Genomic DNA, 144,179 nt, shown 5'->3' on the forward strand with positions numbered 1-144,179 from the left:
CAAGATTATTCATAGCCAAAGTTGCATTTGGAATGTGCATGAGAATGAATGCTATACGCATTATGTATTGGGCACATTACATCAGTGTAAAAATGGGAACAGACACTGCCCTTGTCCAGATTAAGGCAAGAGGTAAGACCTCCCACATAAATTTGGGTTTGCATTGCATAATGATACAAGATAAACATAAAAAGCCCAAAGGAACTGTCAGCAAAAAATTGAAACATGTTGCTCACATGGAGCAAAATGACCTGACGGACGAGCTCATGGCCCCAGCCATGAAAGAAGAAGAATATCTCTTCCCAAGAAGAGGATCCACACCAAGAAGATCTAAAGGAAGACATGGACACGAGAAGAGAAGCTGCCACAAGAAGAGAAGCTACCCCGAGAAGACTGAAAGAAGAGACGGACGCGTGGAGAGATGCTGCCACGAGAAGAAGACTAAAGAAAAGAGAAGATGTGAGGCTCCAAAGAGTGAGGAGCCATGTGAAAATCTCTGCTGAGAGAGAGAGAGAGAGACCCCACAACCCAATGTAACCTGTCCCAATAAAGCAAAACCACCTCTGAGCCACCGATGATGTAGGCCATATGGTAGATGTATGTGTGAGCACTTTAGTCAAGTGCGCGGGCACTTATAATAGCCTTGGACACATAGAGAGAGAGAGTGTCAAGGACTATGGAGTTTAGGGACTTGAGGCACTGGTCGTGGACTGTCAAGTAGGAGAGAAACTTGATATAGGGTCCAGTTGTGCTGAGATAACTTGAGGGGAGGAATAGACACTAGTCGCGGACTATCAAGTAAAGGGAGGCAAGCTTGGTATAGGGTCTAGGTGTGCTAGGATTATTCACTTGAGGGGAGGTGTTGAAATATACAAGTGAATAGGGTGTGTGTGGGAACAAGCTCTTGGATAGAGGCTGTAAAAGAGAAGATGTAATTGTGAAAGAACCTGTGAAAAGGTGAGAAGAATCTACTGGGAGAGAATAAAGGGTAGCATGAGAGAATTTAGGAGTGTGGAGATATTCTGGGAGATATTCAGGGAAAAGAGAAGAGGTGGAGAGAATCAGGCAAGAGGTGGAGATATTCTGGGAGTGAATCATGGAGAAATCAATGGGATTAGATGCTTGATGTAAACTCTATAAATTGAGGCATAGCCCTAATGAGAATTTGTTGGTTTTTGAGTATCCATGCCTACATTAATCTATTTGCTAATTATTCACTAATTACGTCTTAATAACTTGCTAATCACTTTGTTAATCACGTTGATTCTAGTGTATGATCCACCATAGCTCATCATTATGCTCAAATTTCAGCAACCCCGAGCATGTTTGCAGGTTGAAGAAAGCCTTGTATGGCTTAAAACAGGCACCAAGAGCATGGTCTGACAAGATTTCTGAATATCTTGTCACTATTGGCTTTCATGTAGCCAATGCAGATTTCTCGATGTATGTGAGACATGGTGATAGAGGGGTTATGCTTGTTGTCATCTATGTAGATGACTTGATCATTACGGGGGACCATGATGCAGAGATCTTTGATGTAAAGATCTTGCTTAGACAGAAGTTCGAGATGAAGGATCTGGGAGAGCTCAGATATTTCTTGGGCATTGAGGTGATTAGGTCACCACATGGTATTGGATTACTGCAGAGACAGTATGGCTTGGACATGTTGTCCAAGTATGGTATGACAGGCTGTAAGCCTATTTTTGTGCCATTGGATCAGAATGGCAAGTTGAGTGCAGATTCAGGAGAGATCTTGGTGGAGGATCCTACTATGTATAGGCGCATAGTAGGAAGCTTGATCTACATGACGATCACCAGACGAGATTTGAGCTATGTTGTTGGGTTGGTGAGTCAGTTTATGCAGGTTCCACGGAAACCGCATTTGGATGCATTGAGACGCATACTGAGGTATGTGAGGTCTAGTTTGCATTGTGGACTATTCTATGAGACTGGGACAGAGATATGTGTACATGGGTACACAGATGCTGATTGGGCTGGTAGTATCTCAGATAGAAGATCTACTAATGGCTTCATGTTTTCTTTGGGGAGTGCTGCTGTGACTTGGAGCAGCAAGAAGCAGCCTACGGTTGCTCTATCCAGTATACAGAGGCCGAGTACAGAGGAGCTGCTATGGTAGCATGTGAAGTAGCTTGGTTGAGAAAGCTACTTGCAGATTTGGGTCTATCAGTGGTGGATAGACAAGTTGTCATTTTCTATGACAACATTAGCAGTATACAGTTGGCCAGGAACCCAGTCTTTCATGCTCGCATGAAGCATATAGAGGTTCACTACCACTTTGTCAGAGAGAAGGTCTTGGCAGGAGAACTTGACCTTGTTTATGTCAGCAGAGAGGATCAGGTAGCTGACATCTTCACCAAAGCATTGGATACAGAGAAGCTCCGTAGATTCAGGGCTTCGCTTGGTGTACATGAGATGGAGTTGAGCTCGAGGGGGAGTGTTGAGATATCGAGCTCGTCTAGTGAGGCGGTGGACACTGATGACCCGCCTGGGGGATAGACCCCACACTTACACCACTGGCATGGTTGGTGAGATCTTGGGTGATATGCGGCCAGTGGGATGACAGGCTCTGTGACAGCAGCCATTCTAGAGACTGGCATAGTTATAGTGCCAGCTCATTTAGTTGGGTTCACACTATAGAGAACCCATGTATGTATTGGTTGAGTGCCTTTCATATTATGTGTACTCTTATCTTTGTATATGGTGTGTTGAGTGTTGAGTGTTGAGTAAAGAAGAAGAAGATTTTCAGCCTCTCACCTTGTGTGTTCTTTATTAGGGTTTTGTGAGTGTGTGTGTGTGCGCTTGCAAGAGCTCAAGCTCTCTTCCCCCCTGGATCTTTTCAGGGGGAGCTGCGCTGCAACCCGCCGGGCGAAAATCGCCGCCCCCCCCCCAAAATCACAAGCTTATTACAATTGGTTCTTGTTTTATTTTATTTTTTTAAATAAGTTGTTTATACAAAAAAGAGCTTTTGGATTTTTTTTCAAAAAAAGCTTGAAAAAAATCCTAAAAATTATGAGAAAATATCGGATTTGAGAAAAATAAATCTTTGAAAATTTCAATTTTTTTCTCTTTTAAAACCTTTTGGCTTTTCATCTTCTAGGAAACCTTTTGGCTTTTCGCTTTCCCGAAACCTTTTGGCTTTCCGAATTTCGAAAAAACTTTTGACCTTTCGGATTCCGAAAACTTTTGACCTTTCACATTTCGATTTTTTTTGTCTTTTCATTTTCCCAAAACTATTGGCTTTCCATATTCCGGGAAAACCGTTGGGATTTTGAAATTTTTTGACTGTTCGTATTCTATATGCGTTCGGGGTAAATTAAAATTTTTAAAAATTCTTGAAAACTAGTGGAAAATTAGACAAAGGTTATTTTAAATTTTTGAAAATGTGGGGTTGGTGTTTGGCATGTGGTGTGTCCATTTGAGTGCCCGTGACCTTTCAAATTCCTTTAAAAATATATTTTTTGACCCAAAAAAATAAAAAATCCATTTAAATTGTAAATTTTCTTTGGATTTGAGAATTGTCGAGCGGAATTGAAAATTTCGTGAATCATGGGATTCTTACGAAAAATTAGGAATTTTCTAGAAACTATTTTTAGAAATCTTGAAAACTGATATTTTTAAAATATCAATGGTATTTTGGCAAATCTAATTATTAAGAATTTTTTGGAAAAATATAAGTTTGGAATGCCATAAGATAGGTTTGGTGGAATTCAAAATTATTGAATTTTGAAGTCCTCTAAAATTAGAAAAATTTAGAAAAAAATCAAGATAATTCTTTTTCTTGAGAATATATTAATTTCAAGGGTTATTTAATGTGTGGAAGTATGTTTTCTCATGCTGACATTAGATAGATGCGGGTTATTCGCATATCATTAATATGATTATACCTCGTATTAATGATTATTTTTGTTTGGATTAATTCGAAACAATATTTTCATAATTTTTTACCATTGTTTAGCCATTCTTTTTGGACATGTTCCATACTTTTGATGGCTATAATTTGCGTTCAAAGTGTGTTTCACCTTTGACACTTTTCCATGATAATTTATATTGCACTTGTTTAAGTGTGGTCTATGCTTAATTTATTAAGCCTAAGACAAATTCTATCATGGGTTAGTTGATCTATTTATTTTGGTGGATTTTATTGGATATTTTCCAAGTTTTATTTGGACTCATGAGGTTTTGCCTAGATCACTTGTGTGTAGGGGTTTTTTACTGAGTGTTACATACATGTGTTTCACTTGCTTACTTTGGAGTTTTGTTTGAACAACACCTTGTTCATATACTCCGGATTGATGAGTTGGCCACCAATTTTAATGCTTCTTTTGGCATGATTAATGACCATTAGATGGAATGCATTGATTTTTATGATCAACTATGGTTTTTATGGATTCGAGGAGCTTCTATGCTTTTATCCATGGTTTTATAAGGATCTTTTGATCTTTTGGATTATTTCATGTGCTCATGTGCTTTGAGGGTAGCATTTGCCTTCGTTTTTTGAACATAATTTTGGAGTATATTGCTTGTACTCTTGTACATAATCCAACTCAGATACCTAGTTGTTTATGTATCTAGGTGAGTTATTTTTCTACCCTAGCTTTATTGTGTTTATTGGGTACTTACATTAGAAAGGTGCCAATAATTCAAAATTTTTTTCTAATGATGTACTCGGAAAGAGTTATTCCTTGATGTAGTCTTAGGAATATAGAGACGGGTTTTAGTATGTGAAAGTCTGGGATAAGGTCATTTTATTCCTTTTATACAGGATTTTATTCATATTTTCCTAGATGGAATACTAGGGAGTTTCCAAATTGTTAAGGTATGTATGGGTGGTATCATGGTGGTATGGGACGCTAGTGATCCCTCACATATATTATCTTATGGGATAATTTGGGCTCACGACTGTTGCTTTGCTTACATCACTTAGCATGTTGATCTTAACACTCAAACACAATCTCATTTTCTAAATTCATTTAAAGTTGTTGTGTGGGCATTCTCTAGATAAACTTCTTTTATCTATAGCCTACATGTATTGATGAGTGTAATCTTGTCGGCATTTTCACTTGTTGAAATTTCTTTCTTTAGAGTTCAAGAGATTATCTTGTTGAGTTCGGATCAAGGAAATTTGGATTTTTCCTTTGTTGGCACTTCTTTCTCTAGTTCCGTACTTTAGGGGATTTATACAGTCAACCTGATAGTTTACAGATGGACATATGTGACTCATCGAGACGATGATGACTCTCTATGTTGATATGGGTAACTCCGGACGTCAATTATTCCATGAGCAGATGTTGGTACATTGGGGCACCGATGAATCCCTGGTTCCTGCTGTTATAATGCCATGTTTTCCTACTTTATTCTTTCGAATGGTTTAAAACGAGGAAACTACTTTGAGTATGAATTCCTCTGATCATTTGCAGTCTGATGGGCAAACAAAGCATATGAATCAAATTGTAGAGGATATGCTTCGTGCATATGTCTCTGGACAAGCATCAAATAGGGAAAAATATCTTCTAGTGATGGAATTTGCCTATAACAGTTTTAAATATACGGCCATTGGTTTTAGTCCGTTCATGCTTATGTATGGGTATCAACCTAGGGTACCTATTGATGTCAGTCTTAAGGACATCGAGCTTGATGCATCAAGGGATTTCTTGCATGATATGCAGAAAAAGCTGACCAAAGCTTGGGATTCTATCAGGAGTGCTCACATAGGGCACGGTTCTATGCTGATAGAGAATGCTCAATTTGGTCTTTTGAACCAAGAGCGTTGGTTTATTTAAAAGTTCCTAAAGATTTTTAGACTTTGTCAAAAGGAAAATGCTCGAATTTATCTCCTAAATATTGTGGTCCATTTCGATTTATACATCGGATTGGCACGGTTGTGTATGAACTAAAAACTACCTCCACATGTTAGAGTTCATCCAGTATTTTATATTAATAGGTTGAAAGAGAAACTGGGAGGTGAGGATAACACAATTACTCCTCAAGAACTCGTTGAAGTCGAAGAATTATCCTACGTTTCACATGAACCTGATAAGGTACTTGAATTCAGGGAAAGGAAACTTTGTAGTTGACTAATCCTTGAGGTTAAAATTAGGTGGAAAGATATAAGGGAAATAGAGGATTTGACTTGGGAGTCGGTTGAGATTGTTCAACGTAGTTCTCCTTCTTTTCATTGCAAGAGTGCAATGTTTTGAGAGAGGGGAAGTATGTTATCTGCACATTATGTGTGCATATAGTCAGAGGCTAACCCAAATTAGGCTTGTGAGCATGGGAGCATGGGAACAAGCTCTAGTGGAAGAAATTTTCTTTGCTGTGGGAGACTTTGTGCAAGGCTTTGGGGGAGGATCAAGTACCTCCGGACATGATGAAGAAGGATCGTTTTATTACACGATTGAAGGGAGGCATTCCCTAGAAGGCTGAGTTAAAGAAGCCCAGGTCTTATGAGGATGCAGTGGAGATAGCCAAATCAAAGGATTGGAAATTACAACGGATGAACCAGCTGGGGATGGTTCCAGTGGCAGTGAGGCCTGAAATGAGAAGGGTAGAAGCGGTACCGATGAGAACCGTACTGGAAAGAGTGCAACCGATAGAAGCTCAAGTGAATAATGTCACACCACAGGGGACAAAGGTAGCACCCACAGCTGTTACAGCTTCTGATGAAGGGCTTCAACAGGACATGAGGCCTTAAGGGTTAAGGTTAGGGTCATGCATCCAAGGGTCACACATGGAAAATGGAGAGTCAAGATTGAGGGCCCTCCTATATAATAGGGGAATGGGACACACTCAAGGGAGGCTTGGGGGCTTGGAGGCTTAGGCTATGGTCTCTTGTATAGAGGTCCATATCTACTCACCTCTACCATTTCACACTATAGCTACATGCTATTGGATTGGAGTTATACCTCATGATGGTATGGGACAGCAAGGTAGAGGCATGATGTATTTCATTAATAATTCATGTGTACATCCCTTGGGCTCGGGGGTGGTCGCGTGGATGAGTTTATGCATAATTGATGCATAACAATTATCTAGAGAGATCTTAGGGTTTTAACAGAAAGGATGAGAGAAGAGCTTTCAAAAGAGCAAATAGACGACGCTTGCAATACCCGCCTAGCTTGGAACCTCTACCAAATGTGATCAATATAGAATGGCTTTGTATGGAAATATCGATGGCATCACAAAATGGAGAGATGATCACAAGAGAAGAGCATGAGTATGCAAGAGGATATGACCCTCAAGTAAGTACATTCTTCATCTCTATCTCACGTATATACCTTGTTTAATGCACTATACTAAAAGTCATTCTTTTGTTTAATGTTAGTACAAACTATATAATGCTCTATGGTCATAGGGAAGGCACTTTTGCATGGAGCATGTGGATTCTGAAAGAAACACATTTTATTGTGGTGTGATGGAAACTTTTGAGCAAGAAAGTCGAGCCAATAGACATGACAACAATGTCATAGATAAAAATCTTGAGTATTGTGGAACTATTCAAGATATTCTTGAGGTTGGATTTAGAGAATTTAGTCTATTCATTTTCAATGTCAAATGGTTCAAGGTGATATATAGAGGTGCTCAAGCAACCAGAAGAAATATCCAAATGGGTTCTTTCAAATTGATTCCACCAAGTTTTGGAATGATGAGAAAGATATGTTCGTACTACCTAATCATTGTCAACAGGTTAGTAACCCAACCAATCCTAAATTAAATCTTGATGTAGTATAATAAAAGTGTAACCCCTTTTTTTGTGATATTAGGTTGCACCGATCAAATTGATCCAAAGTGGTGGTATGTTATACAAGTTTCCCCTTGTTCAAAACATATCTTTCAAGATCAAGATGTGGAGGCCGAATCTCTAGATGAGGTTCAAGTACTACCTCAAATTGGATCATTGGAAGAAGACGATGAAGAAAACATTTTGGATGGGGCCGATGAAGAGCATGAGTAACATCAATCAGAAGAAGATGATGAGTCACTTATTAATCATGCCAATGCTTCATTCGATGATAATAGTGATATTGATATTGATATGGAACCCCATGTTTGCATTGAGCTTCCATTAGATATAGACATTGATGAAGCAATACATATGGATTTATTACAAGATGGAATAGATTCATGATCTAGACATTGTTTCGCTTCTCAAAAGATTTTAGCTATCATTTTTTTTTTGCTTGAAACATGGCTCCAAGGATTTCAATGGATGTCTTTTTTTTAAATTATATATCATTTTCTATGTATATATGAGCTTCCGGTATGGTGGATGAGGGACCAAGGAAGCGGCCTATGAGTGAAGCGCTAGGTGACCTGCGAAGGATCCTAGAGGGTACTGACCATACGGTGCTCGGGCTTTGGGTCACCAAAGATACCCACACGTGTGTCATGGAAGATATTGGAACAAGGAGTAAGAGTTGTTTTTTTAAACCGGGCATGGATCTGGTTGATTGACCATGGTGGTCCTCAACGGATAAGTCCATGGCTCTTTTATATGGATTTGTTGGTTGATCTTGCTGATCTTCAACGGAGATTCCATCTTGAATTTTTAATAAGAGAATATATTGCCTAGTACTATGAGCTAGGAACTATCGAAAAGGACCCTGAGGAGTGGACAGGTGGTGAGAGTTCTAGTTGCCAGTGATGCCATAGATACTCCGATGAAGGAATGATTGTTGGAAATTAAGATTCAATCGGATATTTTGGAGGATTGTGATCAGTGATACTATGTCTTCATTAAATAAGTGTTTTAAAGATAGTTGAATTTGTGAAGAAAGCAATTTCATAGTGGGTGTGTAAGTGGTGTGACTAGGTTTAAGTTTGCATGAACATCTGGCTAGGGGGCCTAGGAACACTTTCCCCTGGTACCTAGGACAAAACCTAACCAGATTCTTAATTGGATCCCATCACTACAATGGTTGGGCGGTTGGCTAACCCATGGGACTGGATAGGTTGGACTGATGGATCCATAAAATGAGACTCAATTTCTATTGTAGCACGCTAGATGAAGTAAATCCCGGATAGTAATTGTTCTTTGGAAAAAGGAATCAATGGCTATGCCTCTTGATGGTGGGGAAAAAAGCGTTGATCTCTATGATCCAAGTGCATGTTTCTTCCTTGATCTGACCAAGTTACTTTAGGTTCGATCAGATCAGTTTAGTCAGTGTGATGACCTTGACTACGTTAGAGTAAAAGTATCCTGGAGGAATCGCTCACGCTTTCCGGGCAAGGGAAGTTTTTCTGGGTTCGGTTTTGGAAGAACCGAGGGATTAGTCTCCTGTTCGGATATCCGTGTGGTGGGCGAGGCCCCGAGTGCATATCCATCACATTCACATCCATTCTTTCACATACATCCACATCCATTCTTTCACATACACATCCACATCCATTCTTTCACATACACATTCACATCCATTCTTTCACATACATATCCGCATCCATTCTTCACATACACATCCACATCCATTCTTCAGATACACATTCACATCCATTCTACATATACACATTCACATCCATTCTCATCACATACACATCCACATCCATTCTTCACATACACTTTCACATCCATTTTCATCACATACACATCCACATCCCATCCATCCATTCATTCACATCTATTTGATTAACATGACATCTCATCACATCTATTCACATCACATCCCATCCATCCATTCATTCACATTTATGTGATTCAAGGTTCGAGTCGGATAAGATTTTTCCTGAACTGTCTTTCTCGAAAAGGTTTGATAATTTAGTTACTATTTTATTGAATTTCTTTCTTTGAATATTCACTTAAGTGATTTCTAAATTAGTTAGGAATTCCAATGAGGAATAAATTAATCATTTATCTAAATATTTCAATCTCGATAGATTTCTTGAATTTTCTTTTTACAATCCGTGTGAATATAAAACGATAGAAATTTCTCTCTTAGAGTATTTAATTATTCATTTATCAAATACTCATAGAATTTAAACATAGAATTTAAGAGAATTCTAATTTTGATATAAAAATTCGTTATACATCTATTTATGCATAAAAATCAACTTCAATGGGAATAACACTTTTATAAAAAAATCCTTTTATGTATGTATTTATGCATAAACTCAAATTTAATAGGAATAACACTTTAAAATAAAAAGAATTTCTTTATGCATCTATTTATGCATAAAAATTATTTTTATAAGAATAACGCTTTTATAATAAAAAAATTCCTTATTGCATCTTTCTATACATAAAAATAAAAATTAATAAGAATAACACTTTTATAATAAAACATTTTCCTTTATGCATCTTTCTATGCATAGAATCAAATTTAATAAGAATAACACTTTTATAGTAAAAAAAATATTCCTTTATGCATATTTCTATGCATAAAAATCAAATTTAATAAGAATAACACTTTTGTAATAAAAAAAATTCCTTTATGCATCTTTCTTTGCATAGGAATCAAGTCTAATAAGAATAAAACTTTTATAATAAAAAAAATTCCACTACTATGCATAGAAATCAAATTTAATAAGAATAACACTTTTATAATAAAAAAAATTCCATTATGCATGTTTCTATGCATAGAAATCAAATTTAATAAGAAAAACACTTTTATAATTAAAAAAATTCCATTATGCGTCTTTCTATGCATAGAAATCAAATTTAATAAGAATAACACTTTTGTAATAAAAAAAAATTCCTTTATGCATCTGTCTATGCATAAAAAATCAAATTTAGTAACAATAACACTTTTGTTTAAAAAATCTATTATTCCTCTTTCTATGCATAAAAATCAAATTTAATAAGAATAACACTTTTGTAATTTAAAAAAAATCCTTTATGCATAAAAAATCAAATTTAATAAGAATAACACTTTTGTAATAAAAAATTTCATTATGCATCTTTCTATGCATAGAAATCAAATTTAATAAGAAAAACACTTTTATAATTAAAAGAATGCCTTTATGCATCTTTCTATGCATAAAAATAAAATTTAATAATTAATATCAGTGATAGCCATGCATATTCATAGGTGAATATGTACATGGAGTAATTAGAATATTTCTTTTAGATGCAAAAATGGTGTCTTGATAGGTCTCTTCCTCCATACAGCACATTAGAACTAGAAGCTTCAAGGAGATTCACCAACATGATTTGTTTCCTTTATGTATTGCAAAAGTAGTCCATAGGCAAAAATTGGTCACAAGTCTCAAAGAAACTCACAAGGGAGCAGGTCAATACAGGACACGGCAAACTTTGAGCTCTTAAGGAGATATCAAGGGAACTTAGCAGATGGAGGCCTGTAATGTATTTGAAATGGAGCTCTACCAAAATTTCCCACATGGATTTTCCATGGTCTGCTCACACAATTCAATTTAATGCATTTTATGTCAACAAATTTGAGAAAAGTGAAGAATATGTCGCTTTTCCACAAAATGAGATGAATCTATGCAAGTGTTTAGTTTCAACATTGGAAAATTGTACCTCTTGCAATAGAAGAATGTACTTGTATATAAGGGAGTATGAAGCCAAGAGGTAATGCAAGTATTGTTGAAAGAACGGTAGAGGGGGAGGAGACACACACACAGGAGCAAACCCTAATGTATATTGCAAACCCTAACCATAGAGGGAAGCCATCTCCCTTCTCACACAATGCATAAGGCCATAATCCATAATACACACAACACACTATGACCAGCTGGACACGTGGTCATTTATGTCTCACACATGTTCCTACCTAACATGCCAGCACATAGCATAGCTGGCTCACACTGACATCGAGCTTGAATCTCAACAGCCCCTCTCAAGCTCATGACCAGCTGGACACGTGGTCATTTATGTCTCACACATGTTCCTACCTAACATGCCAGCACATAGCATAGCTGGCTCACACTGACATTTATGTCTCACACATGTTCCTACCTAACATGTCAGCACATAGCATAGCTGGCTCACACTGACATCGAGCTTGAATCTCAATAGCCCCTCTCAAGCTCATGATGTACTACCATAGATGAAGATGTAGATGAGCTTGGGATATCAAGGCTCTCAACACTCCCCCTCAAGCTCATCCCATGTACTCCCAGCATAGTACGGAAGTACTCAAACTTCTCCCTGCTAAGTGGCTTTGTAAAGATGTCTGCCACCTGCTCATCAGTCTTCACATACTGAAGATCAACTGTACCATCCAGCACCTTCTCTCTGACAAAGTGATAATGGACCTCTATGTGTTTGATAAAAAACAGAAGCAGGAGGGAGCACACACAAGAGAAGCAAACCCTAATCCATATCCATCAATCATAAAGAAGGAGAGAAGCCATAGTCACCATCTCTCTCACACACACAAAGGAGAACACAACATAGTGTTATGTCCACACTACAAAGTAAACCTAATGTAATGTCCACACCACACATGACCAGCTGGACGCGGTCATAAACACACCACACGATATCTATCTACCATAATGTCACTCTGTCAGCACCCATGTGCTATCCTCCAGCTGTATACGAGCTTGACATTTCAACACTCCCCCTCAAGCTCGACATGTCCATCTCTAGGACTCCCAATCTAGTACGGAAATACTCAAACTTATCCTTACCAAGTGCTTTGGTAAAGATATCTACAACCTGTTCATCTATCTGTACATATGTCAAATCAACATGCCCATCTAGCACCTTCTCTCTGATGAAATAATAGTGGACCTCAATATGTTTGGTCCTGACATGATAAACTGGGTTGCTAGCAAGCTGAATACTACTCATGTTGTCACAATGAATGACAACTCTCATATCACTCTGTAACCTGACATCATCTAGCAACTTCTTCAACCACATAGCCTCACATGCAGCTATGGTGGCTGCTCCACGATACTCTGCCTCTGTGGTAGATAAAGCAACTGTAGGTTGCTTTTTACTGCTCCAACTCACAGCTCCACTACCAAGGCTGAAAACATAGCCACTGGTAGACCTCTTGTCATATGCACTACCGGCCCAATCTGCATCTGTATATCCATAGACATGCATGTCTTTTCCTGCCTCATAGAAAAGACCATAATGCACGGTAGTTTTGACATATCTCAGAATACGTCTCACAGCATCCAAGTGAGGTTTACGAGGACTCTGCATAAACTGACTCACCAAACCAACTGCATAACTAAGATCTGGCCTCGTAATGGTCATGTAGATAAGGCTACCAACCATTTTTTTGTACATGGTGATATCATCAAGCTCATCACCCAAATCAGCCCTAAGCTTCATGTTTTGCTCTAATGGTGTCAACATTGGTTTGCATGCTGTCATACCATACTTTGCCAGCATGTCAACAAGTGCATATTGCCTTTGCACTAGCCATATACCCTTGCTTGTTCTAATCACCTCAATGCCAAGAAAGAACCTTAAATCACCAAGGTCTTTCATATCAAACTCTTTGCATAAAGAGGCCTTAACCTCATCAATGCCTTTCCCACAATCACCTATGATAATCAAATCATCAACATAAATGACTATCATCACGATACCATCATGTGTCTTCTTCACATAAAGTGAAGAGTCTGCATTTCCAACCACAAATCCAATACTGACAAGATATCTGCTGATCTTGTCACTCCAAGCACCAGGTGCTTGCTTCAAACCATAGATTGCTTTCTTTAACCTGCAAACAAAAGTAGGATATTTTGGATGTACATATCCTTCTGGCTGTTCCATGTACACCTCTTCTTGTAGTTCACCATTCAAGAAAGCATTTTTTACATCCATTTGATGTAAAGCCCAACCTTTTTGTGCTGCTAGTGCAATGATAGACCTCACTGTAGCCATCTTAGCCACTGGGCTGAAAGTTTCATCATAATCAAGACCATAAGTTTGTGCATATCCTTTAGCGACCAGCCTTGCCTTATGTCTCTGTAGACTGCCATCTGACTTGCACTTTACCTTATACACCCATTTGCAACCAATTGCATTCTTTCCTTGAGGTAACTAAGCCAATTCCCATGTATCATTTTTGTCCAAAGCATCCATCTCTTCATCCATGGCTTTCTCCCATACATGCTCTCCAATAGCCTCTGTATAGCATGTAGGTTCCACATGCTTCACCATAGATGTCATGTATGCATAGTGCATAGCAAAATCTCGATATGTCAATCTTTCAATTGGATATTTGACTCTCTGGGATCTCCGCAATGCATGCGGGTCACTCTGTACACCTGTAACTCTAGCATGTGGTGGCACATATCTGTCCTGCCTAGCACCAGGTGTGCGTAAAACAGGTATGCCAAGCTCCTCATCCAAACTCTCAGAACTAGATGACTCATAACCTGTGATTCCAATTCCTTCGACTTTCTTCTTGCCTTTATCCATAGCACTACTCCCAGTGCTCACACTCTCATGCCTCAAACGTCCTGACCATGGACGTACACTGCTACTCTCAGCTTCTGCTGGCCCAGACATATTAGTAGAACTAGAACTTGCTTGTGGCAAGTTCACAGGCACATCTGCCTCAAGTGAGTCAATGACTCCCTCATCTTTTGCTTTGTACCAACTAGCAAGCTCATCAAACACCACATCTCGTGAGATGACTACTTGTCTAGTTTGAGGGTTATAACATTTGTAGGCCTTTCGATCCTGTGCATATCCAACAAATACACATTTCTCTGCCTTAGGATCCAACTTCCGTCTTCTTTCATCAGCAGGCACATGGACATAAGCTATGCATCCAAAGACTTTGAGATGTCCAATGTCTGGCCTGTAACCTGTAAGCCGCATCTCTGGCGTGCTTCCATGAATGGCTGCTGTAGGTGTTTTGTTCAGGATATACACTGCAGTAGCACATGCTTCTGCCCAATAGTAATCTGGCATGCTCTTTTCATTGAGCATTGCCCTTGCCACTTCACATATGACTCGATTCTTTCTCTCAGCCACACCATTTTGTTGAGGTGTATACCTGCATGTCAACTGTCTTCTTATCCCATGCTTCTTCAAGAAATGCTCAAAAGCTTTTGAGGTATATTCACCACCTCCATTTGTTCTCAAACATTTAATCCAAAGCCATTTTGCTTTTCTACAAGAGCTTTGAAATCCATGAACTTTTTCAGCACTTCACTCTTCTCTCTCAGAAAGTATATCCATGTCATCCTGCTGAAATCATCTATAAATGTCACATAGTATAGACTGCCTTTGATAGATGGATTTTGTGCAGGGCCCCATACATCACTGTGTACTATCTCAAGTGGCCTGTTACTCATATTTCCTTCTCTAGGAAACCTCAACCTTGCCTGCTTTCCAAACTGACAGGCTTCACAAACATGCATATGTCCATCATATTTGAATCTAGGCAATCCACTGACAATGCCTCTTGTTTGCATGTTCTTTAATCTCTGTATATTGACATGTCCAATCCTCTTGTGCCACATGTCAATGTCTTGCACAATCCCATTGCTCTTTGAAAACATGGCTGAGCTCAATTCTGGTATGCCTGCATCCAATTTGAACAACCTTCCTTCCTTCTTGCCCTTGGCAATCAATCTACAGCCATGCTTAAAGTCTTCCACAAAATAGCCATTCTCATTGAATCTTACTTGTAGTCCCTGCTCAACCATTTGGCCTACTGATGCCAAATTCTTTGTGATGGATGGTACATATAACACTTCTGACATATTCTTCACATTTCCATCATGCATCCTCAAAGGCACACTGCCAACATGTGTTATAAGATGCTGAGTATCATCTCCTGTGACCACATAACCATTTGTACCTAATGGTTGCATCTTCTCAAACCACTCACCATGACATGTCATGTGGTTTGAGGCACCTGAATCCATATACCATGACTCATCTCCAGCATTCTGAGAATCCATTGTCCCCATAATGTGCTTCATCGCAAAAAGATGATTTGAACTCCCATCATTGTTACTAGTAGATGCATAATTTCCATGTTGTGGTCTTCCATTCCTCACATCATTCTGCTTTTTGTAACAATCTTTTGCCATATGTCCAAGTTTGCCACAATAGTGACATTCAATCCCATTCAAATTTTGTTAAGGACCTTGCCATCATCCTCTACCACGAGCACCTGTTCCAAATCTCCCCCTATGGAATTGAAATCCACGACCTCCACGTGATCCAAATGATGACTGTGAATTCTGAAAATTCTGATTTGATTGTGGTTAAGTAGACTTGTCATTCCAACCACGTCCTCCCACGGCCTCGAGGGGTAAATCTCCCCCTGCCTCGAAAGCCTCTAGATGAGTAAAAAGCCTGATTCCTTGCATGATCATCATTGCTTGACGAGGATGCACCACCTGTAAGACTCATACCACCAAGTCCAAGCTTCAATTCTTCCACAATGAGCAATGACACAAGCTCATTAAAGTCTGGCATTCCTCCCAACCTTACTAAGATGGAAGTGTCAAAAGATTTGTATTCTTTGCCTAAACCACGCAATGTGAGAGCAACCAAATCATCATCATCCATTGGGGCATGGATTGATGACAAGGAATCTGCATAACCCTTGATTTCCTGAACATACTCATGTATACTCCTATTCCTTCGTGTTACACTGTGAATCTGTTGCTTTAGTTGTATCTTCCTTGCACCAGTGTCTGTCTCATACATTCGGCACAATATACCCCATGCTTCTTTCGGTGTATCTGCATCTTGGATGTGAATAAGCAAGGCATCTGTTACACATATTTAAAAATAATGCAACACTTGCGAAGACCGCTCTACCCATTGCTTGTGAGCCCCAACTGAGTATTATTTGGTTGAGAAGGTAGGAATGGCTCCGGGTCTTCATCCGACACGAGAATCCATAAACCTTTGCCTTTCAAAAAACTCTTCATTCGAAACTTCCACACTTGAAAGTTAGTTCTGTCAAGCTTCTCTCCAACAATCTGTATCGGACCACCATTGTTGCAAAAATATAGTAGATGTACCCCTTTGACAAGTTGTATGCAGGACCTGTAAAGCTTCAAATCTCTCCAAATCACATCAAATGCTTGAAAACTCTTCATTCAAAACTTCCACACTTGAAAGTTAGTTCTGTCAAGATTCTCTCCAACAATCTGTATCGGACCACCATTGTTGCAAAAATATAGTAGATGTACCCCTTTGACAAGTTGTATGCAGGACCTGTAAAGCTTCAAATCTCTCCAAATCACATCAAATCACATCAAATGCTTGAAAATTATGTGCATTTACATCCCACAATGATTCATCAACAATGTACACTTGATCAAAGTTGAAACCAAATGATACTTCTTCACAAAAAATTTTCTGTTTTTTTTTCTCGCCAGAGAACCAGTCAAAGATCTTGTTCTAATTCCTTCAAATCTTGTTCAAATTTGATGTTTATGCATTCATTGGCTTCATAACACATTGCGCCAACATATCCTAGAAGGGTTTGATCAAATTCTTCAAGGTTAATGAGAACCACCAATTTTTGTAGCTCCCTGGTTTGCCTTTTTTGCATATGTCAGGTACCACCTCTCACTAAAAGTGCTCTATCTCCTTCAAATCTTATCCAAATTCAAAACTTTTTGAATAAAAAGTTTAGAAACTCATAGAACTCTACTTGTACCAAAGGAATTAGGCCAATTTGATATAGACAAGGATTAATGCCTTGATTAGTGATGCTCTGTTTCTGGACAGACTTTCTGCAAACCTGCACACCTCTGATAAATGACTTCAATGAGCTCTAAATGCATCAAATGAGCTGCAACCAAGCTTCATAATGCCTTAGCAATGTCTTTGCTAAACTCCCCAAGCTTTGAATGGCATCAAATGGAGTAGTAATGAGTGAATTAGACCAAAAAGTATTCAACCTGTCCAAGAACCTGCACAGAGATGCGCCGCCTGCTCCAGAGGGTTGTAGAAGAGGGGTAATTCACATTTGAGTTGATAGGTCTCTTAGCAATGACCTAATCTATCATGGGTATAAAGGTCAAGCTCCAATTTTGAGTAGAATTGCCACATTTGATCCTCCACGGGGCATGTATTCTCTGGTTTGCAGGAGTCAAAAAAACCAGAATTTTTCTTTCACAAATCTCCTGAAATACATCAATGTTTCATGCAATGGTTTGCTCCAGTGTTGCTAATACATGTGCCCTTTCACAATACATGAGAACCTCTGTGTTTCCTTTGCCCCAATACATTTGACAAAATACATTCCTTCACAAGCTTTCCATGAAAGCTTCAAAACCAGAAATTTTTTGCTTGCTTTATGCACTTCAATCTTCACTGAACTTGCTCTTTGGCACCTGCAATCCGCTCAAGGGAGTTTTGCTACTCTTACCAGTTAGGCCAAGCTTCAGATCTGTAACCGAGGTGAGCTCCACAGCTTTCTTTTGCTCCACAGCTTCAATGGAAATCTTCACAGCTTCTTCTTCTTCTTCCCTCTTCTCTCACTCACTCTCACAACACAACTAATGAGCTCTAGGCTCTGATACCATGATAAAAAACAGAAGCAGGAGGGAGCACACACAAGAGAAGCAAACCCTAATCCATATCCATCAATCATAAAGAAGGAAAGAAGCCATAGTCACCATCTCTCTCACACACACAAAGGAGAACACAACATAGTGTTATGTCCACACTACAAAGTAAACCTAATGTAATGTACACACCACACATGACCAGCTGGACGCGGTCATAAACACACCACACGATATCTATCTACCATACTGTCACTCTGTCAGCACCCATGTGCTATCCTCCAGCTGTATACGAGCTTGACATTTCAACAGTGTTTGCAGAAAACCAGATTTGTCTCATCTGAAAGTCTTTGGATGCATTGCATATGTGCATGTGCCAGATGAGCTGAGAACTAAGCTGGATCCAAAAGCTGAAAAATGTGTGTTTATTGGATATTCCCTTGAGCAAAAGGGATATAGGTGTTATAACCCTGCTACACGTGAGTTGAGGGTAAGCAGGGATGTTGTCTTTGATGAGATGAGCAGCTGGTATGCTGCTTAAAAAGAAGCTATTGGGGCTGATGTGAGTGGAAGTGTGGTTGCACAGAATGCAGGAAAGGTTAGCAATCACAGTCTTTGAGTGGACCAGGAGAGTCCTCATCTAGTGGGTCTATTGATAGACCATGGAGTGGCAGGCTACGTCATAATACCAGTCCTGCAAATGTGATTAGTACATCACGTAAAGGGAAAGAGAAAGTGGTTGAGCCCCTTGGTATGCCTGACATTTCTGCAGGGCATTCTCATGTTGATGGAGAGTCTAGTGGCTCAGATATGAGCCTTGATGAGGAGCTTGGGATCCTAGCTATGAGAACACCTGGTGTAAAGAAGGCTATTGAAGCCTTGATGAGGAGCTTGGGATCCTAGCTATGAGAACACCTGGTGTAAAGAAGGCTATTGAAGCCATGAATGAAAAGCTGCGAAGATCTGGGAGAGTGAAAAATCCTGTGCAGAGGTTTACCTATGATGGTTATGTGGCACATCACTATGCATATATGGCAAAGGTTGTGCAGGTTGTTGAGCCCACATGCATTGATGAGGCTGTTGGAAATGTGTGTTGGGAGAAAGCTATGGATGAGGAGATGAATGCACTATATGGAAATGAAACTTGGGACTTAGTGCAATTGCCTGAAGGCAAGAAAGCCATTGGATGCAAGTGGGTATACAAAGTAAAACATAACAGTGATGGAAGCATAAACAGGTACAAGGCTAGATTGGTAAGCCAAAGGGTATGCGGCGCAGACATATGGCATTGATTATGAGGAAACTTTCAGCCAAGTTGCCAAGATGGCAACAGTGAGAGTTGTGATAGCAGTGGCTGCGTCAAAGCAATGGTCTTTACATTAGATGGATGTAAAGAATGCATTCTTGCATGGGGATTTGCAAGAAGAGGTGTATATGTTGCAGCCACCTGGTTATGAGGATGTGGGTCACCCCTGTTGAAATATACAAGTGAATAGGGTGTGTGTGGGAACAAGCTCTTGGATAGAGGCTGTAAAAGAGAAGATGTAATTGTGAAAGAACCTGTGAAAAGGTGAGAAGAATCTACTGGGAGAGAATAAAGGGTAGCATGAGAGAATTTAGGAGTGTGGAGATATTCTGGGAGATATTCAGGAAAAAGAGAAGAGGTGGAGAGAATCAGGCAAGAGGTGGAGATATTCTGGGAGTGAATCATGGAGAAATCAATGGGATTAGATGCTTGATGTAAACTCTATAAATTGAGGTATAGCCCTAATGAGAATTTGCTGGTTTTTGAGTATCCATGCCTACATTAATATATATGCTAATCACTTTGTTAATCATGTTGATTCTAGTGTATGATCCACCATAGCTCATCATTATGCTCAAATTTCAACATGGTATCAGAGCCATGCCTAGAATCAATTAGGTTTATGAGCCTATTAGTTAATTAATTAGGATTAGTAGGTAATTAGCAAAAAAATCAAATTTTTAGTGAGCTTTTCACTTCCCCCTTCACCCCCAGCCAGTGGAGGACTCCATTCTCCTTGCACACATAACATTAGGCTAAGCCCTTTTAGGTACTTATAGTAGACTCATAGGGCTACACACAACTCAAATCTTGTGGCCCAATTCAGCGCAAAACGCTGGCAGGAGCTTAATTACTGGCCGCCGTTTTTCTGAAGGGAATTGAAGATTTCTTCAAGCTCAGTTCAAATGTTTCTAATTCCTCCTAGCCCAAGGTGTATTCGAGAATGCTCTACAAGCTAGTGAAGACAGAATTGAGTTTCATCAAGTCTACATTGAGATCCAAGCTCTTCATCAAATCTGCAGGCGACTTTGGTAAAACAGAGATTAAGCTTTCAATATTTGGTCAAATCTTGTGTTTCTTGGCTTAATCCTCTACTAGACTCATTGCTATTGATGCCTTTGAAAGCATTTGAGCTCATTTGAAGTGGAAGGCACCAAATCTGGGCTCCCCGCATACTCTGTTTTCTGCACACAAAACAGAGCATTAATTTGCTAATCAGTGATTAATCAGTGCTAATCACTATATTTTGGTGCAATTGAGGGTTCACATTAACCATTAGATATCTGATACAGATCCCTTTAACTTAAGATTGCAAATCGGAGTTGGTTTGATACTCCAACCATCCCGTACAAATTGGTTACCCTTGATTTAATGTAATTTCTGGGAAAATTGTGCTGAAAAAATTGTGAAAATCATCATTTTGCATTTAACCCTTGGTTAATGCCTGTAAATCTCACTCAAATTCAAGATTATTCATAGCCAGAGTTGCATTTGGAATGTGCATGAGAATGAATGCTATACGCATTATGTATTGGGCACATTACATCAGTGTAAAAATGGGATCAGACACTGCCCTTGTCCAGATTAAGGCAAGAGGTAAGACCTCCCACATAAATTTGGGTTTGCATTGCATAATGATACAAGATAAACATAAAAAGCCCAAAGGAACTGTCAGCAAAAAATTGAAACATGTTGCTCACATGGAGCAAAATGACCTGACGGACGAGCTCATGGCCCCAGCCATGAAAGAAGAAGAATATCTCTTCCCAAGAAGAGGATCCACACCAAGAAGATCTAAAGGAAGACATGGACACGAGAAGAGAAGCTGCCACAAGAAGAGAAGCTACCCCGAGAAGACTGAAAGAAGAGACCGACGCGTGGAGAGATGCTGCCACGAGAAGAAGACTAAAGAAAAGAGAAGATGTGAGGCTCCAAAGAGTGAGGAGCCATGTGAAAATCTCTGCTGAGAGAGAGAGAGAGAGACCCCACAACCCAATGTAACCTGTCCCAATAAAGCAAAACCACCTCTGAGCCACCGATGATGTAGGCCATGTGGTAGATGTATGTGTGAGCACTTTAGTCAAGGTCGCGGGCACTTATAGTAGCCTTGGACACATAGAGAGAGAGAGTGTCAAGGACTATGGAGTTTAGGGACTTGAGGCACTGGTCGTGGACTGTCAAGTAAGAGAGAAAATTGATATAGGGTCCAGTTGTGCTGAGATAACTTGAGGGGAGGAATAGACACTAGTCGCGGACTATCAAGTAAAGGGAGGCAAGCTTGGTATAGGGTCTAGGTGTGCTAGGATTATTCACTTGAGGGGAGGTGTTGAAATATACAAGTGAATAGGGTGTGTGTGGGAACAAGCTCTTGGATAGAGGCTGTAAAAGAGAAGATGTAATTGTGAAAGAACCTGTGAAAAGGTGAGAAGAATCTACTGGGAGAGAATAAAGGGTAGCATGAGAGAATTTAGGAGTGTGGAGATATTCTGGGAGATATTCAGGGAAAAGAGAAGAGGCATTAGGACCTCAATGGAAGGCTTCTTGGGCCCTTTTATTTGGCAGTTTAAGGGAGTCAAACCTTTTCTCTTAAGAAGAAACGTTTTCTAATTAGAAGCTTCAAAACGGCTACTTTATTCGAATTTGAATTTTGGTGAGAAAATGGAATTTAAAATCTAGCAGATAAAACCATATCATGTAACATATCTATGGAAAGCTCTTCATGCGTAGATCACGGATTTGTAATCTCCGCTCAAATCCTAGCTTGTATGTAGAAGTTATGGAGGTCCAAAAATTGTAAAATTGCCCCCCTCCCTTTTTGGGAAAAAAGTGCACCCTTTGACCACTCTTACACCTCTCTTAAAAACCCAACATTTCAGTCCACCTGGCAACCCCCCATTTGGCTATTCCTTAATCACCTTGATTAGGCTTGGGAAAATTAAAGGGCCCAAGAAGACCCCATTCACTTCCTAATGTGGAGAGAATCAGGCAAGAGGTGGAGATATTCTGGGAGTGAATCATGGAGAAATCAATGGGATTAGATGCTTGATGTAAACTCTATAAATTGAGGCATAGCCCTAATGAGAATTTGTTGGTTTTTGAGTATCCATGCCTACATTAATCTATTTGCTTATTATTCACTAATTACGTCTTAATAATTTGCTAATCACTTTGTTAATCATGTTGATTCTAGTGTATGATCCACCATAGCTCATCATTATGCTCAAATTTCAGCAACCCGGAGCATGTTTGCAGGTTGAAGAAAGCCTTGTATGGCTTAAAACAGGCACCAAGAGCATGGTCTGACAAGATTTCTGAATATCTTGTCACTATTGGCTTTCATGTAGCCAATGCAGATTTCTCGATGTATGTGAGACATGGTGATAGAGGGGTCAAGCTAGTAGGCATGATACCAATGTCATAGAGGACGATCTTGAGTATTGTGGAACTATTCAAGATATTCTTCAGGTTGGATTTAGATCATTTAGTCTATTCATCTTTGATGTCAAATGGTTCAAGGTGATATATAGATGTCAAATGGTTCAAGGTGATATATAGAGGTGCTTAAGCAACTATGAAGAAACATCCAAATGGGTTCTTTCAAATTGATTCCACCAAGTTTTGGAATGATGAGAGAGTTACCTCAACACTCTCAACAACTTAGTAACCAAACCAATCCCAAATTAAATATTGATGTAGAATAATAAAATTCTAACTCCTCTGCTTTAGGTTGTGTTTCATGCAGATTGGATTGATCCAAAGTGGTGGTATGTTATACAAGTTTCCCCTCGTTCAAAATATATCTTTCAAGATCAAGATGTGGAGGTCAAATCTCTGGATGAGGTGCAAGTACTACCTCAAATTGGCTCATTGTAAGAAGATGATGAAGAAAACACTTTGGAGGGGGCCGATCAAGAGCATGAGGAACATCAATTTGAAGAAGATGATGAGTCACCTATCAATCATGATAATGCTTCATTGGATCATGATAGTGATATTGATATGGAACCCCATATTTTTATCGAGATTCCATTAGATATAAACATTGATGAAGAAACACATATGGATTTATTATAAGATGGCATAGATTCATAGTCTTGACATTGTTTCGCTTCTCAAAAGTTTCCAGCTATCTTTTTTTTCTCTCTCAAAACATGGCTCCGAAGATTCTAATGGATGTTCTTTAAGAACTATAAATCATTTTCTATGTGTATGTGACATGACCTAAATTCAGCATCCAAAAACTCTTTAAAATTTTATGCAGCGAAAATAGCAGCGTAATCTTGTTGTGCACAGTAGAGCAAAAGCACAGTATAGCAGCACAATGTTTCTGCTATAAGCGCTACTGTGTAGCAAAAAAGAGCTCCTATATAAGCGTTGTGGAACAACATAAATTTGTTGTTATAGGCGCTACCGGGTAGTGCTATTTTGTTACGGTGTAGCAAGCGGAATCCTCGATATCCCGACAAAATAAATGCTGCTATGCCCTTGATGTGTTGTAGTGCAAGAAAAAGAAGGATGAAATTAACAAGATAATATGTCACTCAAATTTCATATCTACACATGTATGATTCTAAAGATAGAGTACAACTTTTGAATGAGATAATTAATAAAACAGACATCATTAAAGTTCTTAAGCTACAAGAAAATTTAATATTAAGAAAAAATATTCTTGAAGACTTGCTTACGGATATCAATCCACTTGTAGATGCTTCACAGATTTTAGAGACCTGTGAGGACAGAGTGGGTGTAAGAAGGAGGGGATATCGAGAATTATTTGGATTATGGTTTAAAACTTTAAGACATCAAAAATTAAAGGCTTTTGGATTGCCAAGGCCACATAATGTTGTTAAAGCATGATATAAATTGAATCTCGAAATTATACCTAACTAGTTTGGAGAATATTTTCATATACAAGGCTCCATGCCATTGGAAAAATACAAAATAAATTCTGTTTTTGAATATACTACTTTTAATAACATATGGATGGACCTAATAAGAGTTGAAATTTCTATGGTGCAGTTGTATGTAATTAGTGTTAATTAATGTAATGGGAATTTAAAATTTTTCTTGAAGTTGGATGAAGCTCAAATTCAAAAGAGCCATAAAATGGAGAGGGTAAGAATCTATCTTAAAAATAGAGCACTAGATTATAGCCAAGGTATAAGAGATACCCCTGGTCATAGTGTGCAATAAAAAATGGAGTTGTGGTGGATTGGTTGTGCCCAAGTACTTGTAAAAAACCATCAAACACTAAAATAGTTTTTTTCTCATACTCAAATTCCTAGCATTATTGAATCTCAAAATGCAGGTGAATGTCTCAATGTTGATGGTGTTGGAAGTTTTACAGTTGAATGGCATATGAGTGCAGACTTAAAGGCATTAAAGTCAATGTTTGGTATAAGTAGTGGTGCTAACACTAAAAATCCTTGTCTTTATTGTATGGCAACACTACAAGGGATCGGGCTCATACCCGCGCTCCTAGCCGCGGAAAATGACTTGTGGAAAAAAAGTAGCAGGCCCGTGTATCAGCGCGTGTATCATCGCGGCCAGAGACATGCATGTAAAAGCGTGTGTATAGACGTAGTCAGACGCACTGATACGAGGGCTTTTACATGCGTTTTGTCAGTTTAACTACGCTTTATATACGCGCATTTCCCAGAGTATCCGTGTATATACATGTGACTTTTACAGAGTTGATGTGTCTATACACGCGAACAGAGAGCAAAAAAAAAAATCCAGAGAGTGCTATTTGGTACCTGAGTTGTTCCAGCATTCCAGCACCACCCTCTCTGGATTTTTTTTGGGTGCATTGCACCATCCACGAGGAAGATTTAGTGCATTGTCATTACACGATTCAAGAACGACATGAATGCATACATTGTCAATACACGATTCAAGACAGACATGAATGCAATACTATCAATTCATGATTCAATATTACTATCAAAATTTTATGTGTACACATATATACAAGGGAGTCCATATGTCGAAGTAGCCCATGGCTAAACAAATATATACAAAATCAAATTGGTTTGTCTAAAAAAGCCCATGGCTTCAGTTACAAAAATATATATACAACCACATCCTCAATATGGAATGTGATACTATAAGTCTGAGTACTACTCAGACCCAGATGATGACCCGCTGCTCCCTCCATGATCAGATGAGCTCACATCGGTATACATATCTGATGTGGTCACGTCCAGCAGGAGAAGTGGTGACGGGTGGATCATAAGTGGTGGCAGGAGCATGAGCACATGCAGTTAGCAGCTTGTGCCTGTTCAAGTAATATATCATATATAAGTATATATATATGTAATTCAATAAACCAAAATCATTCGTTTAGAGTTTTCAAGTACTTGTCGACCGTATGGTCTCATGGCCATCTCAAACTGCGCGTCCGTAATACGTCCCTTGGCTCTAAAGAGGGCCCACGTGTCACGTCTGTTATGCCGACGAGCATACCCAATATCGTGGGCTGTGGGCTTCCTCCCCATAACCCGTCCTCGCTGTATCATAATCAACACAATTTGTAAGATTAAAACAATCATAGAATCAATGAATTAAGTAAACAATCAAAAAAAGTGGCAAGATACGAACTCTGCCTCCCATGACTCGACATCGCCAGATCCGAAATGCCAAGATTTAATGGTCTCCATCTGGATTTGTCGTGCCTCCACATGCTGCCTGCTCTTCACGCCACCCTCTGCTCATTTCTTTGCCTCCTTCACTCGCGTTTGTGCACAGTGGTGGTAGGTTTCTCGGCAGGATAGCCACCCGCAGCTACATTTAGCCCATCATCGTACGCGAGTTTCTTAAGGTGAGATCTTTTATTACTTAAGATCTCCCTTATTCGCGTCCTTCCCCATACATCCGAGAATGTCACATGTGGGGGATTGGGGTACTGACTATGTACAGCATCTATCACCTCCCTAACTAATTGGCTATTTTGATCTTTAAATCTAATAAAACAATTTTTGTACAAGTTTGAAACTACCCCATGCATGTACTCCATTACCTCTTTCCCCCTCGCATCCATCACTACCCCGCCCCTATCCGTCACATCATAGTAGATCACTCCCTCCATCTCTCTCACCTTCTCATCATCACTGTCTCCTCTAACTCTTCTCCCTCTATCTTCTCTCTCACCGCGTGCCCTACTACCTCCCCCACCAAAGAACCCGCCAAATCCTCCACTCCCACTCTTCCTACTGCGGCATTTGCTCTCCTCTGTATTGTGGGTGGAGTCACAACTGGGGGATTGTGTACGTGACTGTGGCTGTGAGGGAGTACGTGATGGTGGCTGTGAGCCCTAACGTGACGATGCCTGGGAGGGTGTGCGTGAGTGTGTCTGGGACGGGGTATGTCTCCTCGGTGGGCGTGGAAGAGAAGAAGCTGCATGACGTCTCGTCGGACTCGCAGGCATAGACGGAAGTGGAGTGACATGGATACTCGGGGGCGGGGTATAGATACCAGGTAATCCAGGAGGGGGATGGGCATACATGTACTCTGTAAGCTCAACTGGACCAGGATTGCGCCCAAAATGATTTAGCATCTCCATCATCCAAGTTCCGTATGCAAATGGACCGGATGAAGAACTTAGATCCATGAAGAACTTAGATCCATGAAGAATCTGTAAAAATAAAAGTATATACATGAAGGGAAACACTCTATGTATCAAAGCACAGTCACCATGAAGAGAATCACTCTATGTATCAAAGCACAAAGATGAAGATTGAAAGCACAAACTTTATGCAGCATCTTGATCAAATTTGTTCCTATACATGCTTGATGATTCCCCATGATGACAACATGCAAGCTAGCACATATGATTTTGTGAAGGCAAGCCATATGCAGATGGGATCATCTCTCTCTTGAGCTGGATCGACAAGCAAGACACGCAAGCATGGGTGAACTTTAAGGACAAACACAGTCGCGTGTAAAAACTCGTCCAAAAATGCATGTATTTGTGCGTGAACAATCTGTGCAAACAGTGTATACGCAAACATACACGTGCTTGTACACGCAGCCTGTGTAAAAACTTTTTCGAAAACGACCGACCACCGACAAATATTTCTTATAAAGAAAGCCCAAACTGTCACTATCGTTCACAAAAATACTGAAGCAGGCACGACCAGAGAAGGACGGAGACACTTGCATAAGGAAAAGAGACAATCGCATAAACAAATGGAAGGAAAGAGACAGGACAAAGGACAAACTGACTCACCTCTGGAAAAGTGAGTCTTCTTTTTGGCTGGTTTCCTTCACCCGTGTCTGCTCCTTGCACCCATGTCTGCTCCTTGCACTTGGCTTTAGTTCTTTGTTGGAAGAGGGAAGATTTGGCGAGGCGACGAAGGAGAGGAAACATGAAGTTTGAAAATGGTTTTTTGGAGAAGGCGACGGGTTATTTTAGGTATAGATAGGTGGTCGCCGTGTAGGAGCATGTGTATACTCGCATGTATTATAAAATAACCACGTTCATACACGCAATTTCAGACATCTAGATGCGCTGTTACACGCGATTTAAAACAATGAGACGTGATTTAAAACAATGAGACGCGCTATTACACGCGATCAACACAGGATATAGAGACTTTGTATACTTTCATTAAAAACTGATTATGATTATGTGTTTGCTCTTTTGTACATAGGACGTCATCAACCTCCTGAAGCAGTTTTGGTGAGGATGAGACAATGCATCATCGTAATCGTGATGTGTGGTTGGGATAAAGGATCAAGTGTATGTGTAATCGATGTCAAGGATGCATTGTATGAGCACGTCGAATTACCTTAAATCACATCTCCATGTATGGAGAATGGAATCAAACAGGTTTAGAGGTGAGTAGATGTAAATTGATAGTATTCAAATGACTCATGGTGTCCAAATTAATGGAGTTGTAATATATATACTCTAATTGAAGCAGGATGCAGTACCACACCCTAACATGGTGCCCTACATGTGACGAGAGCATGTAAAGCGTCAACGAGATGATGCTGGAGCTTCAAGATCTATTGTCAGAGATGAGTGGGAAAGGGATGACAATAGCCCTGCACCCCACGAAGTTGTGGAAGAGGAAGTGTTTGATGATATGGTGCGGTATCTTTTTAGGGATGATCCCAAAGGTATGGACGACGATGATATGAAACAAGAGCATCTTTACAAGGCTTCATCGACACTGGTTTTTGAAAGGTGCACATTCTCTATTTTACGTGCTTCACTTGAACTACTCAATATACAAACAGTTTATGGATGGAGCAATGCAAGTCTTGATGCATTATTGAAGTAAGAATTCTAACTTGAAAATTTGAATTAGTGGTTAAGGGTTTAGGGCTTAGGGCTAATTGATGATATTGGATGCAGGCTATTATCAAACATGCTTCCAAAGGGGAATAGACTACCCACCTCAAGAGACATAGCGAGGTGCTATGTGACATCTCTAGGAGGATTGGATTATGATCGCATACATGCATGCGTCAATGATTGCATTGTCTTCCATGGGACGCATAAGGAGGCTCGACATTGTCCCACTTTGTGGTGAGGCAAATGTTCTTCCTCCAGATGGCATGAACAGGTACAGTAATGTTTTTCAATCTTATTTTGTGTAGTCTCTAATTGGATTAAAGATCACATAGAGAAATCCCTTGTGTAGGTACTCCATTTTTTTCCGGCTACTATATTGGACCCATCTTAAGATCAACCATCTTCTTGATCCCATGAACATCTTCAAGAATGTGGGATCTGGTATTTGGGAACATGTTATTGGTAAACGAGACAATGTTAGCGTACGGGAGGACTTGCGTGTCGCAAGACGTATGCGTCAAGCTTGGCCACCACAAGAGGAGGGTGGGCACGTTCGTCTTCCGCCTGCACCATGGATTATATCAAAGAAAGAGGAGAAGCAGGTAAAGTAGGCCATCACCACTTTGCGTACTCCCACTGGATGCATGAGATCATTGAAGGGAGCCTTTACAACCACTAAGAAAAGAGGCGTTGAGCAACTATATGGGTTGAAGTCCCACGATTGGCATAAGATGCTCCAAGTAAGTGTTTTCCAAGTCTTGTACGTTGAAATTAAATTTTGTAATGCCATAAACCATACATACATGTGCTCTTATGTGCGCAGTTCATACTACCAGTTCATACTACCTACTAGCATCGACCATTGTGTAAACAAGAGTTTGAAAAAATGTATTTATAAGATGGGCAAGCTTGTGAGGTATGTAAAACCCATGTTAGATCACCAGGGATTTCACTGACGTAAACGAAAACATGTGAACATGTTAATAACATATGCTAATAACACAAAAAATCTTGTGATCACATGTTATATTCACAAAGCTTTCACAAGGGCCTAAAAAAATTATCTTTGTCGGGCATAAAAAATCTTCTTAGGTAGCCACTAACCTGCTATTATGTGAAGATGGTAACATGAGAACATGTGAATAGCTTATTCCCATGTGTAGCCAAGCTTTTAAGGGGTTCCCAAATGGCAAGTGACCTGTTATTTTGTGAACGGTAACATGAGAACATGTGAATAACTTGTTCACATGTGTTATCATCACAAAAAATCTTGTGATCACGTGAATATTAAATCCCTGCAGATCACCCTTCATTATACCTTGCAAAATGAACGTGCATGAGGTATAACGTACTATTCATTTATTTTTCAGATATGTTAGTTCCAAAGCAATTGATCCAGCCACGTTGGATTTCCAGCCTCTTCTCAAAATCTTTATCTTTAAGAGTTGGAGGTTCCTCTAATGCCCTTCTAATACACAAAGACAAGGCATTTAATCCATCAATAAATATTTAATTGGAGATCTCTTTATCCAAAGCAATGAACTCCTCCTTATGTTTCTTTCTCAATGCCTATGAAGCCTGAGGCAGCATCACAACCCTCTGCTATAATTGATAGGCAATAGTCCTCCCTAAGGTTGTAAAGTTTTTGGATATGTGAAAGAAAAATAAAATCTTTTCCATTGATATGGAAGGAGGGGAGGCTTGGCAAGGTAAATGATGACTTTGAAACATCCTCTTCTAGGATAGGATACTCTTTAATTATTGTTTCAGCTTTGAACACTGCCACATCCAAATCTACACTCAGCTCCTTTTCAATTTCATCCGCTACTAGTTCAACCAATTATTCAATTTCTCCTTTCACCAATTCACTAAAAATCAAAGCATTCTCTTGAGATGAGTTATTCTCAACCTCAACCAAATTCTTCCTCATGTGAACCAAAATGTACATTAAAAAAAGTTGTGCAAGAGACTTGTGAGTTAATATGTGAGTTGTATTATGCTCAGGGCATACTTGTTGTGCTGGCATCTGATAATGAGCAAAGTTTTGTGATTTAAATGTACTTGTGACCTTCCCCCTGTCTATTGGGCTTTCACCAATCAAAGAAAAATGAACAAACTCAACTTCATTCACTTTGATATGGCCAAAAACGAAAAAAAAGGCCCTTTAAGGTTTTGATTAAAACACTAATTAGCTGAGGTTTTAGTAGAATGAGACCTCCAAATTAGCTGAGGTTTTAGTAGAATGAGACCTCCAAATTTGGCGACTTAGAGGTACTATTGAAGGATTTAAGAGACGGGCCACAATAAATGCTAACATTCCTTAAATCATGTCAGAGGTACTTTTCAGTCGTTATTCTCACTATTATTTGAACTTTTGAAATGTCTATTATACAAATATTCCCAAAACACGTCCATTTTTCCTCTCATCACATCATTTGAGTGCTCTCTTTTTCTTGCTCTCTCTCTCTCTCTCTCTCTCTCTCTCTCTCTCTCTCTCTCTCTCTCTCTTTTTTTGCTCTCTTTTTCTTGAGTGCTCTCTTTTTCTTGCTCTCTCTCTCTCTCTCTCTCTCTCTCTCTCTCTCTCTATATATATATATATATATATATATATATATATATATATATCTTTTCTTCTCTTCTATTCTTTTCTATTATACCCTTGCATAGTGGATTATACTCTAATGTATATTGCTAACTCTTTACTCAATGCAAGAGAATGCAGATACAAACTTGCTATTAACATAGATCAAGTCTACTCATCTTGGAGAAGTATTCATCATCACCCAGCATTGTTGGACAAAGATGAGGCAAACAGACTACAACTAGAGGGAAGAAAACACATTGATTTGTGGGTGGATGGAAGTATTTATCCCAATGATCCTTCAACTAGTTGATCTCTTCCATTTGTAAATGTTCATGACTTGATTAGATTTGTTGGAGATGGTTTTCTTGGTTACTATATGAAGTTATATTCTGCATCTTCTATGTGCTCAGTCCAAATGCATCAATTGAAAGAAACTTTATTAACATCTCAAAAAACTATTTTAGAGCTTTATGATAAGATTAGAGAGCTAGAAGTCGTAAACCACTCCTTGACACAGAAACTAGTAAACTTGAAAGAAACCCCAAGAGGATTCAAAGAGAGGATGAGAACTTGAAAGAATATAAGTGAGTTGTTTGAAAGTAGTGGGGGCTAAAAAGAGGAGACTCCACCTTGCAAAAAAATGTGTCTCTTACATTTCAGGTATTAATATCCATCGAAATGAGGAGAGAATCAAGCTTCTCATGGAAACCATGAACAAGGGAGACCTGGTCAGAATTCTTCAATCTCCAAAGAATACAAATTTGAGAGATCTTACTCTCAAAGAGTTGGTAAGAGACTTAAGGACCATTGTGAAACCAGATGAAATAGTAGAGACTTGTGACATTGTGGGTATTAGTTGCAAAGGTTACCAAGCTCTTTCTGGATTATGGTTCCAAAATCTTAGATGCAAGAGAATAAGAGCTTTTGGTTTGCCAAGATCCCTTTTAGTTTCTATTGCTAGGACTGCTATGAATCAAAAAATTTTGAGTATTTTTGGAGAGTACATACATATGGAAGGGATAATGCCTTATGAGAAGCAGAAGAAAAAGAGTACATTTGTCTATAATGCATTCAACAATATATGGGTGGATCTTAGAAAAGTACAAATTGCAATGGTGCATATGTATAAAATTATTGTAGAAGAATGTGGTGGTGTGCTAAAGTTCGTGTTGAAACTGGATGAGGCCCAGATGCAAAAAGGATAAAAGATGGAAAGAGTGAGTATATCTATCATAAACAGGGCAATTGAGTATCGCAATGGTAGAGGAGAGGAACCAGAACATAAAATCCAGTCAAAGATGGAGCTTTGATGGGTTGGTGCAGCTCTTTGATACCAATTGAAAATCATCAAACCCTCAAATGGTTGTTTTCCCACACAAGTATCCTTAATATCATTCAATCCCAAAGTACTAGAGATATGTTGATAGTTGATGGAGTTGGCACTTTCGAAGTGGAATGGCATTTGGGTGTGCTGACTTAAAGACTATCAAATATATGGTTGGAATATGCAACGAGGCTAATGCAAAGTATCCTTGCATTTATTGTTTGGAAGGTATGGGATCAAAAGAGTGGAGCAGTTTGCGTCCCGCAAGGAGAGTCCCCAATGAGAGACTCTATAGATCTGAGTAAGTTCAAGAATAAAGAAGCATTTGGGATCCCATTCTTCCTATCTCTCTTAAGAATGTTCACATATGCACTTTGCATGCAGAGATAAGAATAATTGACAAGCTTCTAAGATTGCATCTTGATTATGTATATTCTATTAAACCAACATCATTGGCAGATCAATGTATTGATAAATGTGAAGTATTGTTATAGAAAATGGGCTTTCATGGGGGTTAGGTTCATTTAGGGAAAGATCCAATAGCTTCAGGAAAAACATGAGATTTCTTGGTAGATGTCTCCATGGGAGGTGCAAAAGCCAGAAGATTTTTAGGAAACCATAGTAAAAAACAAGTGAATATTTCGTGGGATTGATGGAAAGAATTGTGTGAGATCACGACAAATGTTGCCAGTACACCACAGCCAGCAAATCTTAGAATGGAGGTTTGGAAGCATCTTGACATCTTTTTAAATGCTCTTAGACATCAGCTACATATGCACAAGAGTACAAAATTTCTATTACAAATCTCATTCAAATAATCAAAGAAGCATGGGGAGAAAAAGATATCACATACTATTTGGTAACACTCCTTTGTATTCATGATACACTTAGTGGAATTGACATACGCTAATTTATTTATTTTTTGTTATGCAACATATCCTCCATGTACATGGGCCATATTTTGTTGAGGAGCATGGACCCCTAGCAACATACAGTAACCAAGGGATGGAAAAGTCACATTACCAGGCATGCACATCGTTATTTGACAGCACAAGACATGGTGGAGGGGCTATAAGAAGCAATGCTTTTGCAGAGTTATTCAATTGGTTTTTCAGAAGACAACTACAAAGAATGCAGAAAAATGACATTTCGGACACATAACACTGTCAAAAAAGAGAGCTGTTGTATTCATAACTTTGTACAAAAAGTTATCTATTGTAATTCAGAGTATGTAGAAAAAGTCTATTCCAAAGTTTTCACATCATCATCCTTTGTCAGTGCTCCCCTGGAGCATAGACGTTTCCTTCTATTGTAGCCACCTAGTGTGTTTACATCGGTTTAATTTTTGCAGTTAGAGCATACGCAGAGTATGTCAAAAGATATTATACTCTAGAGGTGGAAAACCCAGGGCCATAACCAAAATTTTTAGTAGCGGCTGTCTTCTCAAGAAACATGATTTTATGAGCATTGGTTTATATAGTTGAAAAGCCATATAGTCTGCCCAGCAGAGAGCTTTAATACAAAGTATAAGCCAGTCTTGCATCCTTGGAGAACTGGCTATGCAACACATGGAAAATATTATCATCTATTTTGGACAAATAGTGTCCAAGTGTAGTATCTTTCTTACTAGAGCTTGTTTGCCTTGAGCCTTTACCTCTCCCTAAGAAGTTATCTTCATCTGCTAGCTCTATCTGTAAACAAGAGGAACACTGTGAAATTATTGTAAGTTAAAATAATATAATGTATGGATTCAAATTCATATTCACTTACCTTTTGATTTTCATCTTGTTCAAGTATATCTGATGTCGAGAGTGAGATTGAGGTTTCTTTCATGTCTTTAAGTTGGACATAATCACTCTGTTTCCTTCCAACATTGGCAATACGAAATGAAGCTTGAAGCTGATTAAATTCATCATTGGAGATCAATGGTTTTGACTCCTGTGCTTTCTTAATACATAGTGATAAAGCATGAGTTGAGTTAATGAACTTGTCATCTGAAGTATACACATCTAAAAAGCAGCAAATTCATCATTATGCTCATCCTCAATATTAATGAGCCCTTCAGTAGCTTCACAACCCTCTGCAATGACGGAAAGAAAATAGTCCTCCCTCAAGTTAAATAGCTTTTGAATATTAGAAAGGAGTAAATACTCCTTATCCTTGATAATAAGAAAACTTGGCAATGAAGGAACAATATATTTATGCAATGGATCTCCACTTTCCTTGGGTGACTGAACAATTGTATGTGCCTTTAATTCTATGATTTCAATATCCTTGGCAAGCCTCTCCTCCTCCTTAGGTCCAAGCTCCTTCTCTATATCATTTGCCTCTAAATCTCTAAGAAAGCAACATTTTGAAGAGCCATATCCTCAAGTTTCTCCTCTTCACCTCTAAGAGGATATTTGACAATATGGAGAAAACTATAAAGGCAACAGCTTTGACCATTCTCCTGCAACCTTTTGGATGAGAGGAGCATTTTGCATTTTCTAATAAAAACCTTTGAAGTTTGTGCATACTACACCTCTTTGTAAATGTTTGTCTCTAGATAGAGGAGGTCCCAACAGGGACATGGACATACTCCTTGCCTCCTTCAATCAAGATAGAAGGCACTGTAGTTTCCTCAAATTCATCAAAGTTCTCCTTGATAAATGGCATGGCATGATTAATAATCATTGAGGCATCAACTTCTAGATTAAAAATATTCTTGGAAACTAAGAAGAAAGAGGCTTCAATTCCACTTTCAATAAGAAAATCCAACATTCTCTTTGTAGGAGACACCACTACTATCTAAGAAAGACCAGGAGCCTTGCGTGATGACTTAAACTTCTTTGATGCCATAGGACCTGCCTTTGGTGACTTTGTAAGCATTCCACGTGCTTAAGATACACTTAAGTTTGATTCGGTATCTAGTGCACTAAGAGAAGGACTAGAGGGGCCAGTAGGCTTTCTTGGAGAGGGTTTTCTTGTTTTCTTCACTTTCTTGGACGACTTTGTAACTTCTGTAGGAGATACATAAAGCCCTCTCGTTTTCAAAACATTGGATATGGATGGAGATACCCTTAAAGACTGCAAAGCGATAGGAGTTTTTGGTAAAGATTTTGAAAAACAAACCAGGGATGGTGACCTTGATGAGGCATGTGCTACTGAATGGGGAAGAAGCCATCCGAAACGGGGCAATAGCGGTGACATTAAACAGCTAAAAATCGAGAGGTCGCGCCCTTTGCGGATACATAGGAAAAATAAAATGAGTGGAAACGTTTATATACATCTGAACCTTGTACGACATCGAATCATGAAACACCACTGGGAGGTACCGTTGATGAATGATCTAGTGAGAACGTGCCACATGTCACTAGCTGTTGGAGATAATGAATAGAATTTTGACATGTTTCCAATGGTCCGTCGGGTATATATAGAGATATATGACCACATTATCCATTTTCAACTTCCATAGACCTCCGTCCTCGAGTGCGACCCACGCCATTCCCTGGGGTAGTTTGTACTTACCTTCGGGTGATCTTGTGCATCCTTCTTGATTCTGTAAGGGTGTGAAGAGATCGCTATCAGTGTGCTATTTTGCCTTTATCATGCCGTTGCAGTCAACAAGGTAGGTCTGTGTGGTGTGGGACCTTCCTTGGGTTTGTGTAGAAATTACAATACTATGTGTTTCCTTGGGTTTGTGCTATTTTGTATGTGGCTACTGTTTGTGATATTCCCTGTTAACATTCTGCAGCGGCGTGACCATATCCAAAGCATGATGCCATTTTACTCCCTTCGGCACCATTGCGGTCTTCCTTCAATGGGTGACACATCCGGTTCTTGAAGCATACTCTTGTGCCAGTACTCAATAGTGGGTTTGGAAAGAAGGACTCATCAAGTATGCGTAGTGTCATTGATAGCACTATCGGATAGTTAATGGGCACTATCGTCTCCGATCTTCGCTTTTAACATTCTGCAATGGCACTATCGTCTCCGATCTTCGCTTTTAACATTCTGCAATGGCACGACCGTATCCAAAGAACAATGCCATTTTACTCCTTTGTGTGCCATTTTGGTGATACTCTTCTATGGGTGACACATCCGGTTCTTGAAGCATACTCTTGTTAGCCAGTACTCAATAGCTTGTTTGGAAAGGACTCTATGGTGCTTGCAAGAAGCATATGAAGACTTTCTTATAGATTTCATGAATGATGCCTATATTGCTGCTGCACATGCACAGAGTCACTTTAATGAACAAGGATTTCTGAGTGGTGAGTAGGCTTAGGTATGGATTTGATAAAGTTCTCAAGCCACTTCCCATCACACATACTAGGGCCTTTGATATTGTGACATGAAAAATTATTTTGGCTCTTTTCTTAATCACGAGATTAGTAAAGGGCCCTTTTTAGGCATTTTTGGCCCTCAAACAAAAGTTGAAATTTGGCCCATTCTTTAGAAAAAAGGAAGTCCTTAGAGTGATCAAGAATGGCTTCTAAATCAAACTCTGTATTAAAAATTTCTCTTACAACACTGAAGAAACTTGATTCACATCCCCCCTTGAGCATGAAGTCAAGGAGCTTCTCACCAGGTGTTTCATCCAAGATGTCACATAGACCTATTATTGAAGTACCTTTTTGCTACTCCATGGTATTGAGAAGGACCTTGCCAAATAGTGTGCAATGAAGGGGTTGGAGATATCTTAATGCTCAAATAGGTGGAGTTTGGTTGAAGAAGAATGGTTGACCAAATGGCACGAAATTACGTTGTCTGGCTATAGTGGAATGGCTGTAAGCATGCCATTGGGTAGAAGCGAGTGTTGAAAATCTTCTAGAAAATGTGAAAAACAAGAGCACATGTTCTTTTATATGGCACTGCCATGTGTCATGACCATTGAAATGTTGAGTTTCCATGTGTCACGACTGTTAGAGCCCATCCACATGACAAATGGGAGCTTGCCACGTGTCACAATTGTTGGAGCTCATATGTCATGACGGTTGGAGTCCACATGTCACTCCTCTTCCATAAAAGCAGAATTCTAAACTTTTTCTCATTTTTGTTAACAATTTATATTCAAGTGTTACTTTCTGCTCATTCTCCATTGTGGCCCTTCTGTTGTGTTTTTTCTCCATCAACCAAACGACACAAGTAGAAGCCTTTATCTATTCTCTGAACCCACATTTTTTGAGCCGTTTGGTGTGTATGTTGGGAATTCTTTTCTCAACTATTGCTCATGGGGCAAGAACTACGCAAACAATGAGAAGAGTTGGTACTAGCCCCAAGGTAGCAAGTAAGCCAACTGGGAAGAAAGCAGCAAGGAATTTAGAAGAAGAAAGTCAAGTCTAGGCTTCACTTGCAACTCAAATCTCTTAGGGAGATAAGAAAATCTCAGAAAGCCACCAATCATGTCATCTCCCAAGGGCACCTTTCATGAGGCTAATAAGCCAAGTTGCTGAGAAGAGTTGGTACTAGCCCCAATGTTGCTTCCAAGGCAGCAAGTAAGCCAACTAGGAAGAAATCAGCAAGGAATTTAGAAGAAGAAAGTCAAGTCTAGGCTTCACTTGCAACTCAAATCTCTTAGGGAGATAAGAAAATCTCAGAAAGACACCAATCATGTCATCTCCCAAGGGCACCTTTCATGAGGCTACTAAGCCAAGTTTCAGAGGCTAATAAGCCACCAATCATGTCATCTCCCAAACAAGGGCACCTTTCATGAGGCTAATAAGCCAAGCTCTATAGGCAAACGAGGTTAGAGGTGTTTGAGTTTGTTAGATGGCAATTTTGTGCTATTGCTTGTCTACAAGAGGCTTCTAAGGATTTTCTCATAGACTTTTTGAATGATAGCTAGATTGCAACTGCCCATGCCCACAATATGGCGACTTTTATGAATAAATATTTTAGTGTGGTCAGTAGGATTAGGTATAGATTTGAAAATTTTTTGCAACCTATCCCAACTTTTGATAAGAAGGTCTTTGATATCCTCCACCAGCATCCCACCTACAAGGCATGTTAAGGAGAAGCATGTCCAGCTTGAGGATGGCACTCATTTATATGAGACAAGAAAAGATGAAGATGTAAAGGCTGAGAAAGAGCATGTGAGGTAGGAGGCACCATAAAGCACAATGCTTTCAGAAGATGAGATCTTGAAAGAGAAAATAGCAAGAATTGGGGCCTCAAATCATGTAACAAAACCGCTTCAAACACAATACAGAATATTGGTAGACAACAAGACATAATCAAATAGATGGAGAGAGGGAGAGAGATTTTATTATATTGCAAGAGGTTACAACGGAAAAAGTACTTCTATACAAAAGCTCTCGACCACCCGACCACCCCCGAGCATTTGTATGCATAGGCTGCCTTGATCACACTCACACTCACAATCACACTCTCAATCGCAATCACGCTCTCAATCACATTCACAATTGCAATCACAAGAGGTCTCGCGAGATGTGTCACACACACACTCGTGGTATGCTGAATATAGAGACACGTTCTCCAAAAATAGCCAAAAGCGAGACGGTGCTCCAAAAGCGCACGGCCCTTTGCTGCAGATTTTGGCGCGCGATCGATGCTGCAAAACGTGGTAAAAAAAACAAAAGAAAACTTTTCAAAAAGATTAGCAAAGTTGAGTTTTTTTCACTGGAAAAAAATTGACCCTTCTTCTTCAAGTTTTCGGATCTCCAAAACTGATGAGAATTTACCTCCGCTCGTGAGATAGTTTTTTGTTCTCCTCGGCGTGCTCTACAAGCATCGTGAGACACTCTCTCTCCAAACTTGCCTCCGAATTCTCAAAAAACAAACTTTAATATTGAATTTTCTAGAGAGAGAATGAAAAACAGGCATTTTCTTACTTTTTCTCTAATCTAAGGCATCAAACGAGACTGAAAACGACTAAAGTATGAAACTTTCACTCTGGCAAAGTTGTTCTATGTGATAAGGACTACATTTCATACATACAAAACTTTTCTTAATTCAATCCATAACATGCTCAAAAATCAATCCCAATGTATGCACTTGTGAAGGTGGGATGAGTCACTGTCCATATGAGACATTGCACAAACATCCAAAATCACCTAAAAATCACTTTTAAACTTTTATCTACATGCATGATACAAAAAAGTTTATTATGGCCTACAAGGGTCTATTACAAATCACCAAGCAATGGGAAGCATTCATGGCCAGATGATTGTCAGTATGTCGACATCTTTAGAGGAGGAATATCTCACCATCACTCCTGAAGACAAAATCATGCTTGCAGATAAAAGTTTTCAAATCATTGACTATGTTATCCTTTATGGGCTCAGGTAAATGTTTTGCTCACAAAGTTGTGTTTTTGGAAGATTTTAAGCTTGGTTTCCTAATTTTTACAATTCTTTTGTTTCAGAGCCATTATCACAAGTTTTCCAAAGGAAATGTCAAGTAACTTGTTTGTATTAGATCCTCTGGTCACTTTTAATTTTTTGAAGGAGCCCGATAATATATTGGAGCATTTCCTTAGCAGGTTGGATGTGTTATTTTGTGAAATATAATTATATTTCCTTATAATGAAAGGTTTGCTCATTTTCCTTTACCAAGATTTTAATGAAGGCTTATGATTTTTTTTTCTTATCATGCTTTTTTCGTTGCAGTGGTCACTAGAGTCTTATTTGGATTGACCTTCTTGGAAGATAGGCCATATTCATGAATTCTCTAAGGGAAGTCATGGTCAAAGAAAATAGTGAGTCATATTATTAATTTTGTCATTGCTTTATTGAAAAATTTTCATGTTTTGTTAAATATTATCTTTTTTTACAAATTTCAACTCATGCAAACCTATCAGCGCATATTTGGAAAATAAATATGAAGATCTCCAAAGTGAGAATTCTTTTAAGTATTTGAGTCAGCAGGTGAGATTATTTCCAAGTATCCCCCTTTCCTTTGTTTCATTAAGATTTTGTTATTCAAGAAATGTTTGTTTGATAGGTACCTATTCAGCCATAGTCCACATCTTGTGGATGGAGAGTTATTGCCAATACTTGGAGATTTATTGAAATGAAATATCGAATGACTACATTGATTGTAGGTTTGTAGTACCTTTATACTCTTCATTTTAGCTTTAATTTCAGTTTCTAATTAAATGTTTTTTGCACTTTCTAGATGCATGACTATCCTCAGTCATGGATTTTGTGGGTTAGGGAGAAATGCATTTCTTGCATTCTTGAGAAAGCAATTACCTCCTATGACCCAGATTCCCCAATTCCAGAACAAAAAGAGAAGACACATAAAGCAAAGAAGCTGAAGAAGAAAGAAAGCAACAAGGGAATGCACCTGCATTCTGCCCTAACGCATGGTCATTCCCAAAGCCAGAAATTAACCAAGAAGCCCTCCTCCAAGCACACCCCAAAGGACAAAGGTGTACCTCTGAAGTTCTTTGATTCAAAAAACACTTCCACTAAGAGCAGTAAGCAGAATACATTAGAGGCCAGGGAAGCTCCAAGTGCCATAAGGCAAGTGAATTTTGGAGCCACACTGAAGATGATGGACAGGTGGAGGGGGGGCTCAAACATCCAAAGCTGCAGATACACAGGTTGAAGAGCCTAGAAATGCCCCAGTTGTAGAGCCTTCATTGGAAGAGGCCCAAAATTCCATACCTACAGCCCAACAAACTGAGGAGGCTCAATGATTTTCTTCTATTTGAGGATCCCATTACACATGATCGCTATGGAGCCTTTTTGAGTTTATCCCACTATAAAATATTTCCATTTTATGTAGTTTATTTGAGTGTATCCCAATGTAGCATCTTGTTATGAGAATAGAAAACATCTTTTTGTAATGAAAAGTAGATTTTTGTGATGCTACCTTGTCACTCTACCATTTTCTATCAGATAACACTTTAATTTTAAGACACGCAAATACATATTTAAAGTTGAGAAAAAAACATGTCTATATTCATAAATTCTCTTCATTTCTCCTCATTGATAATGGCTCAAAGGCTACAATATTTGGGGGTAGACATTTGATATACAAGAGGTTGATTTTTCAACCACCCTCTTTCCAATGGCATCTTCATTGATCTTAAACCTACAGTAAGAGTTTGTACATTCAAGAAACTCAAGCGAGTCTCTAATATCTTTTAAGGTCTAGTTCGTATTAACAACAAGCTCTCCGGGTTCTTGAAAAGGGGAAACCTTGATCTTTATTTCAAACTATGGACAATTTCTTCATAGTCAAGGGGGATTTAGCTACCAAGACTTTGCCTCCACCTCCTATAATCATACCCTAAAACCAAGGATTGAAGGAATATTTGGTATGAGAGGGTCAATGAATTGGGACTTTCCTTGCAACTTATAGTGTCGCCTAGATGAAATCTTTCCCTTGATTTCCACATGTCTCCAAGAATAAAGTCCAAATCCTGTTTAGCCACATAATCTTTGTTCTTTGCAACTCCAAGGACTTGAAACAAGCAACAAATACATGAAGAGTAACAAACCATGAGATCCTTATTCTCCTTTAGATCCTTCCTGGGTGTCATTGCCTTCTAGATGTCCTATGAAATTTTGGTTTTAAAGCTTTAAATTATTGATGTATCTGGGATCTCCCAATTGAGTGAATTCAAAAGAGGAATGGGTAGATCTTCAAGCTCTCCATATGAGCCTTCTCTAGATGGAACTTTATATTGCGCAAAGTAGACAAACAAACCGTTCTTGTTGTTGAAAAAAGATGACGGTTGTTGAGGATATAGAATATGTGAAATTTCCTTATGAAGAATGGCTTGAAATGTACCACTTAAGCTCTCCACATGATGCCATTTAACACATATTGATGGAAACACGTCTAGAAATCAAATAGCTACATGTTTATTATTTACTAGGCAATAACAATACATATTAAAATATTAGATTACATCACAAAATTTACATTGTGAATGCATCGATGGTTGCATTGTAGGGTTCAAGAACATATCCTTGGCCATGTAAACATGTTGAAGTTTTGCAAATCATCCCTGTTCTATCACCTTGAATGCAGTGATGCGGCCTTTCCAATGCTTTCTAATGTCCTCTCATTTAGTTCTCTTTACTTTTGAGAGCCTTTAAAAGATGGAAGCATTGTTACCCAATCATTCACATTCAAAGTCAATGGCTTCCAAACTTCATCTTATTTTATGTTATGAAATATACAAGAAGTAATAGTGTTAGAAGGATGTCGAGAAGAAGTCATCAAAGCTTGAAGAGCAAGAGAAAAATTACAAAAATAGTATTTGAGAGAAATGGTGGGTATTGTAATGTGAGAGGAATTCAAATTGCCAAAAAGGGATAGTTAATGCACCTTGCTTTTTGGACCTCACACAAAAAGAGACTTATTCCACCCTTGAAACTAACTACTTCAGCTCGTTTTCAATGTATTTTAGCTAAATTAGAGAAAGATGGCCATTTTGAATTTGAAAATAATCCCGAAACCTCCAAGATAGAGGAGAAAAGAATGTCATATTTTTGGGCAACTGGAAACTTATTATTTGTCAGCTCCTTAATGAAAAAATTAATGAAGGGACTTTTTTAAAGCCTCTTTGGTCCTAATGAAATGCTTTTGACAAGCCATCCTTACCAAGGCATTTCTACTCCTCTAGCCTAGTGTGAAAGCCTCAAGTAGCTCTGTCTCAGTAAAGGGGGCCATCAAACTCCTCCCCATATCCTCTCTATAACTATCTCTGTGATGTGCAACTACATACCCCCTATCTGGACAACTCTACCTCTGTTGTGTGTCTCTTAGCCTAGAAAAGGCAAGAATAATATGCTATAGCTAGTCCCATCACCTCCTTAGGTCCATCCCTGCGGCGGCAGATCTCATCACTATCCCTCCGGGCCTTGACCTTATCTCTCCTCCAGAATTCCTCTGCCCATGGACCTGAAAGAAATCCTTGTTCACTTTGTTGCAAGCTCAAAACGAAGCAAGGGAGTGATAATGAAACTCAGAGCATTGCTCCTCCAATGTAGACAAGGCAGTCTTGGCTCTCAACTCCTACTCTATAAGGCCTAGAGGATGTGGAGTCTTCCCCTAGATAGAGGGGAGACTCCTCTATAAGGCATTCCTTCTGATGACAACCTAGTGCAAACTCTTGGCAAATTGAGCACAAATACGGCTGGACTTCAGCCAACAAATTTTCAACTTACTCCACAATATCCTCGGAGTTACTTAACTCTCTCTCCCAAAATCTTTGCATAATCTCATTTCGTCCACTTGATACAACCTATCTGGCACCAGACAGGTTCTATGGGGAGCATGTTAAGTATGTATCTCTAACAATAAATGAACTGGTGCATGATGTGAGAGCGTGGTGTCTGCAAGAATCCATGTGCTCGTGACACGTGCTACTGACCATGCATCTACATAAAACCAGCCTCGTCTCTCCAAAAGGAAGCCACCCTACTAGCAAAAACCCCAAGAGAAGTCTAAGTTGTCTAGTGAACGCCAGAATGTTGCATCCCTCCAATTTTCATTATAGTGAGTAGAAAATGTCAAAGTATCCCATCTGTCTCCTGATCACGCCTGCTGGCGAGCCCCACAACTTGAACTTCGGGCCATGTCCCTGCTAATTTTCTAGAGAATCTAGATTATTAAAATCCCCTCCTATAATCCATGTATCCATCTATGGTAATCCTAATATCACTGTAGTCCAAAAACCTCCCCGACCACGAATCTCTATTAGAGCGTAGATGTTGAGGATACCCAAATCTACTATCCCCCATATGTAAACCCACCCATAAGGCTCTGCCAGCCACTACTACCCCATGGAAAAACACACAACGCGACCATCTGGTCCCAATATACATACACCTTCACTCCCAAGTAGACATGGGCAGGAAGACTATGGAATCACCCAGCAAGTTGTCGGCCCAAGTTGTCGGCCAGCATTTATGGAGGAATATCTGTGTCAGCCCAGCAAGTGGGGGATTTGTCCAGGGGACCTGGCTGCTGAGAGCAAGTTGGGTAGCCCACAAGTGTTTTCCAAGCTTGTTATGTGAGAGAGGGGGTTTGGCCCATCAGATGGCTTTCCTTTAGCTTTTCCCACAAAATAGCTCGAAGTGAGGTTCTATGAGAGAGAGAGAGAGAGAGAGAGAGAAAGCGAGAGAGAGAGGGAGGGAGGGAGAGAGAGAAGGCTGTCCTCTTCTTTGTTTTTTCTTACATTATAGGCTACCATAGGCTCGCAAGAATTCTCATCCGTTCCCGGTTTTTAAGGCTACCACAGGCTTTATCTAATGTAGACCATAGTTTGGTTTTGGCCTACATTCATGGATGCTCAATGATTCTTTTGTTTTGCATTATAACCCCCACGATCTCTCCAAGATGCAAAATACATGTTGCTACATGCTTGGATTGTGTGCTACCATAGGCAAGCTCTCCCTTATCCAAATCACATGCTCTTTGTTTTTGCATTGTAGGCTATTGTATGCTCCCAACAATGAGCATGGATGTATGGAAAGCTTGTTCCCCTTATCACTCTCCTCTTGAGCCACTCTCCTCTCAAACCGCGATGGAACTGCTCCCAATAGCTCTCTATGTGGTTGTATTTGTTAGCTCCAACAATAACATCTACTTAACGAAGCTCTATGTGGCTCTTTATGAGCATGGATTCCCCCAGATAGACCCCCTCACATGATGCAATAACTCCTTTGATCGCTTCTCTCAAAAATAGTCTCTCACCTCCTGTCGCTTATGTTTGTAGACTCTGATGCCTTTCCACATCCCTCAACACCCTCCCTTATTAACCCCTCTTCGATATGCTCTACGTTCCCAGGCCCCTTGCCCCCCACCCCCTTATTTCCTAAACTTCAAAGCACCCTTGTTAGCTGAGGGATCTCAACACCCCCCAAGAAATCATCTTCATTGGCAGTCATGATCCACTCCACATTAAGTGGCACACAATCCCCCTCAACTTCCTACCGTCCGATCATCACCACACCTTACATGCTTCTTCTGGTAGTTTACTAATATTCTCTCAGAAGCAAAGTATCAAGGGAGGCTTCCATTAATCCTCCCCTATTTCCCTTCTAGTCTACAACCCCATCACCCAACAATGGAAGATTTAGCTTCCTCTGTCTCCTTCGATCCAAGAGTCTTGCCATCTAGACATCAACATTGATATTGATGTCGGTAGGAAGGGCACCTACAAAATCCAAGGAATTGAAGATGAACACAAATGCATAATCCAAGGCATTCTTGACTTTGTTGGTAAGAAGATGTCTCACTGAGTGGTGTATCTGAAACACATTACATACGCTCATGTGTGTGTGTGAGGGAGAGAGATAGGGTAGGTTTCCTTTTGTTGTTGAAGCTCAATCATTGTGGAGGCTCTTTGTAATGCAGCTTAGCTTATCAACTTCTATTTCTGTCCCCCATACCTTGACCCTACATTAGGAACTCAATGGAGTCTTTTTGGGCCCTTTTATTTGCCATTGCCTAATGGAGGTGATTAAGAAATAGACAAATAGGGAGATTACATGTGGACTGAAACCAATGGTTTGTAAGAGCCTAGAAGGTAGTGGTCAAACTTAGAATAATAGGCTAAATAGGCTCTTTTTTAATTTTTAAAATCACCTAAAAATAAAAAAATTTATATATATAAATTTTTCCTCTATTTTTTATAGAAAAGGATAGCTGTAGGCTCCAGGGATTTAATATTCACGTGATCACAAGATTTTTTGTGATAATAACACATGTGAACAAGTTATTCACATGTTCTCATGTTACTGTTCACAAAATAACAGGTCACTGTGTGTCCTTCCATTTGAGAACCCCTTAAAAGCTTGGCTACACATGGGAATAAGCTATTCACATGTTCTCATGTTCTCATGTTACCATCCTCGCATAATAGCAGGTCAGTGGCCACCTAAGAAGATTTTTTATGCCCGACAAAGATAAATTTTTTAGGCCCTTGTGAAAGCTTTCTGAATATAACATGTGATCACAAGATTTTTTGTGTTATTAACATATGTTATTAACATGTTTACATGTTCTCATTTACGTCAGTGAAATCCCTGGCTGCAGCCATCATTAAGTAAGGTCTCTAAAGTGATAGAGGCCCAAAAACGAGCTCCCATCATTATCTTGCATTCAATACACATTTCCCTTCACTTTCCACTATCCCTCTCTCCCATCTTCCCTCCAAAACACTCTCTCTTTCCCCTTTCTCATAGCAGGGCATGTTTCACTCTCTAGACTACTTCTTTTATCTATCTACCTCTTGATCTACCTCTCTCTTCACTCACAAACCAAGATCTATAGCTATGGAAGCTTGATCTGCAACCTCCTCTCAAAAGCTATGGAAGTTTGATCCTCACTTACATTTCCTTACTTCATCCTTCTACCTTGTCCAACCTCCTTTTACAGAGTGTAATAGCAGAGCCAAGCTATGGAAGCTTGAGTTGCAAATGATTTGGCTCTCATAATCTTACTCATTGTCTCCTCTCACCCCCTCTAATATCCTCTTTCAAAGTGCAGTAATAGCACAGGCAGGCCCTTGGAACTTGCTCTACAACTCCTTCTCTTATGTACATCTCCCTAGTCTAAGTCACCATTCTATTTTCCCTTGTTGCGTTAAGGTTCTCCACCAAGCAATAGGAGGCTCATTGGCATCCTAGTGGCCTATATCGCTTGCTTACTGAACCCCCTTAGGGTCATATTGCTCACGAGGTCAATACCAAGCAACACAAGTGTCATTGGCATCCTTAATACTGACCAATTTTGAGATTATTTTCCTCAAGGCGAGTCAGTACCAAACAATAGGAGGCTACTGGGCATCCTGCTAGTCCTATATCACTTGGTATTGACTCCCCTTGAGATCATTGCTCACGGGGTTGGTACCAAGTGACACGAGTCTCGTTGGCATCCTAGATGCTCCCTCATGAGGGTTAGTACCAAGAGATTAGAGTCTCGTTCACATGCACCATTTTGCTTGGTATTACCCCCCTAGCGGTCACATGGATTACGGGGTGAGTACAAGCAATAGGTGGCTTGTGGGCATCACACTGGCCCCTTATCACTTGGCACTGACTTACCTTGGGAAACGTTGCTCTCATGGGGTCAATACCAAGAGACAAGAGTCTCGTTGGCATCCTTCGTGCCCCATTTTGCTTGGTATTGACCCCTTGGGATTGTTTTGCTCTCGGGGTAAGTACCAACCGGTAGGGGGCTCATTGGCATTCTCTTGGCCCCATGTTGGGAGGCATTAACAACCTTTTTTGATATTTTTTGTAATGGGTCAGTACTAAGCTACTTTACGACTTGTGACATCCTGCAGGCCCCATTTCACTTGGTACTAACCCCTTGCGTCATTTTGCTCATGGGTTCAATACCAAGCGATATGATGCTGAGTGACTCCCCTTTGGATCATGTTGCTCACGGACTATACTATAAGATCTTGGTAGCATGGGTAAGTACCAAGCGATTAGTTGCGTGCGGGCATCCAGCTTGTTCGTTTTTGCTTGGCATTGGTTCCTAACAATTTTTTAGTTGTGATCTTACTGAGTTTATTTATCAGATAGAGCGTACCAAGTAAATTTATTGAAGGGTAGATACAAGCGAAGGGCCTACAGAGTCACTTCATGTGCAAGGTAGGAGGAGAAGATATCAAGCCCACATGGAAGTTTTGTAAGAGCTTCGATAGATTGAGCAAAATATGCAACCTATATTAATGAGGCTACCATTTCAAAGGCTTGTGCATGAAATTTGTGAACACTAGAGTATTGATATGCTAGGCAAGCAGCTACAGTTTTGTGTCTCTAGGAAATCATTAAAGATTGGCTCATAGAGTTTTTTGAAGATGCATATTTCCTCGCTACCCATGCCCATAAGCTTACAATAATGCCTAGGGATTTTGATACGCTTTGTAGATTGAGGTACAGATGTGACCACCTATGGCCAACATGAAGATTGCGAAGGCAATGTGGGATGAGATTGCAAAGTTGTATGGAGCAAAGGGCAAGCACTCTCTGAAGGTGAATTTTTTTGGCCTTAAAATGAAGAGTGTAGAGTCCTTAGAGGCTTTGTAAGCAACATGAAGAGCGTAATGGGACAACTTACGAGCATTGATGCAAGAATCGAAGAGGAGAACTCCATGGAGACTTCTCAAGGTGAAGCCCGATGAGTTCTCCAACCTCTTTCACGACCCAAAAGCACCTTCCCAACCCTACCTTTGAAGGCATTGAGGTGGCTCTCTAGCCTTAAAGAAGATCAACAACTATGTGTGAAGAATGGAGGATCTACATCAACTTCTCCTCTACATAAAATGAGGGTCTTGTCATGAAGCATAACCTTAAATGCTCTTATTGTAACAAAAAAGGGCATATATGGCTGATGACTATTTCAAAAGGTATCCTCATAAGATCAAACATACTAAGTGTGGAGAGAAAGGACACACTACTTCAAGGTGTCCACAACGAGGCAAGGAACTTTGTATCTAATACCTCTACTCCTAATGATAGACTCCTATAATAAAGGAGTGTTGTAATAAGCACACATTGTAACACACAAGCCAATTCTTGTACAAGCCTATGTTATAAAGGCTTTCCCCTTTTTTGGTGTATGAGTATCTCCAATGCCTCCCCACCATATCCCATGTGGCCATGTCCCATGGTTAGCATTGAGGGGGGTTTTTAAATTGTATGCTCGTGTTAGAGATAAGGTGTGTGTGTGTAGCAAACCATCTCATGTTAAAGATAAGGTGTGTGTGTAGCAAACCATCTCATGTTAAAGATAAGGTTTGTGTGTAGTAAACCCTAGCCTAGTTAGGGTTTCCTTGCCAAAAAAAAATCAATTCTCTCTCAATATTGTGTGAGAGGAGAAAGGCATTTGTAAGTCTTGTTTTTTAGCAACAGCATATGATAAGTTTTTTAGCAACAGCATATGATAAGTTTTTTGCTACATCAGTCTCTCTCTCCACCTTATCATTATCTCTTCTTGCTTCTATTGCGCTCATCCATTTTTTCTCACAACAGTAACTAGGTAGTAGGAAATATGCTAGAATATCGTAGTTATGTAGTAGCAATTAAATATATAGGCAATGGTTAAAAGCAACTTTATGGGTGTTACTTTTGACTTGGGATCTTTATTATTATTGGTTGTGCTTGCCGACTCACGAAAAACTCTTTTCTCAATCTGTCTAAAAAAGGACATGGTTGACTCAACCCAATTTTCATTAAAAAAAATCTTGCTACTATTAGCTGGTTTTAAAACAAAATATGTAAATTTTTGATGATTTTCTTAAGGATAAGTGAAATTCTTTCCAGGAAATTTGAAGCTAGCTGAAAATACACTAAAGGCCAGTTTTTCGTGCGCACTATAGGTACACATTGCTATCACACCCGTTTTTTAGCATTTTGGCCATACAATACTTGCAGAATTTTAAAATGCCAGTAAAAATTTACAATTAAAAAAAACTTGCTTTATTTTATCAAAATCAAGCTGGCCGGCCGGTGGCGGTGGGATGAGCATTCAATTTGCTTTTTGATGGGACAATGTAGTTGCACACAATCAATAGTAAATCTGTAGTTAAAGCAATCAAGCTTAAATTAGAAACTTGATTACAATTACGAATTATCTATTATCTAGTAGGTAAACCTGGTATCTATTATCTATTATCTAGTAGGTAAACCTGGTATCTATTATCTAGAAGGTAAAATCAAAAGATGACCTGGCCCCATGAAACCGGTGGGGGTTTCAGTTGGTAGAGCAGAAGCTAGACAATTGCTAACGGCCGAAACCCGTGGAAGCAATAAAGGCTCAAAGGCAAAGCACATTGCTCCAAAAAGGGTTTGCACCTTCGGCCTCTACAAGTCTGTCTTGGAATTATGGTATCCCTTTGGCATAGCGTTGCCTACTGCTAGGTTTGGGAATGCAAGGCAAAAGAGATAATGAAGTAAGAGGCTGGATTATTAGCTTGTAATTAGTGACTTTTTGGCCGTATTTGCGCCATACATAGCCGTCGTTAAGGGAAGGTGTGTTGCATTTCACTTGAATGGCTACTGCCTCCGACGTAGCATTTTCAACGTCATGATTAGGACTTGTGGTGGTCCTGCACAATTAATGAATAAAAAGGAAACTAGAGGAAAGGTTAGAAGTAGCTGCTACTATTTAATAGAAGGTGGTGAAGCAAGGTCATGCAAGTATGAAGTGGTATACTTTCTCGGAAGCAGTGTTTGGGAAAAGATAGGTTCAACTTAGCCTAAAGCCGATACGAGTCGGCTCAAAAAAAATTTGAGAAGGAAAAGCTTCCTTCTCGTTTTTTTTTTGAGAAGGAATAGAGCCGATTCATTTTAAAAGGAGAAGGATTTTAATTTTTATTATATATAAATAATATAAATATATATAAATATTAGCTTAAGTTTGCTTAGTGCTACTGAGAGCTTAACTTCAAGTGTGGTGCCCGGCGGATTATTACGAGCATGTGTGCCTGTGGGCGGCTGGAGTCTGGACACATATCAATATGAATGCAAGGATTTCAGGTCACTTGTGCCATTGGCCAAGGTATGATGCATCATACCTTGCCATTGGCCAATGTATGATGCATCTTTATCTGCGCAGGCGGCAGGCCGCAGGACTCAGGAGCTGTGGCCCGTGAGGGTTATGTATATGCTGGCAGCTGCATGCAGTTCCTTAGACCTCCCTGAGCCCTCAACTTTCAAAGGTTACTGTTTCAAGGCTCATAGCAATTAGCATCGTGATTCGTAGCTCCAGCCAGAGCCTCCAGCCCGAACGGCAAACGGCGAAAACCAACGGGGCCAACCTCCAGACCGAACGACGAACGGCGAACGACGAACGGCGAACAACAAAAACCATTTTGTTTTTTGCGGCCTGCCTTGCACGCAGCACAACCGGGCCACCGGGCATCGTAGCTCCAGCCTCCAGCCTGCCTCTGCTTAACTCTGTTGTTGCCTCGGCCATCGTAGCTCCAGCCCGCCTCTCGAGTCTGCTGTTGCCTGTTGTCGAAAATGGCCTGCACCACCATCTCCTTCCTGGTGAGGAATTCATTAAGGTAATAAGGTCTCTCTGTGGCATCTATTCCGATGCATGCTTGTAAGAGAGAGAGAGAGAGAGAGGTACTGTGGTGAGGAATTCATTAAGGTAATAAGGTCTCTGTGTGGCATCTGTTCCGATGCATGCTTGTAAGAGAGAGAGAGAAGTACTGTGGTACACCGTATGATTTAGTGATGTTCTTTGTGTGTCTGAGCAGTGAACTGTGAAAGTTGAAACTCTCTGAAAATTAAGGTAGACATACTGGGTGCTGGCAACTGAAGATTTTGGGTTTCTCGCCGTACCAACTCGGACCAGTGAGCATGCAGAAGAAAGTAAAGACTAGGAAGAGGCAAGGAAACCTTCTTCAATGGGTTCAAGGTAATCCTAAAGCTCCACGTAATAAAGAAAAAATTACTTTGGCAAGTATGTCATCTCATATTGCAGAAAAAGTAGACCTCTCTACTCTATCTCTCCTGAGGAAAGGGTAGAGGAGGCAAGAAGACAAGGTCAACGAGATCTTTTCCAAGCAGAGTGGTTGGAACACTTCAAGTGGCTTGAGTACAATAAGGAGGAGGCAAGGTTGTATTGTAAGTTTTGTAAAAAGTATCCACATCACCATAGTGCATATTCATTGAGTGGATCAATCAACTTCAAGGTAAGTAATCTCAAAGCTCATTGCAGTACTGATTGCCATAGGCTTGCTATGCAAGCATGTTTTATGGAGGGAAAGGAAAGCATACAAAGTAGCATTAAAAAAGTGAAAGACTTGAAAGATGAAGCTTTGTTGACATTATTGAAATCTGCATATTTCATAGCTAAGAGAAATGAATCCTTTGCACTTTTTCCACACTTGATATCTCACATGCAAGATTGTGGTGTCCCATACACTACAAGCTTGTATAATAATGATAAAGCTTGTGCGAAAATGGTCTATTGTATTGCTAATTATTTGATGCATGATACGTTAAAGAAAGTTGCTAAGAGTCCATATCATAGCTTGTCATTGGCTTTGTGGACATTCGTAGAGCGGAGGGTGACATTACCTTTGAAGTGGCATTAGTTATAGAAAGGTTTGCCCTTCCTAGTGCCCTACATTGTTTTCATAGCCATAATAAAATTAGCAAACGATGCAAAAACTTGTTTTAAGAACATGTCCTACCTCTCTCTGCCTATCTAACTTGGACTTCAATAGCAGGTTGATTGGAATCCAACGAGTGACACAAGTGACTTCGCGGTGCCATGGCAGGCTAATTGGAATGCATCAAATGAGGCTGATTGGAATGCATCCAATGACACAAATCAGTTCATATTGGATGAGTATTTAGATAATACAACAAGTAGTGACACTACATCAAGTGACGACGCAGATGTATGTGACCTCTTCCAAGATGATAATGAGGGTGTTTTTCCAAGTTCATGGAGTACACCTAGGCTTGATTCATGGGGGGCATTGGATCCATTTACATATACATCAAGCTTTTTTTTCTCTTTCGATGAGAAGAGCTTCTCCTTAATGGAGAAAGATCTTAGAGGAGCTCTCACAGTGACGCTTCCAACATTAAAAGCACACGATGCAAGAGACTTGTTGGATTTGAAGAGGTGGAAAAGAATAAGAGAAGAGCTTTGTTTCAGCCCGCTTCACCTTTGCCTATGTTCGAAATCAACAGGATTGAAAATAGCATACATTGAAGATTGGGAGCGTATTGTCATGGCAGCCCATCGTCCTCTTGAGCATGGTGTTCATCATGGTGTGAATGCCACTATCAATGCAATCAAGGCAGAATGGTGCACCGACAAGAGGAGGCATGGAATTTCTCTTGACTATGTGAAAGATAGGATTATCGCTTGCGGCTGCCTGCTTACTGAGGTCGGGGAACAGACCCCTACGAGCAAAAAGACCATAGCTCCAGCATCAACAATTGTCACAACTAAGTCTCAAGTCAATCAAGAGTTGACCAACATCATGATCAAGCACCAAACAAAGCTAGTATTACTTCGATCCACAAAGAAGCATGGACCATCCAAGTGGGTGCAAGAGTACATGTGCCATAGGGCAGGAAGTATTGCTCGGAGAGGTGCTAACAAGAGAAGATTGCGGAGGTCCAAGAGGTGTGGGTGTCCCTTTAAGGTGGTCTTGCATCACTCTCATGACACAGAGAAGGTGACCATGCTAGTTCATGATGTTCACGAGGGACATATACCAGGCTTACGTGTTGACCTCTATTACTTGCCCGTGCACCCACGTGTGATTGCTTGTTGCATGGATGACTTGTTCGACGTAGGGACATGTCGTCATGTGACAAAAATGTCTACATCAAAAGAAAGATTTCACATACAGAATGCCTTGCCATTAGATCGTGTAATCTTTCGCTTCTTCATGATACCAAAAGAGGTGCAAATGATGTCATATCAAATGCGCACACAAGGTACTTTGCTTTGCTTTACCAACAATTCTCCTTGTAACTTTTGGTTGTTTTATACTTCTAATCTGCCTCTCTATCCTTGTAGGAAGATGTACAAACAATGATTGGGCTACGATGTTTGGAGAGGCTCTTCGTTTGCAAGAACAGAACAAGGTTCTTTATGTTCAACCTTACAGCCAACGTTCTTTATGTTTGAAGCTCTTTCCCCTATTCTTGCCTCTTTATTCATCATGATTTCTTTGTAGGTTCTTTATGTTCAACCTTATAACCCACAAGCCTCTGATGAAAGTAAACGACCCTTTGTCCTCATCATTCAAGATGAGTGGATGCTACAAATTGCTCTTCGTTTCTCACGACACAACACTTGGGTAGTAGATAGCACATTCAAGACAAATGTCTTTGGTTTGCCCCTGTATGCTGCAGTTTTGCCCAACCAAAATGGCATGGGTATTCCAATATGGCTCATGCTATGCACTAATGACATCGGCACTAACCAAGAAAGTGTAGCCTTGGAGTTGACCTTCAAGATGATCTTCACAAGGTTGCATGGAGTTCGTCCGACGGCTATTATCATCGACAAAAACCAGCAAGAGTTGGAAGCCATTATGAAGATTGTTGATGTAGACCCCTATTGCTGGACACAAGATGAAGAAGGGAGACGACACCAAATTGCATGCCATGTCTTGCTATGCTGGTTTCATGTTAAGAAGGCATGGGTAGAGAACCTCCTACCGCAAGTAAGTCACCTTTTAAAAGCTAGATCCATTCTATTGTGCATATCATTATCAGGTGGTATGTATATTCATTTTATTTTGGCTGTGTAGGTTCCAAAAGAGAAGCGAGATGATGTGTATAGTTCCTTGTCAAATCTAATGCAAATGGCAAGTGAAGAGGCATTTGAAGAGAGATACCAAGAGCTCTTGCAGAGATATTCAGCGTATATCAATGTTCAACGATACATCTCGAATGGATGGTGTGCCACCATGCATGTGGCGGAGAAGGTGGCCAAAGTTTGGGTGTCTATTTTCACATGGAAATGTGGATACAACAAACTTGGTCGAGAGGCTCTGGCAATACATCAAGTACACTCTTCTTGATGCAAAGATAAATAGATCAATTCTAGTTCTGTTACATGCTATTGCAGGGGATTCTCTAACGGGCACTTACATCGGCGGAACGCTACTTGAGTTCTTTAAGAACAAACAAGAAATAGGTAATGACCTCTTTTTTTCTCTTGTGGCTTGTCCCCCCTTTGTTGCTTGACACTCATGAAGAAAAGGTGTCGTGATACTAACCAGCTTTACGTACTTTTCAGCTGATTCTCAACGTTTTAGTATTCATGGATCAAGCAAGAGTCATACGTCCAGATTAGCAGCAGGTGAAGAAATCTTGAGAAGATTTGAGGCTAGTTCGTCCACCCTTCAAGTGATTGATGAGTCCACTTTGCTATTCAAAATCTTGAGTATGTCTTCATCTTCGCAATGGTATCATGTCAGTGTTCAGTCCAACTATTGCGATTGTCCAAGTTGGGGATCTGATTGTAAGCATCTTTATGGAATCCGCCTAATAATTCAACATCATTTTCCACATCTACATGCCATTTTCCCTGTCCTTGATAGTCTTCATTCTCTAAGTCAAATGGACGAGGACATTGATGTTGGGCTAAGTGAGCAGGACATGCCAGATAACATAAAGAGTGGTGAGTGCAAGGTTGTCAACATCAATGAGCAGATAGCTTGCTGCATTCAAGACATGAAAAGGGTTCTACATGTTTTGGAAGAGAATCTATCAGCATGTGACACCAAGTTGAAAGAAGCAATACTCCAGCAATTGAGCATCTCACAGAATAATATTTCAGCTTTGATTATCCCAAAGGAGATTGATTTGCCAATGAGGGGGTCCATCAAACAAATCCAAGCTCATGTTACGCTTACTCGGCTTGGTCACGGGAGACTGCATGAAGTAGCTACAACCGTATGTGATCAAGAGATAGCCTGCTCGCCTCCAACAAAACGTGCTTGTATGACAGGGGTCTTGAGACGTAAGCATCAACGTGGTAGGAGTCGGGTGCGGTTTGACAAGAGACCTCGCATATTTTGTCACCATTGCTGTAGTAAAACTCTCCTAGTTGATCCTATACAAAGTCACTCGTGCCATACATGCCACGCGCTCCTTCCCCTTTCAAGTAGACATGCCCCAGTTGGTTCAGAGGCTCCTCTTATTAACCGAGCTGTTAACCTCTACAACAACCTTTGCATTGAAAAGGGACTACTCATCTCATGTATGTATGGGTCACTTGAAGATGAGGAGAGGCACTTCACTATGCATTTATCTAATGGTTCAGTACTCGAGAAGGTCCTTGCATCCGAGCAAAGGATAATACTTGTATATTAATAATGCAGATGTATTCAACTTGTACATTATATCATTTTGGAACGAGTGAGGAGATTTTTTGTCCATTTTGGTATAACCTGCTGCTCTAAAAACCAAATGTATATGCTTATTTTGGATCAGCTGGAGACTCAATGTTTTGTAAATTTGTATGTATGTTGTTTCTGTGAAGGGAATTCATGTTCAGTATAGCTTGATATAACTTGCTGCTCCAAAAACCATATGTGTCTGCTCATTATGGATCAGTCAAGAAAACGACGCTCAATTTGTGTTATGTTTTTTGACCATAGCTGATTTATACAGCCCTTGGGCATGTAATGCAAGACTAGATTCATGCAATCTTGTCCGAGCTTCTCTCTCTTTTTGTGTGCTCTTAAAACTGTATATACTTTTTGCATGGGTACACAATGTGGGTTAGAACTTAGTTTTACTTGGGTTGACAGACAGACATTAGTTATTTCAAAAGCTGGTGGTTTTGGTACCACGAGACCCTGCAGCAGCAGCAGAAGTCAGTTTATTTGCAACAGGTGGGATCAAGAGCGGGAGGCCTGGTTCTCGTTGGGAGAGGGCGGATGGAAGAGGGAGTTTTGATAATCAGCTATGAAACTTTTATGCTTGGCATATGAGTGTTGTGGCTTTCCCTGCATATTATGTCACATGGTCACTGTATTGATCTGTCACATCAACTCATTTCATGACTGACATGTCAAGAGGTAGTAGTTCCAACTGTTGAGTTGTTATGCTATTGTAGGGGATGGTCAGATCCGTCAATGTCTAGGGTCATGAGAAACCTCATCATTGCTGGTGCGTAAGCCGCCTTTCTACCAGCCAGGCACAATTCTCAATCAAGCTTTATAGTTTGAATGCAATGAACATGTTAATCTTTTTGTCACCCAAATTATGAACACTTTCAATACTATAAAAAGATTAAGATCATTTTACTAATAGCTTGATATTAGAAGGTAAAAAAGTGATCATATACTTTTATGGCTGCATCGGTAGAGCAAGATCTCTCTCTCTCTCTCTCTCTCTCTCTCTCTCTCTCTCATCATATACTTTTATGGCTGCATCGGTAGAGCAAGATCTCTCTCTATATCTCTCTCTCTCTCTCTCTCTCTCTCTATGTGCACCAGGACTAGCTTGAGAGTTTACACGTCCCACACAATCTACAAACAGAGACCATATCCAAAACGTGGAAGCACTTTGGCTCCTTACAATGCATGTTGGAGTGTCATTATACTCGATCTTCTCGCTACTTGGGCCAAGATATGGGGCTTATCTAGAGCAGCGGAGAATCTGATTCAAATTCAACATGAAGAGCTTCCAGTACAAGAGCATCAACAAGAACCATCATGTTGCGGAACTAAACTAAACACCAAATAGCAAAGTTGAAAAAGGAACCAACGGAAGCATATTTGTTGATAGACAATTTACATCGGAACCAAAACAAATTATATTGAGAAGCTAAAAAATATCATGTATTTCATGTGAATTGGCTGATACAAAACATCCTTAGATGCCAAATATGTTTATAAAGATGTTCATAAGAAGTGTGTTGCCCACGACAAGCCAAAAACACCGCTTCAAAATCGCATAGCTGGTGCCAAAAATAGAGGTTGCTGCTCCAAAAAGCATCTACATGCTTGTCGCTCGTGCAGGACTCCGCGTCATAAGTTTGCCACCCACCGATAAGCCATGTTACACTGCTCCAAAATCACATCGCTGGTGCGAGGTTGTCGCTCCTACAGTGCTCCAAAATCACATGGCTGGTCCTGCATCTACATGCTTCTTGCTCCAAAGTAAAAAATGCTCCAAAATCACAGGGCTGGTCCTGCATCTACATGCTTCTCGCTCCAAAGTAAAAAATGCTACTGTGCGTGTCATAAGAAGTGCGCTGCCCATAAAATAACATCCTTAACATGCTGCTCCGATGTCACTGCTATGTCACTGCTGCTCAAGAAAGTAAACATGTCATAAGAAGTGCGCTGCCCACAAAATAAGACATGCTGCTCGGATGTCACTGCTGCTCAAGACAGTAGACGTGTCACAGTTCTTCCAAAACACTCATGCACCATGTGTGAAGCTCCATCCTAAGCGTGCATACATCTTCATGTTGAAACCACTGATCTGTGAGCTGAAAAAAAGCAAAGCTGTAAGCGTAAATGAGCTTGCATGTTCTTCTTGAAGCAGCAAAGACGTAACACGAAGCAAGCACTTACCCAATTCTTGTCTACATTGTTTTGCAATATACCGGCAATGAGGTATCTCATAAACGCCATCACATAGAAGCCACAATCTGTGCTATTGTCCTGTTGCGGTACCTGCCCCAAATGATGCACATGTAACACCAACATTCAGCATGTAGAACATTCATAACAAATTCAACTCGCTGCTACCAACAAATCAACGTCACCTTCACCTTAACGATTTTTAGTTTCAGCTCTGTCTCGGGGTTGAACAAAGCACCTTGAAGGGTTGAATCAGCCACATGCGGTGCCAAGCATTTTAGAGCACTGTAATCAATCCAAACCAGAACCATGTCATGTGTCATGCATTGTATGAGTATACATGAACAAAACCAACATGGAAGAGAATTTCAATTTACATGAACAAACTATCCAAGCACTCTGGATTTATTAGTCCCAATGAATCCATGTATAACAAATAGCTTTTGTTCCCTTTTAAAAGGGGCACCTCCTCGTTCTTGTTAACATACAGGGTAAAGAGGGACCAATGATTCCTATTGCACACAATAGCCAGCCATTAAAAGCGCACAAATTTGAGTGCCAAGTGGTATGTAAAAAAGCATAGCCAAAATTCTTTACCAATGAAGTGACCACACACACCTGCATACAACGGGAAAGAAACATAATTGAATGGCTGACATATCCATTTTCTCGAAGAAGCGGGTGAGGAAATTCTCCACTAGCTCCAATGACATAGAATACCACAAAGAATCAGCCCAAAACACCTTCTCAAGAATGTCCAATGGCAACTTGTTCTCCATCAACCTGTGCATGCAAGGAGGGAATGAAAGTGCATCCATGTAAGTGCACTAAAATGTTCAAAGTGATACACTTACATCCCAAACAAGTTCATGGTCCTAGTGGATGCCTCATTAACAAACATTTCCCTCAAAAAGCTATCATCTACGCACACAAAGGTTTTGGATCTCATGGAAACAAAGTCAATGTCAGCCCCGGAAGCTAACCTGCAAGGCAAAAGCCAAACAAAAAAAAATGCAGCAAACCACACAAGCTGAGACTATCATGACAATACATGGTTTTGATAAACTGTCAATCGTGTAGAGCCTCTTACCTAGATCTCGCAACATTGCCCCTTGTTGCTACCAACCTCCCCTCCCCTTTCTCTGTAACAATAACCTGCATGTTGGAGATCTCGAATATAAATTCCATATTGTTGTATGCTTCAGAAAAAGTCGGCGATGATACAATAATCGGTGTTTCTTCATTGCTACTTTGCTTTGCACGAGAAGTCCTAATAGGCAACTTTTTCCTTGAAACCTCAAACACCTACACAATGGCAAGAAAACAATGCATTCACCCATTGAGTCCCTTTAGGACATAACAAACTCCAGGGTTGAATTAGCTGCACTTACCTGGCCCACCTCACTTTCAGCCAGTAGCTTCCAATCACCCTCATGGGTTCCCAAATCCTACAAACAAGTAGGCCGATACATGCAAGCCCATGCAAGTAAAGAGAAGAGTGAACTAGCGATGCAAAATAGGAAGTAAATGTAGGCAGCAACATGAAAAGCTTTAACAACTCGGCATAAAGGATATTGGAATCTCTTACGTTCTTTTGAGTGTTGTCCTTTCTTGTATTCACACATGGCCCAACACCCTCATGGGTTCCGGAATCCTGCAACAAACAAGAACATGGCCCATGCAAGTAAACAGAAGAGTGAACTAACAATGTAGGCAGCAACATGAAAAGCTTTAACAACTCGGCATAAAGGATATTGGAATCTCTTACGTTCTTTTGAGTGTTGTCCTTCTTTCTTGTATTCACGCATGGCCCAACACCCTCCTGGGTTCCGGAATCCTGCAACAAACAAGAACATGGCCCATGCAAGTAAACAGAAGAGTGAACTAACAATGTAGGCAGCAACATGAAAAGCTTTAACAACTCGGCATAAAGGATATTGGAATCTCTTACGTTCTTTTGAGTGTTGTCCTTCTTTCTTGTATTCACGCATGGCCCAACACCCTCATGGGTTCCGGAATCCTGCAACAAACAAGAACAGGGCCCATGCAAGTAAAGAGAAGAGTGAACCAACAATGTAGAAGAACATGAAAAGCTTTAACAACTCGGCATAAAGGATATTAGAATCTCTTACGTTCTTTTGAGTGTTGTCCTTCTTTCTTGTATTCACGCATGGCCTAACACTCTCATGGGTTCCGGAATCCTGCAACAAACAAGAAGATGGCCATGGCCCAAACGATCTCAAAGTGTGAGGTGTATGGAGCCATGTTAGGCAGCGGCAAGGACTTGAACAAACTAGTGGGAAACCAAGATGATGTGACTCAGAGCAAGGAGATGAATGAAAAATATTAGAAAGCTTACGTTCTTCTTAGTGTTCTTCTTTTTTATATCCACACATGGCCCAACACCCTCACCGGTTCCAGAATTCTGCAGCAAGTAATAGCCATGCATAGTTGTATGCAATCTTTGCACCACAAACATGACTCGAAATGAGGGGATAAGTGAAGGAGATTAGAAATCTTACCTTATTTTGAGTGTTACTCTTCTTTCTTGTATTCGTGCATGGCCCAACCTCATGGGTTCCGGAATCAAAATCCTGCACAGCAAACAAGAAGCATGGGCCAAATGATCTCAAAGTGTGGGCATGTAGTGAGTGAACTTGTGAACTTGGCAACAGCAAAGAAACTTGACAAGCTATGAGTGAACTTTGCATGCAGCAAGAAAACGTGCATCAAGTTAATAAACTTGGTAAGCTGTGATGACTGAACTTTGCATGCAACAACTAGACAACACTAAGATTGAATGTAAGCAAACTTGGCAGCAAACTAAGAAGAATGTAAGCTTACGTTCTTCTTAGTATTCTTCTTTTTTATATCCACACATGGCCCAACACCCTCACCGGTTCCAGAATCCTGCAGCAAGTAATAGCCATGCATAGTTGTATGCAATCTTTGCACCACAAACATGACTCGAAACGAGGGGATAAGTGAAGGAGATTAGAAATCTTACCTTATTTTGAGTGTTACTCTTCTTTCTTGTATTCGTGCATGGCCCAACCTCATGGGTTCCGGAATCAAAATCCTGCAGCAAACAAGAAGCATGGGCCAAATGATCTCAAAGTGTGGGCATGTAGTGAGTGAACTTGTGAACTTGGCAACATCAAAGAAACTTGACAAGCTATGAGTGAACTTTGCATGCAGCAAGAAAACATGCATCAAGTTAATAAACTTGGTAAGCTGTGAGACTGAACTTTGCATGCAACAACTAGACAACACTAAGATTGAATGTAAGCAAACTTGGCACCAAACTAAGAAGAATGTAAGCTTACGTTCTTCTTAGTGTTCTTCTTTTTTATATCCACACATGGCCCAACACCCTCACCGGTTCCAGAATCCTGCAGCAAGTAATAGCCATGCATAGTTGTATGCAATCTTTGCACCACAAACATGACTCGAAACGAGGGGATAAGTGAAGGAGATTAGAAATCTTACCTTATTTTGAGTGTTACTCTTCTTTCTTGTATTCGTGCATGGCCCAACCTCATGGGTTTCGGAATCAAAATCCTGCGGCAAACAAGAAGCATGGGCCAAATGATCTCAAAGGCCACGCATGTAGTGAGTGAACTTGTGAACTTGGCAACAGCAAAGAAACTTGACAAGCTATGAGTGAACTTTGCATGCAACAAGAAAACATGCATCAAGTTAATAAACTTGGTAAGCTGTGACTAAACTTTGCATGCAACAACTACACAACACTAAGATTGAATGTAAGCAAACTTGGCAGCAAACTAAGAAGAATGTAAGCTTACGTTAATCTTAGTGTTGTTCTTTTTTGTATCCATGCATAGCCCAACACCCTCCATGCAATAGCCATGCATAGTTGTATGCAATCTTTGCACCACAAACATGACTTGGAACGAGGGCATAAGTGAAGGAGATTGAAAAGCTTACGTTATTTTGAGTGTTGTTCTTCTTTCTTGTATTCGCGCATGGCTTAACCTCATGGGTTCCAGAATTAGAATCCTGCAACAAACAAGAAGCATGTCCAAATGATCTCAAGCTGTAGGGCATGTAGTGAGTTGTATGTGAACTTGACATCAGCAAAGAAACTTGGCATGATGTGAATGAACTTGGCATGATGTGAATGAACTTGGCAAGGTGTGAGTCGTGGACAATGGCTAGTAGACACATTGCCAACTGTTCACCGACCCTTACATGCAACTATGAAGCCATGTTAGATTAGAAGACTTACGTTCTTCTTAGTGTTGTTCTCAAACTAAAGGGCATGTAGTGATTTGTATGTGAACTTGGCAGTACCAAAGAAACTTGGCATGATGTGAATGAACTTGGCATGATGTGAATGAACTAGCAAGGAAGGGATAAGTGTGAGGACACTAAGGAAGACGATAATGTTGTGAGCTAGTAGAAACATTGCACGTGCATTGATTGCATGCAAACTGTTCACCAACCGTTGCATGCAACCATGGAGCCATGTTAATGAAGTAGATAGAGAACTTAGCAAGATTAGAAGGCTTACATTCTTAGTGGTGGTGTTCTTTTCTGTATCCACACGTGACCCAACACCCTCATGTGTTCCAGAATCCTGCAGCATGCCCAAATGATCTCAAACTATAGGGCATGTGAGTTGTATGTGAACTTGGCAGCAGCAAAGAAACTTGGCATGATGTGAATAAACTTGGCATGATGTGAATGAAATTATCAAGGTGTGAGCTAGTAGACACATTACACGTGCATTGATTGCATGCAAACTATTCACCAACCCTTGCATGCAACTATGGAGCCATGTTAGTGATGTAGAGAGAGAACTTAGCAAACTTTGAAAGCTTACATTGTTTTTAGTGTTGTCCTCCTTTTTTGTATCCACACATGGCCCAACACTCTCATGGGTTTCAGAATCCTGCAACAAATAATATCCATGCATAGTTACAAACAATCTTTGCACTCGTGAATTCGCATACTTACTTATGCCAAGAAGCCCACATGAGCATCGCTAGGCACTTTCAACATCACAAACATGACTCAAAACGAGGGGATGAGTGAAGGATATTGGAAAGCTTACGTTCTTTTGAGTGTTGTCCTTCTTTCTTGTATTCGCGCATGGTCCAACACTCTCATGGGTTCCAGAATCCTGCAACAAACAAAAGGTGTGAGGTGTATGTCAACTTGGGCAATGACTAGTAGACACATTGCATGTGCATTCATTGCAATTTGCTTACCAACCCTTGCATGCAACTATGGAGTCATGTTAGTGCTGCAGGGAGAGAACTTGGCAAGCTGTGAGTGAACTTTGCATTGAACAAGAAAACATGCATCTAGTTAATAAACTTAGCAAGCTGTGAGTGAACTCTGCATGCAACAAGTAAACCTGCATCAGGTTAATAAACTTGGCATGCTGCGAGTAGACCATGGAAATTAGGCAATGGAAAGGACTTGAACAAACTAGTGGGAAGACCGTGAGAGAATGGCTAGGCACTTTCAAGGCAGCCATGTTAGTGAAATAGAGATATGAATCAGAACGAGGGGATGAATGAAAAATATGACAAAGCTTACGTTCTTCTTAGTGTTGTGCTTCTTTGTTGTATCCACACACGGCCCAACACCCTCATGGGTTCCAAAATCCTGCAATAAATAATAGCCATCCATAGTTGTAAGCCCAACAACCTCATGGGTTACGAAATCCTGCAAATAAAGCCATGCCAAGTGATCTCAAAAATGTAAGAAGTGAAGTTGACATGTGGTGAATAAACTTGGCCTGCAGCAAGGAAACCATGCGTGTTGTATGTGAACTTGGGAAATAGCCATAGACTTCGACCGTGTATATGACCAAGAATACATATAAATTGTAATCTAATTCAAGAACAATTAATTCAAGAGTAAACACATTGCACATCATGACTTCATTTGCTACCAAGGGGGCAACTGGCATGGAAGCTCAGAGTGTAGGAGCAACTTGGGTTGTTCTTGACATATAAGTTTGACTCAACCCCCCCCCACCCCGCCCCCCCTCCCCCCCCCACACACACACACACACTCGCTCGCACGCATACATGCAACTCAAACATACTTTGTTTCACAGTGGATTTTGTCCAGCTTGCCCAATTTATGGATACACTTTATTTGGCTTTCATTCTACCCCTTGCCCTACTGCCAGAGCTGAAGAAAGAAGAAGGCAAATTAACGAAAGCAGCCCAACAACTCAGTTCAGCCTTTTGAAATGGATAAGCCCACAAGAGAACATTGCACAACATGTCAAATTAACACATCAAATGAGCTCTAATATTTGCAAGAAAGTCATGACTTGTGAATTGAAGAAATGATAAATTGTAGTTACACAAATCATTCTCAGTATAAGAAAGCGTAAATTCTTCATAAGATAAAAACACATGTTCAAGAAGCATGATTCATAAGATGGAAAACAAGTTAACGAGCTTCAGGTGGCACTCTTTTAAGGTTGCTACACTTTCCACTAGATACAATCCTGAATACAAAGCTACGTTACATTCTGACTTAAGGAGTAGAGCTTATAGATCGTGCATTGCACAACTGTTGGGTAGGCTAAATCTCTAAAACCCATTCTTGGGCAGATTGGCAAGGTAAAAGACGGCTCAAAAACTTGAAGCAGAAATTGTGTGAGCAACGGCACACCACTGATCCACATTCAAGCGAGAACTCGCACGATATTTGAGCACATTGCACCTTTCCTTTCTGCTCCAACTGTTCGATACTTATGCCTTTCATAAACAAAGAGTCTTATGTGTGTGTTTGCCTTGTAAGATCGTCCCAGCTACTCCACTATCATACATTCTTACATTTTGTTGACAACAAAAGAACCTAAAAAAATCAGGGCATTAACTTCTCTTAAGTACATCTAGGAGACTCAAAAAGGGGAAACCAACTCCTTGGTGATAGCTCTCCACCCCCAGGCCCATCCATAACTAACCATAAGGCCTAACGCAAGCATTTAATAAATGCATCCTTGAGAGTAGAGCGAGAAGGGCACACATGATGGGTATCCTTTAGTTGAAAACACATCTTCATGAGATGAAAACACTTCAAAATTAAACCTTTTAGCTTCTAGATGCAGCAAAGCTTACCTCTTTGGAGATATTCTCATCTATCCGAGCCTGGATTTTGGCAACTCGAGCCTCTGCTGTTGACATGTACTTGTCCATCTTATCTTTCACCCAGCTTGCTATGAAGTCCTCTTTTGATTTGTTCTTGAACTGACTACAAAGGTTATCCCATGCGCGCTCAGCCTGCATGTATTGAGAATGCTCATACTTTTGTCGATTGATCTGAAACTTTCTTTCTTTATCTTGCGATCTTTCGTATGCCTGTCTCTTCCACCTCTGAGCATACGGGTGTGGGAAAGCACGAGCTACTAAGTTGCTCTTCGGAGGACGACCAAGTGGCAGCTTGGGAATATCAACATCTAACCCATGAGCAAGCTTTAAGTGCCCAATCATACTCTTTCTCTTTTCTATGAAAGATTTAGCAAGGGGGCAAGTGTCACTTGCACGACATTGGCGCCCAACCCTCCCATCTGGCAATCGTACAATGGCATATGGCAAAATCTGATCTGTCCCCTCAGCCATCCCTTCCCCTTTAACATTAGATGGGCCCGCGTTTTCCTGCATTGAGGTTGTAGGCTTCATGAGCATGGTTTCCAACTTTTTTTTGGGCCTCTTATTGAGGCTATGTGGGGGCAAGATTTCCCCTGATGCAGCATCCAAGTTTTGTGGGGAGGGCGATTTCGGTGATGCTTGCTTTTCCTTTAGTCGAGGACTTCTTCGTTTGTCAAGTTGTGTAGACTCTAGAAACTCCATTGCTTGACCTTCGTTGCCACCTGTTTTGCTTCCTATGGCAGCCTTCTTCCTCCTATGCACTCGGCTTGCACTTGGTGCCATGCTTCTATAAAATTGTGTTGCAGGCTTGATGAAGAACCATACACCTTAGAAGGCGTTGCTGGGTGCTTGTTGCAATACCAACAAGCAGGAAAAACCTTTACAGCTTGATGGCTAGCTTGATGAAGAGCCTTTGATTCTAGCTTAGAAGATCACCCATGCAAAAGCACAGCGTCGTCGCTCGCGGAGCCAAGCCTGCAATCGCAGCAAAGCGTGTAGAGAAAAACGCAGAGAGAAGCGCGCGCAAAATCAAATCTTTGAGATCTTTTTGGTATACGGGTACCCGTGCATGCACGGCTTTCCCCCGTGGCGTCCTGCCACGTCAGTCCAGCGTGGCTACTTTAAAAGCTTTTTTTTTGCCAACTCAGCCGAAGCCCGAGTTCACCCGCTATCCCTGGAGTTCACTACATCTGACGGCCCAGATTGAAGCCGCCAGCGTCCCCCCACTTGCCCACCCTCGATCCCAAATCTTTGGCTTCCCCAGTGTCCCGTGCCCTTTAGTGTTGAGGGCGGACACCCTATACTACGCTGTAGCAATGCAGCTTCCTAGAAAAGCCCCTACCTTTCTCAGTCGTTGTCCGGTGTACCCTATTCACACTGTACATGCGGAAAACCTCTTCGCCCCTTCGTACCAAAGCGACGTACGTCAGATTGTGCTCAACTTTCTACCTAGATATTGTCAGATGGCACACACTAATCCCCCCATGTGTGCATTGAAATTTTTGCACTATGAGGAGTTTGTTGTTGACCTTAATGTGAGTCTCTCTCTATCACATCTCTCTCTCTCTCTCTCTCTCTCTCTCTCGACCCACACATCCCTAAAAACATTGTACTCTAGACTACTTAATAGACAAAAATATTTTTGACTCATCATTAAAGATATAAGAATTTGATGCTTGAGCTTGGTAACAAAATTTTATAACTCAATGCCTTCCACTTTGTCTTTGCATGTGTGCTCAATAGAAGCAACTGTCCCTTACCTTCCTTACCCTTTGATATAAATAACGTCCTTAACATGTCCATGTGCCCATGAATGGGGGTTGAGAGCATAGGCCACTAGAATTGAAGAATATAAAAAAGAGACTATTATCACTATATTTACACACATACAACAGATAGTAATATTAATAACAAGTGCTACCGCATGAAACAAATAAATTATAATTTCCTTTTCTAAATGCTGAAGGATTCTCCACCCAACATTCTACCAGGCAAAATCCCTCACTCAATGCCTTCCACTTTGTCTTTGCACGTGTGCTCAATAGAAGCAACTGTCCCTTACATCCCTTACCCTTTGATACAAATAACGTCCATAACATGTCCATGTGCCCATGAATGGGGGTTGAGAGCATGGGCCACTAGAATTGAAGAATATAAAGAGACTATTATCACTATATTTACACACATACAACAGATAGTAATATTAATAACAAGTGCTACTGCATGAAACAAATAAATTATAATTTTCTTTTCTAAATGCTGAAGGATTCTCCACCCAACATTCCACCAGGAAAAATCCCTCACTCACACGGTTGCAACCAAAAAGATGTGCGGGCTTACTAGGGCATAGCCACATGATGTAGCCATGCTATTAGTAAGAGAATGTTGTGAAAGAGTGGCAGTTGCGATGCGTGAATATTGCAAGAGTGTCGCATTACAACACGTGGCTATATACACGGATACAACTGCGTGTATCACTACAAGAGAACAAGAGCATAACCAAATACACAACCGTTGCGCGCCAATAAATGAAATTCAAGATTTTAAATTTCTCAGACACTGCTATAAGCGCAACTATGCACGCGGCTATGCATAAATTCTTAATGCATAATGCTTAATGTATAAAACCTTAGACACTTAGCTTTATGCATATGTCTTTCTACACAAGCTTAATGCATAAAGCCTTATGCATTTAGCTTGTGCATATGGCTTTATGCATACGGCCTTAAATCTTTTATGCATGTCTTTATGCATAAAGCCTTATGCGCGTAAAGCTTTATGCATAAAAACACAATGCATAAATCCCATATTCATAAAAAGCGTTAAACCCTAAAACCTTATGCATATGGCTTTATGCACAAGCTTTATGCATGAAGCTTTATACATAAATCTTGTGCATAAAGCTTCATGCATAGAACCTTGTGCATAAAGCTTTATGCACAAAAATATGATTTGCTTAAATCCATAATGCATAAATCTTTATGCATACGGATTTATGACCAAGCTGTATGCAAAAAACCTTATCCATAAAGCTCATGCACAAGCTTATGCATATGCATAAATCTCTATGCATAAAAATATAATGCATAAGCATAAGCATAAAAAACCATAATGCATGAGCCTTATGCTTTATGCATAATGAAAACAAATTCTCCCAAGCATCTGAGGGTGAACCATAAACAAGTAAAGAAAGGGATTATGAAAGACAAGTACCCTTACCTTGAGAAGAAAAGTATTTGAGTTTGCGTTGCGAAGTTGAGCCTATGTTGCAAAATCAATCTACAACTTTAAGGAAATATATATGTTAGCAAAGCATATACGCATTACACTCTTATGCCTAAACTTTATTCACAAGCTTAATGCAAAAACTTTACGCATAAGCATAGTCCATATGCATAAAGCTTTATGCATATACTTAAGCCTTATGGAACTAGTACCTCAATACGGAAGATATCACACAAAACCTTCTATGCTATTGCTCGGGAGTCATGTGGGCGATAAATGCCCGATACTCCTCGTCAACAATGAGAGGGACAACCATATGATTTGGACAAAACCACACGTGATTAGTAGGCATGCTTGTGGCTTAGACATGTGATTAGGCTCTATGCATGCATGTATGCCTATGGGCATAGATTCTAAGATTAGACGAGAAGATATCCATGGCTCTATGTATGCATAGAGCCATGGGCATCCATGCCTCCATTCTTAGGCTCTATGTATGCATAGAGTAATCATCCATGCATATGCCTCTATCCACGCATAGAGCCATGGACATCCATGCCTCCATTCTTATGCTGTAGAGTCATGGACATGCATGCATCTTAGGCTCTATGCATGCATAGATCCATGGGCATGCATGAATGCCCATGGCCATAATAATGACTCCATGCATAGAGCCGTGGGCATCCATGCCTCCATTATTAGGCTCTATGCATGCATAGAGCCATGGACATGCATGCATCTTAGGCTCTATGCATGCATAGATCCATGGGCATGCACGCATCCCCATGGCCATGGTCATAACTCCATGCATAGGGCCATGCCTATATGTTTAGTCCATGGGCATCTATGGAAAAATAAGAGCAAGAGAGAGGGTTTGGGGATACATTGGAGAAGAGTGGAGAGAAAGAGGAAGAAAAAACCTATAAAACCATACACATAAAAGCTTAGCAAAACCAAATCCTAGATAACTATAGTCGAGAGAGAGATAGAGAAGAGTGAGATGCCAAGGAAAGAAAAAAAAAGAGGGCGAGACTCTTACCTTTGTAGAGTGGAAAGAGAGGAAGTGGGAGAAAGCAAAAACCTGCAAAACCATACACAGAAAAAGATTAGCAAAACTAAAGCCTCCTTTATTAGAGTGGAGAGAGGGGTAAAGAGTGAGATGAATGAGAGAGTAAATAGAGTGAGAGAGTTTTACCTTTGGGAAAAAAACACCAAACCTACAAAACAAAGAAAACAAGGACATTTTCCCAAAAACATTAGTACCTGTAAAGAGAAATGAAGGTAGAGAAGGTTGGAGAGAGAGAGAGAAGGCAAGGGAAAGACAAAGAGAAAGGGAGGGGAGAGAGAGAGAGGGGGGGGGAGAAGGAGGAGAAGGGTGGCTTACCCACAAAACAATCTAAAACTCACTATACCACATGTTATACCGTCGCTTGCACGTTTTTTAAAATTTTCCAGAGTCAATATATGGGTGGGTATCAAAGTCAGCATTAGCTTTCGGGTAATGTCTGTAAGAAGAGTCAATATTGGCATCAATATTAGAGTCGGTATTATCGACCCTAATACTGACTCAGATATTATCGACCCTAATACTGAGTCGATATTATCAACCCTAATACTGAATCGGTATTATCGACCCTAATACTGACTCAGATACCAATGTAAATACCGACTCCATAAATTGACCCTAATACAGATGCCGAAACTTTCACATAATTTAGCCAACTTGGTACAAGTCATGGTACATATTGACATGACATTTCAAGTGAAAATGCACACTTTTCACATCAAATCTCTATCTCTCTATCTCTCTACCTTTGGCCCTTTCACACTCACTCTTCAAATTCATCATGCCCACATCCTCATCATAGCAAAGATCGTCAGGTTGGGCGTGATTCCTATCTTTCTCAAAGAATCCTTTGCCCTTGTAATGAATGAAAGTGGACCATGAGAAGGGAGTGAAGAATGACACTATGACATGCTTGAGATCATGGACGATTTGATCCAGTGCTAATAGATCAAATAGTGGAGCGACATAACTCATGTGTGAGTTTTTCATAAATATGTGTGTTTTTGTGTGTGTTTATGCACGCGCATGTGTGTATATATGCGTGTGTGTTTACGTGTGTATGTACGTTTGTGTGTTTATGTGTGTATGTATGTGTTTGTGTGTTTATGTGTGTATGTATGTGTTTGTGTGTTTATGTGTGTATGTATGTGTTTAAGCATGTGTGTTTGTGTTTATGCGTGTGTGTATGTTCATGTTATAGTGTGCATGTGTGTGTGATTAAGACTCAATTTTACTTTCATCATAGGACTCTGGTAATGATATGAAGTACATCTTATGGCCTACAACTAGAAGGCGCACTAGAACAACACCATCTACAAATATACCCCATCCTAATGAATATGTTGACATATTAGATCAACAAGATAACAAGAGAAGTGACGGAGATGCCAACATAGAAGAAGAACCACCACATGCACATAATGGGCTAGAAATGGACAAAGTGATCGATGCTCTATTTGAAGACCATGGTGGATAACCTAACCCAATTGAAGAAGCATTCAAAGAAAAGGCCGACACTCCATTGTATGATGGATCCCGAATATCAAAGCTTAACACCTGCCTTGGATTATTTAATCTACAATCCATTTATGGGTGGAGTGATAAAAGTGTTATTGAATTATTTAGGTATGTATTTCGTACTCCTATCTAATTAATTTCAAACAATGGTGTGTTCTAACCATGATGTTCAATGTCTTTGTAGGCTATTAAATGAGACTATTTTACTAGAGAGAAATAAGATGCCATCTTCAAGAGACTAGGGCAAAAAAATATTATGGAGATCAGGAATGGACTATAATTGCATCCATTCATGTCCCAATGATTGCATCTTGTTTCAAAATGAATATGCAGAACTAGTCAAGTGTCCCAAGTGTGGTTCAGATAGGTGCTAACAAGATCTACATGGAGACTACCCCAATGAAAACACCACTTTCCAATAATCCCTCACATTCAATACATATTCAAGTGCAAGTCTATTTTTGAGCTAATGACATGGCATTCAAATAACCATTCCACGGATGGTGTATTACGCATCCTCGGGGATTATATTGCTTGGAATCATATAGAGGATCGATGGCGGGAATTTAAGAGAGAACCACGTAATTTGCATTTGGGTCTTGCTATGGATGGAGTGAATCCATTTGGGTTGCGCTCTACATCTTAGAGTACATGGCCAATAGTTTTGGTAAATTATAATATTCCTTCTTGGCTATCAATAAAAAAAGGACATCTTCTATTGGCCTTGTTGGTCCCTTGGCAAGTACAAGGCTAAGAATATGGATGTTTTATTATGACCACTTGTGGATGAGCTTGAAGTTTTATGGGATGGAATCCCCATTTATGACATGAGAAAGCTTTGAAATACACGTCAAACACACATCAAGGGAATTTTAATGTGGACAATGCATGACTTTCCTGGCTATGGGGAGTGCTTAGGTAATGTATGTTTTCTTAATAGAAAGATATGTTTTCTTAATAGAAAGATATGTTTTCTTAATAGAAAGATATGTTTTCTTAATACAAATGTATGTTCTAATGAAATTTTCTCAATGATTCTCTTAGTGAGACTATGGATATCATGCTTGTCCTAATTACGGACCAATGTTGAACACAAGGAGGTCAAAAGACTTAAAGAAGATGATATATCAAGGACATAAAATCTATCTCCCTCAACTAGATCATGACTTAAGAGAAGGATCACTTGGACGACCACCAAGGCCAATGAAAGCAAGTGATTGGAAAGCACTATGGCTAGAGGGTAGGGGTAAATATTTACCATTTGATGAAAAGGCTTTCTATTCTTCATGACCTCCCATATTGGGATGATTTATTGATTAATCACCTCTTAGATCCCATGCACATCTTCAAAAATGTAGGGAGTCTAATATGGGATCATCTCATTGGGGCGACGGATAGTAGATTTGCATGTGAAGACCTTAGGGAAGCCAACATCATGGAAAGATATTGGGCAAGAGTACATGGATATGGGAGGATTGAATTACCTAAGGTCCCTTGGATCCTTACCAAAAAGGAACATAAAAGGGTGAAGGGGGTTATTTCATCATTTGGTACTCCTGCGCAAGACACATGCATTTTCTTCATAGTGAATTTACAAAGAACGACAAGTTTAGTGGTCTAAAATCACATGATTGGCACAAATTTCTCTAGGTAAATCTAATTCTTTGATGATATTCTACATATTTGATTACGATAAATTTCTTACGTGAGCTTGTGAAAAAATTATTACATAACAATTTGTTACTTGTATAAGTTTGTTTTACCAGTGGAAATTCGTGATTGCTCAACTCGTGACCTCCGTTTAACCATATATAAGTTGTCATCCCTTGTTTGATGGATTTCACAGAAGGAGATTCTCGTTTCTTCCATTGAACAAGATTAACTCAATTGAAGGAGTTCGTCTTCTTGAGAAGTACTTTCTAACAAGCATCCTAACAATCCAAGCGCATCTACTAGTATATGTGGTGGACAAAGTATCTATAACAAGTACTGTACATAGATGTTGGATGTTTTTCTTGGAAATATTCATGAAAACTCCTAAAGGTTTTGTGTGACAAAGAGCAAGACCTGAGGGGAGCATGGTTGAGGGGTGGCTAATACAAGGGTCACTAGTATACATTTCTGAGTTCCTCGATCAAAAGGATGAGGATATGCCTATGTTCAAGACAAATAAGGACAATGAGAAGATAGTTGGTGAGGTCCCTCAAGGTAAAGGAAAGGACCGAAGAATTATTTCAACACTAGCAGAGAAGGTCAACAAGTTTTGCATGTTGAATCATCCTGCCAGGAAAAGTGGTTTCAAAAGTATGAAGATGTGAAGGTGGAACAAAGAAATGCATGACAAGCCTTTAGGAGACAAAATAGACAACGAAACATCAAGTATCCTGAGGAATTGGAGGATTTGTCTTCTTTCATGAGCCTAAGTTAGCTAAACATTGCTTTAACAAAGGCTCAAGAAGAGGGTCAAAGAGTCATTGACATCAAATGGGAGTTCTCTAGAGGATGCAGGTGATCATGGAAGGACAAGGTGCAACTATCCGTAGAGATAGATTAGGTTTTGTTGGGGAAGTTGACCCCACAAAATTATGGACTGATTTATGTGATACATTGGTTCTTCCACAACATTGTGAACACACTACAAGGAAAAGCGAGTGTAGGTGCGTTTATAGACATGATTTGACAACGTGGTTTAAAATGTTACGGGCGCATTTATAAGCGTGTCTAAAATCGTGTCTACCGACACGCATCTATAATAGAGGCTATAAGAGCGTTTATATGCACGTCTATAAGAGCGTCTATACTGCATATAATAGATGCACTCTGGAATTAAAAGAGTAGGTAGAGGCCTAGCATTGTGTCTCTCTGTGAGATTAGGAAATACCAAAAGATAGTGAACCTGATCATACCGAAGCTCTCTTTCCAACGTGTGGTGAGAGAGATCATGCAGGATCTACAAGACCATAGTGAATAGGAGCTTCTAGGTTTGCGCAACATCAAGCCCACTACCTACGCGGTTGACAATTAAAGCAGGAGGCTGCGGAGGCATACCTAGTGGACATTTTTGGTGACACGGTGTTTGCAGTTGTCCATGCGAAGAGGGTCACCATCATCAGTGAAAAGGACATACAGTTGGTGTGACACATGCGATGCTAGAGAGATCCTTCAGGCCAGGATCTTTAGTTTTATTTTTGTATATCTTGCATGAATGTAATTCTCAAAAGCTATGTAAAGCTTGATGTATATCTTTAATTTTTTTTTCTCTTTGCAGCACCCTTTGTAAGTACTTTAATCCTCAAAAAGTTATCCGCATACCTCGGAGAGAAAGTTTTTATGGAATATTACCACATCATTGGCAAGTTTGCTAATGTACTCCTTGAGTGTAGAATCATGAACCCTTCCTTGGCCCCCAGATCTTCCACTCTACCTCGATGCAAATTCATCAACATAAACAATTTCCTACAAACCAGTAAAAATGATGTCAACATCGATCATGCAATGCATGGGAGAGGATGATTGTTTTTTAGAATGGCCCCAAATTTGATATTTAGGGCCTCTAGGGCATGTAGACCCTACATGTATGATCCCGTGCCCATCAGAGGCTAGGAAGTGCACTGTCCGAAGGCTCGTGGGGGAAGCCCTAATTTTTACAGATTCAGGGCTTCCCACGTGAGCCTTTGGATAGTGCACTTCCCAGTATCCTCTGATAGGCATAGGATCATACATGTGGTGTCTACATACCCTAAAGGCCCTAAATATCAATCTGGGGAGCAACTGGTAAAAGGAGACACCTTTTCTACTTCATCAAGCTCCTTCTACAAGGGTGCCTCCAGATCTACTCTTGGAATGGGTTTGCCACATTGTCCGACGGCTGGACCCTAGGTGTCGCATATGCTGTGGTTGAGGTCCGAAGAGTTCATTTTGCAAGCGCTCAAACTCTTCATCTGAGATATCATATTGAGGAGCTGCATCCATAATCTGCTTCTCGATGGCAATGATAATAGAGATATCATCTACACTACTTTCATCATATCGCCCTACCTCATCAACCTGGTGGTAGGGCTTCTTCTCATAATCAAAGTCCAAGAAATCATCACTGGCATCTCGCACAAGTATACTATACAGTTCCTCCTCCCTCAAGTCCAAGAGCTCCAACACATCCTGCATAAGGAGGTACTCCACCCCTTCAATGGTGATGGCACTCAATGAAGCTAGTGGTGGGTTGTGACTTTGGGTTTCATGAGGTTGGATGGATGCAAACGCTATGTGAGAGCTCTCTGTGGCCTCAACGACAGGGTCTAGAGTGGTCTCCTCTGGCTCTGTGTCTATGTATTCCACTAGAGGGAGATCCTGGATGTCATCATCCTCTAGCTCTTGAACATAAGAGTTGAAGATATAAATAGCAAAAGCAATATCCCGCTCAATGAGATCGAGTGGGATGTGCTCTTCATAGGAGGTTGGAACAGTGGTAGTGTGGAAATCTGTCTGACGACATGAGCTAGAGCTCTATTCACCACCTTCTTGTGGTTGATCCACTCCTCATGTTGAAGAGGAACTCCAAAGGAATCCAACTCAAGGTGGAATTTGGGATAGAGTAGGTGAAGTCGTTGATTGCATCGCAAAATGCAAGCTAGCAAGGTGGAGGTTGGGTCTAAGGTGGAGACAATAGCCTTGAGGTCTAAACTCTTGCAAAACCTAGGGTAGATCTGGTCTCCCCAAGGTGAGCATAGCAACAAGTGCTGCTAATCCACGTGGCAAAAGCAAGGGAGGCGCCCATGATGGGTAGTGGGGAGAGCTAGCACACAAAGGGAGAGCTAGAGAATAGATAATATAAATGAGTTTGATCTATAGCTTATACTCATATTTATACTTACACTCAAATTTATAATATTTTTAATAAATTCATACTTTTGTTTATTATATTACTTACAAATATCTATAAACTTATATTTATTTTTATACCTTATTTTTATACTCTAGTAAATAAAGGACACTTTATCAAAATATAATAAATAATAAAGCATACTTCTATTTCATGTTACATTATATTATTATTATTATTATTATATTATTATTTACATAGTTACTTACATTATTATTTGTACTTAAATATAAACTTAAAGTTATATTTATTTTTAAACTTATATCTATAAACTAAAAAATTAATGACACTTCATTAAAATATAACAAATCATAAGACCATATTTATATTTCTAGCATAATTAATTATATTATTATTTTCACTTAAATATATACTTATATTTATATTTATGTTTGTAGTTACTTATACTTATCATTATTTTCTTACATATTAAAGGGTTTGAAACACAGTAGACTTAAAAAACCACAACACTTTATGAAAATGAAGAAAAATTAAATTTACAACACTTTTAGAGAAACAACTTCTTATATTCACTTGGAAGAATAAGAATTACATTAACTCCACAATCTCAAGGATGTGTGGAGCAACACACTGCTTGCATGTTTTGTAATGTTCACTTCGACTCGCAACCTTCCTACCATCCAGCTTAAAATAGACATTACAAGGGAGATTATTGGACATAAGTTGGATTTCCTGCCTCAGAAAACTAAGGGGCCAATGACTCCCTACATTAACGCTAAAAGGGTCATGACCCTCCCAACGAATAACATCAATGAGTGTTGAATGTGGGCCATCTCGCATGTGTTGCTCCAAGCTAAGCCACTCCCCTCGTAGAAGTTGCCACCTCCCATACTTGAAGCGAATGCACAAAGTTTATCTTGCAATGAAGTACCTCTCATAAAAAACAAAAAACAACCAACATAAAAACATAAAATCAACAATCAACATTCAAGATTCAACAATCAACAATCAGTGTCTTGCAATGAAGTACTTATGAATAAAAACCTTTAATAATCAACAGGAGTACAATCTTACCTAAAGGTAACATCTGACACAGTAATTTTGCACTCAATGATATCATCGTGGTGAGTTCTCTTGAGATGTCATGACTCACCCAGTAACTAAGTCATCCAATCCTCAGATGGGCACTTGCATTGATAAGTAATGTTAGTTTTCTTAACTACTTCACAGGATCAAAACAAATGTGCAAACAAACCAAATGGTACAAACCAACTTAGATGCACATCTCTAGAGCCTGTGGATGGTTTCATGGCAGCATGAACATCAGTTTTTATCTTTACCCTCTACATGCTTCTGACATGTCTAAGCTAGGGTTATACCATTCCTGTGGCTAGACAACGGTGGTAGTGGAATATACTCCAAACTATGTCTCTCCACATCATACATTAAATCATAAAAGTAAACATTCCGAGAGGTCAATTCACTTGCACTCTTATTGTCATAGATCAAGGCACCTATCTCTGTACGTGAAACATTTCGCTTTTCACTAAAACATTCTACATTCTTCCATTCATGCAAAGTGGATGGACATAAAGCTTCAAGCAACAAACATGCTTGTATTAAAACTCTATCTAATAACCATGGACTCAAAGCACAAGAACACAAAGCACATAGATACAAACTTACTATTAGGCTTATGTCTTTCATTGAAGTTATCATGATACACTCAAATCGCTTTGTGCATATAAACATGTTGAGTGAAAGCCTCTGTTATTGAACTCATACCATTTGTGCGTCTCCTGAACTCTATGATTCTACCTTTCCATTACTTGTTAGGGTCTATGACATCTTTGAGCTTGACCCTGAAATTGCCCCACGAGTACTTGGTCGCATTAAAATCAAATTTAACTTATTGTACTGATCAAGGATCCAGTTACCTTCATTATCTCTCTTGCTAAATACCTCCACTGTGTGAATATTACCGATATTCCTCCTCTTTGAAGACATCTAAATTAATAAAGGTAGTCTGCATGATTAATAAATATATATGTTACATTGTAAGCAACAAATAAAGATTAAAACAACAAGAAATAAAAAGCAACTTAGTGCTTTGATATACACAACCTTGTTGCGTTGATTTACACAACCTTGTTGCTTCTATGAAAATAAACATAAACACATCAAGACAAAATATTAACAAACCCTAAACCTATGATCATAACTCATATAAAGACAAAACATAGACCTATGATCATTACTGTTGTATTTTATGCCACTTGAAATCATTACTGTGCAGAGCTAGAGAAGATTGTAATCAACAAATAAAGATTAAAACAACAAGAAATAAACAACAACTTATTGCTCATGTGAAAATAAACAACAACACATCAAGACAAAATATAAATAAATCCTAAACCTATGATCATTACTGTGGCATTTTATGCCACTTCAAATCATTACTATTCAAAGAAGATTATAAGCAACAAATAAAGATTAAACCAACAAGAAATAAACAGTAACTTACTGCTTTGATTTACACAACCTTGTTGCTCACAACCTTGCTCATGTGAAAATAAACAGCAACACAATAAGACAAAACATAAACAAGTCCTAAACGTATGATCATTACTCATATCAAGACAAAACATAGACAAATCCTAAATATATGATAATTACTCACAAGAATTTGATGCCACTTTATATCAAGATAGCTATCTGTGGTGCAGAGAAGAGAAAGTTCATGTGAGAAAACGGGCATAACTCACAGACATTTTGTACAAATGAGATGAAATTTTAGGAGAAGAGAGCTATGGTGGAGAACAATATACCTATAAATTTTCATGAAGAAAGAACCAGAGTTGTAGATGATATGGCGAAATTGAATTCCATAAAAAAGGGGGGGAAATGAAAAGGTAGTGAAATGCAAAAGGAGGAAAAATAAAAAGTTAAACATAAAAAATGAAACATAAAAAATGAAATTCAGTTTTCAAACTTCCATGTGCTGGACCACAAGGTACATTTGACACATGAGAGAATAGTTTATGACATGAAATCTGACATTTCTCTATTTTTTAAAGATATGGGCTCTATTATTTGATTGTCTTAAGAGACTTGGGCAAAGATATAACAAAAAGATTCATGTTACATAGATCTAGAATCCCAACTCTCTCAGTGGTCAAGCCAATCTTTTTGTATTCACTCCTTAAGGGGCAAAATGGGGAGTCCATATTTCTCCTAATGATTCTCTCAATAAACCATAGAATCTCTTCTTGAAATTCTCCATCATCCCATATGATGTTGGCATCAGTACTTAACTCATTTCCCATAGAAACTATTCACATGCATCTTTTAATTGTATTCCCAACAAATGAATAGACGGTTCTATTGAAGACACTGTTACAATGAAGCACTAATGAACATGCAAACAACAAAAAGGAGCAAGATATAATATGTGATCGGTTATTGTGGTGTTTTGATCAACAAAAAATGTATTGCCAAATTTTTTAACATCCAACACTATGTGGACAAAATATCCATGGAAAGCATGTGCTTTGACTTGAGACAAAGAGACAAAGAGAGAAAAAGCCTTTTGTAAATTTTTCAACATTGAATGATAAGAAATATTTGCAAGGAGATGTTGAGAGAGAGACATAACCACTATAGTTACCACCTGCTGCTATTAGAAGCTAAATTGTCCGTCATGTGGCCGAGTTGATAAGGTGTTTGATTTTTTAGGCATGTGTGTCCAAGTTCAGAGCTTGCTTAGTTGGATGGATCATGGTGGAGGGTATGAAAGGTTGAGCAACAGCAAAAGTACTGTCGAGGATCATAAGGGTGTGTGTGTGTGTGAGTGAGTGAGTGTGAGAGAGAGAGAGAGACAGATAAAGAGTGAGTGAGTGTGTGTGTGTGTGTGTGAGAGAGAGAGAGAGAGAGAGAGAGAGAGAGGGGGGGGGAAGAAAGTGTGTGTGAGAGAGAGAGAGATACAGAGTGTGTGTGTGAGAGAGAGAGAGATACAGAGTGTGTGTGAGAGAGAGAGAGATACAGAGTGTGAGTGTGTGCCCTATAGACCTTTGATGGGGTTGATATTTTATTTAGGAGGTGTTCCATGATACTTATATGTACACATAAAATTAGAGCTCATTCTAATAAGGAAAACTATTTTTAAAAATTAAAAGTATCAAATTTATGTATTGAGCTGATTTAGAAAATATATAAATTTTCATCTATAAGTATGGAAGTAAACCTCATTTCACCTCATTTCTCATCTTCCATTTCTCATCTATAAGTATGGAAGTAAACTGCTAGGAGAGTATGGCCCCCCAAGGTGGGACGTGGAGTACCCCCCGTCCAACCACCACGGCAGCAACATCGCAAGCGTAGGTCGAGGCCTCACACTGTGTCTCTGTGTGAGATTAGGAAATACCAAAAGACGGTGAACCTGCTCATACCAAAGCTCTCCTTCCAACGTCTGGTGAGAGAGATCATGCAGGATCTGCAAGACCATCGTGATAGGAGGTTTTGGGTTCGCACAACATCAAGCCCACTACCTATGCGGTGGACAGTTAAACCAAGAGGATGCGGAGGCGTACCTAGTGGAAATTTTTGGTGGCACAGTGTTTGTAGTTGTCCACGTGAAGAGGGTCAACATCAATGAAAAGGACATATAGTTGGTGCGACACATGCGATGCTGGAGAGATCCACCAGGCCAGGATCTTTAGTTTTATTTTTGTATATCTCTCATGAATGTAATTCTCAAAAGCTATGTAAAGCTCGATGTACATCTTTATATTTTTTTTCTCTTATCTTGTGTTGCAAATAAGTCTCTTTTAATTTGAGTTTATATAATTTTATATTTATATGCGTCTTCGAATGGATACAATTTTTATTTGAGTTACGTGTGTAATTTGAATTTATTTGCTTGAGTTAACTAATAAATTACATTACAAGACACATATTAAACCAAAAACTCTACAACCTAAATTTTCATTCATAGCATAAAAAATTACATAGTCATCAAAGTTACATAATCATCATAGCTATATCGTAGGCTTCTTACTACTAGGCTCTCCAAACTCTGAAGCTGCCTTGATGGCTAGAATCAAAACATGGAAACCTTCAAGCTCTGTCCTAAATGATGATGGGATCCTGTACCCTCGCAAACAACAATGCCAAGGGTCACCACTGAATGTAATAGCCCTCACCTTTGAGTAGCCTTGATGGCTAGAATCAAAACATGGAAACCTTCAAGCTCTGTCCTAAATGATGATGGGATCCTGTACCCTCGCAAACAACAATGCCAAGGGTCACCACAGAATGTAATAGCCCTCACCTTTGAGTAGAGAACAAGTAAAGTAACTTTGAGCATCGAAGTAGAAAAACTTTTTCCAAACTTGATTTAGTTGGAATAAGTTTGAATGCAGCACCCTTTGTAAGTGCTTTAATCCTCGAGAAGTTATCCGCATACCCCGAAGAGCAAGTTTTGTGGAAGATTACCACATCATTCACATACTTATCATTATTTTCTTACATATAAAGCGTTTGAAACACAATAGACTTAAAAAACCACAACACTTTATGAAAATGAAGAAAAAATAATTTTACAAAACTTTTAGAGAAACAACTTCTTATATTCACTTGGAAGAATAAGAATTACATTAACTCCATAATCTCAAGGATGTGTGGAGCAACACACTGCTTGCATGTTTTGCAATGTTCATTTCGACTCTCAACCTTCCTACCACATCTAGCTTAAAATAGAAATTACAAGGGAGATTATTGGATATAAGTTGGATTTCCTACCTCAGAAAAACAAGGGGCCAATGATTCTCTACATTAACGCGAAAAGGGTCATTACCCTCCCAAAGAATAACCATATCAATGACTACAGAATGCGTGCAATCTTGCATGTCTTCCTCGCATGTCAATTTGCTTGCACTCTTGTTGTCATGGATCAAGGAACCTATCTCTTCATGTAAAACATTTAGCTTTCCACTACAACATTCTACATGCTGCCATTCATGCAGAGTGGATGGATATAAAGCTTCAAGCAACAAACATGCTTGTATTAAAACTCTATCTAATAACCATGGACTCAAAGCACAAGAACACAAAGCACAGAGATATAAACTTACTGAAGTTATCATGATACACTCGAATCTCTTTGTGCATATAAACATGTTGAATGAAAGCCTCTATTATTGAACTCATACCATTTATGCGTCTCCTGAACTCTATGATTCTACCTTTCCATTACTTGTTAGGGTCTATGACATCTTTGAGCTTGATCTTGAAATTGCCACCACGAGTACTTGGTCGCATCAAAATCCAATTTAACTTACTATACTGATCAGGGATCCAGTTACCTTCATTATCTCTCTTGTTAAATACCACCACTGTGTGAATATTACTGATATTTCTCCTCCTTGAAGACATCTAAATTAATAAAGCTAGACTGCATGATTAATAAATATATATGTTAGATTGTAAGCAACAAATAAAGATTAAAACAACAAGAAATAAAAAGCAACTTACTGCTTTGATTTACACAACCTTGTTGCCTCCACAACCTTGTTGCTTTGATTTACACAACCTTGTTGCTTCTATGAAAATAAACATAAACACATCAAGACAAAACATTAATAAACCCTAAACCTATGATCATTACTCCCATCAATACAAAACATAGACAAACCCTAAACCTATGATCATTATTGTTGTACTTTATGCCACTTGAAATCATTACTGTGTAGAGAAGATTGTAATCAACAAATAAAGATTAAAACAATAAGAAATAAACAACAACTTATTGCTCATGTGAAAATAAACAGCAACACATCAAGACAAAATATAAATAAATCCTAAACCTATGATCATTACTGTGGCATTTTATGCCACTTCAAATCATTACTATTCAAAGAAGATTATAAGCAACAAATAAAGATTAAACCAACAAGAAATAAACAGTAACTTACTGCTTTGATTTACACAACCTTGTTGCTCACAACCTTGCTCATGTGAAAATAAACAGCAACACAATAAGACAAAACATAAACAAGTCCTAAACGTATGATCATTACTCATATCAAGACAAAACATAGACAAATCCTAAATATATGATAATTACTCACAAGAATTTGATGCCACTTTATATCAAGATAGCTATCTGTGGTGCAGAGAAGAGAAAGTTCATGTGAGAAAACGGGCATAACTCACAGACATTTTGTACAAATGAGATGAAATTTTAGGAGAAGAGAGCTATGGTGGAGAACAATATACCTATAAATTTTCATGAAGAAAGAACCAGAGTTGTAGATGATATGGCGAGATTGAATTCCATAAAAAAAGGGGGGAAATGAAAAGGTAGTGAAATGCAAAAGGAGGAAAAATAAAAAGTTAAACATAAAAAATGAAACATAAAAATTGAAATTCAGTTTTCAAACTTCCATGTGCTGGACCACAAGGTACATTTGACACATGAGAGAATAGTTTATGACATGAAATCTGACATTTCTCTATTTTTTAAAGATATGGGCTCTATTATTTGATTGTCTTAAGAGACTTGGGCAAAGATATAACAAAAAGATTCATGTTACATAGATCTAGAATCCCAACTCTCTCAGTGGTCAAGCCAATCTTTTTGTATTCACTCCTTAAGGGGCAAAATGGGGAGTCCATATTTCTCCTAATGATTCTCTCAATAAACCATAGAATCTCTCCTTGAACTTCTCCATCATCCCATATGATGCTAGCATCAGTACTTAACTCATTTCCCATAGAAACTATTCACATGCATCTTTTATTTGTATTCCCAACAAACGGACACACGGTTCTATTGATGAGGACAGGGTAACAATGAAGCACTAATGAACATGCAAACAACAAAAAGGAGCAAGATATAATACGTAATTGGTTATTGTGGTGTTTTGATCAACAAAAAATGTATTGCCAAATTTTTTAACATCCAACGCTATGTGGACAAAATATCCATGGAAAGCATGTGCTTTGACATTGAGACAAAGAGACAAAGAGAGAAAAAGCCTTTTGCAAATTTTCAACATCCAATGATAAGAAATATTCGCGAGGAAGATGTTGAGAGAGAGACATAACCACTCCACCTGCTGCTATTAGAAGCTAAATTGTCCGTCATGTGGCAATTTCCACCTGCTGCTATTAGAAGCTAAATTGTCCGTCATGTAGCCGAGTTGATAAGGTGTTTGATTTTTTAGGATGTGTGTCCAAGTTCACAGTTTGCTTAGTTGTATGGATCATGGTGGAGGGTATGAAAGGTGGAGCAATTTTCAACGTAAGTACTGTAGAGGATCATAAGGGTGTGTGTGTGTGTGAATGAGTGAGTGAGTGAGTGAGTGAGTGAGAGAGAGAGAGAGAGAGAGAGAGAAAAAGAGTGAGTGAGTGTGTGTGTGTGTGTGAGAGAGAGGGGGGGGGGGGGGGGGGGGGGGGGGGGGGAGAAAGTGTGTGTGTGTGAGAGAGAGATACAGAGTGTGAGTGTGTGCACTGTGTGAAACAGACCCTGGTGAGGGAAGCTTCCTCGTTCCGTATGTCTGGGGCTGCGAATTGTTTCTCTCCCAAGTGCCATCCTCAATTTTCGTCTACGAAGCCACAGCGAGGTTTCCCCCACAAAATCTGAAAAAGGAGAAACTCAATGACATTTATAATCACCACCAGCTGGTGTCTCCTCATCAGCTCTCTCGCATTTGCAGTGTGCACACACAAGTCTTCTCTTAACCTTTTCTTTGGGCCTTTATTCTCTCTTCTTGTATCCATTGCACAGTCTTCTCTTAAGCTTTTCCTAAAGTGAGATGATGCATTCCTCTTCCTGCAAGATAATTAACCCTACCACTTCCTATTTGCCTGACCTCGTCTCTCCTTGCAGCTGCTTCTCCTTTCAAGAGCATTCCTCGGCCACACTCCCAGATCTTTTCTTTGATGATGGCCAATCCATCAATTTTGAGGTGGATTGCAGTAACTTGGAAGACCTAATTATGTTCAGTAAAGAGTCAGTAATCATGCCGGATTGCTTATGGGATAACGATTGGCATCCTTCAGTTGATGAGACCACCTCATTTGTCGATGATGAAGAAATGATGGCATCACTTAACATGTGGGATAACTGGCTGGATTTTGCAACTCATGAATTGTATCCCTTTGATGAGTCTTCTCTCAGCAGCAAGGAGTTCCCAATTTCATCCACATCCATTTGCACGTCGGGATATGGTTCCTGCAGCTGCAACGGTACTCCGACGACTCATTCCGGCAGCTTTGCAACTACTCCGACGACGGAGAACTTGTACATGGAAGAATCTCCCTACTTTCAAGCATCCTCCTCTGCAATGGCAGCCAGTCCACCCCACGTGGACTTGGAGGTTTGCAGCCATGCTCTAGGGTAAGTATCGCCCGACTAGATAATTGCAATCAATTAGTCAAGCAAAGCACAAATTAGTGTAATGCACAGCCTATATCAATAGATTAATCCAATTTCTTATCGAATGAATTGTGCAGGACCACCGCAAACATTCATATTCACGAGCTTGAAAACACAGAGGACGTAGTGGCCTTTCAAGTGGAATGCGCCGGCGCCCTTAACGACGGCTACGTATGGCGCAAATATGGCCAGAAAAACATCAAGGGCAAAGGTTCCCTCGGTAAGGTTTCCATAAACCGACCCTTATTACGTCGTTAATTAACATTTATCGAATCATCTTTTTTTAAAATACCCAAATTAATTTTCAACTAATCACTTTATAATATTCCAATACAGCTTCTTATCTAATCTTGGAGGGCCTTAATTTCAGGAGCTACTACCGATGTGCTCAAACGGGCTGCCCCGTCAAAAAGCAAACGGAAAGCTCATCGGAGATGGAAGACTATGTGGTGATGACATACATCGGCAAGCACAACCACTAATAATTGACATACATCGTCAAGCACAACCACTAATAATTGACATACATCGTCAATTTCTTATATAGAGAATGCATAAGAAATATGCAATATCTTATAATGAATAGGAATTATTTATGAGCCAATATTTAGGTAATTCAATTTTTTATATATAGAATGGATTGCCTATGTGGAGAATTGAACCATAAATGATTAATTTAGGTAATTCAATTTTTTATATATAGAATGGATTGCCTATGTGGAGAATTGAACCATAAATGATTAATTGGTGATTAAAAACAATTTTACTTTAAAACTTTAACACTAGTTTGGTAGCTCAACAAAACATAAATATGTCTTTTTAGGGGTTTGATAAAAACGCCATATCTTGTGAATAGGAGCAATACTTTAGCATTTCTCTTTTAAGGCATGTGTTGATGAATGTGGAAAACCTTAAAAAAAATAAAATTAACCTTAAATATAATTGATAAATCACCATAATAAGTAGAGGCATATCTAATAATATAATCCAAACAAGTTACAGATTTACAAAGTAGGTTCCTACATGCAAGAGCAAAATGATCGCAACTCATTATAAATTTCTCCTACACCTTACATGGTATTTAAGAGAGGAGAGATAGATTTTTTATGACAAAAAAATGATTGCATTAACAAAATTAATTCAATTAAATTTACTTCTTAGATACTCTTTTTAGTTGTGAGTCTTTGACACCCAAAATATGACAATAGTATGAGCTCATGTGATTTAATTTAGTTCTACTAATATATCAATGTCACCACTAAAGTAATGAGTCAAGAATATATATCTAAACATTTTAATTTAGCTAGAAAACAAGGTGATGGTCTCAACTTTAAAAACTGCATTCATAACAAAACATCGTAAACAAACCCTTGCTTATATGTGGATCATCTACTGAGAAACTTATGAAAATAGTGTTTATTATTATACAACATGACTAGATATTCCACTTAAAGTTATATGAGATGTTTAGTTTTTGTATATTGAGAGCTTTATTAGTGTTGTATTAATTAATGCTCGCTATGTGCGGGAATTAATTAATACAACCTTACATGACTAAGGTGCGGACGCCTTTGTGCCCATCAATGAGAGGGCTATCCGGCTCGGCATGGGTGTCACCGCCCTCTGCACTGCCCTAGGCACCACCTTCCTCACCCTCTCCATCATCGAGTAGATCAAGCTCTGCCTTGGCCTACTCACTTGCCCCACCAACGCCTCGTCCAAAGGTGCCACCATCACGTTCGTTTCGTTTCTTATCTCCATGCTCCTCATCCAGCACCCCTCTCCTGATTGTTATCCAAGACAGGTAAGGTGCCTCCACGGCGAGAGAAGAAGCTCCCAGAGTTGAAACAACATGAGTAGTAGCTCCAAGAGTCAAAAAACTAGTATTTCACGTCGGAGAACAAGGACACATGGCCAGCATGCATGAGCCACTCCACCTATGCCTCGCAACCTTAATCAGATTAACAAATCTCAAACCTTCGAAATCCCTCCTACCACTAATTAATGAAAACAAAAAGACACAAAATGTTGAGTGCACATATTGGATCTGGTTCAAAATTTGTAAACTTTCATCTAAAAGAAAGTGCCTAAAAGGATAGGTGTATATGTAATTGGCTCTCCCAAAATGCACTCGCAAAGCATAACATTGTACAGAAAATGTGTGTAAGATTTGGTCCTAATTTATGATTGTTTGATCACTACAAGGGATCGGGCTCATACCCGCGCTCCTAGCCGCTAAAAATGACGTGAAAAAAAGTAGCGGGCCCTTGTATCAGTGCGTGTATAATCACGGCCAGAGACATGCGTGTAAAAGCGTGTGTATAGGACTATTCAGACGCGCTGATACACAGGCGTATACACGCGTTTTGTCAGTTCAGGTGTGCTTAGACGCGCTGATAGAAGCGTCTATACACGGGTTTTGTCACTTTAGCTGCGCTTATACATGCGTATTTCACAGATTTGACGCGTCTATACATGCATGTTTTACAGATTATCCACGTATATACACGTAACTTTTTGCAGATCTGACGCGTTATACACGCGAACAGAGAGCAAAAAAAAAATCTAGAGAGTGCTATTTGGTACCTGAATGCTGTTCCAGCATTCCAGCACCCAAGAACACTCTCTGGATTTTTTTTTTGGGTGCATTGGACCATCCACGAGGAAGATATCCACAAGGAAGATTAAGACAAGAATGACATGAATGCATACATTGTCAATACAGGATTCAAGATAGACATGAATGCAATACTATCGATTCACGATTCAATATTACTATCAAAATTTTATATCTACACATATATACAAGGGAGTCCATATGTCGAAGTAGCCCATGGCTTCAGTTACAAAAATATATATACAACCACCTCCTCAATATGGAATGTCTCGGTGCTCCCTCCATGCTCAGATGAGCTCACATCGGTCGGAATGTCTGATAAGTAGTGCTCACGTCCACCCTCTGCAGTGGCGGCGGGTGGATCATCGGCAGCTTGTGCCTGTTCAAGTAATATATAGTATATAAGTATATATATATGTAATTCAATAAACCAAAATCATTCATTTAGAGTTTTCAAGTACGTGTCGACCGTATGGTCTCATGGCCATCTCAAACTGCGCATCCGTAATACGTCCCTCGGCTCTGAAGATGGCCCATGTGTCACGTCTGCTATGCCGGCGGCGAGCATACCCAGTATCGCGGGCTGTGGGCTTCCTCCTCGTAACCCATCGCTGTATCATAATCAACACAATTTGTAAGATTAAAACAATCATAGAATCAATGAATTAAGTAAACAATCAAATAAAGTGGCAAGATTCTTACGAACTCTGCCTCCCATGACTCAACGCCGCCAAATTCGAAATGTGAAGATCCAATGGTCTCCATCTGGATCCGTCGTGCCTCCACATGCTGTCTGCTCTTCACGCCACCCTCTTCTCATTTCTTTGCCTCCTTCCCCTTGCGTTTGTGCACAGTGGCAGGTTTCTCGGCAGGATAGCCACCCGCAGCTACATTTAGCCCATCATCGTAAGCGAGTTTTTTAAGGTGAGATCTTTTATTACTTAAGATCTCCCTTATTCGCGTCCTTCCCCATACATCCGAGAATATAGCATGTGGGGGATTAGGGTACCCACTATGTACAGCCTCTATCACCTCCCCAACTAATCGGCTATTTTGATCTTGAAATTTAATAAAACAATTTCTATACAAGTTTGATACTACCCCACGCATGTACTCCATTACCTCTTTCCCCCTCGCATCCATCACTATCCCACCCCTATCCGTCACATCATAGCAGATCACTCCCTCCACCTCTCTCATCTCCTCCTCTTCCGAACTGTCTCCTCTAACTCTTCTCCCTCTATCTCCTCTCTCACCGTGTGCCCTACTACCTCCCCCACCAAAGCACCCGCCGCATCCTCCACTCCCACTCTTCCTACTGCTGCGGGTGGAGTCACGACTGGGGGATTGTCTACGTGACGGTGGCTGTGAGCCCTCACGTGACGGTGGCTGTGAGCCCTCACGTGACGGTGGCTCTCAGGGAGTACGTGATGGTGGCTATGAGCCCTGACGTGACGGTGCTTGGGAGGGTGTGCGTGAGTGTGTCTGGGACGAGGTATGTCTCCTCGGTGGACGTGGAAGAGGAGAAGCTGCATGCCGTCTCATCGCACTCGTAGGCATAGACGGCAATGGAGTGCCCTGGATACTCGCGGTAGGGGTATAGACACCAGGCATGGAAGGAGGGGGATGGGCATACATGTACTCTGTAAGCTCAACTGGACCAGGATGATGGCACCCAAAATGATTTAGCATCTCCATCAGCCAATTGCTGTATGCAAATGGATCAAATGAAGAACCTAGAATATCCATAAAGAATCTGCAAAAATAAAAGTATATACATGATTGCATCAAAGCACAAATGCAAGCTAGGCGCACATATGATTTTCCACCATCAAACTGACATCACTACATTAGGAACTCAATGGAGTCTTCTTGGGCCCTTTTATTTGGCAGTTTAAGGGAGTCAAAACTTTTCTCTTAAGAAGAAACGTTTTCTAATTTGAAGCTTCAAAACGGCTACTTTATTCGAGTTTTAATTTTTGGGGGAAAATGGAATTTAAAATCTAGCGGATAAAACCATATCATGTAACATATCTATGGAAAGCTCTTGATCCGTAGATCACGGATCTATAATCTCCGCTCAAATCGGAGCTTGTATGTAGAAGTTATGGAGGTCCGAAAATTGTAAAATTGCCCTCTTCTTTTTGGGGGAAAAAGTGCACCCTTTGACCACTCTTACACCTCTCTTACAAACCCATGGTTTTTGCTTACATGGCGGGCTCCTATTTGTCAAAAAGTTAAACGTTTCCATAACCTCATGGCAAATTAAAGGGCCCAAAAAGACTCCATTGAGTTCCTAATGTCTAGAGAATTCACATCTTCAACAACACTCAAAACTATAGAGTTATCCTCCTACAACTCTTCAAAAACTACATCACTATCACCACAACATCCATCTTGTGTGGTTATCTTCAAAGGTTGCACACACATTATTGCATGCATGACTATCACCATCTTCATGTACATCATGGGCTGTCTCTTGACTCAAACAAATATCATCATCGAAGCCACCTATCAGCCTACAGACCATAGAATGGGGAAACACAGTCTTGTGTATACACCCATCGAGAAACGCGTGTATACACTTGTCCAGAAACGCGTGTATACACCCATCCAGAAATGCATGTATATGCGCATGAACCGTCTGTGCAGACAGGATACACGCAGACATACACGTGTTTCTACACACGACCTGTGAAATTTTTTTTTTGAAAGCGACCGACCTCTGACAAATCGTCCTTATAAAAGGCCCACTATTGCCCCTGTCAGAATCGTTCACCACATGGCAACCAGAGAAGGAGAAGGACGGAGACAAACCCATAAAAGAAAGAGAATAGCATAAACAAATCTGAGGAAAGAGACAGAGCAAAGGACAAACTGACTCACCTCTGAAAAAGTGAGTCTTCTTTTTGGTCGGTTTCCTTCACCCGTGTGTGCTCCTTGTCTGCTCCTTGCACTTAGGTTTAGAGCTCTGTTGGAAGAGGCGACAACGAAGGAGAGCAGATCTATTTTTTGAAAATGTTTATTTGGGGAAGGCAGGTTATTTTTAGTTTGAACATGTCGTCGCGTGTAGAAACACGTGTATTTTCACGTTTATGATAAATCAGCTTCATTTATACACGCAATTTTTAGGATGTAACCGCGTTCATACACGCGATTTTCAAGATGTAGCGGCGTGGATACACGCGATTTTCAGGATGTAGCCGCGTTAATACACGCGATTTTCAGGATGTAGCCGCGTTAATACACGCGATTTTTATACTTTCATTAAAAATTGATTATGATTTTGTGTTTTCTGGTTTGTACATAGGATGTCATCAACCTCCTCAAGCAGTTCTGGTGAGGATGAGACAATGAATCATCATAATCGCGATGTGTGGTTGGGACAAAGGATCAAGTGTATGTGTAATCGATGTCAAGGATGCATTGTACGAGCACGTCGAATTACCCTGAATCACATCTCCATGTATGGAGAATGGAATCAAACAGGTTTAGAGGTGAGTAGATGTAAATTGATAGTATTCAAATGACTCATGGTATCCAAATTAAATTAATGGAGTTGTAATATATATACTCTAATTGAAGCAGGATGCAGTGCCACACCCTAACCTGGTGCCCTACGCGCGCGAGAGTACGCAAAGCGTCGACGATATGATGCTGGAGCTTCGAGATCTATTGTCAGAGATGAGTGGGAAAGGGATGATAATAGCCCTACACCCCACGAAGTTGTGGAAGAGGAAGTGTTTGATGATATGGTGCAGAATCTTTTTAAGGATGATGCCAAAGGATGATCCCAAAGGTATGGACGACGATGATATGGAACAAGAGCATCTTTACAAGGCTTCATCGACACCGGTTTTTGAAGGGTACACATTCTCTATTTTACGTACTTCACTTGAACTACTCAATATACAAACAGTTTATGGATGGAGCAATGCAATTCCTGACGCATTATTGAAGTAAGCATTCTAACTTGCAAATTTGAATGTGGTTTAAGGTTTAGGGTTTAGGACTAATTGATGATATTGGATGCAGGCTATTATCAAACATGCTTCCAAAGGGAAATAGACTACCCACCTCAAAAGACATAGCGAGGCGCTATGTGACATCTCTTGGAGGATTGGATTATGATCGCATACATGCATGCGTCAATGATTGCATTCTCTTTCGTGGGACGCATAAGGAGGCTCGACATTGTCCCACTTGTGGTGAAGCAAGGTATAGAACAGATCTATGCGAAGAGTTTTGATGTACCTCGTAAAGTCTTGCGACACTTTCCTATAATTCCTCGCATCAAACACATGCTCAAGTGCAAATCCATAGCAGAGCTCATGTCATGGCATTCCTCACATCGATTGGATGATGGCATGTGGAGAATTCCCGCAGACACTCCTGCTTGGAAGCATATTGAAGATGAGTGGCCCAGCTTTAAAACAGAGCCCAGAAACTTGAGACTTGGCCTAGGTATGGATGGAGTGAATCCATTTGGTTTCAAAAGCACCGTGTACAGCGTGTGGCCAGTTGTGTTGGTGAATTACAACCTTCCACCATCAATGGCAATCAAGAAGGGACATCTTATGTTATCCCTTCTAATTCCAGGGAAACATAAAGTCAAGCATATGGATGTTTATCTCGACCGTTAATTGATGAGTTGGAGGAACTATGGAGAGGTGTTATGGTGGTGGACATTAGTAGGCCTCCCTCCTCTCGACACTTCGACTTAAAAGCAGTGTTGATGTGGACAACGCATGACTTTCCACGATACAGCGATTGTTCTGGTAAGAATTCTAATTACCTCCCTACTCTAATACTATTGGCTATATTAATTATAAATATTAACTTTATTATTCTAACTTTTATTTATATTTTAACAGGTTTGAAAACATTGGGTAAACATGCATGTCCTGTTTGTGGCCCTTCGTTAGTACATGAGTATGCTGACGGTTTGTGTAAGACCATATTCGATAATCATCATCGATTTCTCCCCTCAGATCATCCTAAATATGTTGCTAGTAAGAGTAACATTCCTCCACAAACACTTCGTGCAAAAGATTGGAAGCGTATTTGGGAGTCTACAACACCACTTTGCGTACTCCCACTGGATGCATGAGATCATTGAAGGGAGCCTTTACCACCACTAAGAAAAGAGGCGTTGAGCAACTATATGGGTTGAAGTCCCACGATTGGCACAAGATGCTCCAAGTAAGTGTTTTCCAAGTTTTGTACGTTGAAATTAAATTTTGTAATGCCATAAACCATACATACATGTGCTCTTATGTGCGCAGTTCATACTACCTACTAGCATCGACCATTGTGCAAATAAGAGTTTGAAAAAATGTATTTATAAGTAGGCGAGCTTGTGAGGTATGTAAAACCCATGTTAGATCACCCTTCATCATACCTTGCAAAATGAACGTGCATGAGGTATAATGTACTATTTATTTATTTTTCAGATATGTTAGTTCCAAAGCAATTGATCCAGCCACATTGGATGATGCGCGTGTTATGGCAGTGGAGGTGGTTTGTTTGGTAGAGGAGACTTTTCCGCGAACCATTCTCACAAGTCAACTACATCTCATTGTGCATTTAGTAGACGAAATTGCTTTATGTGGCACTGTGCATGCACGTTGGATGTTCTTCCTAGAGCACTTCATGAAGACCTTAAAAGACTTTGTGAGGCAAAACTTGTGCAAGGCCTGAAGGAAGCATGGCCGAGGGCTGGTTGATATACAAGAGTCTCTTGTATATATTTCAGAATTTCTTGGTCAGGTGGACAGCTCTTTGCCACGACTATGGAGCAATGAAGAGGACTTGAGGATGACCTCTATTGTGCCTCAAGGAAAAGGACAGAGTAAAGTAATTGACATTGATTGATGATCTCAATTTCACTTGCATCCTTAATAGTGATGTGATGAGTAGATGAGTTACAAGATATGAGGATGCAAAGACAAAAAGGCAAGCAGAAAGAGCTCTCTTTCTGAGGCAACATGGCTCTTGTAAGGCGTACCCTAAGCATCTAGCAACACTTCCGAATGATATCCATGTTGATTGGTTGCATGAGGAAATGGAGAGAGCAGAGAGCGACGAGGGGCTTCATATCACGGGCGGAAGAATGGGAGTATGCACGAGGATGCATGTTAAAGGTACATAGAACTAATGTTTTGCATTAGTTGTAAGTGATTTGCTTTTAATATTTATTCACATTGCTTACACAAATATTGCTTCTATTTTGGTCGAGTGCACTATGTTCAATGCTATATGGTGTGAAGGCAAGCATTTTCGAACACAAAGAATTGATGAAAAGAGGAATACACAAGATTGCGGTGTCATTAGTAGCTTTGAGGGAGCTAATGGAAAAATGGATGATTATTGTGGCACAATCCAAGACATATTTACGCTTGACTTTGTCTTTGAAAAATGAACGTGGTGGAAAAAGGGCCTAATGCAACGATAAAACGCCATGCAAGTGGCTATGTAACTATTGACTCTACAAAGTTTTGGTAAACAAAGAAAGATAGGCTCGTATTGCCACGACAATGTGAGCAGGTATGCATTTTTTACTAATGTGTTTCATGTGCATATGTATCTAAGCTCGCGTACCCCTTGACTTTTGATATGTTACTGCAGTATGTGTATTTGAGTAGGTTATCTATCTGCCAATGGTGCATGACATTAAATGGTGGTACGTCATCCCTATTGCACCACGTTCCAAAGTGATGTATAATACATTCACTGATATGGAGCATTTGGAGGATGTAACAAGCCGCAATGAAGATGATGTCGAACATGCCAATGAAGATGTTGTGATCGATGATCAAGAAATAAGAGATGATCATGATAATGAGGATGAGCATGCCATTTCTCATGATCATGATAATGAGGATGAGCATGCCATTTCTCATGATCATGTTAATACTTAATATTTGTGCATCAATATTATTAAAAATGGAAATACTTAAATTCTTTCTCACACACATACACATACAGATACACTACACACACACACACACACAAACTTAATATAATATATGTTATGCTCTCATCTTATACCAAAAAGTATGAAAGTGATTTTATCAATCCTAGTGCGGCTTATATTATGCTTGTGTTAAGTTAAAATATATTCAAAGAGGACAAAAGATTTGTGTTCATATTGCTAAATGATGAGAAATAAAATTTTGTTGGTAGCACCTTGATCATTATATGAATGCTAAATGTGGCTTAGTTTCAAAAGGATGGCAAGTGTTTCATAATTGTGGAGTTCAAAATGATAATCAAATAAGCCTACAAGCTTGGGATGTTAACAAACTTAAATTAAGGGGTTTACCTAGTTCTTCAGTTAATCACCAAGATAATCAATGAATAATTACAATAGCATGCAATCTTATGCATGGATGCCACCTCAACGACTTGAATAGAGAGCCAATACACAAGGTGATAATCTAATCACAAATTGATCATGCATGAAGAACACCATAGCCTATGGCCATGATTCATCTATCTCAAGATCAGATACGCTGATTGTGACTGTAGACATGTTGAGGCAATATACTTCCCATGAAGATCATACAGAAACATAGTAATTAAAATAAGCCTTGCACAGACATACCTCAGCGCAGCAATAACAATCGCAAAGATACACAACCAAATGCATGCAAGATAATTATAATTGAATTCTATGATTATCAGAGCCAGACCAAGGGTTAGAAACTAATTTCACAAAGCCACTATAGAAATATATTATGAAAACATACTATATATGGGTTACATCTCAATGTCCCTTGAAAAAGAGTGCTCCTACATGGATAATTGTCGAGTCTCCCATGATCATAGGAGTTTCTAGCCACAATCAGAGGAGTTCCTATTTTCACTAAGCCACAATCATAGGAGTTTCTAGCCACAATCAGAGGAGTTTCTAGCCACAATCAGAGGAGTTCCTATTTTCACTAAGCCATTTATTTTTCACTAAGTTCAAACGAACTCATAGATACGATGCTGGCATGCTATCAAATCTTCCACCAGACGTCTTGTGCTCACTACCCTAGGGCTAATAGACAAGTGGACAACATAATAAGGTCTTGTGCAAGTCCCTATTTATGGGTAGCCAAGGAGCACTCTCACTAATAGGATCAAGCCCTCCTAGGAGTATTATGGGCCTATTGTATAGCTTAAAAGGCAACCACCTTTCACCCTCCATTTCAACTTTCTTTTGGGCTCGAGGTCACATTAACTTTTGAATTTAATGTAGGATCATCCTGATTGAGGCAGCTTAAGGACCCCACCTATTACCTCACATACTCGGCTCGACATGAGAGCAGCTCGAAGTCTGGAAGAGACCCACCAACTCACTCGAAGGCCCATAGAGGTGAATCAAATTAGATGCAAAGCATGGGACGATCGAGAGTTGATACTTCCCCAATTTTTTGAAGGTGATTTGTCTTTGATCTATAATTATAAATATCTAAAAAAGTTTTGGAAGTTGTGTATGCTTGGCAGGGTCCCTTCCGGGTAGTGGAGATCTTGCCCATGGATATGGTGTGCAACTAGAAACTCTCCAAGGCGCCTCCCCCTTGTTGGTGAACGGATCTAGAGTGGAGAAGTATTGGCCTCCTCAGATGTGACATGTTGAAAAAGGGGTCGTGCTGAGAAGGGTTGTAAACTTATTTTAATCTTTTTATTACTTTATTGTTATTTTCAATATTTTTATTTTTCTCTTTTCTTTTTTTCTCTTGGGTAACATATTTTCTTTCCATCTCCATCTCCACCGACCACCCTACCCCCTCACCCCTCTCTCTCTTGACATCTTACCTCTCCTCCCCGTCCAAGCACCCCATCAACCCTCAACCCCCGCATCTCTTCACTGTGCCCGTATGCTTCTAATTTCTAAGCACTCTGTAATTCAGAAGCATTTCTTATATTGAATTTTATTTGGTGAAGTAATCATTTTCTCTCTCACCAACACTCACCCCCCTCTCTCACTCACCCACAACCCCCCCTTCTCTCTCATCGTGACACCCCTTTCTCTCTCACCAATAGCCCCCCTTTCTCTCCTCGACACCCCCCTCTCTCTCTTTCTCTCTCACCTCTCTCTCTCTCTCTCTCTCTCTCTCTCTCTCTCTCTGTGTGTTAGATGTAGGTGACAACAACTGTCATACAAAAGGAGATAGCTTGCTAGATGTAGGCAAAGGTAGTGGTAATAAAGACAGAGGTAGCTTGCTAGATGAAGTTTCCTAGGAGCTCAATTGAATCATTTTTCTTAATTGCGTATCTCTCCATAAGGTTTTCCTAGGAGGATAGTTGTATGAGGTATGCATGGGAGATTGCCCTACCGAGTTTTTCCGGGGGTCTAGCTTGGTAGAGAACCACCTTTTTTCTATGTCATTCATTAGGATGGTGAATTGAGTAGTACTAGGCGACCTATGGGACAGGCAGCCAGGTCCGCGACACTCCACCAAGAGAAACTCCTCCCACTATCACCTATGACCTTTGTCACCACACTCCGCGCACTGCCACCATTGGTGCCCTCCAACATCTCCTACTCATCGGGTCCTCTGACTACCAATTGCACTTACAACGTGCATGGCCAACTCCAAAGGTACTCATGAGTGGTACACCCCTCCATCTCAATACAAAGATCTTCATGGAGTACTATCCCGAGGGATGTGCATGGACACCTCTTTGGCCAAGTATACTCATGGAGGGAACACCCTTCTTCCTTTCCCAAGGTAGGATGAGATCCTCTTCGAACACCATCTACCTTTTTCAGATGAGTGTGCCATTCAAGAGCGGAAGCGCTTCCCTCTAAACAACATGATGAAGGGTTGGAACTTTGAGGACGAGGACACCCAAGAAAGAGTTAGGGTTGTAAGAAGAAGGGGAGAAGAAAAGGTGAGCACTCTCTTCTCAAGTCTCATTCTCTCTGCATTCTTGATATATAGTATTACTCTCTTATGGTGTTTTCTATCTTTGTGTGTGTGTGTGGTGTGAGTGAGTGGTCTTTGGGTGTGGTGTGAGGGAGTGTCTTGTGGGGATACTATGGTTCTAGGAGGTGGTCCGAAAGCATGGTAGACGGTGTGCAGAATAGGGCTTGCATGTCTAGCTAGTGAGGTCCACCAAGCCTTAGCGGGTATAATTCCCTAAGAGGATCCACACTCCCCTTTCCCTGAACCATAGTGATTGTGTAGGTACTCTGCGAGCTCCCTAGCAAGGACAGGTGGATTCATCCACATTATGTAATGTATGCTCTATGTGAGCTATGTTTTATGTGTTTACGTAATGTTTTATGCATATCGATGTGGCCATCATGTTCATCAATGGACCAAGATCGCATATATGGAGGGGCATCCTCTAGTGTCGCTCCCATACCCAAAGATCAATCAAATTTACAGCATGTTTTAGAGGAAGAGGTGGCTTGGAACTGTTTGAAATCTAGGTACGAGGCCAAGAAATTGAGTCTCTAGGGCTTATCCCCCACCTATTATGTGCTTCACACATCACCTATCTCAGAGTCGCCCATATCTATGCTTCCCACCACCTTCTCTACCCCTATCACTTCTATTTTGCCTACCCCTTATACTTTCACTTTCCCTACTCCTTGCCTTTTAGCTTCTCCTAGTGCTCAACACACTCCTATCCCATCCATGGTGCCATCTCCCTGGCATGTGGCATCCTCACGATGCCAATCAGAATCAGGTGGTGATAGGTCGAGGGCTTCTCAAAGCTGTCGTTGGCGATCAAGTAGTGCGGGAGGTAGATGCAGTGGATAATTTGGGGGAGGTGCATGGTCAACTTCACCTATGCAACAAGAGAGATGCCCATGGAGAGTAGGATGGTTTACGATACTGTAGATGAGCAAGGAGGGCCTTATATGGATGAAAGAGGATGGCGGATTTATTATACCTTATATCATTTAGTTAACCAAACCTATAAGGATGACATCAAACCATGGGGAGAACAAAAAGACAAGGACTTGATATATGTAGTTTAGTACGTGCATGACGCTTTCCAAACCCACTTAGCTTACATATTTTCATTGAGTGAATGAGGAATCACATTATAAAGATCCTCAAAAATAGGAGGTCTCATGTAAGGAGGTGCATGAAAGGGTGAAAAAATACATGTCAACTGCACCATTAAGGACTAGAAGAACGAAGCGAGGGAGGGTCTAAGTCTCAAAGTGCAAAAGAAATTATTTGAACCCATGACGTGCCCCTAGGGAGGCCAGAGTCTTACTATTAGGCTATAATTTCTTCTAGATCGTGTATCCAACCCATATTAATATATGCTTTTGTTATGTGGGGCAGCCTTAGTTTACTTTGGGGCCCTAGTTTACTATCAGGTGGCCCTAGTTTACTTTCGGGGATCTGACGGCCCAGATTTCCCCCGCCCAAAATCAGGCCTCCTTAGTCATCGATCCAACTTGAACCCCCTCTTAAATGCACTGTGCCTTTTAGACACAAGGACAACATCGGTTAGTATACGGTATACGGTCTTCTAAGAAGGTTCTTATACTAGCAGCTATAGAAAGATTGTGTACTGGACCTTAGAAAACTGTTGAGAAGGTGGGGCTACGGGCCTTAGGGTAGGGCCATAGGGGAGCTTGAAAATGTTGTGTGATGGCCTACGGGCACCTTCTGAGAAAGTGTAATGAAGCCAGAGTGAGGTTACCACTTCATACTTGCATGGCCTTGCCTCACCGCCTTCTATTAATTATTAGTATAGCAGCTACTTCTAACCTTTCCTCTAATTTTCTTTTTATTCATTAATTGTACAGGACCACCACAAATCTTAATCATGAGATTGAAAACACTACATTGGAGGCAGGGGCCATTCAAGTGAAATGCAACACACCTTCCCTTGACGATGGCTATGTGTGGCGCATATATATTGCTAAAAAAGTCATTTATTTTACAAGCTAATTGTTGGAGTATTTACTGGCATCTTACTTCATTATCTCTTTTGCCTTGCATTCCCAAACCTAGCGGTAGGCGCTTTCCGCTATGCCAAAGGGCATACCATAATTCCAAGATAGACTTGTAGAGGCCGCAAGTGCGAACCCTTAAACCTGCTTTGCCTTGCAGCCTTTGTTGCTTCCACAGGTTTGGGTCGCTATTTGTCTAGCTTCTACTACCACAACTGAAACCCTTACCGGTTTCATTAGGCCGGGCCGTCTTCTGACTTTACCTACTAGATAATAGACAATTTGTAATCGTAATCAAGTTTTTAATTTAAGCTTTATTGCCTTAATTATAGATTTACTACTAATTGTGTGCAACTGCTTGTCCCATCAAAAAGCAAACTGAAAACTCATCCCACCACTACTGGCTGGCCGGATTCATTTTGGTAAAATAAAGTAAGTTTTTTTAAAAAAAAATTGATGACGAGAATTTTAAAATTTTACAAGTATTGTATGGCTAAAATGCAAAAAAATGGGCGTGATAGCAATGAGTACCTATAGTGCTCTCACGAAAAACCAACCTTTAGTGTATTTTCCACTAGCTTCAAATTTCTCAGAAAGAATTTCAATTATCCTTAAGGAAATCATTTTTTTATACATATTTACTTATAAAATCGGCTAATAGCAAGATTTTTATTAATGAAAATTGGGTTAGGTCAACCTTATCCTTTTTGACCGATTGAGAAAAGAGTTTTTCATGAGTCGGCAAGCACAACCATTAATAATAATTAAGTCAAAAGTATTAAGATATTAAGATATAGGCCTTAGAGCCTTAGTGAACAAGGGTGTAGAAGGTGTGTGGGTGTGAATGCTCCTAAGGGAGCCACCTAACCCTAGGTCACTAGCAAGTCTATTTAAAGGCACATGCCAAAGGCATTTGTATGAAGCAAGAAGCCTCTCCTCCACATAATGATCTAGCATGAACACCAGGAAATTCTAACTTGGTATACATGCATTCTCATTCACTACTCAAGCAATGCCTTGCCCATGGATAAGCTACAAGCTATGGAGAAGCTTAAGCTTGAATCCACTACCACACAAAGCCTAATAGAGAATCCACAAGCATCAACAAAGAAGCATGCACACTAGAGAATAGAAATGAGAAGAGAGAAAAACATCATCTCATTGCATTGAATTAGAAGAGCATTGCTCATACAATAGTGTAGATGGGGAGAGAGAAGAGCTTGCACCTCTATGAACAAGAGGGAGAGCTAGTCTCAAGAGAGCTCAAGCATAAGTTTAGCCCAATGTGTCCATAAGCTCTCAAATGAGCCACTTTTTATACTGAAAAAAAATGGGCTAGCCAATGAGAGAGCTAGGATTCCAGATCCATTTAGCATGGATCTTTTTGAATCTTCTGCCACCAATATTACAAGATCAAGTTAGTGGAATATAACATTGGGACCAAATATTAAAAAACTAAAGAAATGTCAGATGTGGCTTGTGGTCCTCACTCACAATAAAATATCATAGTGTTAGAGTAGTGAATGTTCCTTCTCAATCATGAATTTCTTTCCCTCTTTTTCTTTTCAAGATTTGATTTCCTCCTTTTTCATCTCATTTGAATTTGATTTTATCATATTTCACGCTTCCTTGCTTTGCTTCTCATAAAACATTAATGTAAGTATCTTCTCTAATATGTCTATCTTATGGTAAACTCTTATCTCATTTGGAGATAATATCTTTGAGATATTGTTGATTTCTCATTGCGTTCTTAAAGATATTCTTTCTTCTCTGTTCTTTTAGGAAAAAATTTACGGATAGATTTCTCTTCAGTATGTTCATGTTCTGGCTCCTTTCAATAGAAGCTCAATGAGATAATTCTACTTTCTCATGGTATTCATTTAAGTTAGTCCTTCTTCTCTTGTTTTTCTGGGCAAAAATTTATAGGTTGCTTCTTATCTTGTATGTTGTTCTTGTGCTATGGAGACTAATACAAAATCCTTGTTGTGCAGTTTTCAAAGCTTTAGTGATGGTCTTTAGTTTTTTTAGTTTGGGAAAGGAAAAGGTAATAAGCAATTTTCTTTCTCTTTTTATTTAAATTTTGTTAATCTTTAAATGGTAAGTTTTTTGATTTTCTATTTTATTGGTAATCTTCATAATGTAATATATTGAACTTTGTCTCTTTGCTCTTTGCAGGTTTTGAACCTTTGAGTTTTGTTGGTTTGGAGACTACTTAGAGATCTAGCAAAAACAAAAAAATTATATTTCATGCTTCCTTGCTTTATCTCTCATGAAAATATTTTATAAGCATTATCTCTAATATGTCTATGTTATGGTAAAATTTTATCTCATTTGAACATAAGATCTTTGAGATATTGTTGATTTTTCATTGAGTTCTTGAAGGTAGTCTTTGTTCTCTGTACTTTAAGGAAAACAATTATAGTTAGGTTTCTATCTAGTATGTTCGTGTTTTGGTAAAATGTTTTCTCCTTTGAATAGAAGCTCCATGATCTTAATGCTAATTTATCATGGTATTAATTTAAGTTAATTCTTATTCTCTTGTTTTTTTGGGCAAAAATTTGTAGGTTGAATCATTTCTCGTATGTTGTTCTTAATCGTATCTTTTTGAACCTTTGAGTTTTGTTGGTTTGGAGACTACTTGGGACTCTAGCAAAAAGGTAATTATCAAGTTCTGTCTCTTGCTAGTTTAGTTTATGACTTGGTTGGAAGAGTGAACGTTATTCTAGCATATGCATGCACTTGTAGTGACATAATCTTTCACTTTTGGTTTGTAGTATGTCTTGTACATTGATGAGTTATCATCGAGTTAGGGTGGCAGACCCAAAAGACAAGGAAGAGTCCAAGACTGAACATTGAAAGAATATATTGGTCGGATGGTGATGACATCATCATCTTCCACAATCTCATCCTCCCCGACTGACTCAAATAGTTTTATGAAGTTCAAAGCATTAACTAAACTTGTTGCTTTCAAAACTATCCCAACAACATTTAGCTTAGAGAAAGTCGTGCTCCTACGATGCTCCAAGTATATTTTTATGTGCTCAAAGTAGTGAGGGGGTGCACTACAAGCCCTTGTGGAATTTGGCCACATTGTAAGGACACATGATCCCTTAGCAATCCAAAGGGAGCTTGCAGGGGAGGAAGTTTTTCTCCCAGCTATCAAAGCCCCTCCTTCATCTTCTCATGAGCCAAGTAGCAAGAGGTAGAGAACATAGCCTCTATTTTGTAATACAATCATGGGTTTCTTGTACTCTTTATAGTAGTACAAATCGGATTTCTTTTTTTATCTTTGCATCGTCTTCTCATTTGATTTTATCAAAATTTTCACTACTTGATTCTATATCTAAGTGTTTAAAAATTAAACTTGATATGGTAGAGAGTTTGTGGTTGACATAGTAAAATCAATTATACACAATTAAACAATAATTTCAATAAACTTATAGTAATACAGAAAATAAACAAGATAGAAAATGAACAAAGGCACAACACTAGGAGAAGAGAAAAGGTCTTGATATTCAGTAGGGTTTACTTTGAAAAGATGTAGGGGAGAAGAGAGCTTGAGCTCTTGCAAGCACAAACACACTCACACAAACCCTAGAAGAGAACACCAAAGTGAAAGGCTGAAAATTCTTCTTCTTCACACAACAAAAGAGGTCTACAAAGAAGATAAAGTGACTTACACACATAATAGAGGATATACAAGCAGTCCAGAATGTGAACACGCTAAGTGGAGTGGGTAGGTTTGGACTAGTTGGTGTAGTCCAGCTATAGAATCTTGACAAAGATATGTCAGTGACAACTACCAAACCCGCCAGTGATGTAAATGTCGAACGTCATGCAGGCGTTTCGTGAGTGTCAGCTCATGTTGAGCTTGGTATCTCAACACTTTCCCTCAAGCTCAACTCCAGCTCATGAACTCCAAACATATCTCAAAATTTGTGGAGCTTCTCAGCTCCCAAGGCCTTCATCTCATGAAGATGTTAGCGACTTGATCATGTGTGGTGACATAGGCCAAGTCAATGTCTCCTACCAAGACTCTCTCCCCCTAATAAAGTGGTAATGTATCTTAATGTGTTTCATCCGCACATGGAAAGGTGGGCTCCTTGGGCCAACTGTATACTGCTAAGATTTTCACAATATATGACAATCGTTCTCTCCACATGCGACCCCAAATCAACAAGTAGCTTGCGTAACCAAGCTACCTCACATGCTGCCACCGCGCCTCCTCTATACTCAACAAGGAAACTATGGGCAACTTCTTGTTGATCCATGCCATAGCATCACTCCCCAATGAAAACATCAATCCACTAGTAAATCTTATGTCTAAGATTCTACCTTCCCAATCTACATCTATGTACCCATTTAGTTCCAATGGTACACCTGCTGCATAAACAATGCATAATCAACAATGGCCATCAAATACCAAAGTGTGCATCGCACACTATCAAGATGTGGTTTACGTGAGACCTACATAAATTGGCTCTCTAAGCCAATAGTGTAACTCAAATCTGGCCTACTAATCGACATAGATCAAACTCCCCACAATCTTCTTGTACATAGTGGGATCCTCCAACACATAACCTACATCTGCACTAAGCTTACCATTTTGATATAATGGCACCGAGATTGACCTACAATCAGCCATCTCATACATATTGTCTTTGTGACAGCCAAATACCATCAAGTGTGCGAATGACCTCAATTGAAGGTAGCACAGATCTCCCAAATGCTTTATCTAAAACTTCCTTTTAATAAGACTTTTCATATGATCAATCTCATCCAAGTTGTCACCCCCAACAACAAGATCATCAACATAAATGGTGATGATCACAATACCCTTATCACTCTTGCGCAGATACAAAGATTGATCTGCATCTGCGATATGAAAACCAATAGTGACAAGATACTCAACAATCTTGTCATGCCACGCTTGTGGAGCTTGCTTCAGCCCATATAAGACCTTATGAAGCTTATATACATACTCTGGGTGTGTGAGATCCCGCTGCCCCCTCTGCGCACCAGATTCCTGGATGTCCTGGATGGTAGCAGAGCGAAAGTAGATCTCTCTTGCGCGGGGCAGGGTTTCTCACTCGGGACCTCACCCTTGAATGTCCGGGCATGAGACTAAGCCTGGTGGTCCTTTCGAAAATCGACGCATAGCCGCCTGCTTTTATTATTATTTTTTTCTTTTTTGAAGTGCGTGTGCAGTGAACTCAATGCGTGTGCAGCTGTGAGATTTGCAGCGAATTTGAAATGTTCAATCTTCATGTGTGTGTACAGATTTCAGTTTCTCTACAGATACAGGTTTAACAGAAGAGAACTAAAATGCACAAAATTAAAGATGCAGAAAACTAAACTAAGCTAAGAACAGAAAATAAAACGAATATGCAAAAAATTGAAACTGTAAAAATTAACCTCAGACAGCAAATAGTATCCTCAAAAAGAATGACAGAAATGCAAAATAGGCCTCTCTCTTTCGCACACAAATTGAAATTGGCAGGTTTAGTGCCTACCTCCGATTCCTTTCCGTGTGTTGAATCCTTGTCCTGACCTCCAGGAAGAAGCTCTTAAATAAGTACCAAAATTAGTCCCAAAGCCTGCTCTCCTATCCAACAGTTTTGCAACCGATTGGAGCTTAACAAGGAGTGGTAGTGTGTGTATGGTGCTCAACTAATGTAAGCACTCTTTCCCCGACAGCGGCTCCATTGAAGAGCGGTTCTCTCTACCGTGGAATATAGTGCTCATAGAGTACTACCAATCAACAAATGTGTTGAGAAACACAATGTCAATCCGACTCGACCCGATTAGTGCATGAAGGCTTATCCCTAGCAGGAGAGCTCACATACACGAACCACCACTTGACGATTCAACCATTCAACACCTCAATCAATCTCTCAATCCCTTAAACCCACTACACTAATCAAGAGAACAAGCAATGCATGGCAATCTCTTAATCCCATTCAAACATTAATTAAATCTTAGCTTTCCCTAATGCCAGCAAACCCATAAGCGTGTATCTACTAAACCCACAAGCTTAAGCAAGCATAGAATGTAACATTCACAAACCCACAAGCTCATAGAGAGAGTCTATCCATGAATAACTCATTGCCAATGAAGTGGGCAAGAGCTTGCATCAATGGAGACTACACACACACACACTACAAGCATGCATACACAAGAGAAAGAAAGAAGCATTCAACTAATCATAGATTAATCTACTTCAATGATGCTAAAACAGATTAAGAGAAAGAAGTGGAGCTATACTCATTGGAGCTTGATGCTCATTAGAGTACAATAGAGAGAGTTAGAGAGTTGCCATAGCTTGAGAGGTCAAGAGCTTCACTCAATAGCTTATGAGAATGGCCAAAAACGTCCTCTTTCTTTAGCTAACATCTCTTTTATAGAGATGTCACTAACCCTAACCCTAGGCCTCTTTCACACATGGGTGGAAAACACCATAAGTGAGCCTTGCTTAATACACTTAGAACTCTCATTTAGAACCCACATTGGCCTAAAACGATTTACATTGCACTTCGGCACAAAAATATGAAAAAATTATGTGCGTCTTTATGTTCCCATGGCTACAATCCCGCTCTCTCGCATTAATTACTTCCGGACTCCTTCCATAATCCGTGTTCCTGTGAGTGTTCCCGTGGAACAGCATCTTCTATGCATGAAAATGACACTTTTAGAGTATAGAAATGATAGGGATTACTCTTTTAGAGTATAGAAATGATAGGGATTACTCTTTTAGTATAATAAAGGATAATACTTATTTCCAAAAAAATTGCCATAACCTCCTTTGTATGGCTGACCATTTTTAAAATTTTCCCTACTTAATTTGTCTTAAAAATCAACTCTAATTGATTTAAAGTAATCTAGACTACTCGAATTTCACTTATAAAAGAGAAAACATTATAAAAAGTTTAATTTCAACAATTATCACTTAACTAGGATAAAGAAGGGTTGATTCTAAGAAGAGAGAGGGGGGGGAAAGCCTTTCGATCAAGGCATAGTGTCCCCATTTATCACTTCAAACAATCATAAAAATTAGAAAAGCATAAAAATCAATAAAGAAAATTACAAGATCTCTACTTACATAGTTTTTGGGAGCTTTCCTTTGGCTTGATGGTTTGAGGGTTCTACTCTTGTTTGTAACAAGAGTGGCCACCAATCTTTGGAAGAGGGAAACGTAAAAAACTAGTGAATTATTAAATAAATTCATAATTCTTGGCTTGGGAGGAGTAGAGTAACAGTGTATAAACACTATTCTTTTTCAACAAAGGGGAAGGCTTCTATTTATAGGAAAAATTGAGCTCCTAATTGTCAGGTAAAAATCTGAAAGGTGTTTTGGGCCTGTGTACATATGGGATGCATGGTTTGCGAATAAACTTTACCTTGAATGCCGTGGTGGCAGATGTACAAACTGAATGGTTTTGCAGTGAGCTGGTATACACACGTTTTGTTTTGGGAGCAGATGATAGAGATTTGGAAGTTTTTTATTGCAGCAGTATGGTGTGCGGGTGGTTGCCAAATGCAGGGCACCGACTGCAATGGTCGTGTTTTGGTAATAATGATGCTGCTAATTGAAGAGCTGCGGGCATTTATGTTTTGGAAGGTCGTGGGTGCCGCACATGAATCTGAAGCACATGGTGATGTATAGGGTGATGGTGACCATAATTGAGGCTTTAAAGGAAAATGAAAATGATACAAAACCAATCCATGTGGCTAGCTTGTAGAGTAGCCACTTTGAAGCTTTATTTGTTACCAACTCAACGTCTAGAAAGGAGTCGGTTTAGAGAAGGTGGCGGTTGCCTTGTAGAAGATGTGTGGCTAGTCATTCTGCAGAGGGCCAGACGAGACTCAGGTGTAGCTGGCTGCTGGCGACAGAGTGCCAGGCGACGACTGTGTGAGGCACAGTGAGGTGCTCTTGCGGGGAGTCGCCTTTGAAGCGGATGCACACGAGGGATGAGACATTGGTGCGACCGGCTGGCGACGGGCTGGCGTTGCCGCCTCGTGTGAAGGGGAGGTCGCTCTGGGTGCACAGGTGTGGCTGGCGACAGAGAAGAAGGCCGACGTGAAGGGAAGGCTGCTGGCGGGTGATTGTGCACAGACAGGCAAAAAGGGAGTTTTTTGGCCGCCTTGTAGAAGACGGCTTGGGGGGGTGATTCTGCAGAGCTGCAGCGAGTAGGAAGGAAGTTGGCGCCTTGTGGAATGGAGACCTCTGGTGTGAGTGTGGCTGGAGATGTGAAGCGGTCTAGCGAGTAGGAAGGAAGTTGCCGCCTTGTGGAATGGAGACCTCTGGTGTGAGCGTGGCTGGAGATGTGAAGCGGTCTAGCGAAGGGAACTCCTGAAGCTGACGAGCTGGATACCTTGTGGGAGAGAGCTTGGAGCGCAGTGCAGAGCTGGAGGCTATCTCAAGTGTCACTAGCACGTAAAAGAGGTGGCGGTAGTGCCGAAGACAGGTGAGAATTGGCCGGTTTTTGTGTCGAGGGCTGATGGCAGTGAAGCAGAGAAGAGGGGAAAGAAAGAAGGAGTGAAGGAGGGTTGCTGGTGGGGCGCCCTCTGAAGTGAAAGAGTGCCTTGGGTGTTTTGTGTTGGCTGCAGCAGTAGAGGTGCTGATGTGTGGGCTGGAGACAGTGGGGCTTGCCTACGACACTTAGCAGGTAGCAGCTGGACAAAGAGTAGTCAGGCTACAGAGGAAGTGAAGGAGGGTTGCTGGTGGGGCGCCCTCTGAAGAGAAATAGAGACCGGGAGACAGAGGCCTGGTTGTCAGACGCAAGGGTGAATTCCCTTGGCAGTAAATCCTGGCCAGAGTCCTGGTTTTTGGTGTAACTGCTGAGTTTGTTAGAAGTCTGGTGAAGATGGGACTGGATTTCCCAAAGTGTTGTGTGGATGGTGCTGTGTATGTTTTTGCTGGATAATCAATTGTCCATCATGGTTTTGAGCTATCTTTCTGGTGTGGGTGGGTGGTGAATTGTGAGAAGTGTTCCAGCCGCTGGTGGTGCCTCCGTTGTGTTAGTATTTCCAAAGTTTGGGAGGTGAAGGGCTATAGAGACGTGGTCTTTTTTCTTTTTTTCACCTCACATGCTTTTTGGCGCCCCCACTGAGGAGAGCTCAGGGATTTCTCTTACAAGGGTGTATGCCCCAGAGTAAGAGATTGAAGGAAGGTGTTTCCAATGTTTTTCTTAGGATTTGAGGTGAATCTTGGGGATCAAAATGATGTCGTATCAAGAGTTTTTTGGTGGTCCTAATGAAGATGTGGCAGATTTTCTTGAAAGGATGGAGGTTGCATGCATAAGTAACCACATCAATGAGTCAGCACAGGTATTGCGGCTGCTGAATATATGTTTGAAGGGAGATGCAAGGGCATGGTCCAGAACTTTTGAAGAGTCAAATGATTATGGGATTCAAGTTAGTGGTGAAGCAGGGACCAGTGGCTTGACAAATGAGGAGAAGGGTAAAACTAAGGTGATAGATGTGGTCACCCTTGAGAAGACAAAGGAGGCAGAAGCTGATGTGATGCCTTTGGGGAAATGGATGCCACAGGAAAGGGAAGGCAAGGATGCTGCAGGGCCTAGCAAGAAGAAAGGTAAAGTGAAGGAAGGAGGGGATGTAACAGTCAAGTGGAAGCGGAAGTCTCGTAGGAAGTTTCAGGTGACTGATTTTCCACTAGGGGTTGGGCAAGATAGCTACAATTTATAGGAGGACATGGCTGGAAGGAAAGCTAATATTACTTTTGGGAAAAATTGATAGAGTTAGCTCCCAAATTGAAGCGTCAGTGGAAAACACTTGTGAATCGAGAGAGAAGGAGCCTGCCAGAGGGATAGTGACTGTTTTATCTGTTCAAGAGTTGCCTGATATATGTCCTGTGGTGAATGTATGGTATAAAGGGAAGAATCTGGGAGAGGCATACATAGATGGTGGTGCACAAATTTGTGTAATCACATTAGAAGCTGTGGAAAGACTTGGTCTTAATATTACTGAAGCGTCTGGTTTTCGTATTCGGTTGGCCAATCAATCAGAAGCCTGTTGATGATGAAAGGGAAAGTGAAGCTGATTCGAGTGTTGATGATACGACCAGTAGCACCACTACAAGTGAGGGAACAGATGACACTTCATCCAGTGAGGAGGATGCAGACATGGATGCCCTGGTTATTGATGAGAAAGTGCTTAGTGATGAGGTTGTCCAATAATAAGAGGCCATACAGGAAGAATGCGAGGAGGTACAAGTGAATCATGAGCAAAGGTATGCATGTGATGAGGTTGCCCAATAATAAGAGGCCATACAGGAAGAATGCGAGGAGGTACAAGTGAATCATGAGCAAAGGTATGCATGTGATGTGAAAGAGTCTGCTTTAAAGTCTTTGGATAATGAACCTTTGTGGGATGAGTGGGATATAGAAAGTCTGCAGGATGATGAACCTGAGTTGGAGTTGGATGACCAGATGTGCATTAATGTTCAGAAAGCCACAAGCAGGATTGATGCTATGAAAGATGAGCAACACCAGCAGACTATGAATGATGTTGATGCTATGGATGAGACTATGGATGCTGTGATAGATGAATTTCTTATTGGCCTTAATAAAGATGAGCATACAGGAACTGAAGTGGATGCTTTGACAATAGTGCCTGTTGAAGGGAGGTTTGTTTTGCCTGTAGTGGTCGGCTTTGATGGTGATGTTTCTTATGTTGATGGACAAGAAAATGCTATGGCACATCAGGTCTTTCTTGATGAAGATTTCATCTGTTTTTTCCCTCAACAGGAGTTGATTCACTGGTTCTCCAATGTTGACCATATCAGTGATTTTGGAATTGAGATGAAGGAGGATGGTATGTATGTCAAGAGCTCTGTTTCCAAAAATTCTCATGTTATGTGGTGGGATGGCAAATTATGTCTAGGGAAGATCACAGTGTTTCTTTGATTACATGGAATAGAGATGTGTTGGTTACATTGTATGATGCTCAAAGGATTGACGGAGGGAAACGTAGTCATATGCTTGCTGCTGATCATGAATGATTCAGCAGGCTAGGGGTTGGGCAAAGTATGTCAGGTAAAAATCTGAAAGGTGTTTTCGGTCTGTGTACATATGGGATGCATGGTTTGCGAATAAACTTTACCTTGAATGCCCTGGCAGATGTACAGACTGAATGGTTTTGCAGTGAGCTGGTACACGCATGTTTTTTTTTGGGAGCAGATGCTGGAGATTTGGAAGTTTTTTATTGCAGCAGTATGGTGTGCGGGTGGTTGCCAAATGCAGGGCACCGACTGCAATGGATGTGTTTTGGTAATAATGATGCTGCTAATTGAAGAGCTGTGGGCATTTATGTTTTGGAAGGTCGTGGGTGCTGCACGTGAATCTGAAGCACATGGTGATGTATAGGGTGATGGTGACCATAATTGAGGCTTTAAAGGAAAATGAAAATGATAAAAAACTAATCCATGTGGCTAGCTTGTAGAGTAGCCACTTGGAAGCGTTATTTGTTGCCAGCTCAACGTCTAGAAAGGAGTCGGTTTAGAGAAGGTGGCGGCCGCCTTGTAGAAGATGCGTGGCTAGTGATTCTGTAGAGGGCCAGACGAGAGAAGGTGTAGCTGGCTGCTGGCAACAGAGTGCCAGGCGACTGTGTGAGGCACAGTGAGGTGCTCTTGCGGGGAGTCGCCTTTGAAGCGGATGCACACGAGGGTTGAGACATTGGTGCGACTGTGTGAGGCACAGTGAGGTGCTCTTGCGGGGAGTCGCCTTTGAAGCGGATGCACACGAGGGCTGAGACGTTGGTGCGACTGGCTGGCGACGGGCTGGCATTGCCGCCTGGTGTGAAGGGGAGGTCTCTCTGGGTGCGCAGGTGTGGCTGGCGACAGAGAAGAAGGCCGACGTGAAGGGAAGGCTGCTGGCGGGTGATTATGCACAGACAGGCAAAAAAGGAGTTTTTGGCCGCCTTGTAGAAGACGGCTTGGGGGGATGATTCTGCAGAGCTGCAGCGAGTAGGAAGGAAGTTGCCGCCTTGTGGAATGGAGACCTCTGGTGTGAGCGTGGCTGAAGATGTGAAGCGGTCTAGCGAAGGGAACTGCTGAAGCTGATGAGCTAGATACCTTGTGGGAGAGAGCTTGGAGCGCAGTGCAGAGTTGGAGGCTGTCTCAAGTGTCACTGGCACGTAAAGCAGCTGCAGAGGTGGCTGGTAGTGCCGAAGATATGTGAGAACTGGCCGGTTTTTGTGTCCAGGGTTGATGGTGGCAGTGAAGCAGAGAAGAGGGGAAAGAGTGAAGCAATGAAGGAGGGTTGCTGGTGGGGCGCCCTCTGAAGTGAAAGAGTGCCTTGGGTATTTTGTGTTGGCTGCAGTAGAGGTGCTGATGTGTGGGCTAGAGACAGTGGGGCTCGCCTACGACACTTGGCAGGTAGCAGCTGGACAAAGAGTAGCTGGGCTATAGAGGAAGTGAAGGAGGGTTGCTGGTGGGGCGCCCTCTGAAGAGAAACAGAGACCGGGAGACAGAGGCTTGGTTGTCAGACGCAAGGGTGAATTCCCTTGGCAGTAAATCCTAGCCAAAGTCCTGGTTTTTGGTGTAACTGCTGAGTTTTTTAGAAGTGTGGTGAAGATGGGACTGGATTTCCCAAAGTGTTATGTGGATGGTGCTGTGTATCTTTTTGCTGGATAATCAATTGTCTATCGTGGTTTTGAGCTATCTTTCTGGTGTGGGTGGGTGGTGAATTGTGAGAAGTGTTCCAGTCGGTGGGGCTGTGGTGGTGCCTCCGTTGTGTTAGTATTTCCAAAGTTTGGGAGGTGAAGGGCTATAGAGGCATGGTTTTTTTTCTTTTTTTCACCTCACACTAACCAAACAAACTGATTCTAGAATTTTCCAAATCAGTTTGGTTAAATTTTAACCACTTTTAGGTCACTTGAGCTAACTTTTTGGAACTAGACTTGAATTAGGAGAGATGAAATATCTCAATTTTTGAAGATTTAAAACTCAATTGCACATGTGAAGTAGGCGCCTCGTTCATGAGGGGGGATCCCCATTGTAAGGTGTCAAAAATCCATTTTTTAAGCTTTTCCTTTGGTCCTTTGTCCACTCTTCATCTTATGTGAGTATTTACTCATTTTTGGGGGTGATTTTCTTTATTTCTTCTATTTATCTTCTTCATACATTTGGATGAATTTGATTGGCCCTTCAAAACCTTAATTTAAAATTTTTCAAAAATCTGGACCTCTAGGATAAGGCCTCTTGAATAAATTATACTTAATTTCTAATGCACCTTCTGAAAATGTTTTTGAACTTCTGTTTTGGGGAAACTTATTTTAATAAGAAGAGATATTTTTCCATCCAAAAATATTCAAAATGTGAATATTCTCTCTCTAGAATATTTTCTCTCTCTAGGCCAAAACAGGTAGAAACAAGATCTTTTATATTTTTGAAGAGGGAATTGATTACAGGGGAAGATGCTGGACATCTTGAGAGGCTGGGGAGGAGTCTTATATTCTCTCCCACTTGAAAAACGCGAGATGTCCTCATCTCGCAAACTGGGGGTAGTCTCGCAACAGATCGGCTTCTTTCTCCCTGGTGGCATCTTCAAAAGGATAGAACTTCCATTTAACCAATAATTCTTTGAGAATTCTGTTCCTGAGAATCTTTTCTCGAACATCAACGATTTCTTCAAGTTGGAGTTCCATTTGCCCTTGGGTTCAAGAAGTTAATATTTCATCATCAAGCACATGATTCGGGCTTGGTATATACTTTTTAAGAAGGCTGACATGAAATATATTATGTACTTTGAGATGAGGAGGTAGAAGAAGCTCGTAGGCTAAGTCACCTACTTTCTTTGTAATCAGATATGGCCCACAATATCTGGGGGATAACTTCTTGTACTTCCCAGGAGATAGAGAACTTCTTTTGGGGCGTACTCGAATGAAGACCATATCTGCTTCTTCGAATTCTCTGTCTGTCCTCTTCTTATCTGCATACTGCTTCTGTCTATCCTAGGTAGCTTTTATATCTTTACGAATTGCTTGCATCTGTTGCTCCATGTCATCAAGCATCTGTCTGGACATCTCGACCCTAATCAATGGGTCAGACCAAGTAAATGGAGTTAAGCAATCTTGTCCATACAAAGCTTTGAAAGGGCTCATCCCAATACTTCTATGATAAGAAGCATTGTAGGTGAACTCGACTAGGTGCAGATGGCTTAGCCACTTCTTGGGTTCCTACCATAGCATGACCGAAGTATATCTTCGATTACTTGGTTTACCCTTTGTGTTTGACTATCGTTCTCAGGGTTGTAAGCTGTGCTGAGATCCAAGAAAGTTCCTACTGCTTCAAAAAATGCAGTCCAGAATCTTGACGTGAATTTGGGGTCTCGATCACTTACTATTCTTCTGGGTAGGCCATGCAATTTAAAGATTTCCTTGAGAAACACTCTGGCCACATCCACTGCAATGTAGGTTTCTTTTGGTTAATCTATCAACTACCACGAAGATGGAGTTGTAACTTGATTGCACTGAAGGTAATCCAGTAATAAAATCCATACTGATACATTCCCACTTCATCTGGGGGATGTCTAAAGGATGTAACTTCCTAGGCATTTTTACTCTCTCGGCCTTGACTTTCTGACAGGTTAGACATTGACGTACATAATTAAGCACATCCCTTTTTAAACTAGGCCAAAAGAAGCTTTTCTTCACAGACATGTAGGTTTTGATGAAACCTGGATGTCGTGAATAAGGCTGTCATGGGCTTTATTCAGAATTTCACTCTTAGTTCCTCATCATTGGGAATGCATAGCCTGCGATTATAATACATAATTCCATCATCCAAGTTGTACCCTTGAAATCATGAGCCAGGCTCTGATACCATGAAAAGATGTAGGGGAGAAGAGAGTTTGAGCTCTTGCAAGCACACACACACACACACACTCACACAAACCCTAGAATAGAACACACAAGGTGAGAGGCCAAAAATTCTTCTTCTTCACACAACCAAAGAGGTCTACAAAGAAGATAAAGTGATTAACAACATAATAGAGTATATACTAGCAGTCAATAATGTGAACATGCTAAGTGGAGTGGGTAGGTGTGGGCTAGTTGGTGTAGTCTAGCTCTATAATCTCTGGCAAAGATATGTCGGTGCCAGCTACTACCGAACCCGCATGAGTGATGTAAATGTCGAATGGTCATGCAGGCGCCTCGTGAGTGTCAGCCAGGGATTTCACTGACGTAAACGAGAACATGTGAACATGTTAATAACACAAAAAATCTTGTGATCACATGTTATATTCACAAAGCTTTCACAAGGGCCTAAAAAAATTATCTTTGTCGGGCATAAAAAATCTTCTTAGGTGGCCACTGACCTACTATTATGTGAAGATGGTAACATGAGAACATGTGAATAGCTTATTCCCATGTATATCCAGGCTTTTAAGGGGTTCCCAAATGGCAAGTGACCTGTTATTTTGTGAACGGTAACATGAGAACATGTGAATAACTTGTTCACATGTGTTATTATCACAAAAAATCTTGTGATCACGTGATTATTAAATCCCTGGTGTCAGCTCATGTTGAGCTTAATTTCTCAACATGCTTTATGCGAGCCATGATTGAAAAAGAAGATAAATAAGAAATGAACAAAATGAGGAAAACTTTTGTTAATATAGTCATTTTTAGAAAATCAAAAGTGATTTTATCAAATCTTTGAGTTTATTGAGAATTTTAAAGTTTTCTGAATGAATTGAAACTGGATGTGTGCGTAGATCTAGACCTACGGGACATACCAAACAAATTTGGGGCTGATCTGAGGCTTCTAAGGCCCCCGCCAAAGGATGTCATTTCGAGGCCTGCTTTTACATATATATGGGCCTAAGGGACACCCCAAAAAAGTCTATCATTTGGAGGCTTGCTTTTACATAGATCTGGGCCTAAGGGACCCCCCAAAAAAATTTGGAGCTAATTTGGAGCTAATTTGAGGCCTAAGGGACACCCCAAAAAGTCTATCATTTGGAGGCCTGCTTTTAGCATTTGGGGGCCTACCTTTGCAAATCTGAGGCCTACCTTAGGCCTCAAATCAGCCCCAAATGTTTTTGGGGTGTCCCTTAGGTCCAAATCTATGCACATATCAAATTTCATATCATTCTAATAGAGTTGGTCTCAATTGGTATATTTTGATGCATGTTCCCAAGGAAAGACAAAATTTTGGCTATGGAAGTGTGATTTTTGTATAAATATATCATAGTAGTCATGTGTGTCATGTTTAGATAATATCCAAAAATTCTTATGTCAAAATCTTAAAAAAAACCAATATTAGATGAAATGTGACAATCACATCGGTACTTGCATTAAAATGTCATATGTACTATACACAGTTTGATTGCACTTAAGCGTTATCCAAATTGCTTCATAGGCTCGATATAAAAAATAATTACTATCACCCAAAAATCATGTCCATGAGACAAGTTGAAATTGCCATAATTAAAGTATAAGTTACAAACTTCATCGATAAAGTACTTAGTTGAAATCTGAATACAAGGTACGAGGGACAAACTAAATACCAAAAAGTTGTAAAAAAGTGAGTACAAAGCTTTGTGGATAATGTTCCTCACACTAAAATATCTCCTAGCACCTACATGTCCTTACATCATGTCAAGCTTGAGGTTGAAGGCATCACTATTATTGTGGATCCTATGAACGAACCGTAAATCCTTATCTTTGACAGTGATACGCTTGGCATGGATAGTTGTCAAATACCCATCATGTAATAAATCAACCAGATAATGTTCAGCTGTTGGAATTGTCATCAATGCTTGGGCTGACTAGTGATCAACAAAGTTACTGTAATACTGTGCATAGTACCTCCTTGTAGATGTCTTTTGAAGATCTTGCATCCCTTCCGAGACTAGCCTTGTGAAAGGGGCCTTTGGTATAAGCAAGTAGGTTGCCTTTTGATACTTCCTTATCTCTTAGAGGAAATCAATGCCTGAACTCCATCTTCGCTTTCTGTGAGGTGGCCATGGAGGACCCATTAGAGTTAGACCTATAGAAGCTCTTGCATTGAAAGAACCTGATGGTGGTCGAGTAGCAGAACTATTTTTGAATAGTGTACATTCACTATTAGTCTCGTTAGATTAGGAGGCAGTTGTGGTTATACTCTAATTAGGGTTTTATGAGCAGACTTCTTCGTGCATGCCATATAGCTACTTCTTCTTGAGAGTGAAGTGGAGTGAAGTGAAGTGAGATGACTTTATCTTTCACACTTTATATTCACAAGTTTGATAAGATATACTAGAGACAATATACATACATGTGTGTGTGTGTGTGTGTGTGTGTGTGTGTATACACACACACACACACAAAATGATATCAAAAAATAAAGTATCATTATTGCAATTTAATAAGACTACTAACATTACCACTATTAAAGTTTTTATTCAATTGTTGCACCAACAAAGTTTTGCATTTACTAAAGACTACCAGCATTAGATTGTTCTCTACATTCCCATCGACTACGAATCCTTTCTAGAGACCTCAACCAATTTACATGGTGTTCTCTTGCTGTTGAGTTCTCATAGCATGCTTTTTTGATTAGACGTCTCGCTCTATAGACCATTTCTTACTCATTAGGTATGGAATGCAACATCTTCTCCTCATACCTTATCTCTATCCTCCTATACCACCATTCAAACGATTGTCTCATGGGATTAGCATGAGGTATTCCACCTCCATGAGATGTTGCCTTTTGAAATCCGCATCGGGATTACCAATGATAGCTCCATGCCTTGTGTAGAAAATATTGCGAAACTTCCCTCGTTAGCAAAGTATGAACCATGAGCTTTCCAGATAGGCTACATTCCCAATCAACATATGTATACTCAAAACACTGAGCATCATTGGGTGTGACAGAGTTGCTCACTTCCTGCAAATAATTTATGGCTATGTCCTTAGAGGCTGATTTAAGTTTGGAAGATTGGAGCATAGACTTTACCATGCCTTTTTTGAGTATTTTTGAAATTTCCATATCGACTTCATCATCTCGATTGGTAAACATTTGTCCAATGGTCTTGCATGCTCTGATTTGATGCTTCCATTGTTCGACTCCAATAACCAATTTATCCATTGATTTTAGATGTTTCACACGCTCACGTGGCCCTAACGGATTCAACTTCTCTAACATAGTTTGTATCTTCCTATTTCTTTGTTCTAAACTTTGCACATTAATAGACAGCTAAGCATTTTCTATTTGAACAACATACGTTGCTTCGTGTAGTTTATCACACACAGTTTCCTTCTCAATCAACACATTTGAGAGCTTCACAATTCTTTCTTCGTTGTTCTTTAGTAGGTCTTTACCTACATCTCTTTGCTTTTGCACCACTATTTGTTGCATTATACTTGCTTTTGTCCTCTTGTGTAAAGGTGCATACTCAACATCTATTGAAAGTGTATATCTCCTTCCTGCATCTTGTATTGAAAATATACAAAAAAATTAAAAATTTTAACCATTGAATCTTAAACCGAAAACATGACATTAATTCTTAAATATCAAACTAGATAAATATAACATATTAAAAGTTAGCTTAACATAGTAGTAATCCATAATAGTAGAAATAACAACATATTAAACTCGAGTATTAAGCACACAAATTAAAGCATAACATTAATCTTAGCTGTAACACATTTTAAGAAATTGAGCATAACAAATTACATAACATTGAATCATGTTAGTAAAGTAGAGTATGATATTAAACTTAAATATTGTACCATTACATTAAACATTAATTGGAAAGAAAACGATATTAGAAAACCATAAGAATATATCAAAACATAACAAAGACCAAACCTCCATAGCTTTCTTCTCCTTTATGTTCTAGCACAATGGATATCTCTGAACATAAAGATTAATGAAGGGAAAGCTAAGTTTTTGGTTCCAACCAAATGGCAACAAAAAATCAACACACCCTTTATCATCAATCTTGAAATCTATATCACGCTTTCCAACAATTGGTCTTATGATTGAGAAGATCAGTGCCATAAATTTGGGAATGGAAGGAAAGGAAGAGATGTTCAAAAACACAGAGGCAAGCTACACAATTTAAAGGCCTTACACAAAGATCCAAATTTACCCTGATCCCTCATAGCCCTACAAAAATGAAACTTAAAAACATACAAACTAAGTCTCGAAGGAAAAAAAAGACTTGTAAACTGAATCGAAATTGGGGAACATGTAGAAACACTCTCTTTAGGCCCTAATCTAGGGGTGGATAAAAAATAATTCAGAAATCTGAAGTCTACATGTAGATATATAAAATTTCTTAATTCCAATATAAAAAGAGCTTAAATCCGTCAAATTTGATGGAATTTGAAAGGAAAACTCTAGGAGGTTAACACTAGTTCTGTAATTGGACACTAAAGTGTCCTGAAAAGTTAGCATTTTTCTTGAATTTTTGTGGGCAATCTATTAAGAGTTTTGAAATGCTTAACATCCACAGATGTTCCTCAAGACCCAAAAAATCCTTGAGATTTTTTAAATTGCACTTTTCTTAGCTTTTGCAAGGCAATATTTTAATTTTTTTAGACACATGCTGATAAAACGCATGATTTTTGCTGTTTTCAAAATAGTAGTAATTTGGACATAACTTTTAGAAGGGACATAGTTTGATCATGAAACTTGGCTTGATGAAAAGCCCATGATGTAAACTAAATCTTGGAATCATCAAACGACAATTATTGGATAAATTTTTGACTCGCTAATATTGAAATGACATTTTTTAAACAAGTGGAGCATGAATTTTTCTCCTTCCATATGCAAGCTAATAATGTAAAACTTGAGGTGCACCCATGTTATATAGGGTAAATACTACTTTGTTTTGAATTTTTCAAAACTTTAGAGCCACTTTTTGGGCCTCTTCTCATACATGGCCTTTTGCGCAACCTGTTTTTAATACATAAAATGTCTAATTATGAGCCTAATTTTGATTTTCATCAAAGGGGAAAGCTGTGTAAGTGCATTATTTGTTGTAACTATAGATGTAGACTACTTGTGCAAGCATAGTTATGATTAGTTTTTGATAAAAGATGATCAAATTTTACATTTTTATTTTTTAAAGTTTTTTTAGAACTAGGCGACAAGAACCTACTTAAGTGGAGGCTAAGTTAGTGCCATACACATCAAATTATGGCTTATTTATCTCATCTCAAGCATGAAAACCAATAATCAACATTCTCATTGATAGGGCTACATTATTTTTTAGTGGCGTGATTGAATTTTGATAATACGCGTTACTTTTGCTGATTTTATGCAACTTTTTTGGAAAAAATTCTAGGAAAGGAAATTGACTTTTTTGGTGAACTTCTACCTCCTTGGCCTGATGTATGCTATCAAAATATCTTGGGAAAAATGCTATTGATATCATTGGATTTTTTTTGAGAGAATGATGCTTGCATATTTGGAAAAATCCTGAAAAATGTTCATTTTCAAGACATATGCTACTTTGTTGCTTATGTACTTCCAAAAAAAATGGCATTTTATATGTTTAGCATTTTTTACATAAGCATAGGGTTATGTTCTACATGCCCAATGAAGCATTTTGGTTTTTAAAGCCTACATTAGTAGTTTGATTTTTTTTCGCAACCCCCAAAAAAGGACACTCAAGTGTCCTGTTTTGGTACCAAACTAGTGTTAATCACGAGAGCCACATCAACAAGTTGCACATTTTGAGTTCAAATAAAAAACAATTTTTGTTATCTTCAAAATCTGGTCTCAATCGTAGACAACAATATTTTCAAAATTTTAAAAAAACCTGAATCTATTATAATATAGCCAAAACGAGATCTTTTAGATCCTAAAAGAGGAGAGAGAGAGAGCTAATATTTTTATAGTTATTTTTTCACTTTTCCTTGACTCATGGAAGAGGGAGACAGGGCCCCTTTTCGAGTCCATATTTTTCCTAATGGATACACTCGATCCTTGTACCATAACAGATTGTTGTGAAGCTTGTAAATGAGGAATATATTCATGATTAACTTGCTGTAACTTCCTATAAATGTAGGAAGAAACCTCATTTAGGAGGTATTCCTCTTGAATTCCGTTAATCCAATCACTATAAACCTCCATAATTGATGCCATAGTGCAAGCACACATTCTTGACAATGCATCCACTACTACATTGTCCTTGCTCGGAGTGTATGATATCTCAAAATCATAACTTTGAAGAGTTGTCACAGTGCAAGAGAGAGTTGGTTGGGATAAGAAAAATGTCAAAACCCTATGATCACTTCTCACCTTCAAGTGGGAACCATATAAGTAGTGATTCCACAGCATGAAGGATAACAAGAATCACTTCTCTTCTCATAAACATGCAATGCCATGTTGTTTTTGGTAAAGCTTTCTACTCTCAAAAGCAATGACTCCATGCTCTTGGTACAAAACAACCCCAAGTATTCTTTCACTTGCATCTGTGCTCACATAGAAAGTCTTGGAAAAATTAGGACAAACAAGAATGGGGCCAAAGAAATCAAGGATTTGGTAAGGCTTCTTATTAAATTTATGCCCTTCCTTAGCATCATAATAGGCCCCGCCCTTGGTCTGTCCACCTCCATAAACTATAGAGAATCTTGGAATGGATTATTGGGTTGAAGGAAAATTTAGGACAAACAAGAATGGGGCCAAAAAAAAGCAAGGATTTGGTAACGCTTCTTATTAAATTTATGCCCTTTCTTTGCATCATAATAGGCCCCGCCCTTGGTTTGTCCACCTCCATAAACTATAGAGAATCTTGGAATGGATTATTGGGTTGAAGGAAGAGAGATTTCGCCAAAATATGAAGGAATGATGGTTGTGTTAGAAGAGTCCTTTATGGTACCCATAGGTTGGGATCTCCTATATTTTGTGGGTTCATAAATCTCCACCAATCTCATGGCCTCTTTTTGATAGCGCTTGGTCTTTGGGCTGAAACATTTGCCTTGATGTTGAAATCCATACCATGCACAAACTTTTTCATGTTCATTTGCTCATTCAATCCTTCCACAAACATTGAAAACTTTATAAAATTTTTGATGTACTTTCTCACCAAGATCCCTTTTTGAGATAACCATACCACCCCTTATTGTAGCTATCAACAACGACCAATGGTGAAATGAATGATGAATTCATTTCCCTCTTCAAATCATTCCATGAGTGCGGCATGTTTCCTTGTTTAACCATGTGCACTCTTCACCACATTGATCAACATAGTCTTTCATATGCAATGATGCAAATTGAAATTTGTCTTGCTCATCCTTTGGGTAGAGCTAAAATTATGTCTCCAATTTAGCAATACATTCCTTCAAATGATATGGGTTTGAACCATCACCTTTGAACTTTGAGATTGTGACCTTGTATTTGACATCCTTTGAAGTATGATTTGAGTCTCCAAGATGCGGTGAAGGTTTTAATTTATGCATTTTGGTGTAAGATTCCAAGAATTGAGAGAAGTCCTTGTACACCCTCTTGATGAGATGAGGTAGTTCCATCCAACTAGCATGTGCATGTCATTGCCTCTCTATGGAGGACATATGATCCCAATTTTGTGTGTCATATGTAACCTCTTCTTCGTCCCAATACATCTCCTCTTCCTCCATCATAATTTGATTTGCCTTTTGTTGGGTAAACACCCTCTTGGCATCTCCATAAGATGTATCCATAGATTTCAATGGTACTTGTGGTGCTTTCCCATTAAATTGAGATGATATGGCATGGAATGAAGTTGGTCCCATATCTTTCATGACTGGTCTTCTAGCAGGGAGTCTTAATATTGAAATCACAGGTAGTATTCAAGGAAGTCTCTTGTCGAGCTCTCTTTCTTTCCCTATGGCTTTCAACATAATTTTCTTTGAAGATTTACTTGCCAATGTCTACTTGATGCCCACCATTCCTCCCTTCATTATTTATTACTTGAGGTTGACTCATGAGTTGGGTCAACCTTTCCTCCATAACTCCCATCTTTGGGACCATGGTGTCAAACTTGGATCTCAAAGTGTAGCTATGATAGACTCCAACTTTTTCACCAATTGAAGGAGGGCATCATTCAATGTAGGTTGTTAGTCTTGAGGGTTTGGCTTATGCGCACTTCCCATATTCAACTCCTCTTCAAATTCGTTTGGAGATTGACCTATTGTGTCTTTCATATTGTCCATAGTGTCATGAACATCCATATCCCCATAATCAATTGCCAGTGACAACTTCCTCGGTCTCCCTTTTGGCTTGCTGGCCATGAGAATAAAATTTTTTCAAAAGTGAAAGAAAAAATAAAGTAGAGATGTCGGAATGAGATGATCTAAGACTTGTTAAAAATCTCTTAAGATTCCCTATCCATCTATGGAAAAACAATAGAAATTCGATGTGCCCTAGTATTCTCTATTTTAGGGTTAGTAGGGATATAGCTGAAAATGAAGATTTACTCCTAAAATCCTCAAAACTTATCTGAATTGAAAGATTCTTGGCTCTTGATAATTCTCTAAGAGTATACTAAACAATGATAAAAATGGTTTGAACTTGGTCAATGTGCAACCATTCTCTGTTTTGACTTTTAAGTCAAAGAAAATCCTAGATATTTTACCATCCAAATGACATAGATATTGGGTGTAATTTGGTTTATTGGAGAGCTCTAGGATTGTAAAATCATTCCACAATGTCAAATGTCCCAAATAACTTGTTGTTTTTGATTGGGCCAAATATTTTCCTCCGATGAAGTTAGGCAATTTGGAGAGTTAAACGGTGCCCAATTTGACAAGTTGCCGACTTGATCGGATTATCTAAGAGAGTAATTTGAGATTATGTAAACTCCCAAACCTCAATCCAATTTTTCACGGACTAAATTAGGGTTTTCAATTTCTATAAACATTGTCAAAGTGACCCCAAATGGCTTCCAATTGTCTTCTAATTGCACTAGCTCATTCTCCCTTGCATCATAAGCTTGATGAACATTCCCAATCACATCATCATCACCATATTTACCTTCAATCACATATGTGCATAGAATCTTGGGAAAATCTTGACATGGTCTCCTTTGCACTTGGACCCAAATCTCAATTTTCCTAATGCAACTAATCTAATATCCAATCATTCACTTGCACTTTTCCACATTGTATACTTCTTTTGGCATCACTTAATGGAACTTTTGACCAATCAAAGTGTTAATGTGTCCAAAAATAGGCTCCATTTCCCTCGTACAAAGTTTTTTTTGAAGTCTTCAAATGTCGAATGAGCACGTTGATGCTTGCCAATCTCTCGGCCAAGCACTTTCCACCCTCTTACCAAGTCTATATCCAAGGCAAGAGCTGGGGCCAAGTCTTCATGCCAATGTACCTAATCTCCTCCCATACCTCTTTACCAAGGCACTCATGGTGTGGTCGTTTCAAGACATGGTCCCATTGGCCTCTCCACCATATGCCAAGGTACCCTCACACATCACTAGTATGCTAGAAAAAGTAATGTGTGAGTACAATGTGTAGTGTTGGTGTAGATGAATATCAATTGTAGATTCTGGAAGTAGAGATGCTTAAAATGTGTTTAACATGAACTCATGCCATAATTTCACATCTTTGACCAACTTAGCATGGATTTATGCTTCCTTCCATCGTCCATAGCAGCTCCCAAGCATCAAAACCACAACTAACAACCACAACACATACCAAATATGAACATTTTTCCATCAATGTCTTCATGCATATAAGACTAATAGCATTCTAAGGAATCCAATGAGTGTAAACACTTTGATGAATGCTCTCTCAGCTCTTTGAAACTAGAATAGCATATGGATGTCCATTAATGATTACATAAGTACTTAAATGGCATCAATATGCAATCCAAAGCATCAATGGTGCATCCATAGCATGTATTGTCATTCAACACATCATTACTTATGAAATTGGCAATCCATAAACTTTAAATTCCATCCAATGATGCCACAATAAGACCAATCTTGGCAACTGTCCAAAATGAAAGCCTATGCAAGCATTATGGCAGCATAAGCAATGTTTCCAATAGTCAATGAGTTTCCAATGGCAAAATGGAATAGCCTCAATGAGTTCCCATGACTAGCATTGTAGAAGCATCAAACCTCTCTTTTAAGTTATTAATCAGCCAAAAGGAATAAGGCTCCAATAAGGAGAATTTCCAATTTTGTCCTCGTATATACCCTTAAGTAAGACTAGTAAGGTTGATCCTCCATAGGCTAGTCCTATGATGAAGGCTGCTGCTCTCCATGCTCCTCGTCTTGGTAGAGGCTGATCCTCCATGAGCTCTTCTATTCCAATTGTGTCTTCCTCCATCTACACCAATTGTGGCCTCCTCCATGGGCTCTTCCACTCCAATTGTGGCCTCCTCCATTGGCTCTTTTACTCCAACTATGGCCTCCCCTTCAAGGGTAGCAAGCTCTTCTACAATTGGATTAGCAATTGTGCCTTTTCCTTTCTCCATTTTGGTTTTCTCTCTGAAACCTTCTGCTATAGTGGATTTCTCTCTTGTTGCTCTATGAGCAAACCTAAGAAGTCGACTTATGGCCAAAGCTCTGAAATTGTCCACCCACTTTACATTGTAAGTGTCTTCTCTAAGCTGTTATCAATACCAAGAGTAATAAATATTCAAGTATATTTCATCTCATATTGAAGTCTGTCCACAAGTCATTATAAGAAAACTAGTTTTTATACTTACCCTCTGGTTTAGGATCTTGAAAATAGATGTCCAATATGTACTTTGCATGGAGTATTGTTCTCCACCCACGTGAATGTGCATATTGTTGTTGTGGTGTCTACACAGACATAACAAACCTTGAGCTATAGTGTTTAAGCATGGGGGAAACAATCATGTTGAAAAGCCAGAAAAGCTCTTACTGGCAAGTTGCACACGGGACAATGGCATCTAGCAGATTGACATTGGGAGGACAATGGTCAAGGGCATCAAACAGTCTCTTCAAACATCTACAAGAAAGGAAGGGACCTATTGTGAGCAATTCTAAAAAATCCACAAGATATTTCAAAGTGGCTATATTCAAAAACACATACAGATTAAGCTCTAAATGAGTTCCTTTTAGGGAGTTTCAAAACCAAGACATTGTTTCTGGGAAAGGTCAACAACAACCAAGCTCGAATGGTTGCTGCAAAACAAGAATCATAGATCATTATAAGTCACAACTAGAAATAATAGACTCTTTAAGATACTGTTCCTTACTCACTTGCTCTGAGTGATAAGGGAAGAGGATGACACTGATTAGGTTGAAGTTGCAATGTGAGAACCACTCAGAGAGGCTCACAGTTGACTCCCTGTGATTTCTTAATACAAAAGATAAGCGAGGATCCAATATATGAACTTCATGCTACACTTCCTCTTTCACTGTTGCTTTGTACATGATGCTGGTAAAATAAGGTCTTATTAGTGCATGTTATGAAAAACTGAATCCATGTTCTGAGCTAAATAAATAGGGACTCACCAAAGAAGAATATGAGAGTATCTGAGACATCCTCAGTCTTTGTCTTCATGGCCAGTATGCACTCTCTTGTCAAGGGAATTGTTCTAATCGAATGAAATTTGCATGTTCGGAGAGGTTTGCAAGGCGTCCGCTATCACCTTCACAAACAAAGCAGATGGATGATGGGCTCAATGTCTTGTCTTTTTAGTGCCATGTCTAAACGACGTGATCGGCTTCCACACCAGTCATGTTTTGCGAGAGAGTTGGCCATGACTCTCAACTTTGTGGCAGGTCCAAATTTGCATGTTTGGAGATGTTTGTGAAATGAAAAAGTGCCAAATATATTGGTTTCACACATGCAAATGGAGGTCCAAACGGAGGTGGTGGCTTGTTCGGCGAATGTTTTTGCTCTCAACAACAAACTGCGGTCCGTGTGAAAAGCGTCCGGCCAATTTCAGAAAGGCAAAAGCGGAGTAGCGATGTACTTGTGAAGAGCTTAGGCAATGAATGGAAATGGGAGCAATTTTCAACGAGAGTTCTGTAGAGGATGTGTTGCAAGGATGGTGATAGGGTGTGTGTGGGAGGCTTCCTGGTTCCGTATGTCGGCGGGTAACCTCAATTTTGTCCGGGAGCTTGAAAACGCTGCGTTATGGGCGCCTTCCGCGCAAGCCCCAAGAACCCATAGCGAGATTTCCCCCCCACAATCCGAAACAGATGAAATTTATACGCCCGCTCACCACCACCACCACCAGCTGCCTCCTCACATCAGCTCCCTTGCATTTGCACACACAAGTGCAGCTTTGAAGCCCTTCTGTTAACCTTTTCTCGTCCCTTACCCCTCTCTCTGGCTCTTAATCTTTTCCTATAGTAAGACGATGCAGTGCTCTTGCTGCCTGATAATTAACCCTTGCCTAATTCACCCTACCGCTTCATATTTGCCTGGCCTGGCCTCTCCTTCTACTAGTAGCAGCTGCTTCTCATTTGAAGAGCATTCCTCCACACTCCCAGCCCTTTGCTCTGATGACGGCCAGTCCATCAATTTTGAGGACATTGCTATGGACTGCAGCAATTTTGATGACATTGCTATGGACTGCAGCAATTTTGATGACATTATGGCTAGTGAAGAGTCAGTAATCATGCCAGACTACGTATGGGATGATAATGGGCATCCTTCAGTTGATGATACCACCCCATTTGCCCATGATGAAGAAATGATGGCATCACTTAACATGTGGGATAACTGGCTGGATGATGCAGCTCAATTGTATCCCTTTGACGAGCCTTCTCACAGCAATGAGCTCCTAAATTCATCCACATCCACCTGCACATCCATGTCGCCGGGAAATGGTTCCTCTAGCTTCGACGGTACTCATTCCGGCAGCCTAGCAAGTACTCCGAGGACGGAGAACTTGTACATGCAACCATCTCCCTACTTTGAAGCATCCTCCTCTGCAATCGCAGCTTGTCCACCACAGCTGGGCTTGGAGGCTTGCAGCCATGCTCTACCGTAAGTATCCCCAGAGCCCACAAACGTAATTAATTAATCAAGCAAAGCACAAATTAGTGTAATATATGCACACCCAATTTTAATCAATTGATCTAATTGCTTATGGAATGTATTGTGCAGGACAACAGACATAGACGACGTAGTGGCCTTTCGACACTCCTGCCCGGCAGGACGGCTACGTGTGGCGCAAATATGGCCAGAAAAACATCAAGAGCAGAAGGTTCCCACGGTAAGGTTTCCATTAACCAAACCTCATGTCTTCAATTTCTGTTCATCCATTCATCTATCAGAGCTAATCACTCCACCTTCTCTAATTTTCGTGTGCCTCTACAGGAGCTACTACCGATGTGCTCAAACGGGCTGCCCCGTCAAAAAGCAAGCTGAAAGCTCATCGGAGATGGAAGGCTATGTGGTGATGACATATATCGGAAAGCACAACCACTAGCAATGAAATTGAATACTTAACACCCATAATCCACAGCATTTTGGAGCCACCATTTTCAACCGCGTTTTGGAGCAATGCGCTACAGAGCCCTGCTGTGCTGTAAGCCCTTCCATCAGCAAGAGGCACACTATCCAAACGTTGGGTTTTTTATTTAAATTCTTCAAGGTCATTGGTAGGTTGGGATAATCACAACTGTAAATCGTGCTTAACCATCAACATTCTAAGGTGTGTAAGATTACCCCTTAATTTGACGTTCTTCCAATCTTTAACGAGCATTCACACTTCCTCCGGGAACTTTGTCTCCAACTCCTACACCTTGGCAAGGTCCTACCAATTTGACTAGGAGATTCTTAGCCCCCCAAGGAGGCCTTCATACACTTAGCCCCATATAAACATACCTAGGTTCACCACCATATGAAAACTATGACCATATGGGGTCGCGCGAAACTTGTTTCTTTTCTATGAATTTATATATCCATGTTAAAGAACATGGTAGGAGGGTGCACTATAGTAATGTATAGCCATCACAAGTATGTTTTATTCCGAGGTGCTTACTATGCAAAACCCACATAAGGAGTTAATTAATCCAAAGAATAAAAATTTCTATACAAAAGGAGCACTTAAAATTGAGTACGGAAGAAGTGTATATAAATCATAAACATTAGTAGGTATAAGGATTTTTCAACTACACCTTGAAAATAAATGCTATAAAGTACATTAGATTAAGCTATAAAAAGGGATTGTTAAATATTAATTCTATGTCTAACACATTGAATCCCTTCCATGCAGTGGTGATATTTATGTACCCAAAATCATAAGGAAGTGAAAGAATTAGGCAAATTTCTTTACTATTTACTATTTTTATTGTATAAGGCTTAAAATTTTGGAAGAGTTAGCAAAGTGCAATATCATGAGTACCTCTTTAATATTCCTCTATAAGGAAGTGAAAGAATTGAGCAAAGTTCTTTACTATTTAGTATTTTTATTTTATAAGGTTTAAAATTTTGGAAGAATTAGCAAAGTACACTATCATGAGTACCTCCTTGATATTTCTCTACAAGGAAGTGAAAGAATTGAGCAAAGTTCTTTACTATTTAGTATTTTTATTTTATAAGGTTTAAGATTTTAGAAGAATTAGCAAAGTACACTATCATGAGTATCTCTTTGATATTTCTCTATAAGGAAGTGAGAGAATTGAACAAAGTTCTTTACTATTTACTATTTGTATTTATTAAGTACATTATCATAACTACCTCTTTGATATTTCTCTATAAGGAAGTGAAAGAATTGAGAAAATTTCTTTACTATTTGCTATTTTCATTTATAAGGTTTAAAAATCTGGAAGAATTAGCAAAATAGACTATCACGATGTACTGAAATAATTATAACTGGTATCATATGTTAGATGGTCAGAATACACTGCATCATCATTAATATTTCATTAAGTTTTTACCTACACAAAGAGAGAAACAACTTTTATATGCCATAAGTTCATAAATAGTTTAAGGGAAAAAAATATAAAGTAAAATGTATGAAAGTTATTTGGAGTTCACCAGTGACACATGAATAAACTTAAATGCATGTATCACATGGGCTAATATGCATGATAATAAGATGTGGACTTATATGCATTAATAATGAGTTATAATGCTTAGAGTAGTGTGATGATGACATGACAACACACTATATATCTTTGACTTTAGAAACTTGGAGTCTGTGGGGTTCACTGAATCACTATGTGGTGATGACATATATCGGCAAGCACAACCACTAGCAATGAAATTGAATACTTAACACCCATAATCCATAGCATTTTGGAGCCACCAATGGTTCCACCATTTTCAACCGCATTTTGGAGCAATGCGCTACAGAGCCCTGCTCTACTGTAAGCCCTTCCATCAGCAAGAGGCACACTATCCAAACGTTGGGTTTTTTATTTAAATTCTTCAAGGTCATTGGTAGGTTGGGATAATCACAACTGTAAATCATGCTTAACCATCAACATTCTAAGGTGTGTTGGATTACCCCTTAATTTGACTTTCTTCCAATCTTTAACGAGTTTTCACACTTCCTCCGGGACCTTTGTCTCCAACTCCTATACCTTGGCAAGGTCCTACCAATTTGACTAGGAGATTCTTAGCCCCCCAAGGAGGCCTTCATACACTTAGCCCCATATAAACAAGCATCACCTCTAGTTTGTTTTTGGTTATACTTATATTTTGAAGGAGTCTCCTTAAATGATAATTAGTTTTCTTTCTTCTATAATTATATTTTAAAGGAGTCCCCCTAAATGATGATTACTCACCTAGGTTCACCACCATATGAAGACTATGGCCATATTTTGCTAATTCTTCCAAATTTTGAAACCTTATAAATGAGAATAGTAAATAGTAAAGAACTTTTCTCAATTCTTTCACTTCCTTGTAGAGAAACATGAAAGAGGTACTTATGATAATGCACTTAATAAATACAAATAGTAAATAGTAAAGAACTTTGCTCAATTCTCTCACTTCCTTATAGAGAAATATCAAAGAGATACTCATGATAGTATACTTTTCTAATTCTTCCAAAACTTTAAACCTTATAAAATAAAAATACTAAATAGTAAAGAACATTGCTCAATTCTTTCACTTCCTTGTAGAGAAATATCAAGGAGGTACTCATGATAGTGTACTTTGCTAATTCTTCCAAAATTTTAAACCTTATAAAATAAAAATACTAAATAGTAAAGAACTTTGCTCAATTCTTTCACTTCCTTATAGAGGAATATCAAAGAGGTACTCTTGATAGTGCACTTTGCTAATTCTTCCAAAACTTTAAGCCTTATAAAATAAAAATAGCAAATAGTAAAGAACTTTGCCTAATTCTTTCACTTCCTTATATAGAGTCATCGGATTACCGTCGAAGCTGCAAGAACCATTTCGTGGCAACATTCATGTGCACGTGGATGTGGATGAATTTAGGAGCTCATTGCTATGAGATGGCTCATCAAACGGATACAATTGAATTGCATACAGTTGAGCTGCATCCAGCCAGTTATCGCACATGTTGAGTGATGCCATCATTTCTTCATCACGGGCAAATGGGGTGGTATCATCAACTGAAGGATGCCCATTATGATCCCATAAGATAGGCTGCCCATGGCCACTTGTCACACCTGTAATGGTTGGCTTTAAAAATGCCCCTAATAAAATAAAAAGTTTGGAAGCATCGATTCAAGTCCAAGGCACGTGGCATACTAAATAGTCATGTGGACACACTAGTGCCTTCACATACACAAATCCATGTAGTAGTGCTAATTCTATATTTTAAAATAATCTCTTCAATTACACTTAGTTTGCATAATCAAGTGGAAAGTGGTCATAAAATGAGCCATATGTCCAACCTCGACATCTTAAAATTCAATAGTTTGCATTTGGATGTGTGGTCAAGCTTTGTAAGTCAAGAGAACTAGCACAAGAATACCTTAAAATCCAAAATATTAAGTGTCAAAATATTTTCTTGAATATTGAGACTTATAATGAAGCATTATAAGGATAAGCACGATTTACAAATTAGTAGGTAGTCGTGCATGGTACAACCCAATCAAAGATTCTATAAAAAATATCATAAAAATAAAGATTTTAAAAAGATGGCATAAATTGTAGAATTAAAATCTTTACTTAACCTAACTATGCATAATTTATCACTTTTTTTTAGATTATAATACTGAATACATAAGAATCTTGCATTTTGAGAATATAAGGCATTGTGTTATCTAGTGAATAATTTAACAAAGCAAGAAAATTCTATTTGATTATTAATAGTATTAGCATACAATATGTTTTTAAAGATTATGTTATCATTTTTTAGTTTTGATCATACACTTAAATTATCAAATAGCATTTATATTATCCTCATATGCCCATGTGTTTTTTATTACCTAGATTAGAGGTACATGCATAGACTTATCTATTTCTATCCCCCTCCCACTTTCACCCCCTATAATGAAAACACACATACACATGCATGCACGTGCACATGCACACGTGCGTGAACACACACACAACACACACTAGAAATTCCTTCAGAGAGTACAACGACACCTTTTTTAATCTAAAATTATATGAGTGTAAGATATGGGCATATTCAACTCCATACTTATAAAGATTTTATTAAGTCACAACTACAAAAGTTTTATTTTATTAAGTCCACAAATAGAAAAGTGGTATTTTACTAAGGCCACAAATATAAAAGTCCTTTTTCTTGTCCGGCTAACTCTCTGTGACCCTTAGGCTACTCTAATTTCATAAAAGGCTTTTTTCTTGTCTGGCTGACTCTCCTTGACCCTTAGGCTACTCTAATTTCATAAAAGTCTTTTTTCTTGTCTGGCTGACTCTCCTTGACCCTTAGGCTACTCTAATTTCATAAAGATATGACACCAAAGACTCTTTGTTATCTCCACCTGACTCACTAGTGACTTGTCTGATTCAACTTATTTTTGATAGCTAACGAGACTGACAAATTACTCAACTAGATTAAATTTCCTTAGCTCTAAGTCCTCTAACACCCCTCGACCCTTTGAACAGTCAAACTAGACAAGAATTCAATCCTAAAGACATTCAGGCTGATTATTACAATCAACTCACAATATCAACTCACAATGGATTATGAATGACCAATCGGTCTATAAACCCGACCATTTGACTACTAACTCCTATCAGTCTCCTGACTATATCAGACTCAACTCAAAACTACTTCCCTTGAATCCGAAAAGATTATAACAATCCTCCTATCTCACCAGCTAGTCCCTAGATGCACAACTAACTGTATAGCTTGCACCCTTCTGACCCTATTTGATTGTTGTTGAGGGCCAAAGCCCCCAACAGGGAAAATGCACACACACGACTCTCAAAACAATATACACACAGAGAATTGAGATTGAGAGAGAGAGAAAACTGAAAACTGATTATTCAACTTCCCATATCACACGATTACAACTGCTTGCATTTTATAGTCTTTATGTGACCGTTCCTATGACCGTAAATAACTCTTCAAATTTGAACCTTATGACACTTCTGATGACGACAACTAAAATGACATCATTGATGACACTTCTGATGACAACTTTGACGACACTTTTGATGACAACTCTGACGACAAATCTGATGACAATTTTGACGACACTTTTGATGACAACTCTGACGACAAATCTGATGACAACTTTCACGACACTGTGAATGACACTTTTCTGCACCCTTATACACTGGCACGCACGAGGGAACAGTTGCGTAGCAATTGAGAACCCACAAATTCCCTTGATTAGAAGTCAAGTGCCTTTGAAAATCTTGCTTTGGCATTGATTCACCAAAAGACTCCTCCATCAGCTATTCCAAGATTCGTGCTTCTTGCCAGCTTCGCATCGCCAGGTAGTACATCCGATCTTCTCTTTGTCGGTATGCCTCCTTTGGAACACTCCATCCTTGCAAAAAGTCACCCGCTTGAATCTGCTTCAGAAATAGACCATCTGATGTCCATGCTTTGAAATTCTATCTTTACTCCATATTTTAGGTTCAGCAAAAACTAACTTCTCAGCAACTATTGCATTTGACTTCTAAACTTTCACATCTGTCCCGGTAACTCAAACAAATTGCTCCATCTCTTGCACAAAATAACCAGCTGCAATCTGATATGACACCCTGAAAGCCATTTGTCCTGACAATGGACCGGAATGCATCAAGGCCTCCATTATAACTCCTCGTGCGATGTCGAACAACAGCGTCTACACATCCTCGGAACAGTCAAGATGGACCTCACATGGACTTCTGGAATAGCATATGAACACCCGCCACAATGCCATGGGGACCAAAGTTTAATTGAATAAAACATGTAGAATATCTCTGATAATATATAAATCACCGCATGACCACTCTGCCTTCTGGAATCAGCGCCGAGCACCTGGCTTGCACATAAACCCGGAATGTTGACTGCAGCACACAGCATATTAGCCGGATATTTTTTGAATCATTCCTGATCACTGCAAAATCGGAATCCGGAGAATAGTACAGAAGAGCCTCAGGATCCCGCATAAATACCAAAAATTTGGAAAAACCGTCTTGATCCCTACAATCTGAACCCACAGTCTCGCGGCCCGCACACACTGAATGATCAACAAATCCTGAGCCTTGCAATTAGAATGGACATCCGCACAGCCATACGGCAATAGGATAAAAAAAATCCCGCATACACACCAAGAATCCGCATTAGTAGTTACTGGCTCTGCTGCAATCTGCACGCTACCATCCACACAGGCATCATTGATTGCATACTCCTTTAGCTTTTGAAGAACCTCTAAGGATCTCCAATCTCTTGATATATTGCCAATGAACAAGGTGTCGTTATCTTGATTGGGCAGAACGCCACATTCTTTCCCCCGAATCTGTGTTACAGCAAATTCACTCGAAGCTCGCCCCGCTTGTTCCACAGTTCCAAACCGAACAAATGCATACCCTTTGTTTTTACCCGCGTCACTGGGTTCATCATCATGCGCACCTCCATGACATCACCAACCGGCTTGAAACCAGCCCTCAAATTTCGGGGGGGTCACTTGTATAAATATGTAAGTATCACGTGGGTTCAACAGAAGGACATTTTAAATATTTAAAACTTACAGAAATATATTTACAGAGGGGATTTATTTATTGTATTTTAAAAAAAATTTACAGATTTGAATAGGAAAGGATACATTATATTCACTAAAAAATTCACAGATAAGGGACTTTTTAAATAGGCCTTGAACGCACGTGATATAGAGGATTTACATATAGTGACCCCCCCGAGCCTCAAATCATCTTGTAATTTGTTTTACTGCCTTTGCTTCTGCCCATCTAGAAAGGTAATCAACTGCAGTCAAGATGTAACACTTCCCTCGGCTGGTAATAGGCAATGGTCCCACAGCATCAATTCCCCATTTTTCAAAAACATCATAAGCAAGAATTGTCTTCCTCATTTCAGGCCTTAATATTCGTTTATTGTGAGCTTGACATTGTTTGCATGACCTGCACCAATGATTAACATCCTTATGTACACTTGGCCATACATAACCTTCCTGCAATACCTTATGCAAGGTAATCTTTGAGGCAAAATGTCCACCGCATGCTCCTTCATGGTTTTCCTTAAGAATTTTGTAGATTTCTTCCTTCCAAGGTACCCTTCGCATTATCAAATCAATTCCCTTCAAATACAAAGCATCACCAACCATCACATACCTTGTAGCTTTCCTGATGAAACCATATTTTTTTGATCTATCAATACCATTGGGAATCATCCCTGTTAACAAAAACTCTTCCACATCCTATAAATTCTCCCTGCCACAATAAAAAGATGCATGAGCTTTAAGAACAAAAACTTCACCAATCATTCCCTGGGCTGCTTCATGAGCCTCCTCATTATGGCCTCGATCCACATGCTTTAGACTCCAAGCTTCAAATTCCTTCAGCAGACTTTTAATCTTGAAACACATTTCTTTGAGTAACATATTCTTTGACTTCCAAACTCCCAATACTTGTTTTACCACAAGCAATGCATCTCCTCGAATGCGAATCCTGTGTACACCATGCTTCAAGCATATTTGCAATCCAACTTCCAGAGTCAGATACTCCGCTTCATTGTTGCTATGTGCATCCACTTTAACACCCTTTTTAAAAACCAGGCAACCCTGTGGAGCATAAAGCACCAAACCTCCTGAGGCTGCATCATGGCTTTTCCTGTAAGAACCATCAAAATATAATAAGTGTGCATTCACCAATTCAGCCACATCCTCAACTGGCTTCTTGATGGTCTCCTCCTTTATAAGAAGAGGACTCTCCTTATATGTCAGTAGATCAGCTAAGGTAGCCCTGGTACTCTCTTCCACCAAGAATGAGAAAGTAAATTCCCGCAACTCAATCACCCACTTCATCATAGCTTTAGATAAATTTGTGCCATTTATCAACTGAGGCAAAAAAGTGTAGCTTGTCAAAAACACAAAAGGGCGAGGCAGTAAGTAATGGCGGAACCACCTACATGCATATAGTACACTAACCATAACAAGTTCCACCTCTGCTGATAGCAACCTTTCTCTGGCAAGTTTTACTCTGCTAGCACAGTAGACAGGTTGCATATAATGTGATTCTTTTCCCTTTTGTAACAGCATGGCTCCAATTGCATCTTCACCTACTGAAGGATTAATATAAAATACCTGTTCCCAATTAGGTGCCTGCATTGTACGAATAGCTCCCAACACCTCTTTCACTTTTTGGAAAACCATGTCACACTCCTCCGTCCAATACAAAGGATCATGCTTTGCTGCTTGCTGCAAAGGATATAACAACTGTGAAGATAGAGAGATGAATCGAGCCATATACTTCACCTTTTGCACAAAAGTAGCCAGTTGCCTTGTATTCTTTGGTGTAGGAAGAAGAAGAAGAGACTTGACTTTATCAGGATCTGGATCAATACCATTCTCTGAAATAACATGGCCCAAAAGCTTCACCCTCGGTTGAGCCAAAAAACACTTTTTTGGATTTAATTGACCACCACACTCATCATAACGCTGAAAGACTGTAGCCAGCTTATCACAATGCTCTTGCCTAGAGCTGTATATACAAAAATCATCAATAAAATCCTTCACAAACTTGTTCAAAAAAGGAGATAATACCCAATTTGCCCTTCTCTGGTAGTAGGCTGGTCCATTCATCAATCCAAAAGGAAGAACTTTGTAGCAGAAACACCCCCACGGTGTAATGAAAGTCGTCTTGCGCTGATCTTCTTCTGCAGTCTTTAACTGGAAATAACCTGAATACCCATCACAAACACTATACCTTTCATATCCAGCTACAGTATCCAAAATCTCATCCAAAAAAGGTAGGGGGTAAGAATCCTTCTTCGTAGCAACATTCAAAGGCTTAAAATCCACACATATACGCCACCTGCCATCCTTCTTTGGACTCACCACCGTAGGACTTACCCACTCAGCTGTATCCACTGGTGTAATGAAACCTGCACTCAACAGCTTATCAACTTCCTCTCTCAGGGCCTGCATTTGTTCTCGTCCCATCCTGCAAAGCTTTTGCCTAACTGTTTTTACAGGTCTGGCCCTTGAAATCCTCGAATCTCTCTATAAGAAGTGATGAACAATTCTGGAAAATGAGACAGCATATTAACATATCTAACCTTTTCTCCACTTGAGAGATCCGGACTCAGCATTTCTTCAATCAGCTCCTGCTTCTTCTTCACTTCTATCTTTGGTTGCAGTAATTCCTCGATCACTTCATATGACCCCATAGTATCTTCTCCCTCAACACCCACTTCATGCACTTCTTTATCTTCATTACTTTGTTGCTCTGACATAAGAAAAGCCACATCTGCCCCTTCCCCACTAGAAGCAGTGGTCGATGAATCCGTCTCTGATTCAGAAGTAGTGGTGGTAGTTTCCTCTTCACTTGAATCATGTGGCTCCTACTATGCATTTCAAAAGATTTTTTATTACCCTGCTTATTATGCAAAGAAATGGTTCCATACCTCCAGTCCTGTACTGCACCCACCACCCACCACTCGCAACCAGGGTCGTCCAAGAATGATTGGAAAAGCACCCAGACCCGCAGGCATCACATGAAAATCTACAGTAGCTTTGACATTAAAAGCTTCAATTTCCAATTCCTTTATCATACCAAGACATTTTACCTTTTGATGATTAGCCATCCTGATTCGAAAACCAGAAACCCCAGACACCCTCAAGCCTGACTGCTCCACACATGACTGGGTAATCACACAGATTTGAGCTCCTCCATCTATATAGGCCTGACCAAGGCTCCTACCTTTACTCCACACCTCCACAATAGGGCAAATATCTGGAAGCTCCTCTAAAGATAGTACTTTGACTGACCTCTTCTCTGACTCCTTTTCCATTGGATTCACAAGTCTCTTCCATTGCCTTCTCAATTTTGGCACCATCTCCACCAACTACCCAAAGGTGATGTTTGCCTTCCTATTCACCAAATCAGATTTCAAGTCATAGCTGGTTTGCCCATCCCCCAGTGGGAAGTCTGACACCTGGAACCTTCTGCGAGGCTTCCGTTTCCTTTTGGCTTTCACATCTTCTCCTTCCTGCTACTTTCCCTTCTTACGGCTGGGTCCAGCCACCCCTTTTCCTTCTCTTTCATCTGTTGTGTGCTTACCAACAGGCATCACATCCCCTTCTTCTCTCACCTGAACATTCTCCAGAGTAACAACATTCATGACCTTTGCCTTCCCCTTCTCCTCAGCTGTGATTCCATTGGGGCCTGCTTGATCCCTGATATCAATACCATAATCATTTGACCTGTCAGGTAATTGTGAAGGTAGTGGGTACATATCACCACCCATACGCTGAGGCTTATCACAATCTGTACTTAGATGACCTAGCTCACCACAGTTCCAGCATGTAGGGATGAAACGACGGCCCCTACCGCGACCACGTCCATACCCTACTTGTCCATCTCCCCCCTCATGATTGTTGCCACGGCCTCTACCACGTCCACCACCTGTACTTCCCATTAAATTTAAGCTCAAATTCTTCATAAGATCAACCATCTGTTTCATATCCTACCGCAATCCCTCATCAGAACCTGCAGGAACCATAGGTACTCCTTGACTAGCTTGAGGCGCCATCTTCATAGCTTGGGCTTCAGTGGGCTTCATCCTCTCAATCACTGCATTCATGGGTGTAGCCTCTACTCTATGAATCTCTGGCTGTGCTACAACTGGAATCATCCCCAGCTGATTCATTCGTTGTTGCAGCTTCCAATCTTTTGGCTTAGCAATTTCTACTGCATCCTCAAAAGACCTGGGTTTCTTCAATTCCACTTTCCACGAATACTCCTCTTAAGCCCGGCTACAAACTTGTTTTTCTTCATCATATCAGGCGGCACCTGATATTCCCCTAAAGCCCTATATAGAGTCTCCCATAGCAAAGAAAATTTCTTCATATAATCATCTAATGATTCAAACTCACCTTGTGTCAGAGCTTGCACCTCATGCCAAACCTTGTCGGGGTCTTCTACCTTCTTGAACCTGTTGCTAAGTGCTGTCTTTAATCCATTCTCCATCATATCAAGATGTGGAACAGCAACCCTCAATGACTCCTCATAAGTCCTGTACCAGGTCCTTGCATCCCCTTTCAAACAGATGCTCAGAAGCCGTAACACCTGTACCGACTCATTAATATGGTTGCTTATGCATGCAACCTCCATCCTTTCCAAGAAGTCTGCCGCATCCTCATTAGGGCTACCATAAAACTCTGGATAAGACATCATCTTAGGGTGGTTGCAAGATCAGGGTGCCCAGTTTTGTCCACTCAGGCACCCTGTAAATAGTAAAAAAATAGGCATTTGTTTACCTTTAGTGGCTAATCTCTCCTAGTAAATGAAGGAATTTTGTTTCAAGTTCTTTTGTTGGAACATCATATTCAAAGTTGGAAATATAGTTGCATAATTTGATTATGCATTAGATAGTTAAAAGTCCTCATTTTCTTAGGTACAAAGTCAATGTATACACCCTGTCCCAAATTTGAACTGATTCCATAAAATGCTAATATCTTTTACATATAAACTCATATGAGATTCCCACTTTGTACCTTAGATCTTCACATAATATGGAGCTTAACTTGATTTTTTGAGAAAATTTTAAGATATTTGTCTATTTTCTTTAAATATTTCAAGGTCTTTAAAGTGTTATAATATACGTCACTTTTTGTACCCACAATAGCTACCACTTAAAACCCTCAATCTTATAGATCAAAAGAGTGGGTAGATACTGAGACATTAGTAGAATGTGGTGGTTAGTAAAAATTGCAAATCCAATGGTTGGATTTTTAATGATCTCTTTTTCAAAATTCTTCCACACTATCAGAAGGCTTGTAAATATTAATAATCTAATTAGTAAAATTACATTTTTGATGTGAATCATCAAAAACCTATAGGGACTAGTGTACTTGTAATGGTGCATCTATGGAAAAATAAATTGGATCACTCTAAGTATGGAAAGATCATTTGTTTATCATTTCATCAATTGGATTAATTAGACTAATTTATATTAATTTAAGTTATATTGGGTTAATTTAAGGACAAGCGTATTTTCTATTATTTGCTTGATCTCATTTTAAGTACCTTGCCCCCCAAAATTTGCTCTCCAAGCATTGTCCCAGTCCAGCATAAACTGGATAAAACTAGACACCCTGATCTTGCAACAACCCCTTAACCCCCAAACTTCACCTCAGATCCCAAGAAAGCATCTTCTCTGAAACTCTCAACCCTAGGGCACACACCCTGATAACTGAAGGAAATAACAGAGCAATCCTCAGTCAAACTATACCAGAAAGAGCAACTCCTCAGTGGGGGCACCAGAAAGATGTGAGGCAGCTCAGAAACACGAGAAGGCCACTATAGCTCGCCGACTCACCACCTTCAGAACACTCACAAGCACAAGGGGCATCACCAGCTTCTCTAGCTGGAAAGAAAAAATCACTCTCTCACTCCTTTCTTTAGAACAACATCACATCAGCCCATGAGCTGGCCTCAGACACCAACGACAACTGAAACAAACAAAATCAACACACTGGGGGAATTTAGGGGTAACCACCCTCTACAAAGCTCAAATAGGATGCTACTTCATATTGTATGGGGGGGGCAAGCTTGACCTTCCAAAAGCTTCTTTTTCTTCAACTTTGATTGTGCTTTGAAAGAAACACAACAACCACTCACAAACTTCCAAAGTAATGGGAAATGAAGAAGTGGGTGGTAGAGCACAAACAGCAAAAGGTTCTCCTCATCAACTGCCGCCACCTTCTCTCTTTTGTTCAGAAACTCTTACCCTTCAGCAACCCAGTCTTCTTCTTCTGCGTGTCCAGCTCCTCTGAGCGTCTAGAGTCTAAGCTCCCTCTACCTTTCGCTCTAGTCATCACCGCCACCAACACCACCTCTTAGGCGGCTCCCTCTGCTATTCGCCGGTCCCTTAGTTGCCGCCACCACCGAAGCAGCAAAACCCAATGCAACACAACCTCTCTTGCGCATCCAGCCCCTACCTTATTATAGCAGCCAGTCGTCGCTAACCTTTACCGCACCTCCCCCTACACGGTACTAGCGGCGGGTTTCCTTACATCCAGCTTCTCCTGTCTGTCCCACAAACCAAAGCAACCACTACCCTCCGGTCATCGACTGTGCCAACACCCCTACGCCTGCAGCTCTCCAATACCTCCTGCAGCTCTCCAATACCTCTTGCAGCTCTCTGTACCTGCAGACCACTCCAACTCTCTTTATTTTTGGCGAGCCACTCTTCTCTTTCTGCCGAGTCTAGAAATCCCCTTCTGTTTCCTCTCTCCACTTACCACCCGCCAGGCAACACATGCTCCTAGCGACCAGCTCTCCTCTGCGCTCCAGCCCTTTTTTGGTCGACCTTAGGCGGCTCTCTCTCTATACCCGTCTGTCGTCTGCACACACCCAGAGCGGCCCCCTCTTCCTCTTTTTTTCGGTTAGCACCTTCTACACCTCCTTCATGCCGTCGCGCCACCCTTCGAGATATCAAGCTGGCGGCCAAAAGATCTTCCACTTGGCTATTTATAAAGTGGCCAAGTGTATCATATATTTTATTTTTTTATTTCTTCAAAATAATGGCCACCCTTACAATAGCCTCTCATTCTCCTTGTGTTTCGGGTTATCACACCCAGCCCATAACCTTTCCAAAATTATGCGAGAGTTGCCCACAGCCTCATGATCAGCATCATCATACCAAGACGGCCATTCCAAACCTGAAAGATTCTCAATCTCAAGCATAAAAGCAATTATATTTTGCTGGCGTCGCCTGAGGGATTTCAACATTTACAGTCTGAATTGAGCTCTCTCTCCACCTAAACCAGCATATCTACATTATTTTCACCAGAAGCTCATCAAAACCCATCATTAATATCCTCATGCTCATCCACCTCTTATTTACACACATCCCAGACACCTTCTTGACGGCTAAAAAACTCATACAAATAAAAACTCCAAGTCTCCAGTAGTTGTTCCGAAGAAAAATGCATTCATTGACTCACTCCAAAGCCATTTCGTCTGTACACTTGCCAGGGCATTCAGGGCAAAATTTATTTGCAAACCATCCACACCATATGTACACTGACTCAAAACAGCTTTACAGGAAAAAACCTAACAAATGTCTTTATATTTGGAGGAGTGGCATTCTCCTTAGATAACTCTCGAGGCTCCTCATTGTCTCCTTCTACATAATCCTAAAATCCTTTACCCATTAGGAAATTGGTCATTCTGAACTTCTAGGCATGGAAGTTATTCTTATCTATCGTCTTACTAACAATCTGATTAATTCTGTCAGACATGTTTTCCTACAACAATTAAATAACCTACAAACAGACAACTTATGTATGCAACTTGTAATACAACAATATCTCCTGTAATTGCTACAACATCGGTACTTCAGCATAGCCTGTGTGTCACCAAATGTGACCAGAGTACATATACATACAACCAATATCAACAATATATGTGCAAACCTTGTTTGCATTCCAAAATGCACTGTTGTACTGTAATGACCAGATTTTGAGCAGAAAAAATTCTCTACCAGAACTTCCAGAAAATTGCTGATGAAAATACCCTATAGTGATGAAATGGGGCCCGTAATGCACCCAAAACGCGAATCTAGCTAAAAAAACATTGTCTAAAAGGATAATATACCTGCCATGTAGCTTTGCCCCCGCAATATCTCAACACATAAGGCTTAATCTTATGCATAGATATTGTAGCTTAAGCATAAGCTCTCTTCACATAAGCTTAAGCCTCTTTCTTAAGCTCTATGCATAACCTTAAGCCTTGTTCTTAAGACTTCTGCACAAGGCTTAAGCATAAGCTTCAATCTCTTTGCATAAGCTTAAGCCTTACTCTTAGAGATAGAAGCTTATGCATAAGTTCTATGCATTATGCATACGGCTTAAGATTATGCATAGAGATTGAAGCTTATGCATAAGTTCTCTTTGTATAAGCTTAAGCCTTATTCTTAAGCTCTATGCATAATCTTAAGCCTG

The 144,179-nt window shown here is 39.8% G+C and overlaps 3 protein-coding genes and 2 pseudogenes across 3 annotated transcripts; 4 read left to right on the plus strand and 1 right to left on the minus strand.

Annotated features, from left to right (window-relative positions):
* Positions 1 to 33,528: 33,528 nt before the first annotated feature.
* On the plus strand, positions 33,529 to 34,108 carry LOC147606613 (uncharacterized; annotated as a pseudogene).
* Positions 34,109 to 58,559: 24,451 nt separating this feature from the next.
* Positions 58,560 to 66,880, minus strand: LOC147606614 (uncharacterized). Its single transcript, XM_086792241.1, has 11 exons — positions 66,068 to 66,880; positions 64,524 to 64,652; positions 64,033 to 64,101; positions 60,907 to 60,975; positions 60,544 to 60,609; positions 60,347 to 60,403; positions 60,046 to 60,260; positions 59,574 to 59,738; positions 59,147 to 59,240; positions 58,947 to 59,048; positions 58,560 to 58,861 (listed from the first exon to the last, which is right to left on the minus strand). Exons 1-11 carry the CDS (start codon positions 66,878 to 66,880, stop codon positions 58,772 to 58,774), a joined length of 1,869 nt encoding a protein of 622 aa, XP_086648367.1. The 3' UTR covers positions 58,560 to 58,771.
* Positions 66,881 to 71,901: 5,021 nt separating this feature from the next.
* Positions 71,902 to 75,044, plus strand: LOC147606615 (uncharacterized; annotated as a pseudogene).
* A 10,165-nt stretch (positions 75,045 to 85,209) lies between these two features.
* Positions 85,210 to 86,835, plus strand: LOC147606616 (uncharacterized). Its single transcript, XM_086792002.1, has 3 exons — positions 85,210 to 86,146; positions 86,263 to 86,405; positions 86,556 to 86,835. Exons 1-3 carry the CDS (start codon positions 85,563 to 85,565, stop codon positions 86,636 to 86,638), a joined length of 810 nt encoding a protein of 269 aa, XP_086648128.1. The 5' UTR covers positions 85,210 to 85,562; the 3' UTR covers positions 86,639 to 86,835.
* A 40,970-nt stretch (positions 86,836 to 127,805) lies between these two features.
* Positions 127,806 to 129,293, plus strand: LOC147606617 (uncharacterized). Its single transcript, XM_086792265.1, has 3 exons — positions 127,806 to 128,649; positions 128,770 to 128,878; positions 128,983 to 129,293. Exons 1-3 carry the CDS (start codon positions 128,018 to 128,020, stop codon positions 129,031 to 129,033), a joined length of 792 nt encoding a protein of 263 aa, XP_086648391.1. The 5' UTR covers positions 127,806 to 128,017; the 3' UTR covers positions 129,034 to 129,293.
* Positions 129,294 to 144,179: the final 14,886 nt, after the last annotated feature.

Source organism: Cibotium barometz, chromosome 57 (genome assembly GCF_041138505.1).
Source record: "Cibotium barometz isolate CiBa-2024 chromosome 57, ASM4113850v1, whole genome shotgun sequence".
Lineage (NCBI taxonomy): Eukaryota > Viridiplantae > Streptophyta > Polypodiopsida > Cyatheales > Cibotiaceae > Cibotium > Cibotium barometz.

Coding starts and splice junctions, on each gene's coding strand:
- LOC147606617 (XM_086792265.1), top strand. CDS start 128,018: ATGCAGTGCTCTTGCTGCCTGATAATTAACCCTTGCCTAATTCACCCT. Junction 128,650..128,769: donor GCTTGCAGCCATGCTCTACC/GTAAGTATCCCC, acceptor TGTATTGTGCAG/GACAACAGACATAGACGACG. Junction 128,879..128,982: donor AAGAGCAGAAGGTTCCCACG/GTAAGGTTTCCA, acceptor GTGCCTCTACAG/GAGCTACTACCGATGTGCTC.
- LOC147606616 (XM_086792002.1), top strand. CDS start 85,563: ATGATGCATTCCTCTTCCTGCAAGATAATTAACCCTACCACTTCCTAT. Junction 86,147..86,262: donor GTTTGCAGCCATGCTCTAGG/GTAAGTATCGCC, acceptor TGAATTGTGCAG/GACCACCGCAAACATTCATA. Junction 86,406..86,555: donor CAAGGGCAAAGGTTCCCTCG/GTAAGGTTTCCA, acceptor CCTTAATTTCAG/GAGCTACTACCGATGTGCTC.
- LOC147606614 (XM_086792241.1), bottom strand. CDS start 66,880: ATGGCACCAAGTGCAAGCCGAGTGCATAGGAGGAAGAAGGCTGCCATA. Junction 60,610..60,906: donor AGGACAACACTCAAAAGAAC/GTAAGAGATTCC, acceptor TGTTTGTTGCAG/GATTCCGGAACCCATGAGGG. Junction 59,739..60,045: donor GGCAATGTTGCGAGATCTAG/GTAAGAGGCTCT, acceptor TTGCATGCACAG/GTTGATGGAGAACAAGTTGC.